The 121,896-nt window shown below is 39.8% G+C and overlaps 3 protein-coding genes across 6 annotated transcripts; 1 reads left to right on the top strand and 2 right to left on the bottom strand.

Annotated features, from left to right (window-relative positions):
• Positions 1 to 16,148: 16,148 nt before the first annotated feature.
• Positions 16,149 to 64,972, top strand: NLRP3 (NLR family pyrin domain containing 3). 4 transcript variants are annotated; one of them, XM_025292845.2, is made up of 11 exons: positions 16,157 to 16,264; positions 18,231 to 18,292; positions 18,473 to 18,775; positions 22,967 to 23,071; positions 23,579 to 25,334; positions 30,941 to 31,108; positions 38,550 to 38,720; positions 39,750 to 39,920; positions 60,677 to 60,847; positions 61,307 to 61,477; positions 64,369 to 64,972. In XM_025292845.2, the coding sequence occupies exons 3-11, from the start codon at positions 18,493 to 18,495 to the stop codon at positions 64,466 to 64,468; spliced, it is 3,096 nt and encodes a 1,031-aa protein (XP_025148630.2). In that variant the 5' UTR covers positions 16,157 to 16,264; positions 18,231 to 18,292; positions 18,473 to 18,492; the 3' UTR covers positions 64,469 to 64,972. The 4 variants fall into 4 exon arrangements, 3 of the variants coding, with proteins under 3 accessions (XP_025148632.2, XP_025148634.2, XP_025148630.2); XR_003111420.2 differs by lacking the exons at positions 61,307 to 61,477; positions 64,369 to 64,972 and adding an exon at positions 50,031 to 50,150 and having other exon boundaries at positions 16,149 to 16,264; positions 18,231 to 18,775; positions 60,677 to 60,797; XM_025292847.2 differs by lacking the exon at positions 39,750 to 39,920 and having other exon boundaries at positions 16,155 to 16,264; positions 18,231 to 18,775.
• A 5,016-nt stretch (positions 64,973 to 69,988) lies between these two features.
• On the bottom strand, positions 69,989 to 70,918 carry LOC102412034 (olfactory receptor 2H1-like). The gene has a single exon (XM_025294124.2). It carries the CDS (start codon positions 70,859 to 70,861, stop codon positions 69,989 to 69,991), a length of 873 nt encoding a protein of 290 aa, XP_025149909.2. The 5' UTR covers positions 70,862 to 70,918.
• Positions 70,919 to 104,969: 34,051 nt separating this feature from the next.
• On the bottom strand, positions 104,970 to 105,926 carry LOC102411707 (olfactory receptor 2B11). The gene has a single exon (XM_006054725.1). The coding sequence runs from the start codon at positions 105,924 to 105,926 to the stop codon at positions 104,970 to 104,972; it is 957 nt and encodes a 318-aa protein (XP_006054787.1).
• Positions 105,927 to 121,896: the final 15,970 nt, after the last annotated feature.

Below are 121,896 nucleotides of genomic sequence, written 5' to 3'. Positions count from 1 at the left end.
AATAATTGCCACACTAAGTCCAGTTACCATTTGTTACTATTGAAGTTATTATATTATCGACTGTACTTTCTATCCTGAATAATACACTGTTTGATTTATTTATTTTATAACTGAAAGCTTGTTCTTCCTAATCACCTGCACCTATTTCACTTTCCCCTGCAACTACCAGTTTTTTCTGTGTCTATGAATCTATTCTTGTTTTTAGATTCCACATGTAAGTGAAATATGGTGTTTATTTTTCTCTGTGTGACATTTCACCTCTTGGTGGGTCCATCCATATTGTCACAAATGGTAAGATTTTATTTTATTTTTTTATGACTGAGTAATATGTATATATACCATATCTTCTTTTTAAAAATTAATTTATTTTTAATTGGAGGATAATTGCTTTACAATGCTGTGGCTGTTTCTGCCATACATAAACATGAATCAGCCATAGATTTACATATGTTCCCACCCCCTTGAACCCCTCCCTCCCATCTCCACTCCATCCCACCCCTCAAGGTTGTCACAGAGCACCGGGTTGAGCTCCCTGTGTCATACAGCAAATTCCCACTGGTTCTTTATTACACATATGGTAATGCATTGTGTTTCAATGCTACTCTTTCAATCCATCGCACTCTGTCCTTCCCCGCTGTGTCCACAAGTCTGTTCTCTACATCTGCATCTTTATAGTTGCCCTGCATTAGGTTCATCTGTATCATTTTTCTAGATGCCATCTATGTGCATTAATGTATGAGAGGATCTATGTTAAGTTATCTCCCTGCTGTTGCTGCTGCTAAGTCACTTCAGTCGTGTCCGACTCTGTGCGACCCCATAGACGGCAGCCCACCAGGCTCCCCCGTCTCTGGGATTCTCCAGGCAAGAACACTGGAGTGGGTTGCCATTTCTTTCTCCAATGCATGAAAGGGAAAAGTGAAAGTGAAGTCGCTCAGTTGGGTCCGACTCTTAGCAACCCCATGGGCTGCAGCCCACCAGGCTCCTCCGTCCATGGGATTCTTCAGGCAAGAGTACTGGAGTGGGGTGCCATTGCCTTCTCTGAAGTTACCTCACTAGAAGTGACTAAAATTTGTTCCTTTTTGTTGGTGAATAATATTCCATTGTATATGTGAACCATGTCTTCTTTATCCATTCATCTGTTGATGGTTGCTTCCATATCTTGGAATTTACAATGAATATAAGGGTGCATATCTTTTTGGATCAGTGTCTTTGTTTTCTTTGAATAGGTACCCAGAAGTAGAATTGTTGGATTGTATGGTAATTCTATTTTTAATTTTTCTATACTATTTTCCACAGTGGTTGCATCAGTTTTCATTCCCACCAGTGCTGTGTGAGGGTTCCCTTTTCTCCACATCCTCACCAACAATTGTTATTTTTGTCTTTTTGATAGTAGTCAAGCATGAAGTGATAACTCATTGTAGCTAAATTTTTTAAAATTTATTTAATTTTTGGCCACACCATGTGACTGGTGGGATCTTAGTTCCCAGACCAAGGATCAAATCTGCACCCTTGGCAGTGAAATTTCATTGTGGTTTTGATTTGCATTTCCCTGACAATTGGTGATAGTGAGTATTTTTCATGTGCCTACTGGCCACCTGTATGTCTTTGGAAAAGCGTTCAGATCCTCTGCCTGTTTTTTAATGCTTTTAAAAAATTTGATATTGAGTTTTATATTAATAGTTTGTATATCAACCCCTTACTGGATATGTCATTTGCAAATGTCTTATGACAGGTTTATTTTGTGCACAAAAAGAATGAAGGAAATATTTGACCTGATGCAAAATTTTGAAATTTTTCTTTTTAGCACAAAGATCTCACTTTGGGACTCTAGGCAAAGTGGATTACATTATACTATTAGGAACGTGAGCAATAGCTGTTGTTAAATAGTTGTTCTGACATTTGTTAAAATGGTAAGGGAGACTTTATTTAGGACTATCATAATAGCCCTGCCAGGGAATTCCCTTGTTGAGTTCTTTGGAGAATGAGTGAGGTATATATACATAGGCATCTCTATGTATATCAAATATAGTTTAAATTATATATTTGAATGCTTTATTTTTTCTAGCTTTATTGAGATATAATTGACATATAACACTGTGAAAGTTTAAAATATACATGTTGCTTTGATACATTTATATATTGAAAAATGTAATAATTCTATGTATGTTCTTCTCCATCTCTGAGACTTGTCTCTGCCCCTCATCAAGGCTAATCGTGGGTGACATGATAATAGGGGCCAAGGAGGTGCTTTTAGTGTACACTTCTTTCTAACTCTCTCTATTCACCTTGATTCTTCTTCCAAACTCAAACCCTGCCCTCCTTTTTACCAACATCTGTCCTCAGAGGTGGTGCTGATGGCCACCTAAGTAAAGTAAATTTAAGCCTCTACATTTTTTCCAAGACGTAAAATGATTTGTTTTGTGAACAAATTCTGCATGTGAACTGAGAAGCTTGGGATTCTTCCCTAATGCCCCTGCTTTTGGAAGCAAATCAGTTGCCCCAAAGTCAGTTCATCTAACACTGGTTTGCCCAATGTTTAATTACATTTGCTCCAAAACTGTACAAGTGACATTTTCACATATTTTAGGAAGCTTCAGTCTCTTTTGCAATATTATGTATTAGATGGTATTTACTTGTCTACAATTTATTATTAATATTTTACAAAAATTTAAAGCATATATAGTATCTAACTGGCTTTATTCTCAGGTTACTAACAAGAAATGTACTTTCAGTTCTTAACATATGGTTTACTACATCCTGTTTGACTCTCTTCCTTGGGATTTTGCTCTTTTAAAATGGATATTTACCAATATTCCTGTTTCACCTACTTATATGGAGTGTGTGGGATGTGGGGCTGGCCTGCATGAGGCCCTGTTGTTTCCCATCTACTGGCATTTGTAGATGTCATTTGGGTTCATGCTAGTGAAAAGAGCATGGAGATTTTCCCATTGTCTTACAACTTTCCTGTTGTCTAGGTTTAATCCATTATTACAAGAGAACATGCTCTGTATGATTTAAATTCTTTGAATTGCATTGAGGGTTTTTTTTTTCCTCAGTGGTTCAGGGCATGGTGAAGTGAAGTGAGTCACTCACTTCACTTATGACAGTCACTCACTTCACTTCACCATGCCCTGAACCGCTGAGGAAAAAAAAAAATAACCCTCAATGTAATTCAAAGAATTTAAATCATACACTGAGGGTTTTTTTTTTCCCCCTCAGTGGTTCAGGGCATGGTATACTTTGATAAATGTTCCAGTGTTCCCCTGAAAAAAATATGTTTTCTACTGTTTTTAGGTAGAGTGGTCTATATATGTCAACTGAATCCAATTAGTTGATTTTGGTGTTCAGTCCTTTTATCACCTTGTGTGTGTTAGTTGCTCAGTCATATCTGACTCTTTGCGACCCCACTGTAGTCAGCCAGGCTCCTCTGTTCTTGGGATTTCCCAGGCAAGAATACTGAAGTAGTTTGCCATTCCCTTCTCCAGGGGATGTTAAAGCTATCGTTTTTCCAATAATCATGTATGGATGTGAGAGTTAGACTATAAAGAAAGCTGAGAGCTGAAGAATTGATGCTTTTGAACTGTGGTGTTGGAGAAGACTCTTGAGAGTCCTTTGGACTGCAAGGAGATCCAATCAGTCCATCCTAAAGGAAATCAGTCCTGAATATTTATTGGAGGACTGATGTTGAAGCTGAAACTCCAATACTTTGGCCACCTGATGTGAACAGCTGACTCACTTGAAAAGATCCTGATGCTGGGAAAGATTGAAGGCGGGAGGAGAAGGGGACAACAGAGGATAAGACGGTATCTTATGGATGGCATCACTGACTCAATGGACATGAGTTTGAGTAAATTCTGGGAGTTAGTGATGGACAGGGAGGCCTGGCGTGCTGCAGTCCATGGGGTCACAAAGAGTCAGACACGACTGATAGACTGAACTGAACTGAACATCCTTTTTTGCCTCTAGCAATTTTATTTTCTTGAAACATTTTTTATCTTTGCTCTTGGTGGTTCTGGGTTGGAGATGTTGGGGAGTAAAAACACTTTTTCCTTCAACTTTTTAAATACTTGACTGGGATCCCTGTAACTAAAGATAGGTTAACACAAGAAAAGTGTATGGATTTATTTAATGCAAATTTTACTTCTTTGGCACTCAGATGGTAGAGTCTGCCTGCAATGATCCTTGGGTTGGGAAGATCCACTGGAGAAGGGAATGGCTACCCACTCCAGTATTCCTGTCTGGAGAATTCCATGGACAGAGAAGCCTGCTGGGCTACAGTCCATGGGGCTACAAAGAGTTGGACATGACTGAATGACTAACATTTTACATGACATAAGAGCCTTCATAAGGAAATGAAGACCTGAAAAGGCAATTAAACATAAACATTATGATAGATTTATTGAAAAGTGGAAAGTCATGGAAAGATGTGATCAGACAGAAAAAGGGTATGAGCTGAGTGCAGTAAACTAGGGGGAACTTAGCAAGGCCTGTTCATTGATTCCTCTTTGTATCCCTTTAGGATGAGGATTTGCCTTTCTACCAAGTAGAGGGAAGGTCCTCTTACCTGAGGATTTCATGACGTGCTTTGAGGAAAGGTCAGAAAGTCCTTCCTGCATATCCTATTTCTAAATTCCTTCAGCTCAAAATATTCAATATACCAAGGTACTACATTTTGGGGAGGATGAACTGAGTTTCATCACAGGAGTCTTTAGTGCCCTTCCTGGATATGTAGGAGGTGATAAGGAAACCCAGGAGCCTTTCATGGCTCAATGAAACTCTGAGCCATGGCATATAGGGCCACCCAAGTCAGACAGGTTATGGTGGAGAGTTCGGACAAAACATAGTCCACTAGAGAAGGAATTGACAAACCACTTTAGCATTCTTGCCTTGAGAACCCCATGAACAGTATGAAAAGGCAAAGAGTTAGGACACTGAAAGATGAACCCCCCAGGTTGGTAGGTGTCCAATATGCTACTGGAGAAAAATAGAGAAATAGCTCCAGAAGGAATGAAGAGGCTGAACCAAAGCGGAAAGCTTATTGTGGTGGCTTTTCTTGTTGCAGAGTATAGTTCTAGGTGAGTGGGCTCAGCAGTTGCAGTTCCTAGGCTGTAGAGCACAGGCTCAATAGTTCTGGCACATGGGCTTAGTTGCTCTGTGACATGTGGGATCTGCTCAGACCAGGGATTGAACTTGTGTCTCGTGCATTGGCAGATGGATTCTTTACCACTGAGCCACCAGAGAAGCTCGAGATCATGTCTTATATTTAAGACTTTAGGCTGTTTTGAGTTTATTTTTTATATGATGTGACGAAGTGTTCTAACGTCATTGATTTACATGCAGTTGTCCATTTTTCCCACACTGCTTGCTGAAGTGACTCTTTTTCTCCACTGTATATTCTTACCTCCTTTGTTGAAGATTAATTTTTAAAATTAATTAGTTAATTAGTTTAAAAATTTTATTTATTTGACTGTACCGGGTCTTAGTTGCAGCATGTAGAATCTAGTTCCCTGGCCAGGGATCGAACCCAAGCCCCCTGCATTGAGAGCCTGGAGTCTTAGTCACTGAACCACCAGGGAAGCCCCCAAAGATTAATTGGTATGTGGGTTTATTTATATGTGATATGTGAGTAATTGGTATGTGGGTTTATTTATATGTGATATGTGAGTAATTGGTATGTGGGTTTATTTCTCTATTCTGGGAGAACTAGGGGTTATCTATTTCTTTATTTATTTTTGGCTGTGCTGGGTCTTCATTGCTGCACATGGGCTTTCTCTAGTTGCAGTGAGTGGGGATTACTCTTCATTGTGTTACACGGGCTTCTCATCATGGTGGCTTCTCTTGTTGGGGAGCACAGGCCCTAGAGCACACAGGCTTCAGCAGTTGTGTTATGTGGGCTCTAGATTGAGGGCTCAATAGTTGTGGTGCAGGGGCTTAATTGTTTCACATCATGTGGAAACTTCCCAAACCAGAGTTCAAACCTGTGTCCCCTGCGTTGGCAGGTGGAGTCTTATCCACTGTACCACCTGGGAAGTCCCAGAAGTAGGGGTTCTTAATTGTATTCGTTTTCTGTGGCTGCCATAAGAACTTGGCACAAACTTATTGGCTTGTAACAATAAAAAATGATTATCTTACAGTTCTGCAGGTCTGAATTCAGACTCGCACTGTTAAAATCATGGTATCAGCAAGGCTGCCTTCCTTTCTAGAGATTCTAGGGAAGAATCTGTTTCTTTGCCTTTTCCAGCTTCTAGATGTCTCTTTCGGAGAATGCAATGGCACCCCACTCCAGTACTCTTGCCTGGAAAATCCCATGGATGGAGGAGCCTGGTAGGCTACAGTCCATGGGGTCACGAAGAATCGGACACGACTGAGCAACTTCACTTTCACTTTTCACTTTTACGCCTTGGAGAAGGAAATGGCAACCCGCTCCAGTGTTCTTGCCTGGAGAATCCCAGGGATGGGGGAGCCTGGTGGGCTGCCGTCTATGGGGTCGCACAGAGTCGGACACGACTGAATCGACTTAGCAGCAGCAGTAGCAGCAGCAGCAGATGTTTCTTTTTCCCTGTGTCCTTGCATCAGATCACTTTGAATTTTTCTTCATTCCTCTTCTACTTATAAGGACCCTTGTGATGATATTAGTCCCACCTGGATGATCAAGGATACTCTCCTCAATTTTGTCACCTCATTAGCAAACTTGATTTATTTGCTGCCTTAATTCCCCTTTGTCATATAAGGTTATATACTCATGATTTATGGGGATTAGCATGTGGATATGCTGGGATGGAGTGCATTATTGTGCCTGCCCCACTAACTTCCCCTTGCTTTGGAATGCTACTAACTTCCACCATGGTACTATATTCAAGTGTTTGTAATTATCTTTTATTTGCCAGATGCCTTTACTTCTTTTGTTTTTCCCTCCTGCATTATCTTTATATAGTTTTAATGATCATTCTTTAAAAAAAAATTATCACTTTTCTTTAAAATAATGGAGTTTTTCCTGAACAGCTTTTTTGGAAAAACTGAATCTGCCTGCAATGCAGGAGACCTGAATTTGATCCCTGGGTTGGGAAGATCTCCTGGAGAAAGGAAAGACTACCCACTCCAGTATTCTGGCCTAGAGAATTACATGGACTACAGTCCATGGGGTCTCAAAGAGTTGGACATGACTGAGCGACTTGCACTTCACTTCACTTCAGTTGGAGGAAGAGGTAGCGTATATCCCCGAGGCTTCTGTGGATGTTGTCCGGTGGGGTCTGTTAACTTGGATGGGAAAAATTTTGATCTTGATTTTTCTCTAATGCAGGCAACACAGCCCCTGTATCCTACACATTTGTCACCAGTGGAAATTAGAGTTATTTTCATATCACTTTACAGAAAGGCCGACATATCAGTTACTCTCATCATTTCTTTCAAATTATGAATTATTGGGCATAAATACCACAAACTTAAAAAGTATTTTGGTACCTCTATTTCAACGTCTTCCTTTGTGATCTTATGTGCTTTATTTTATGCATTTGAATATATTCTTCTGAGAAGGGACCCATGCACATCAGCAGGCTTGCAGCATGAGTACAACCTTCCTGCCTTTTGTCCCATTCTCGCTGTTCCTCTCAGCTGGGTGTGGGCCCCTTCCAAAAAACAGGAAGTTCCTTGACATGTGTCAAAACTCTGCACATCACAGATTTTGGGTGATTTAGCTTGGATTTCTCCTTAGCTGACCAGTGTCAGCAAGAATCAGTCTTCTATTGGTTCACTCACAGTTTCTCCTCACACTAGTAGCAGATAACCACTCACTCTTGAAACTGTATGTCCCCATTATATCCCAACATCCTGCCACTACTGTGGTCCACAGAGTTCAAAGATGTTTGTTGATTTGCCCAAACACTCAGACCTTGAAATTGCAAGGAGGGTGGGACTGGGGTTGCTGTTTCCCACTAGTGTGTGTTCCCTACTCTAGAAAACTCTGGATTCTCTTTATTTTCCTGCAGATGGTCTCTCTCATTATGTCCCTTCTCACTCCAGTTCTAGGCTTCAAGAGCCCTGGGCCCTCTCGTGACTTCATAGAAGTCTATGAAATATGGTGACTTCATAGAAGTCTATGAAGTATGGTGACTTCATAGAAGTCTATGAAGTATGGTGACTTCATAGAAGTCTATGAAGTATGGTGACTTCATAGAAGTGGAAGTTCTTTTTTTGTTTCTCTGTTGTTCTGGATTAATTTCAGAGGAGACACAAGGGTTAGAGGTTTCTCTTCCTTCTCTCTTTAATAGGAAATCTTTTTAGCTTTTTCCCATAACTTTTAAAAGGTTTCTAAGGTTCATCATGTCCTTGCCTTCTAAGGACAACGTGCTCAGTTGCTCAGTCCTGTCCAAATCTGTGACCCCATGGGCTGTAGCCTGCCAGGCTCCTCGGTCCATGGGGGCTTCATTATGATAGAGACAATACAGAACTGCATGAAGCAGAAATGTCTTCTTCTTCCCACACAGTAACCTTTTGAGGGATGATCTCGGAAGCAAAAATGTGGTGTGTGTCTGTTTTCATCTTTTCTCTGTCTCTATATAAACATTTTAAGTATTGCAATTGATCCACAATTGCAATATACTAGCTATAGAGGTAGCTGGTATAGCGAAATATAATTGCTTATTTTTAACTGAGTCCTAGGAGTAGTGTTTATACTTCTTTATTCTTCTGGGTTAAACGAGAGAGAAAGAAAATGAGGAGTGGAAATGTATAACATAATTGATATTCTTTTTTATTGTAGAAAATATATATCACACACAATTTTCCATTTTAATGATTTTTAAGTGTGCAGTCCAGCAGTGTGATATACATTCACATCATCGTGCAGCCATTAACATCACCCATCTCCAGAACATTTCACCTTTTTTTTTTTTATGTGGCCTTATCATGCCGCTTGTGGGATCTCAGGTCCCCAACCAAGGACTGAACCCAGGCCCTTGGCAGTGAAAGCACAGAGTCCTAATCATTGGACCACCAGGGAATTCCAAGAATTCTTCATCTGCAAAACTGAAACTTTGTCACCATTAAATGCATCCCTATTTCCCCCTCCCCACCACCCACCCCCGGCCTTGGATCCCTTCCAGCCACCATTCTTTCTGTTTCTGTGAATGTGACTATTCTAAGAATCTTATATAAGTGGTGGGCTGCTGTCTATGGGGTCGCACAGAGTCGGACATGACTGAAGTGACTTAGCAGCAGCAGCAGCAGCAGCATGTGTTTTTACGTAACTGTCTTATTTCACTTAACATAATGTCAGCATGGTTCATGTTGTAATATATGTCAGAATTTCCTTTTTAAGGCTGTATAATATTCCATGGTATATATATAATATATTTTGTTAATGCATTCACTAGTTGATAACACTTGGGTTGCTTCCACCTTTGGCTATAAACACAGGTATATTAAAATGACTTTTAAAATACATATAACTGAACCTTACCAAATATCCCTTCTTTCTGATGAAAAAACTTGAAATGTTTATTTTCTTTGTTTAAAGATAAGACATTTAGTTATAAGATGAGTTAACTTATGGGGACCTCATATATAGTGTGATGACTGAGAGTTAATAATATGTATTTATACTTGATTGTTGAGAGTAATCTTAAATATTCTCAACACACACACAACACACACAATTCTCAACACAAACACACAAAGGTAACTAAGTGATGGATGTGTTAACTAATCTTATGTTAATCATTTCACAATATATAATGTGTACCAAATCATGTTGTACACTTTAAACGTGCACAGTGTTATTTGTCAATTATATCTCAATAAATCTGGGGGTGGGGGTGGGAAAGATATGACTGAGGAATTAGGAATTCAAATTCAAGTTCCAAGCAAGCAAATATAAATAGGAGGTATGGGCTGAATCTAAGAGGTTGGAGGGAGTGATGGAGACTACAGAAAACTGAAGTTAGCTCAGTGTGGCTTCCTTTTCTAGCTCCTGGTTCCATATTGAAGGAGTGCTGCTTGGATTGGTTCTAGAGTTCTAAGTTTTAGACACAAAGCTGACATCTGTTTTATGGAAAACCTCTGATTTTGTTTGTTGGTAACCAGTTTTAAAATGTAAATATACTGTGAGGCTAAAAGTTTTGCCTCTAACCCTCACAGCTAAGGATTTGCCTTCTTTTCCTAAGGAAGAATTAATTAAACATTCATTTTAGGGAATTTCCTGGTGGTTCAGTGATTAGGAATCCAGTGCTTCCACTGCAAGGGACATGGGTTTGATCCCTGGTTGAGGAACTAAGATTCTGCAGGCTGGATAGCATGGCCAAAAAATAAAAAATAAAAAACAAGCCTATTTTAAAGGAGATAAAATGGAAAAAGGCACCAAAATTATGCAAAAAGAAAAAAATTCTAGGAGAGATTGGATTTACCCTTTTATATGTAAAAGTGTTTGTATTTTATCAATATAATAAAATATAAATGACTTGGTTACTTTTTTTCAACTGAGTAGCAAACGGTGAGGAAACAGTAGTGGCTGGCAACTATGTTATTTTTAGAACAATTTAACAGTTCTTAGGGCACTGATGCCCACCTGTGAGCTCATGCACAGGTTTTCAGCCATGCTATGTCTATAAGTAGTGAGTATTAGTTCAGCGTTGACTTCAGGGAAATCAAAACTCACAGAGAACTCAATCATGCCTCAACAAAGGCATGTAAGTGTGAGTTGCCTTTGGATCTAAGGAACAGAAGACTCATATTAAACGGGCCTTTCACTGTTGGGCTGGTTGCTTCAGTGGACATGTTCCTTCCATCTCCAGCCGTGCCATCCTTAGTGTGTTTCGTGCTCCCTCATGTAGTTTGGAGCATCATATCCCAACGTGACCACATCTACTTGCAGCAAACGGCCAAATACGGAGATTCTTTAGAGCAGACTTTTTTTCTGTGGGGTCTGGGTCTTTTGATCAGAACTTACCAGCCCACTCCTTAAACAATAATTACTAGGAGAGCAGGATCTAGTGATTGAGTTATATAAACCAGAATACACCCCTTAAATTGGAGGAGAGTTAAATTTTCCCAAGTCCTGTGAGGAAGAGGTGAATTCTTGTGCAAAATTGAGTTCCTTTGAGCAAGAAAGGTGGACACTGGATGGTGGTCTGACCATCTCTAGCATCTGTTTCACTTCTGTGAAATTCTACACTCATCTCAGGGTGTTTAGCCTTTTGCAGTTCATGTCTTGACGTGGATTAGAAGGCATAGGAGAAAGAATCAGCACCTAATGGGGGAGAAGCAATGAAAGGAGTGTTATCAGTTAGAGGACTGGGGTACTGATGGAGGCTGGAAAAGCAGGGAAGCCCAACTGTCACTGTTATCCTATTTCAAGGCCATCAAAACCCACCAACTTGATAGCTGTGCTAGGTAGCATTCTTTTTCTTTTTTCCTATTTTAATTGCAAAGTTGCATATGCTTGTTGGGAAAAAGCCAGTCAATGAAGAAATGTATATTGTACAACATACTCAATGAAAGTCCTCTGTATTAAAGCAAAAAATAAAAATTCTTTCTGTGTTCTAACTTCATGTTTGTAGTTTCAGATACAAGTCTTCCAAATTTGTCTATACCATGTATTAATAAGTGCTAAGTGCATATATATATATTTAAAAAATAAGTAATCATATATATTTATATATATCTTCAACAATGTAATGTCCGATAGAATAATATTCGGCAGGAAATAATTTAAGATTTCCAAGCATGAGGAATTAAGCTCAAGGACGGCCTTCCAGCCTTCGAGTCAGACCAAGGCTGACCACTAAAACTCAGTTGTGATATACTTGTACTCTTTTGTACCATCCCCACATGTGGCTACTGAGCCCTTATTATGCCACCAGTGCAGCCAGAACTGAATTGATTTTTAAAAAATATTTATTTATGTATTTGTCTGTGCCAGGTCTTAATTGCAGCATGTTCAGTTTTTAGTTAGCCTCCCCGTTAGGACTCAAGCATTCAAACTCTTTTTTAAAAATGTTGATTTATTGATTGATTTTTGACGGTGCTGGGTGTTCATTAGTGAAGTCACTCCGGACTATAGCCTCTCAGGCTCCTCCGTCCATGGAATTTTCCAGGCAAGAGTACTGGAGTGGGTTGCCATTTCCTTCTCCAGGGGATCTTCCTGACCCAGGGATTGAACCTGGGTCTCCCTCATTGCAGGCAGACGCTTTGCCAGCTGGCATTGCTGCGTGTGTTTCTGTAGCTGCAAGACACCAGCTTCTCGTTGCGGTGGCTTCTCTTGTAGAGCACAGGCTTCAGTAGTTGCAGCGCGTGTGCTCAGTGGTTGTGCCTCCTGGTCTCTGGAGCACAGACTCAATAGTCGTGGAGTATGGGCTTTGTATTTCCACAGCTTGTGGGATTTTCCCTCATCAAGGATCAAACCCATGTCTCCTGTATCAGCAGGTGGATTCTTTGCCACTGAGTCACCAGGGAAGCCTCATGCAAACTCTTAGCTGTGGCATTTGGGATCTAGTTCCCAAATCAGTTCTCTCTGATCAGGGAGCAAACCCCCTGCTTTGGGGGTGTGGAGTCTTAGCCACTGGACCACCAAGGAAGCCCCCCTGAATCATTAATTTTAATTAATTTAAGTTTACATTTCAGTAGCCATGTGTGACTAGACTAGTAGCTACTCTATTGGTTAGTGCAGGGTTGACGATTGGAAAGTGACTGCAATGCCTGCAGCCTAAAAGAGTATCTTTGCCAGGAAAGCAACGTGCCTTCCGGCTTCTCCTGTAGAACTGAAACTACTTTCCCCACAGGCTCAGGAAGGGCGATTAGCATATCACGTTAACTGTGTGGAGGTCGAGGGAAGGGCAAGATGGGTGAGGATTTGGAGGCATTCAGGCCCAGAGATACATGCAGTATTTAGGGTAACTTGAAATGGCAACCCACTCCAGTACTCTTGCCTGGAAAATTCCATGGATGGAGGAGCATGGTAGGCTACAGTCCATGTGGTTGCAGACTCGGACACGACTGAACAACTTCGCTTTCGCTTTTCGCACTGTTATTGCTGTTTTGCTTCGGACTTTTCAATAGAATCTTGACTTTAAATGTTTTAGATCTTTGTCACCGTGCCTATGCTTTTATGTCTCATGTCTGGATTTTTTTTTATGGTTCAAAAAAACCCCTATCTCATTTCCTCATTTTGCTCCCACCTGTACAATCAGGGATGGCTCATATGTACTTGGAAGTGGGTTGGGGCAACATGTGGATTTACTTTCATTTTGGTTTGGTTTCCTGTAGATTATTCAATTAGAAAGAGTTTGTGGCAAATTTGCGTTTGGAACCCAATACCCAGAACTCCAATCAACTCTGCTTTACAGAAGTGAGTTGCAGGTGTTTCGTGGGTATAATTGTTTTTCTTTGGTTCACAGTATTTCATTGTTATTCGCCAAGGTTTTAGGAGGGAGTGATGAAGAGATAGGAAGAGAATTGTTGTATTCTATTTTTATGGCCTTCTTTGTTTATTATTTGTATTGATTTTGATAGTTCCATATTTGAAACAATGTTTTCAGAATGCAGAATAACAGGCAGGCAAAGCATGGTGTGTTTTTTTTTTTTTTTTTCTTTTTCTTGATTAGTTTTTATACATGATTAGAGTATCGTTTCAAAATTCTGGAATGACATTTGAACTCTGCTTCTACTTTGCATTTCCCTCTCAGTTATTGGTTGATTGATCTGCTATCTCTCTCTGTAGCCTCAGCATCTGGAGTTCTCACAGCTCCTGCATGCACCCTGGCCTTTAACAACGTGCAGAGCTTGAGACTCAGGTCTGCTATCCTACCCTTGCTTCAGTGGGAGTAGATGTCCCTCTTTCATCTCTCAGAGTGATAGCTTACTGTGAACGATGTCGGATTTGTGATCTCCAAAGAAAATTTAGCTTCAGGACCAGGGACCAGCCTTGATCACTCAAGAGCTTTTGTATAGCAGAGTTATATTAAAGTATAAAAAGGGTCAGAGAAAGCTTCTGACATAGATATCAGAAGAGGGATGGAGAGTGCCCCCTCCCTAGTCTTAGCAAGGGAGTTATATACTTTTTAAATTGATTATTACAGTAAATCAGAAGAACGTATCAAGCTTTTAAGAGTCTTACTAGACCCACTCTCACAATTTACATTTTAAGATGACAGAATTAGAACTAACAATAGAAAGATCTTACCAGACCCACTCCCATAATATACATTTTAGGATAACAGGATTAGTCAGAAGGTTTTCAAGAAGGAGAAACTGTCCTCAAGCTGGATATATTGTTGTTATATAATCCTTAGTACAGAGTTTAAGCTGAGCTGTTTTATTGTGTAATCATCAGCTCTGGGCGTAAAGAAAAAAACATTTTATGTGACTAAGGAATGTAGAAAAAATGTCCTTTTCTCCTCCCTGGGAACTCCAGATCCCTATCTACTCTTTGGGAGCCCCAGACCCCTCTCTCCTCCTAGGGGACCCCAGACTTCTTACCAACCTGCCTAGGAACTGACTCTCTCAAGAGCATTTTGTACACCATTCTGTAACAACAGGAGGAGGAGGAGCTAACCACTGATACCAGTTTTTGTGATTCAGGCTCTGTTCCAAAGGCCTCACATTTACCCATTTGCTCAATTTTTATGACAACCATCTCTGACTGGTGCTATTGTTATCCCCAGTTTACAGATGAGGAAACGGAGACACAGTGAGACAAAGTCAACCACCAATGCCTCTGTACCCTTAGGTTAGACTTGAATGCTTTTTCTTCTTGCTCCAAGTTTCCTGCACTCCCTGGGGTGCTGAGTGCCTCTCACCATGTTCCATGGAACTCATGCCATTATTGGACTGTGGTCCTGCAGACATGGTAACAATTAGAAAAGCAGGTCTGGGTGTATCTATCTTCTCTAGCTCTTCTTGGGTAAGGCAAGCTGCTATTCAGCTTTGTGTTCATGCTTGACACACACTAGGTACTCCATAAATTTTAGTTGAACAAATAAGTCAGTGACTCGGAGAGTAGAGTTTGTGCCTATCCAAAGGAATTGAAATCAGGATCTGATCTTGAAGAGATATGTGCTTCCATGTTCGCTGTGGCTTTATTCACAAGATCCAAGACACAGAAACAGCATAAGTGTTCATAATCAGAAGGATGAATAAAGACAACCAAAGCATCCATCAGTGGATGAATGAATAAAGAAGATGTGATATATATATACATACATACATATATATTTAGAATGTTGGAATATACATATATATATTGGAATATATTATTGGAATATGTGTTGGACTATATATATTCCATATATATGGAATATTTCATATGTATATTAGCATAAAAATATGTGAAAAATATCCCAATGGAATGTTATTCAGCCATGATAGATAAGGAAATCCTACCATTTGCAGCAACATGAGTGGATTTTGATGACAAAATGAAATAAATGAGAGGAAAGATGAATACCAAATGAATCACTCATGTAGGATCTAAAATAGTCAAACTCATTGAAACAGAGTAGAATGACAGTTTCCAGGGGCTGGGGAGAGACAGAAAGAGGGAAATGTTAGTCAGAAAGTGGGCAGTTTCTATTATGCAAGATGGATAAGTCCTGGAGATCTGCTCTATAGCATAGAGCCTGTAGCTAATAATACTAAATTGTGTACTTAATATTTGTTTATGGTAGATCTTATATTGTGTTCTCACCACACACACACAGTCAATTTTCCCCATATAATAGGGTGGGGAGAAACTTTGGGAGGTGATAAATATGCTTATAGCCTTGATGGTGGTGATGGTTTCACAGGTATATACTTACCTCAATTAAGTGGTGAAGAAAAATAATAGTCAGTGGTTACTGTATTGTCTACTGACCTCCTCCATGTGACAGCTTGGAAGTGAATGGGATCTGCAGTTTGATAGCCAGGTTATGCTTTCGATTGTCTGTTTATGCTGCTATGGTATTCTCCATCACAGCCCCCTCTGTGTCATCAAAACACTCACATGGCTGCTGTCAGAGTCAGAGGGAACATTCATTGAGCAGCAGTTGAATTTCCTCCCCTTTTCTACCCCAGTGGCCACTGAGGGGAGGCCAGGTATCTCTGGCTGCAAGCAGGCTCAGCTTTGAGAGCTTCGGTTTGGAAAATCCAGTGATGTGAGTAACCATTAGTCTCTGCTTTTGCCTATGATGCAAGCCTGTTTGCTCCAAACTGAGACCACATCCTTCCTGCTGGGTTGTGACTGCTATAAATTCGTCTAGTTTCTTCTCCGGCTGTTCCCGAGGCTGACGTCTGGGTGAGTCCAGCTCTGAGGAGCCGGGTGGCTGAAATAGCCTGGGGAAGAGTGGGGAGATTGTTTCAAGGGGCAGATTTTGACTAGAGGTTCCTTCTGCCAGCCTTCAAGTCTATCCTTTAACAATGTTTCTGGAATGTTTCTTTTATGTTTATCAATATTTGGTTGCCATGTGTGCCAGTGCATGTGTGTGGGGAGTGGGGGTCAGGAACAGTGACCATGGCTCACACTCACTCCCCTAGGAAGTGGATAGATGGGATGCATATAAGGAAATGAGCATATTTAGAAACCAAGGGACAGAGAAGGTAAAGGTCAGGGTGGGGGTGCACTAAGGTTAGGGATAGGGTAGCGCAGAGGAGAGGCAGAGTCCTGATGTGGATGGAAAGACTGATGCAATGGGACCTGAGAGGGTTGGCAGAGCTGGTGGATCTGTCTGGAGTACCCCCTCTCCTCCTGCCACCTGCCAAATGCATAGGGGATGGACTTGACAGGGGCGGTGGGCGGTGGACGATGCATGATGCGAGGAGTGAAGAGGCAGGAATGGAGACAGAAGGAGCGTTGAACATGTTTAAAATGTCTTGAACATTAAGCTGCGCTTTTACGAATTCCAGTTTGCAGAGTTTGAAAGCTTCATAAGCTTTCCCTGGTGGCTCAGATGGCAAAGAATCTTCCTGCAATGCAGGAGACCTGGGCTCATAGGGCTTCTCCCTTCCTATAATTCTTTTCTAAATTCAATAATATGAAGAGTTCAATTCCAAACAAAGCCAATGTGCTCATCCATCCAAAATCTAGAAATTGTGTATGATCAAGAGATATAGCAGCTGATTTCAAGTCTTTGTGGAACTTGAAGTCTAGTTAGGAAACCGAGACATTGAACATTACAATGAGATTGTGTGATAAAACCTGGGAAAGTGCTTTTGTTTTTTAACAATCTGATTTTTGGCTTTCCTTGGTGGCTCAGACGCTTAAGAATCTGCCTGCAATGCAGGATGGGTTCGATCTCTGGGTCAGGAAGATCCCCTGGAGAAGGAAATTGCAAACCACTCCAGTATTCTTACCTGGAGAATTTTAAAGGAGCCTGGTGGGCTACAGTCCATGGGGTTACAAAGAGTTGGACACAACTGAGCAACTAACACTTTCACTTTCATCTATATTTTGTTATCATCTTCAACCATTTTTTCCTCCTACGTGACTGAGATACCTACTTAAATGGTGGAAGAAATGTTCTCACACTTTTTATGCAGAGAAAAATGCAATGTTAGGGGCATGACTCAGAAATCAGTGACCCTAGTGTAAATCCTGGCTTTGTCTCTCCTGGCTGTGAAACTCTGGGCAAGTCAGTTAGCCTAAGACTCAGTTTCTACTTCCATACCATGGAACTAGGAATATAATTTTTCAGTTTTGTGCATCAGTATAGCACCTAACTCATGAGAAGCTCTCAATAAATGTGAGTTCTAATAATTATTATAATTGTGAATTTTGCAAGGAGACATTAAAGAAATGTATATATTTATCATTCTTTCTTATCACCCCAAGTTCCATCCCATTTCAGTTTTAATCAATCAATGTGTTGATAAAGGGTTTGTTACAGACTATGCCTTCCTCTGCATGCTTCTATGTTCTCTTTCCTTCTCTCTAGACATATGCTGTTCTGTTATCTCCATAATTACTCATTCATACTATCCTTTCTTTTCTTGTCCCTCATTCATCTTTCCTTGGTTCAAAACAGAAACAAGAAACCAGAATCTTTCAGTTGGAAGGAAGGTAAAAAAATCTCATCACTCTGCTATTTTATAGATGAGGAAACCGAAGTTGAAAAATAGTGGAGAGATTGCCCAGGGTCATACATAGCCAGTAATCAGTGGGATCAAAGTTCTCTTGGTGATACATCAAGATGGCATTAGGAAGCGGTTTAAGACTACATTGCACTGTTAATGTGTTGTGTTGGTGATTTTGTTTCTCTCCATAGGGGCACCTTTCTTCCATGGCTCAGGACACACACCTGGGTTGAGCCAATAGGAAAACTTTCTGGTAAGATTTGACTCACTTTTAAAAGCTAAAGATGGCAACTTGTTAGAATCCAGTGATATTTTTTCCTTTCAATTTTCTGGGTTTTTGATACTTTAATTCTCTCTGAGGGTAAATTTCTGAAAAGACTTAACCATATGCTGTTTGCACCACCTAACTTCCAAGTGTGGATTTATGCCCAAGGACTCTGACCGGGTGTGCAGATGAGAATGGTAAGTGTCCGCTGCAAGCTGGCTCGTTACCTGGAGGACCTGGAAGACATAGACTTTAAGAAATTCAAGATGCATTTAGAAGACTATCCCAGTCAGAAGGGCTGCACCTCAATTCCTCGGGGTCAGACAGAAAAAGCAGATCACGTGGATCTAGCTACCCTGATGATTGATTTCAACGGGGAAGAGAAGGCATGGGCCATGGCCAAGTGGATTTTTGCTGCAATCAACAGGAGAGACCTTTATGAGAAAGCTAAGAGGGAAGAGCCAGAATGGGGTGAGTGGAATCAAGACAGTACTTTTTTTAAATCATGATAAAATATACATAAGATAAAATTTACTATCAGCCATTTTTAGTGTATGATGCAGTGGTGGTTAAGCTCATTCACACAGTTGTTCAATCAATCTCCAGAACTCTTTTTCATCTTGCAAAACTCTGTACGCATGAAACAATTCTACCCTCCCCTCAGCGCCTGACAACCACTTTCTGTCTCTATGAATTTGACTATTCTAGTACCTTTTGTAGGTGAAATCATAGAATATTTGTCTTTTTGTGTAGCAGCATAAACTTCCTCAAGCTTCACGCACATTGTCTCATATGTCAGGATTTCATTCTTTTTTAAGGTGGAATAATATTTTGTGGTATGTGTATACCACAGTTTGTTCATTCATTCATCCATCAATGGACTTTCTAATTGCTTTTAGCTTTTGACTATTGTGAATAATGCTTCTATGAACATGGTTGTACAAATCTCTTTGAGATCTTGCTTTCAATTCTTTTGGGTTTATTTCCAGAAGTGGAATTACTGGCTTATATGGTAATTCTAGTTTAATTTTTTGAGGAATTGCCATAATGTTTTCCACAGTAGATGCACCATTTTACATTCCCACTAACAGTGCACAAGGGTTCTAATTTCTTCACATCCTTACTAACATTTATGTTTTCTTTTTTGATAGTAGCCGTCCTAATGGGCATGAGATGGTATCTCATTTGTATTTCCCTATTGACTAGTGATACTGAACCTCTTCTCATGTGCTTGTTAGTCATTTTCTTATCTTTGGAGAAATGTCTATTCAATTCCTTTCCCATGTTTTAAATGGGTTGTCTGTCTTTTGCTGTTGACCTTTAGGAGTCCTTTATATATATATATCCTGGATATTAACTTCTTATCAAATATATGATTCGCAAATATTTTCTCCCATTCTGAGGGTTGTCTTTTCACTCTGTTGATGGTATCCTTTGAGAAATCAAAGCTGATATGTTTGTTTTTTAATCACTTATTATCTTGACTTTATCATCTACTTTTTCTTCTCATGATAGTGCTATGAGAAGATGGAGGAAAGCAGTTTTCTTTTTTCTAACTCCTTTAAAAACCTGTCAGGGCTCACATACCCATAAGAACCTTCTTTAATTAGTTACACTTTATTCACATCTCTCCTGGGCCTAGACTTTCTCCAAGTCTTCATCTAGCATCTAAGTATCTACCTGCATGGTCAACAGACTTGGATCTCTGCTTCTCATGGCTTGGGGCAATCTCTCAGCTTATAGAAGTATGTAATTTCTGCAGAAAAGCTTTTCCTATGGCCATTAATTTGGGCATTGGAATTAGTGAAAGAAATCCTCTTCATCTCTGTGGACATATGGTGAGGTTCTTCCTTCTGGCTTGGTGTTCTGAGCAAGGGAAGGATACAAGAAAGGGCTCAGAGGAACCTAGAAAATCACAAGATGATGAGGTTGAGCTAGTAAAAAAGAGTAATAAAAATGAATCAGTGTTTCTGAAACAGACAAAAATGGTGGTGTATATGTAGTACATCTATGCCATTTGAAATCAGTTTTATAGACTTAAACTTCTGTTTTCTAATGAATTATTTTCTGATTACCCTGTTTTTTCTTCTAACCTTGTTTTGTCCATGTTGGCATATCTAAAGTTAATTAAAAAGTATTTATACTTGCAAATATAAAATAGATCAGCAGATCACAAGCAGAGTGAGGTGGGAAAGAAATAGGGATCTAATGAGGGAGATAAAAAATAGGGGCATGAGGCAGGTGTGTTTATGAGTGTGATGTTATAAACAAATTGTGTATAATAGCTTAATTATAATTGTGTCAGTACTGACATTCTTAATAACCATTTTAAAGTATAATAATCAAGGTTACTTCTCTGGTGGCTCAGATGGTAAAGAATCTTCTTGCAATGTGGGAGACCTGAGTTCGATCCCTGGGTTGGGGAGACCCCTTGGAGAAGGGAATGGCAATCGACTCCAGTATTCTTGCTTGGAGAATTCCATGGACAGAGGAGCATGGCAGGCTACAGTTCATGGGGTCACAAAGAGTCAGACAAGACTGAGGGACTGAGACTTTCACTTGCAATTGTGGTTGCAGAAGTAGTTCACTAAGCAGATTTTATGGATTTTATTTATTCCTCACAAGAAGCCCTGGAGGCCTGTGCTTTTTCAAATAAGTTTTCAATTTCATTATACTAAGTGAAATAAGCCAATCACAAAAAGACAAATATTCTGTGATTCCATTATAAGAGGTACCTAGAGTAGACAAATTCATAGAGACAAAGTGGTGGTTTCTAGGGGCTGCAAGGAATAGGGAATGAAGAACTGTTGTTTAATGGATATAAACAATTTCATTTTCACCAGGTGAAAAATAATTCTGGAGAATGGTTGCAAATGAGAAATGTGAAATGAGCCTGGAAAAAGTTATAGTTGTCCATAGCTCTGTTCTAACCAGAGCCAAGCCTGGATTCAATGCCAAGAGTCTCTTTGGTTGAATAACCATTATACCATTTGGCATAGGTTTTGGGGGTGGAAGAATTATACCTAGGGTTAGAAGTTTTTGTTTTTTGTTTCAGGGGGCTGGCTAGTGTTATATTTTAAGTAAAAATTAAGTTTTGCCCTTGGTTTGAGTTAATGTTTAGATTTTATTTTGTGGTTTTGTGTGTGTGGGGTTAAGAGCATTTGCATTCAGAATAAGTAGACACCTCAGGAATCTTTTATATAGCTCTGGAGTTCCTGCCCGCCTAAATTTATCTGTCCCATGTATTTGCCCTGGTACCTATCTCTTGTTCTGCTGTGTCTAATTTCTCCTATAAGATACTTCTTTTGGATGTGTAATTTATTGATTGTTTAGGTCTATAATTCTCAACTGTGGATGCATGTGGGGCTTTTAAAATAAAAAGGTGCCTTGTACTTGATAATCTGTAATGACCTATATGTGAGTAGAATCTAAAAACGAGTGTGTGTGTATATATATATATATATATGTGTGTGTGTGTGTGTGTGTGTGTGTGTATGTGTGATTCACTTTTCTGTACAGCAGAAAACTAACACAGCATTGTAAATCAACTGTACTCCAATAAAAATTATTTTTAAAATAGATAAATATAATAGTGCCTGGGCTCCACCTCAGAGAACTGAAAAAGGATCATTGGGAGTAGAGTCCTAGAATCAATACTTTTAAAACTTTCTAAGTGAATCTAAAGTTAGTCAGAATTCTGAATTAGATATAAGTCAGATGGGTTATTCTTGCTCTTGAAGATTCCAAATATGGGTCAGATGAATTCCAGGCATTTGGGCTCAAGGGTAGATGATACTGCTGGCCTTTGGCTATCCTGGGGATACCTGAGAGTGTGGGGATGGTCTCAAAATCAGAGCACAAGGGAGGGAGTCTGCCAAAGCTAAATGAGGATGAGAAACTTTGATGCCTCATATGTTTGCCTTCTGATTTCCAAGCTTGGGAGATAGATTCCAAGCCTGGATACAATGAAGACACAATATTAGTTGGTATCCATTGCTTTGAAATTAGGAGTACAGGAATGCCTCCAACTGGATATTCAACTGAGCTGTATTTTGGTTTGGGAGATGTTCAGGGCAGGTGGCTTTGACCTGTGCCAGGTGCTGGCTATTGGATTTCAATTGTTTTTGTTGTTCAGTCCCTCAGTTGTGTCTGACTCTGAGACCCCATGGACTGTAGCATGCCAGGCTTCCCTGTCCTTCACCATCTTCCGGAGCTTGCTCAATCTCATGTCCATTGAGTCCGTGATACCATCCAATCATCTTGTCCTCTGTCATCCCGTTCTCCTACTGCCTTCGATCTTTCCTAGCATCAGAGTCTTTTCTAATGAGTTGGCTCTTTGCATCAGGTGGCCAAAGTATTGGAGTTTCAGCTTCAGAATCAGTCCTTCCAATGAATATTCAGGGTTAATTTCCTTTAGGATTGACTGGTTTGAACTTCTTGCAGTCCACAAGACTCTCAAGGGTCTTCTCCAACACCACAGTTCGAGAGCATCAATTCTTTGGTGCTCAGCCTTCTTTATGGTCCAACTCTCACATCCATACATGACTACTGGAAAAACCATAGCTTTGACTAGATGGACCTTTGTCATTAGGTTTCAATGACATCACCTTAATCAGGAGTCCTCGTTTTTGACACTTTGTATTTTCTTCCTTTATTTCTCAGAGAATGCAAATGTTTCTGTGCTAAGTCAGGAGGAAAGCCTTGAAGAAGAATGGATGGGTTTACTGGGATACCTTTCCAGAATCTCTATTTGTAGAAAAAAAAAAGGTAAGCAATGTAGTTGGTATTTCTGATTGGGTTTAGAGACCTGGTTCTGTAGGTACTTGAAGCTCAGAAGGTGGATAACTTGGTGATCCTAACATGTTCCTTGGGGTGAAAAGGTCTGTCTTAGGAAATCCACTTTAGCTTAAGAAATAGATGCATGTTTCACTCCTTGCAGTCCCAGAACCATGGGTGGGCAACTGAATGTTTCAGGTTTTATAGGGCATGAGCTGCAGACTACGTAAAGGAGTAAGATTGAATGAAGAAAGACTTTCTGGCCAGGGCCAATGCATATGGCACTTTGCTGTTCTTCTGTTCAACCGTGTCTAGGAAGATTTTGACACCCTACATTTTCTGGGGCTATCCATACCCCAGGCAGTGACGAGAAATTGCAACTCCTATTCTTTAATATCAGTTTCCATTCCTTAGAGACCACCAGCCCCTGTTGATAGCTTGTCTCTGGTGGATGTGATCAAGCTTCTTCTGAAGTCTAACTTTCTGTCTCTGACACAGATTACTGTAAGAAGTACAGAAAATACGTGAGAAGCAAATTCCAGTGTATTGAAGACAGGAATGCCCGTCTGGGTGAGAGCGTGAACCTCAACAAACGCTTCACCAGGCTGCGTCTCATCAAGGAACACAGGAGCCAACAGGAGAGGGAGCATGAGCTCCTGGCCATTGGTAGGACCTGGGCCAAGATACAGGATAGCCCTGTGAGTTCTGTGAACTTGGAATTGCTGTTTGATCCTGAGGACCAGCACTCTGAGCCTGTGCACACAGTGGTATTCCAGGGAGCAGCGGGCATTGGGAAAACAATACTGGCCAGGAAGATCATGTTGGACTGGGCATCAGAGAAACTTTACCAGGATAGATTTGACTATTTGTTTTACATTCACTGCCGGGAGGTGAGCCTTGGGACGCAGAGGAGTCTGGGGGACCTGATCGCCAGCTGCTGCCCTGGCCCAAACCCACCCATAGGCAAGATTGTAAGCAAGCCTTCCAGGATCCTCTTCCTCATGGATGGCTTTGATGAGCTGCAAGGTGCCTTTGATGAGCACACAGAAGCACTCTGCACAAACTGGCGGAAGGTGGAGCGGGGAGACATTCTCCTGAGCAGCCTCATCAGAAAAAGACTGCTTCCTGAGGCCTCCCTCCTCATCACCACAAGACCCGTGGCCCTGGAGAAACTTAAGCACTTGCTGGGCCAGGCTCGTCATGTGGAGATCCTGGGTTTCTCAGAGGCCAAGAGGAAGGAATATTTCTTAAAGTATTTCTCAGATGAGCAGCAAGCAAGGGAAGCCTTCAGGCTGATTCAGGAGAATGAGATCCTCTTCACCATGTGCTTTATTCCTCTGGTCTGCTGGATTGTGTGCACTGGGCTGAAACAGCAGATGGATAGTGGCAAGAGTCTTGCTCGGACATCCAAGACCACCACTGCAGTGTATATCTTCTTCCTCTCCAGTTTGTTGCAATCTCAGGGAGGGAGCCAGGAGAACCACAACTCTGCTACCCTCTGGGGCCTCTGCTCACTGGCTGCAGATGGAATCTGGAACCAGAAAATCCTATTTGAGGAGTGCGATCTCAGAAATCATGGCCTGCAGAAGGCAGATGTGTCTGCTTTCTTGAGGATGAACCTGTTCCAAAAGGAAGTGGACTGCGAGAAATTCTACAGCTTCATCCACATGACTTTCCAGGAGTTCTTTGCTGCCATGTACTACCTGCTGGAAGAAGATAATCATGGGGAGATGAGGAACACACCTCAGGCTTGTTCAAAGCTTCCCAACCGAGATGTGAAGGTCCTTCTCGAAAACTACGGCAAATTCGAAAAGGGATATCTGATTTTTGTTGTCCGTTTCCTCTTTGGCCTTATAAACCAGGAGAGAACCTCCTACTTAGAGAAAAAACTGAGTTGTAAGATCTCTCAGAAAATCAGGCTGGAGCTGCTGAAATGGATTGAAGCAAAAGCCAAGGCCAAGACACTACAGATTGAGCCCAGCCAGCTGGAATTGTTCTATTGTTTGTATGAGATGCAGGAGGAGGACTTTGTGCAAAGGGCCATGAGCCATTTCCCCAAAATTGAGATCAAGCTGTCCACCAGAATGGACCATGTGGTTTCTTCTTTTTGTATTGAGAACTGTCGCCATGTGGAATCCCTTTCCTTGAGGTTGCTCCATAACTCACCCAAGGAGGAGGAAGAAGAGGAGGAAGTTAGACACTCTCATATGGACCGTTCTGTTCTCTCTGATTTTGAGGTGGCATATTCTCAGGGGTAAGGAGATCTTGCTTCAGGCAATTGGTACTGAACGTCTTCTACTTCCTAGTCATCTGATTCTTGGCACTTGCTTTCTCTCCTTTGTTTTCAACAGTCTTGCAAATGCAGTTTCCACAGTTACAAAACAATGCCAGCATTGCTCATTTCTACCAGACCCTTTCATAGGCAGATATTGACTACTAGAGGAAGAGTAGGTAGACAAATGACATGAGAAAAGAGCCAATGAAACAATAAGCAAATGTTTGGTGGATGCCAATTTAGCACAATGTGGTATGTGAAAAAAATAATGGAAGAAAATGTTCATAAACTCAAATTGCTTGTAATTTACTTGGGACTTTATTGCTTAATAGCCTGTCACCTAAGGGGCAGAACAACCAGTATGATTCTGCCCAGGAACACAGAGGACAGAGGACCTCAGTGTGGGATGCTTGGGGGAGATTTCTTGGAGGAGTGAAGTTTGAGTTTGCCTTGAAAGATTGAGAGAATGTAGGTGGGTGGCAGAGAAGGAAAAGGAAATTTTTATTACCTAGACAATCTCTTTAAAAAAAAAATTAATTTATTTTTGGCTACGCTAGGTCTTGCTGTGTGTAGGGTTTCTCTAGTTGCTGCAAGTAGAGGCCAGTCTCTAGCGGTGCTGCACCGGCTTCTCACTGGGGTGGCTTCTCTTGTTATAGAGCACAGGCTCTAGGCATGCAGGCTTCAGTAGTTGTGGCACGTGGGCTTAATTGGCCTGTACAGATGGAATCTTTCAGGAAGAGGGATGGAACTCATGTCACCTGCATTGGCAGGCAGATTCTTAACCACTGGATCACCAGAAAAGTCCTGGCAGTGGGGTCTTATATGAAGGAGACATGGATATGGTCTGAGGAAGAGCATTTATGTAGGAGAAAATGGGGAGGGGCAAGGCTTCACTGGAACAAGCAATGAAGGGAAATAGGGCTGGAAAGGAGAGAGTGCTCCAAGGCCCTCACTTTGTGCTTGCAGCCAGGCATTTGTCAACAGCTAGGGCTTCCCTGGTGGCTCAGATGGCAAAAAATCTGTCTGCAAAGCAGGAGACCCTGGTTTGTTCCCTGGGTCAGAAAGACCCCCGGAAGAAGGGTATGGCAACCCACTCCACTCTTCTTGCCAGGAGAGTGGTCAGAGGAGCCTGGTGACCTACAGTCCATGGGATCGCAAAGAGTTATACATGACTGAAGAACTAACACTGTCATTTGTCAACAGCACCCACTTCAAGGTCTGTTTACTCAGTTGCTAGAGGGTTGGAAGTCAGTTGTGTGTGTTCATTGAAAGGGCTGAGTTCCTTGATTTCTAAATCTTTGGGCAGAAGCTACCACAGCTTCAGTGGCTGTGGGGAGCTGTCTGCTCTGTGAATGCTTGGGTTTGACCTCTATAGAGGACACTTGACATGGGACAAAATTAAGGAGAAAAGAAGCTGGCCCTTTCACTGGCAGCAATAAGCTTTTAGCTCCCTATCTTTTCCTTGGCACCGCTACCAGGATGACTTTTCTATTTATTGTTGGGTCATCAAGGACTACCTGCTGAGGCTTCAGTAGTGGCTAAGACCCAGGTCTGGTTCACAACAACTTACAGTTGGGTTGTGGGGCCAGGAAGGAAACCAGGGCTGTTGGTAGAGGGGGCAGGCTTTGGTAAGAATATTGGTGGAGTGCATCTGAAGCACACAGCGGGAGCCCTTGACCAGCTGGATCCTGAAGCATGGAGTATGAAAGAGCCAAGGATGCACAAGGGGCAGCCTAGACCAAGGGGATGGTGGGTTCAAAGAGTGGGATGGGAAAGCAGGGTACATTTTAACAATGGCAAATAGTTCAGAATAGCTAGAAAGAAGAAAGAAGATGGAAGAGGGAGAGAGCGAGAACAGGGGGGACTATAGCACCTACAAAAGAGCCTAATATAGTTTGCAAATCCTGTGAACTTTCATTTTCAGTCTTTAGAAAGAAGCATGTATGTTATGACTGCAAGAAAGATTTTTACTTAGTTTGTTCAGTCTTATAAATAAAATCTCTGTAGATGTTCCACTTGTCACTTATTACAAGAGATGGCTTTTAAGTGCTTTCAGTTAATGCAACTGAATGTGAAGGCTCTCTGGCAGTATCTCATTCTTAGAAGCATACCAACTGATACCTGTCGAGAGAAAGAAGGCTTGGTAGATTTGGTACTCTGCCACCAGGGGCTCAGTTCTGAGGACAACCTGGACAAGAGCAGTCTGAATTCCTCAAGGTCCCAGACTTCTAGCTTTTTTACATATTGATTTTTTTTCAAACTATACAGCCCCATCTGCTACCATGTCTTGAGAGAAGATCTCACTAGGGCACTAAAAATGAGGCTCAGAAAACAAGACACCTAAGATCATAGGATTGTGAAGAAGGCTGGCAGAAACTCAGACTAAAACCTTGAAGAAAAGCCTGATGCCCATCATGGTAGATGACAGCTACCTTCTTCTGCAGACAGGAGCTTGCCTAGTGTGTTGTAGAGCCTTCGAAGGACTAGCAGCATGAGCACCCACCTGGTGCCTGTTAGAAGTGAAGGATCGCAGGCCTGATCCTAGACCCATGGAATCTTCATTTTAACAGGAGTAGCACTTTGGAATCACCTGGAAGTCTTAAAAATATCAATATGCTTGGTCCTACCTCAGAGATTCTGGCTTTATTCCTATGACGTGGCCTGGCATAGGGATTTTTGTGATCACTACTGACGCTATTATGCAGCTAATGTAAGAACCAGCCTCTGGGTCATTTAGCAGAGTATCCAGGGCCATGGGCAGGGTAGCCAATTGATGAAGGAGGAGAAGGATTCCTGAGGGAGGAACCAGAGGCTCTTCACAGTCAGCCAAAATCACAGGCTGTTTTGTAATTTAAAAAATATTATTATTATTTTTCATTGAGATATAGTTGATATACAATGTTTCCAGTGTATAACATAGTGATTCATAATTTTTAAAAAAATTGTTCTTTTTTAATTAAAAAAAATTTAAATTGAAGGATAATTGCTTTATAATATTGTGTTGGTTTCTGCCATACATCAACACGAATCAGCCATAGGTATACATGTGTCCTCTCCCTCTTGAACCTCCCTCCCACCTCCCTTCCCATCCCACCCCTCTAGGTTGTCACAGAGCCCCCAGTGGGAGTTCCCTGAGTAATATGGCAAATACCCATTGGCTACCTATTTTACATATGGTGATTCACAATTTTTAAAGGCTGCATTCCGTTTATAGCTATTGGCGATATTCCTTGTGTTGTACAACTTATTCTTGTATTTTATTTATTTTACACATAGTAATGTGTACTTTTTTTAACTTTTTGTTTTGTATTGAGATATAGCTAATTAACAAACAATGCTGTGATAGTTTCAGGTGAAAAGAGAAGGGACTCAGCCATATATATACATGTGTCCATTTTCTCCCAAACTCCCCTCCCATCCAGGCTTTCATACAGCATTGAGCAGAGTTTCATGTGCCACGCAAGTAGATCCTTCTTGGTTATCCATTTTAAATATAACAGTGTGTACATGTCCATTTCAAACTCCCAAATGATTCCCTCCCCTCATCCTTTTCCCATTTTAGTTTTTTAAATTGAAGTATAGTTGATTTGAAATGTCATATTTTTAAAACTATAGCACAGTGATTCAGTTATATATATATATGTGTGTGTTTTATATATATGTGTATATACATATACTTTTTCAGATTATTTTCCTAATAGGTTGTTACAAGTTAGTGTTGTAACAATACTGTATACCTGTGCTATACAGTAGATCCTTGTTGGTTATCTATTTTATATATAGTAGTGGTGGTGGTTTAGTTACTGTTGTGTCCGAATCTTTGTGACCCCGTGGACTGTAGCCCACCAGGCTCCTCTGTCCATGGGATTTTCCAGGCAAGAATACTGGAGTGAGTTGGCAGTTCCTTCTTCGGGAGATCTTCCCGACCCAAGGATTGAACGCACGTCTCCTGCTTGACAGGGGCCTTCTTTACTACTGAGCCACCTGGGAAGCTATATATAGTAGTATGTGTATGTTAATCCGAACCTCCTAATTTATCCCTCCTCCCCCTTCCCCTTTGATAACTGTAATTTTGTTTTCTATGTCTGTGAGTCTTTTTCTGTTCTGTAAATAAGTTTATTTGTATTGGTTTTTAGATTCCACATATAAGTGATATCATATACTATAATACCCTCTAAGTCCATCCAAGTTGTTGCAAATGACAAATTTTCATTATTTTTGTATTTTTCAATTGGAAAATAATTGCTTTACAATGTTGTGTTGGTTTCTGCCATACATCAACATGAATCAATCCTGCCTCTTTCTCTCTCTATATATCCCTTTTCTCTTGAGCCTCCTCACTCCCATCCTACCCTTTAGGTTGTCACAGAGTGCCAGGCTGGGCTCCCTGTGTTAGATAGCAATTTCCCACTGGTTATTTATTTGACACATGTTAGTGTATATATGTCAAAGCAAGCTCTGGGAGTTGGTGATGGACAGGAAAGCCTGGTGTGCTGCAGTCCATGGGGTCAGAAAGAGTCGGACATGACTGACTAAGCAACTGAACTGAACTGAACTGATATATCAATGCTACTTTCTCAATTTGTCCTACCCTCTCCTCCTGCTGTGTCCACAAGTCCATTCTCTATGTCTGAGTCTCCATGGCTGAGTAGTATTCTGTTGTGTGTTTGTGTTTGTGTATGTATATATCACACCTTTTTTATCTATTCATCACAGGCTCTTTTTCTTTTTAAAATTAATTTATTTATTTTAATTGGAGGCTAATTACTTTACAATATTGTAGTGGTTTTTGCCATACATCGACATGAATCAGCCATGGGTGCACATGTGTTCCCCATCCAGAACCCCCCTCCCACCTCCCTCCCTATCCCATCCCCCAGGGTTATCCCAGTGCACCAGCCCTGAACACCCTGTCTCATGTATTGAGCCTGAACCAGTGATCCGCTTCACATATGATAATATACATGTTTCAATGCTACCCTCTCAAATCATCCACCCTTGCCTTCTCCCACAGAGTCCAAAAGACTGTTCTTTACATCTGTGTCTCTTTTGCTGTCTCACATATAGGGTCATTGTTACCATTTTTCTAAATTCCATATACATGCATTAGTATACTGTATTGGTGTTTTTCTTTCGGACTTACTTCATTCTGTATAATAGGCTCCAGTTTCATCCACCTCGTTAGAAGGGATTCAAATGCATTATTTTTAATGGCTGAGTAATATTCCATTGTGTATATGTACCACAGCTTTCTTATGCATTGGTCTGCTGATGGGCAGCTAGGTTGCTTCCATATCCTGGCTTTTGTAAACAGTGCTGCTATGAACATTGGGTACATGTGTCTCTTTCAATTCTGGTTTCCTTGGTGCATCACAGGCTCTTTTAATCATAAAATGTGCAGAATAGCCTTACCAGGACTCCTCTGGCCTTTTGCATTCCTCAGAGCCCAGTCTTTGGTTCTGTGACACATTTCTTAATTCCTAGGATGCTTTTGCACTAGTGTCAGCCACTTCTGGCTCCAACTTCGGTTTGCTATTCTTAGAGATTCACTTTGTTTTCTCTTCTTCCTTCCTTTCAATTTCTAGATTGGTGAACTATCTGACCTCCAGCATTTGCAGGGGCATCTTCTCAGTCCTGAGCAATAACTGGAATCTCACTGAATTGAACCTCAGTGGCAATACCCTGGGAGACCCAGGCATGAACGTGTTATGTGAAACACTCCAACAACCTGGCTGTAACATTCGTAGATTGTGGTAAGAATCTGTGTGTGTATATGTGTGTATGTGTATGTGAGAAAGAGAGAAAGGGATAAGAAGGACCATTTTAGCAGTTTATTAAAATAGAAATTAACTTTCTCACAATACTGGGAGCTGGAAGTCCAAGATGAAGTTGTCAGAAGTGTTGGTTTCTTCTGCTGCTTCTCTCCTTGGCTGTAGATCACTGTCCTCTCCCTGTGTCTTCACATGGTCTCTGTGTGTGTCTGATCTCTTCTTCATACAAGGACACCAGTCATGTTGGGGTTAGGGCCTGCCCTAATGACCTCATTTTAACTTAATTACCTTTGAAAAATCCAATTTAGTTATATTCTAACGTGCTAAGGGTTGAGATTTCAACATGAACTTTTTTTGGGGGGACACAGCTCAGCCTATTACAAATGGGAAGGCCAAATGGTTTGGAGGACAGTTATTTGAGAAGTTTCAGATGGGGAAGAATAAAGGGGAACTGAAAATAAGTCATTTGTTGAAGGAAAGGGCATGACTTTTAGTGTCTTCCATTTCTTCATTAGTCATGCTTATAGATGAGAATAGAAGAGTTTCCTCAAATACAGAAATGGCTACCTGACCTGGAACCCATTAAAATATTTTGCGTGGATTAAATTGTCACAGGGTATATCTTGCGGGTCTATAATAAAGTGCTTGCTATGAGCCCACACTGTGACAAACACCCTCTTCTAACAACACAAGAAATGACTCTACATGTGGACATCACTAGATGGCCATACTGAAATCAGATTAATTATATCCTTTGTAGCCGCAGATGGAGAGACTCTATACAGTCAGCAAAAACAAGACCAGGAGCTGACTGTGGCTCAGATCATGAACTCCTTATTGCCAAATTCAATTAAATTGAAGAAAGTAGGGAAAACTACTAGACCATTCAGGTGTGACCTAAATCAAATCTGTTATGATTATACAGTGGAAGGGAGAAATAGATTCAAGGGATTAGGTCTGATAGACAGAGTGCCTGAAGAACTATGGACAGAGGTTTGTGACATTGTACAGGAGTCTGGGATCAAGACCATCCCCAAGAAAAAGAAACACAAAAAGGCAAAATGGTTGTCTGAGGAGGCCTTACAAATAGCTGAGAAAAGAAGAGAAACTAAAGGCAAAGGAGAAAAGGAAAGATATACCCATTTGAATACAGAGTTCCAAAGAATAACAAGGAGAGATAAGAAAGCCTTCTCCAGTGGTCAATGCAAAGAAGTAGAGGATTCAAATGTATTCTTTTTAATGGCTGAGTAATACTCCATTGTGTATATGTACCACAGCTTTCTTATCCATTCATCTGCTGATGGACATCTAGGTTGCTTCCATGTTGTGGCTATTATAAACAGGGCTGCGATGGAGTATTACTCAGCCATTAAAAAGAATACATTTGAATCAGTTCTAATGAGGTGGATGAAGCTGGAGCCTATTATACAGAGTGAAGTAAGCCAGAAAGAAAAACACCAATACAGTATACTAATGCATATATATGGAATTTAGAAAGATGGTAACAATAACCCTGTATATGAGACAGCAAAAGAGACACTGATGTACAGAACAGTCTTTTGGACTCTGTGGGAGAGGAAGAGGGTGGGATGATTTGGGAGAATGGCATTGAAACATGTATAATATCATATATGAAACGAGTCACCAGTCCAGGTTTGATGCAGGATACAGGATGCTTGGGGCTGGTGCACTGGGATGACCCAGAGGGATGGTATGGGGAGGGAGGAGGGAGGAGGGTTCAGGATGGGGAACACGTGTATACCTGTGGTGGATTCATGTTAATATATGGCAAAACCAATACAATATTGTAAAGTTAAAAAATAAAATAAAAAAAATCATAAAAAAAAGAAATAGAGGAAAACAGTAAAATGAGAAAGACTAGAGATCTCTTCAAGAAAATTAGAGATACCAAGGGAACATTTCATGGAAAATGGGCACAATAAAGGACAGAAATGGTATGGATCTAACAGAAGCAGAAGATATTAAGAGGAGGTGGCAAGAATACACAGAAAAACTATACAATAAAGATCTTAATAATCCAGATAGCCATGATGCTGTGATCACTCACCTAGAGCCAGACATCTTGGAATGCAAAGTCAAGTGGGCCTTAGGAAGCATCACTACAAACAAAGCTAGTGGAGGTGATGGAATTGCAATTGAGGTATTTCAAACCCTAAAAGATGATGCTGTTAAAGTGCTGTGCTCAGTACGCCAGGAAAACTCAGCAGTGGCCACAGGACTGGAAAAGGTCAATTTTCATTCCAATCCGAAAGAAAGGCAATGCCAATGAATGTTCAAATTACTGCACAACTGCACTCATCTCACATGCTAGCAAAATAATGCTCAAAATTCTCCAAGTCAGGCTTCAACAGGATGTAAACTGTGAACTTCCAGATGTTCAAGCTGGATCTAGAAAAGACAGAGGAACCAGAGATCAAATTGCCAACATCTGTTGGATCATAGAAAAAGCAAGAGAGTTCCAGAAAAACATCTGCTGTATTGACTATGCCAAAGTCTTTGACTGTGTGGATCACAACAAACTGTGGAAAATTCTTAAAGAGATGGGAATACCAGACCACCTTACCTACCTCCTGAGAGATCTGTATGTAAGTCAAGAAGCATTAGTTAGAACCAGACATGGAACAACAGACTGGTTCCAAATTGAGAAAGGAGTAAATCAAAGCTGTATATTGTCACCCTGCTTATTTAACTTCTATGCACAGTACATCATGTGAAATGCTGGGCTGGATGAAGCACAAGGTGGAATCAAGAGTGTTTGGAGAAATATCATAACCCCAGATATATAGATGACACCACCCTTATGGCAGAAAGCAAAGAAGAGCTAAAGAGTCTCTTGATGAAAGTGAAAGAGGACTGTGAAAAAGTTGGTTTAAAACTCAACATTCAAAAACTGAAGATCATGGCATCCGGTCCCATCACTTCATGGCAAATAGATGGGGAAACTTGAAATATGACAGACTTTATTTTCTTGGACTCCAAGATCAATGCAGATGGTACTGTAGCCATGAAATTAAAAGATGCTTGCTCCTTGGAAGAAAAGCTATGACCAACCGGTTCAGTTCAGTTCAGTTCAGTCGCTCAGTTGTGTCCGACTCTTTGCGACCCCATGAATCGCAGCATGCCAGGCTTTCCTGTCCATCACAAACTCCCGGAGTTCACTCAGACTCATGTCCATTGAGTCAGTGATGCCATCCAGCCATCTATCTCATCCTCTGTCGTCCCCTTCTCCTCCTGCCCCCAATCCCTCCCAGCATCAGAGTCTTTTCCAATGAGTCAACTCTTCGCATGAGGTGGCCAAAGTACTGGAGTTTCAGCTTCAGCATCATTCCCTCCAAAGAAATCCCAGGTACAGGGTATTAAAAAGCAGAGACATTACTTTGTGACATAGGTTTGTCTAGTCCAAGCTATGGTTTTTCCAGTAGTCATGTATGGATATGAGAGTTGGACTATAAAGAAAGCTGAGTGCCAAAGAATTAATGCTTTTGAACTGTGGTGTTGGAGGAGACTCTTTTTTTTTTTTTCAGTTGGATTACATTTATTATAACTCATTAGCTGATGAAATTATAATCAGTTTCAGTGTTCTTTTTAATTTAAATTTATTTATTTTAATTAGAGGCTAATTACTTTACAATATTGTATTGGTTTTGCCATACATCAACATGAATCCACCACGGGTGTACACGTGTTCCCAATCCTGAACCCCCCTCCCACCTCCCTCCCCGTACCATCCCTCTGGGTCATCCCAGTGCACCAGCCCCAAGCATCCTGTATCCTGCATCAAACCTTGACTGGTGATTTGTTTCTTATATGATATTATACATATTTCAATGCCATTCTCCCAAATCATCCCCCCCATCCCTCTCTCACAGAGTCCAAAAGACTGTTCTACACATCTGTATCTCTTTTGCTGTCTTGCATACAGGGGTATTGTTACCATCTTTCTAAATTCCATATATATGCATTAGTATACTGTATTGGTGTTTTTCTTTCTGGCTTACTTCACTCTGTATAATCAGCTCCAGTTTCATCCACCTCATTAGAACTGATTCAAATATATTCTTTTTAATGGCTCTTGAGTGTCCCTTGAACCTCAAGGAGATCCAACCAGTCCATCCTAAAGGAAATCAGTCCTGAATATTCATTGGAAGGACTGATGCTGAAGCTGAAACTTCAGTACTTTGTCCACCTGATGTGAAGAACTGACTCATTGGAAAAGACCCCTGATGCTGGGAAAGGTTGAAGGCGGGAGGAGAAGGGGACAACAGAGTATGAGATTGGTTACATGGCATCACCACTCAACGGACATGAGTTGGAATAAACTCCAGGAGTTGGTGATGGTCAGGGAGGCCTGGTGTGCTGCAGTCCATGGGGAAGCAAAGAGTTGGACACGACTGAGTGACTGAAGTGATGAGCCCACACTGTGAAGTAGACTCACATGCCCTGAATCAAGTACATAGTTGTAGGGGCCATCCCTGCAACCCTCCTGCATCACAAATCTGGACTTCACAGCCAGTTTTAAAGCCCACCACCTCAGGACATTTTCATACCTTTCTGTGTTACTATTAATAACCACCCTATCATCAGTCTTCTTAATTTCACCCTTGTACAAGCCATTTTCTACTTTTCCTCATTCTTATTTTGTTACCATCCATCCAGGGTCCTTAGACTTTTTTTTGACTGTGCCACACAGTATATGGGATCTTAGTTCCCTGGCCAGGGATTGAGCCCATGTCCTCTGTAGTAGAAGCGGAGTCTTAACCACTGAATCACCAGGCAAGTCCCTTAGACTCTTTTTGCCTTTTGTTTGGCTACACCACTGGGCATGTGGGATTTTAGTTCCCTGACCAGGAATTGAACCCATGTTCCCTGCATTAAAAGTGCAGAGTCTCAATCACTGGACTGCCAGGGAAATCCCCCCATAGACTCTTTAATCAACAAAAATCAGTAAAATGCCAGATAAGAAACTAAGTTTAAGTTAAGTAAATAAGGAAGTAAAGCCATGGCCTTACTGGGGGTAGTGTTGCAGCATGAGGGAGTGAAAACAAGTAAAGGCACCCTTGCTGGCTCTCTGAGGTGGGGTGAGTTGGTTTCTTAAATGCAGTGAGGGTAGGGGCAGATCAGTGGGTTGGACCAGAGGGATGGCTTAGGTGGTTTGCTCACCCTCTCAGTGGTACTGTGTGCAGGGATCATGTGCAGTTATCCTACTTTTGCTCCTGGTACTTCAGAAATGGCAGTCGGGATTTTGGCCTTTTTGTATCTTTTTAGTCATAATTTGCCTCAACTATGCATGCATGCAGTTATTTTTAGTCCCTTATAGTTTCTTTCTTTTTTTTTTTAACATCCCTTTTCTTGCACTAACTTGTGTGGCCAGGCCCCTTCCCCTACGTAAGAACTGTGGAGTCCTAAGTACTGGACCACCAGGGAATTCCTCCCTTACAGTTTCTTTTGTATTCTATTGCCCGAGGAGACTTTCATCCAGGTGCAAGCACTGCAGTAAAGGGTCCCAGGTCCCAGCCTGTCTCAACTGCAGCAGCCCAGATCCAACAACCACAATTATTTGCTTAGATATTGCAATGCCCTCCAAGACCATTAACTTCTCATGACAGGATTCATGTTTGTCCTGCAATTGTCTCTATAATGTCTGGACAAGCTCTTACCATTTGTTTGTGCTCAAAAATACGTATCAGATGAATGCTGTCTGTTTGGTGTCCCTGCATCTACTTTTGCCACCCACCATTCATTCTCTGTACAGAAGACAGAGGGTTACTTAATATTTAAAAGATTATGCTTTGATCATGGCATTTCCTTGCTTCAGAGCTTTTTCTTACCTGTTTTGATAAATTATAAAATGTTCTTTTTGCCTTCGAGGTTCTGGCTGATTTTAACATTTAACATTCCTCTCTACCTTTATACCATGCCACTCTCTCCATCACCCCTGTGGATGAGATGCCCCTCTGTGATTCTAGAAAGTGAGACACAAACAGGGAGACATGTGTGAGAATGAGATGTTCTGCAGATAAAGATTTAGTTATCTATTTGCTTCTAGTTGGTATGGAAATGGAGACAGAAAAGGTAGTCCAAGAAGCTCCTGAGACATTTGAAATGAGCTGGAATACTGTTCTCGCTTCTCGGAGAGCAATAATTGTTTTGGAGGTGGTGCTGATAGTGGTGATGATGGTGATGGTGTGTGTCTGTGGAAAGCAAATCAAGAATTAGAGATGCTCACTCCTTCAGTGTAGATGGAGGGCTGGGATTAAAACATCAAACAAAACAGCAGGGACAAGATTGTCCAACAGTAAAGGAAGATGCATACAGCCCTAGAGAGAGCAGTATCGATCTGAGGGAGTTTCAGCTGTTAGGAACATGTGGTAAAGAGGTGGAGCTCATCGGCTAACCATTGTTTTCATTTATGAAACAGAAACATGCCATTTAAATACTTGAGAATTGCCCATTATTTAGAGGGTGCTCCCTGGCAGCTGTGGTCACAGACTGTGAGCCACAGAGCCTGAGAACTATCTTCCCAATATGCCTTTTTTTTGTTTTTACTTATTTTTTTAATTGAAGGAAAATTGCTTTATAATGTATTGGTTTCTGCCATATTACAAAGCAAATCACTCATAATTATGCATATATCACTTCCGTCTTGAGCCTCCCTCTCCTCCCCTCAACCCACCCCTCTAGGTCATCACAGAGTACAAGGTTGGGCTCCTTGTGTTGCATAGCAAATTCCCACCAGCTATTTACTTTAACAGAGTGTGTATATGTCAATGCTACTTTCTCCATTCATCCCACCCTCTCTTTCCCCCACTGTGTTCACAAGTCCGCTGTCTATGTCTGTGTCTCCATTCCTTCCCTGCAAATAGGTTTAACAATACCATTTTTCTAGATTCCATATATATATGTGTTAATATATAATACTTGTTTTTCTGTTTCTGACTTACTTCACTCCGTATGACAATCTCTAGGTTCATCCACTGCACTAGAACTGAGTTGAATTTGTTTTCCCAATATGTCTTGAGCTGTAGTCAGGAGTTTCTGATGAAATGATACTTTCCTTTTTTAAAAAAAAATATTTATTTATATATTTGGCCTCGTTGGGTCTTAGTTACAGAACTCAGGATCTTTGATATTCAGAGTGGCGTGTGGGATCTAGTTCCTGACCAGTGATCAAACCCAGACCCCCAGCATTGGGAGCACAGACCCTTACCCACAGGACCACAAGGGAAGTCCCAAGATGATACTTTCCTTCATGAAAATTTAATTATAAATTGAGTTTAATTCTCTTTGTAACATGCGAACACAGTGCCCTTGCCTGGTGCTAAAACCCAGCAGAGGCCAGAAGGCAGTGACAGAAAAGCAGCCTATGCTCTGAGATTTTTCTGTTTCTGTGCTTGTAATGAAGGTTGGGACAGTGCTGCCTTTCCCATCAGTGCTGCTTCAACATCTCCTCAGTCTTGAGCAACAACCAGAAGCTGGTGGAATTGGACCTGAGCCACAATGCCCTGGGAGACTTCGGGATCAGACTTCTGTGTGTGGGACTGAGGCATCTATTCTGCAATCTGAAGAAGCTCTGGTGAGGCTGAACTAATTTCCCTCATGAAGTAATAGCTGTGGCTTTAATGAGCCATGATGTGTTAGAATTTTAATGTGAAAATGGCCTTGGGCTACTCAGAGGATTCCTTGTGTTTATCTCTGGATGTTTGTCCATAATTAATTTAGTTAGCATTTTTTTGTGGGAAAAGTCACATAGTCAGCCCTGGAGGGGAACTTAAACAAATCAGAAATATTATGCTTACCTTTAAGGTATTTACAACCTAGCTAAGAAAATAAAACCAATGTATTTTGCTTTAGAAGAGTTTTGGGACTTGATGATAAGGCCTTGGTTCACGTTAAATACGAAAAATGGGGCTAAAGCAGTGCAGTTGCTTGACAGTCTATGTAGCTCTTCTCTGAATGCTTGTGGGAGACTTGAATTTTGAAGAAGACAAAAAATCACTTGAAAATGGTAGGGCCAATTTATACTTGTTAGGGTGGCTATTATAAAAAAGCAAAACACAACAGGGCTATATATTCAGTAAAATAAGCCAGAAGCAAAAGGGAAAATATTGTATGATTCCATTTATATGTAATACCTAGAATAGTCAAGTTCATAGAGACAAAAGGTAGAATGGTGGTTTCCAGGGTTTTGGGGGAAGGGAATTTGGAGTTATTGTTTAATGAGTATAGAATTTCAGTCTGGGAATATGGAAAAGAGCTCTGGTGATAGTTGCACAGTTATGTGAATATACTTAAGTGCTACTAAATTGTAACACTTATAAATGAACACATGTTTACAATGGTACAGTTTATGCTATACATATTTTGCTTCAATAAAAATAAAGGTAGAGATCTAGGAAGATGTAACATTGCATGGGCTTTGATGGTGTTTTCTTGCTAATACACCAAATAGAAAAAGAAACACAAAGTTGGTAAAGAGCTTGGATATACTCTTCTCATGTGTGGAATGGACTATAGGCAAGGACAGGACAAGTGCTTTCTTGACTCATAACAGTGCGTGGACTGGGGTGAGAGGTGTTGTGACCATCTGCCGTCTCTCTGAAAGGTTGGTCAGTTGCTGTCTCACATCGGCAAGCTGTGAGGACCTTGCATCTGTCTTGAGCACCAACCATTCCCTGACCAGACTCTACTTGGGGGAAAATGCTCTGGGAGACTCAGGAGTTGGGATTTTGTGTGAAAAAGTAAAGAATCCACACTGTAACTTGCAGAAACTGGGGTAAGTCTTCATGAACGTCTCAGCAATAAAGCAACTTATTTTCAGTGATACATTATTTGGAAAATATGAATGGGGTTACTCTAAAAAGGATTAACCAGATGGAATTGAGGGTAGAGAATGGAAAAGACAATATCTGAAGTAGTTTGAAGTACTAGATACTACCTACTGCTAATAAGTTTGTTATGTTTCAGTTCAGTTCAGTCACTCAGTCATGTCTGACTCTTTGCAACCCCATGGACTGCAGCATGCCAGGCCTCCCTGTCCATCACCAACTCCTGGAGTATACTCAGACTCATGTCCGTTGAGTCAGTGATGCCATCCAACCATCTTATCCTCTGTTGTCCCTTTCTCCTCCTGCCTTCAATCTTTCCCAGAATCAGGATCTTTTCAAATGAGTCAGTTCTTCTCATAAGGTGGCCAAAGTTTTGGAGTTTCAGCTTCAGCATCAGTCCTTCCAATGAATATTCAGGACTAATTTCCTTTAGGATGGACTGGTTGGATCTCCTTGCAGTCCAATGTTCTCTCGAGAGTCTTCTCCAATACCACAGTTCAAAAGCATCAATTCTTTGGCTCTCAGCTTTCTTTATGGTCCAGCTCTCACATCCATGACAACTGGAAAAACCACAGCCTTGACTAGACAGACCTTTGTAATGTCTTTGTAATGTCAAAGACATTACAAAGTAATGTCTTTGCTTTTTAATATGCTCTCTAGGTTGGTCATAACTTTTCTTCCAAGGAGCAAGTGTCTTTTAATTTTATGGCTGCAGTCACCATCTGCAGTGATTTTGGATCCCCCCAAAATTGTTATGTCTACATGTTACTGAATGCAAGTTCCTATGCCCAAAGCACAGTGAGGCCAAACAAATCGAAATGTTGGAGTTTGGAACAGAGAAAGATTTATTGCAGGGCCATGAAGGAGATCGGTGCCTTTTGCACTTCAAAACCCTGCACTCCATTAAGGGTTTCAGCAAAGCACTTTTAAAGGCAAGTTGAGGGAGGGATGCAGTTGGTTGTTGCAAACTCTTTAGTGTCGGAATCCTTTGTTCTTGCAGTTGTCCATGTAGGGCAGGTAAAGCTGTTCTTGTAAACCTCCAAGATAAATGTTATTCTCTGTTCTGCAACTCTTTATCTCCAAATGACTCTTAAAGATCAGAGCCTTGAGAATAGGCTATTCTGTATATTTCAGGCAATAGGAACATTTTTTAACAATAATTTTTAAAAATTAATTTATTATTATTTTTTAAACTTTTTATTTTGTATTAAGGTATAATCGATTAACAATGTTGGGGTAGTTTTAGGTGAACAGTGAAGGGACTCAGCCATACAGATACATGTATCCATTCTCCCCCAAACCCCTCTTCCATTCATTCTGGCACATAACATTGAGCAGAGTTCTATGTGCTATACAATGGGTCCTTACTGGTTATCCATTTTAAATACAGTAGTGTGTACATGCAGAGAAGGCAATGGCACCCCACTCCAGTACTCTTGCCTGGAAAATTCCATGGATGGAGGAGCCTGGTGGGCTGTAGTCCATGGAGTCGCTAACAGTCGGACACGACTGAGTGATTTCACTTTCACTTTTTACTTTCCTGCATTGGAGAAGGAAATGGCAACCCACTCCAGTATTCTTGCCTGGAGAATCCCAGGGACAGGGGAGCCTGGTGGGCTGCCGTCTGTGGGGTTGCACAGAGCTGGACACGACTGAAGCGACTTAGCAGCAGCAGTGTGTACATGACTTTCCCAAAGTCCCTAACTTCTCCTTCCCCCGGCAGCCATAAGTTTGTTTTCTAAGTCTGTGGGTCTCTTTCTATTTTGTAAGTAAGTTCATTTGCATCATTTCTTTTTAGATTCCACATATGAGGGATATCATATGATATTTTCCTTCTCTATCTGACTTCAATCAATATGACACTCTCTAGGTCCATCCATGTTGCTGCAAATGGCTAAAATTAATTACTTTTTGTTTGTTTTGGTTGTGTTGGGTCTTCGTTGTTGTGAGCACTTCCTCTACTTTTGGTGAGCAGAAGCTACACTTCACTGTGGTAGCATAGACTTCTCACTGTGGTGGCTTCTCTTGTTGCAGAGCATGGGCTCTAGATCCTCAGGCTTCAGTAGTTGATCTGAGGCATGTGAGATCTTCCTGGCCCAGGGATCAAACCCCTGTCCCCTGCACTGCCAGGCAGATTCTTAACCACTAGGCCACCCAGGGAAACCCAGGAACATTCTTTTACAAGGGTGCAGAGCCAGCATGACTAAGCACAGTCAACAGGGCCCAAGGTTAAAATGAAAGAACTAGGTCTAATATGGAGTCAAATTTGTTCTTTCCTATTACATATAGAGTCTGGAGACTCTCAGAGTCGAAAGAAACCTTGGGAATCGTACAGTCCAGTTCATCATTGAATGAACACTTGCTTCTAAGACATTCACCCGTTTAATGTGTGAAAACTTCTAAGCATGCTCGTCATTGCTGCAATGCCTGCAGTTCTTATTTCCATACAGCCCCTTCTATTGTTTTGTGCATTGGCCCTTGTTCTGCTCCTCAGGGTCTGCTAAGAGATGCTGATCTTGATTCCTTAGAGGCAACACTCACACTCTAGTTCTTCTCATCTTTTACTTGGATGTGTCTAAATACTTAACTAGGACATGGCTTAGTACTTTCACCAATTTAGTTATGCTCTCCTAGGTAAGAGTTGGTCTTTTAATGTCCCTATTTGAAGTGCAGTACTCAGACCTGAACATGACACTCCTAATGATATGTGGTGGAACTTTCACCTCTTATGGTAGGGCACTATGTTGTCAGTGGTGAGGACTGAGGTTTCCTTATATTTTTGGCAGTCACATCAGATCATGAGTTCTATTGGAAATCTGTGGGAAATAGTAACACACAACTCTGGAGTGTTTTGTAATACCAATAACCAATTCTCCGCAGGCACCAATTGGGTGTCTTGCAAGTCAGTTAGATTTCGACACTAACCCCATAGCTAAGGGCTCAGTGCTACAAGATTGCCTCCCTAGCCCTGCCAATGCCAGACATCAATTTTTAGTAATGAGTCCCAAGATTACTCACACTTCTATCTGACTTGGTTACAAATGGGGGATTCCCACAACCCCCTATTCAGGTGTGAAACTTTGCTAGATTGACTCACAGAAATCAGGGAGATACTTATGTTTACAGTTTTAAATAAAAGATGTTATAAGGTATACAGACAGATGAAGAGACACATAGGATGAGGTAGAGAAAAGTCTGGAGCCCAGGGGCTTCTCTCTCCATGGAGTTGGGATGCTCCATCCTCCTGGTATGTAGATGCCAGGTTGGTTAGATTCACTGACCCAGAAGATCTCCAAAACTCATTGTTCAAGAGATTTTATAGAGCCTAATCTCCAGCCTTCCTTCCTTCTCCTTGCTGGAGGTTAGTGGGTGGGGCTGAAAGTTCCAACTTTCTAACCACTTGGCCTTTCTGATGATTAGCCCTATCCTGAGCCAATCTAAGGGCCCCACTTTAAGTCACCCCATTAACATAAACTCAAATGTGATCAAAAGAGCCTCCTTTGATTAGCAATAGACATTCTTGAAAGTGAAAGTTGCTCAGTTGTGTCTGACTCTTTGTGACCCCATGGACTATACAGTCCATGAAATTCTCCAGGCCAGAATACTGGAGTGGGTAGCCTTTCCCTTCTCCAGGAGCTCTTCCCAACCCAGGGATTGACCCAGGTCTTCTGCATTGCAGGCAGATTCTTCACCAGCTGAGCCACAAGGGAAGCCCAAGAATACTGGAGAGGGTAGCCTATCCCTTCTCCAGTGGATTTTCCTGACCCAGGAATTGAACCGTGGTCTCCCGCATTGCAGGCAGATCCTTTACCAACTGAGCTATCAGGGAAGCCCCTAGGAAATTCCAAGGTTTTTAGGGCCTCTGAGATAGGAATGAGGGACAAAGACCAAACATATTTCTTATTATACCACAGAAATACCCTCTGTTACATGCACTGTTGACCATGTAACACTGCCCTTCTGTGTTTTTTGCATGGTTTATTCTCCATTGACCTCATAAAAACTGATAAGTAGATATCGATATCTCTAATTTAAAGAGGATAAAATGAGGCTCAAAGAGTTTAAAACCTTTGTCCAAGGACACCCAGATAAAAGGCAGTGGAACCCAATGCAGACAGAGTCCAGTGTGACCCACCAAACCCTCCCTTAACTCCAGAAAAACCTCATAATGAGTTGGCTAATAGGCTCTCTGGAGAAGGCAATGGCACCCCACTCCAGTACTCTTGCCTGGAAAATCCCATGGACGGAGGAGCCTGGTATGCTGCAGTCCATGAGGTCGCTATGAGTCGGACATGACTGAGCGACTTCACTTTCACTTTCATGCATCAGAGAAAGAAATGGCAACCCACTCCAGTGTACTTGCCTGGAGAATCCCAGGGACGGGGGAGCCTGGTGGGCTGCTGTCTATGGGGTCGCACAGAGTCGGATACGACTGAAGCAACTTAGCAGCAGCAGCAGCAGCAGCAGCAATAGGCTGTCTAAAGGGCTTCTATATCCTGCTCTATCCAACTATATGGGTTCTCACATTTAGCTCTGTTAATTTTCATCTTATCTTTCTTTTGACTCATTGTCTAGACATTTTTGAATCATGATTCTGTCAATATTACCCAGACATATAACAAGCAAACTGTAAATGTCTTCATTCACATTACTGACATAAATACCAACTAGATCATTACTAAGTGGAGCAGAAAGGGTCTTTGCTGAGGAATAACCTGTTAGTCCATAATCAAAATCTATAAAAACAAAGCCCTGTTACCTCCCTGAGCCTCTCCCCATTGCCCTTCTTCAGATATTGCCACATCAATTTAGTAAAAAAGGCTATATTCAATGCCTTCATTTCCTTCCCTTATAAATTATTGCTCTGCCACAACAATTTGGCTTTCTCAACTCTTGGTTTGTCCAACAGGTATGATTTGATCACTTTATTTTCTAGGTACTCTGGGGGCTCAGTCATGGGTGCTGACATCAGCAGTGACTAAAACAAACCAAGACCTTGTTTTCACAAACATTCTCATATGGAATGATGATAGACGCTAGACAATAGACAAGTAAAATTATATATATATATATATATATATATATATATATATATAGTATAATAAAAACTGGAGTGGCTGAGAGAGCTACATCCTTGTCCAGGTGTTCAGTAAATGCCTCTCATGCAGGTGACATGGGATCTGTGAAGAAGCCAGGGGAAAACACTCCATACAAAGCAAAGAGGCTCAGAGCATAAACTCTCAGTTGACCTTCAATGATCCTATTTCTGACTCTTGTAGATCTTTCTCAATCCTAATCCTAGTTGAAACCTGCTGCCTTTAATTCTGTTTATCTCCTCCTTGAAATCCTTTTCTCTTATTTTTAGGAAGTTCCTAGAACTTCCCTTGTGGAGATGTGGGTTTGATCCCTGGGTCGGGAAGATCCCCTGGAGTGGGGGGCATGGCAACCCAGTCCAGTATTCTTTTTTTTTTTTTAATTAGTTAATTTATTTCAATTGGAAGCTAATTACTTTATAATATTGTGGTGATTTTTTTGCCATACATTGACATGAATCAGCCATGAGTGTACATGTGTCCCCCATCCTGAACCCCCCTGCCACCTTCCTCCCCATCCCATCCCTCGGGGTTGTCCCAGTGCATTGGCTTTGAGTGCCCCATTTCATGCATCAAACTTGCAGTCCAGTATTCTTGCTGGGAAAATCCCACGGACGGAGGAGTCTTGTGGGCTGTGGTCTATGGGGCCACAAAGAGTCAAACACAACTGAATTGACTGAGCAACAGCAGCAGTCTTTCCTGCTAATTTTATAGCTTCTGCTTCTCTGGGTTTGCGTTGACTTCTCTTCCTGTCGTCTGGGGATTTCACCGTTGGTTTTCTTTTTCACTAAATGTTTCCACACTCCTTGGGAATTCTCCTATGATCCTCAGCTTTGAAAACAACCTGTATACAGGTGGCTCGTCAAACTTAGATATTGCTCTTGTGCTTTTTTCTTTTTAAATAGGCATTCTGTTTTTTTAGAGTCAACTTAGATTCACAGCAAAATTTAGAGGAAGATGCAGAGATTTCCCATATGCCCCATACCACATGTGCTTAATTTCCCCCGTTATTGACATGTCCCACCAGAGTGGCTGTTTGATACAACTAATGAACCTACATTGACACATCATAATCACCCAAAGTTCATAGTTTACATTAAGGTTCACTCTTTGTTTTGTATGTTGTGTTGAATATTTAAAACATTATTTAAAAGTGTGTTGTTTAGTGTCCACATATTTTGGAATTTTCCAGCTATTTTTCTGTTATTTGTTTCTAGCTTCATTTGATTGCAGTGTGAGTTCTGTTTTTTAAGCTTGTTAAGATACATTTTATAACCCAGAATGTGGCCTGTCTTGGTAAATGTTATGTGTGAAACTGAAGAGAATGTGTATTCCTCTGTTGTTGGATGAAGAAGTCCATTGCTGTTGTTCAGTCACTCTGTCATGTCCAACTCTTTGTAACCTCAAAGACTGCAGCACACTAGGCTTTCCTGTCCTTCACTATCTCCCAGAGCTTGCTCAAAGTCACGTCCATTGAGTTGGTGATGCTATCTAACCATCTCATCCTCTGCTTCCTGCTTCTCCTCCTGCCCTCAATCTTTCCCAGGGTCTTTTCCAATGAGCTGGCTCTTTGCATCAGGTGGCTAAAGTATTGCAACTTCAGCTTCAGTCCCTCCAATGAGTATTCAGGATTGTTAAATTAGGGCTAGAAGGATGACCCTCCCCTTACCCTGGAATAAGAGTGGTTATGAGTGTGGGCTCTGAAGTTGGACAGCCTGGATCTGAAGCCCATTCTGAATCTATTCTTGGCAAATGTAAAACACACAACATATTAACTACAGTCACCATGCTGTACATTGTCTCCAGCACTCACTCATCTTAGGACTGAAAGTTTGTACCCTTTGATCAGTATCTTCCTTTTTCCCCTATCCCCCCATTTTCTATTCTACTCTGTTTACTGTGAGTCTGACTTTTTTTTTTTTAAGATCTTTGGCTTTTATCACTTAGCATAATGTCCTCTGGGTTCATTCATGTTGTCACAAATGGCAGGATTCTCTTCCTTTTTAAGACTGAATAATATTACATTGCATATATATGTGTATATACACCACATAGTTTCCGCTTCCTTTGTTCCCTCTGCTTTCTTTTGGTTAGTGTTGGCATGGTATATCCTTCTCTATCCTTTTACACTTATTTTATTTTTTATATTTTTTATTCCTATGCTTTTAAACTGTATGTGTTTATTTTTAAAGTAGATTTCTTATAGACAATATACAGTTGTGTCTTACTTTTTTGTTCGCTCTCCGATACATGCTTTTTAATTGATTCATTTAGATTATTGATAATCAAGTTAATTATCGACTTAATTGAACTAATATCTCATATTTGTTCCTGTTTTCCATTTGTTGCTCTTGTTCTTTGATCTTATTGTTGTTTTCATATCCTTTTCTGCCTTTTGTGACTTTAATTGAACCTTTACTATAATTCCATTTTGCCTCTTTTTTTTTTTTGGCCTTGCTGTCCAGCTTGTGGGATCTTAGTTTCCTAACTAGGGATTGAAGTTGGCCCATGGCAGTGAAAGCACCTTCCTAATCACTGGAAGACCAGGAAATTCCCTCCATCCTACTTTTAAAAAACTTTTCTTACTGGTTGCTCCAGAGTTTGCAGTACATATTTACAACTAATCTACTTTCAAATGACCCTAAATGACTATTTTATAATAACAAAGTAATTTTAATTCCTTCCTTCTATCCTTATATAATTACTGTCATTCAGTCAATTTATGAGTGTATATATACACATAAATATAAATAATTGAATACATTATTGCTATTATTTTGAACATGATGCTATCTGATCAATTAAAAATAAGAAAAGTAAATTTTTATTTCACTTTCACTTGTTTCTTCTTTGGTGCTCTTCTTTTTTTTTTGCACATCTTTTGTATATTGTTTTCTTCTCTCTAAAAACTTATGAAAATTTCATTTCTTGTGAGGTGTTCTGTTGGCAACAAATTCACTCAATTTTTGTTTGTCTGAGAAACTATTTCTCTTTTATTTTTGATGGCTAATTTCAAAAGATACAGAATTCTAGAATTTTTTATCCCTCAACACTAAATATTTCAGTCCACTCTTTTCTTGTTTACATAGTTTCTGATAATAAGTCAGTTGTAATTCTTTTCTTTGCTCCTAAACAGATAAAGTACTTCTCCCTACTCTGGCTTCTTTCTGGATTTTTCCTTTACCTTTGATCTTCTGTGTTCTGAAAATGATATGCCAATCTGTAGGATTCCCCCCCTCCCCATTTTTTGGTATTTATCTTACTTGGTGTCTCTGAATTTCCTGGATCTGTGATTTGGGGGAAATTCTCGGTCATACTCCTTTCCTGTAAGTCTTCTGTTCCTTTCTTGTCTTCTTCTAGTATTCCCATTATGTGTATCCTATACTCATATGACATCTTTTATAGTTATTCCACAGTTCTTGGATATTCTGTTTTTTTTTTTTTTCCCTGTTTACTTTTCAGTTTTGGAGGTGTTTATTGAGATATCTTCAAATTAACAAGGAAACACAAACTTTAAACGATACAATAGACCAGTTAGACCTAATTGATATCTATAGGACATTTCATCCCAAACTCAGAGATTTTTTTCTCAGCTATGTCCAGTCTACTACTACTAACAATCCCATTAAAGACATTCTTTTTTCTGTTGCAGTTTTTTTTTTTTAAATTTACTATTATTATAGTAAATAGTATTATTTATTGTTATTATAAAAAATAATTTACTATTTTATCACTAGTATTTCCTTTTGTTTCCTTCTTGGAATTTCCATCTTTCTTCTTACTTTGCCCATTTGTTCTTCCACACTGTCTACTTAATCCATTAAAGCTCTTAGGGTATTAATCGTAATGATTTTAAATACCTGGTCTGATAATTTCACATTCCTGCCATCTTAGACTCTGGTTCTGATGTTTTCTCTGTCTCTTCAAACTTTATTTTTTCGCCTTTTAAAATGTCCTGTAACTTATTCTTGAAGACTGAACATGTTGTACTGGTAAAGGGAACTACTGTAAATAGAACTTCAATAATGTGGTAATGCAGACTGAGGAGAGAGGAAGCAGTCCTGTGATTAGGTCTCAGTTTTAGTGAATTTATACCTCTGGACTGTGACTTTTCAGTGGTTTTCAGCTGCATCTCAGTTCTTTTCTCCCTTCTCAGCAGAACAAGATGGCCAGAAAGGGCCGAGGCTGAATATTTCTCTTCCTTAAGATCAATCAGACTAATACTATCCCAGCAGGTTAGGCTTTGGGTAACTAGTTTCTCCTGAGGACAAGTGTAGGTGAAAGGAACAGAGTACTCTGGTATATAGACATACCTCTATTTTTTTTATCTCTGCTTTATTATGCTTCACAGACGTTGCATTATTTACAGATTGAAGGTTTGTGGCAACCTTGTATTGAGTAAGTCTTATTCACACCATTTTTCAACAGCATTTCCTAACTTTGTGTCTCTGTGTCACATTTTGGAAATTCTCTCAGTATTTCAGACTTTTTGATTGTTATATTTGTTACAGTGATCTGTGATCAGCGATTTTTGATGTTTCTGTTAGAAATGTTTTTGGGGCACCACAGACTACATCTGTATAAGTCAGTGAACTTAATCAATAAATGTATGTGTTCTGACTGTTCTACTAACTGGTTGTTTCCATGTCTCTCCCTGTCGATGGGCCTGAGACACAATATTGAAATAGGTCAATTAATAACCATACAGTTCTTCTAAGTGTTCATGTGAGAGAAAGAATCAATTGATGTGGCAAACCTCATTGTTGTCTCTTTATAAAAATTTTATTGAAGTATAATTGATTTACAATGTTGTCTTAATTTCTGCCATACAGCTACGTGACTCAGTTATACATATATATGCATTGTGTTTCATATTCTTTACCATTATGGCTTATCACAGAATACTGAATATAGCTTCCTGTGCTATACAGTAGGACCTTGTTGTTCACTGTTGTCTTATTTCAGGAAATTGCCACAGCCACCCTAACCCTCAGCAACCACTACCCTGATCAGTCAGCAGCCATCAACACTAAGTCAAGGCCTCCTACCAACTAAGATTATGACTCACTGAAGGCTCAGATGATGGTTAGCATTTTTCAGTAATAAAGAATTTTTTAATTAAAGTATTTATGTTTTTTTAGACATAATGCTATTTCAGACTTAATTATAGAATAGTGTAAAAGTAACTTTTATATGCGCTTACTGTTGTGCTCAGTTGCTCAGTCATGTTCCACTCTTTGCGGCCCCATAGACTGTAGCCTGGCAGGTTCCTCTGCCTGTGGGATTTCCTAGGCAATAATACTGGAGCAGGTTGTCATTTCCTCCTCCAGGGGATCTTCCTGATTGGGAAACCAAAAAATTCATGTGACTCACTTTTTTGAGATATTTCCTTTATTATGGTAGTCTGGAACTGAACTCACAGTATCTCTGAAGTATTTTTGTATTTATAAATGGTTCCTGGGACTTCTTTGACTGTCTAGTGGTTAAGACACTGAGCTTCCACTGCATGGGGTGCAGGTGTGATCCCTGGTTGGGGAACTAATATCCTACATGCCACGTGGCATAGCCAAAAAGGAAAAATAAGTTCGAGGAATTTGTCTTAAGGGTATTGCTTCTAGTCCATCCCAAGCCCTTCAGTGCCTGTCACTCAGCTGTACGTATCGGTTAGGGCTGGGCACCTGGCTTCTCTCCTCCATTCTTTTTATTATTGGAACCATAGTGTCTTGCCTGCAAGACCAAACTCAGGAGGATACTCAGGACTAGAGACCCTTGAACAACTCTGTCCATCCTCAGAGTCCCAGGTCTGAGCCACAGATGGTTCTCATGTGCATGTCCTTCTCCCCTACTCCCTTCCAATAATAAACTGGGCATTTTCTAAAGAATAAAACAAAGTAGAACAAAGCAAGGCAAAATAAAATAAAGTAGTTCTTTACTCCTTCCCCAGCTGGAAGCACAGAGGGATTTTTCTCTTATATTTAGTGTGAGAACCTGGTTGAGCACCCCTGGAAGTAAAACTCACAGAAGTATGTAGATCCCTCTATGACTGAGTCCTCCTAATGTTTTTAATCTCTCAGACTTGTCCACAACTAGCCTTTGAAGTAAAGTGAAAGTGTTAGTTGCTCAGTTGTATCCGACTCTTGGTGAGTCCATGCGCACTAACCTGCCAGGCTCCTCTGTCCATGGAATTCTCTACGCACTAACCTGCCAGGCTCCTCTGTCCATGGAACTCTCTAGACAAGAACACTGGAGTGGGTAGCTATTCCCTTCTTCAGGAGATCTTCTTGAGCCAGGAATCAAACTCAGGTTTCCCACATTACAAGTGGATTCTTGACTGACTGAGCCACCAGGTTTTCCTACCTGGCCAGTGATTCCCATGGAGGTTTAAACTCATCGGTTTCTGATCCAGGAAGTTGTGATTCTTTGTATTTGCCTTTGTGTCATTTTAGGGTCAGTGGGTTGTGCTGTGACCACATTTCTCTTGTGGATTTAAGAAGAATTGATTTGTCAACTTATTCAGCTTTTAACTTATTGTTAGGATGGAACAGCAACTTCTAAGCTTTCTACATGCTAGTCTGGAAACTGGAAGTCCTGCTTGTGAAGTTTTTAATTACAAAAGTAATACATGCTTAGTGTAAAATATTAAATAATAAAGATGTGAAGTAAGAAGTGAAAGCTCCTTTTCAGCTCACTTCCTGAGAGAACCATTTGCAACAGGCTGATGAGCAAACTTCCAGACATTTTGTTATGAATGAGCAATTATCCATCCATTTATCTGTAAATAAAGATACATCTACCCACCTATTTTAATATATTGTGGGTGTTAGATTTCTAGGGCTACTGTAACAAAGTATGACAAAGGGAGTGACTTAAACAACAGACATCGTTTTTTAAATTCTCTTTTTTAAATTAACAAACTGTTTTTTTTTTTTTTGGCTGTGCTGCGTGGCATGTGGGATCTTAGTTCCCCAATCAGGGATCAAACCCAAGCCCCTGTAGGGGAAGTGTGGAGTTTTAACCACTGGACTGTCAGGGAAGTCTCTGTTTTCACTTTTTTTCTTTCAGTTTTTTTGATATATAGTTGATGCACAGCACTGGAAGTTTAAGGTGTGTAGCATAATGACTTGACATACATATACTACAAAATGATTACCATAGATAATATCTATCACCTCAGCTACAAAAATGTTTTAGAATCACTCTCTTAGCAACTTTCAAATGTACCATACAGATACGTTGGGTTTAGTCACCAGGGTGTACATTGTATCCCTAGTGCTTATTTATCTTATGCCTCCCCACCTCCTGCATTCCCCTGCCTCTGGTAGTCACAAATCTCATCTCTTTTTCTATGAATTTAGTTTGAGTTTTTTGTTTCAGTTTCTGTTTTAAATTCTAAAATATTCTGTTTTAAATGAGGTCATACAGTATTTGTCTTCCTCTGTCAAGATCCACCCACATTGCTGCAAATTGTGACCGTTTTTTCTTCTTTATGGCTGATGAGTATTCCATTGTAGATATCTATACTTTTACCATATCTCTTTGACATACTAATTTCAAGTCCTTAGAGATAGTGGTTTCATTTCCTTTGGATATATGCTCAGAAGTAAAATTGCTGGATCATATGGTAGTCCTATTTTTAAGTTTTTTAGGATCTTCCATACTGTTTTCTATAGTGGCTATACCAATTTACAATCCCATCAACAGTGTACAAGAGTTGCCTTTCTGCACATTCATCCTAGCATTTGTTATCACTCATCTTTGGTGATGGGCTTCCCAGGTGGCACTAGTGGTAAAGAACCTGCCTGCCAATGAAGGACACATAAGAGATGTGGAAGATCGCCTGGAGGAGGGCATGGAAATTCACTCCAGTATTCTTGCTTGGAGAATTCCATGGACAGAAGAGCCTGGCAGGCAACAGTCCATGGGGTCACAAAGAGTCATACATGACTGGAGTGGCTTAACACACACACACACACACACATTTGATGATGGTCATTTTGATAGGCATGAGGTAATATCTCATTGTGGGTTAATTTACATATCCCTGGTGAGTAGTCATATCTCAATATGACTTTGCATTGTGTGTGTGTGCTTAGTCGCTCAGTCATGTCTGACTCTTGTGACCCTGTAGACTGTAGCCTGCCAGGCTCCTCTGTCCATGGAATTTTCCAGGCAAGAATACTGGAGTGGGTTGCCATTTCCTCCTCCAGTCCAACTCTTTAGGACCCCATAGACTGTAGCCCTCCAGGCTGCTCTGTCCATGAAATTTTCTAGGCAAGAATACTGGAGTGGGTTGCCATTCCCTTCTCCAGATGACTTTGCATGTACCCGTTGGCTATATGAATATATTTGGGAAAATATCTATTCTGGTCCTTTGCCCATATTTAAATTGGATTGTTTTGTTTTTGTCTATTCAGTTGTATGAATTCTTTATACATTTTGGATATTAACTATTAAACTCTTATCAGATACATGATTTGCAAATATTTCCTCCCACTCTATAAGTTGTCTTTTCACTGTTAATTGTCTCTTTTGCTAAGTGAAAGCTTTTCGTTTTATGTGGTCCCATTTGTTTATTTTAAATTTTGTTGTTAATGCTTTACGTGTCATATTAAAGAAAAGGATCACTAATTCCACGTCAAGGAGTTTTGTTTCCTATATTTTCTTTCAGTAGTTCTATGCTTTCATACATTTAAGTCTTTTTTTTTAAAAAACTCCCTCCTGTGTCCCTTTCAATTTTTTTTTTTTTTTTTAAATTTTATTTATTTATGGCTGTGCTGGGTCTTTGTTGCTGAGTGCGGGCTGTCTCCAGTTGCTGTGAGGGGGGGCTACTCTCTAGTTCTGGTGTATGGGCCTCTCACTGTGGTAGTTTCTCCTGTGGTGGGGCTCGGGTTCTAGGGCATGTGGGCTTCCCTAGCTGTGGCTCCTGGGTTCTAGAGCACAAGCTCAATAGTTGTGACACACAGATTTAGTTGCTCCATGTTATGTGGGATCTTCCTAGGTCAGGGATCAAAACATTGTGTCCTTCATTGGCAGGTGGATTCTTTACCACTGAGTCCAGGGACACCCCTACATTTAAGTATTTAATCCATTTTGAGTTGATTTTGGGGAGTAGTGTGTGACAGGGATCTAGCTTCATTCCCTTTATTATGAATATCTTATTTCTCCAGCACCATTTATTGAAGAGATTGTCTTCACCATTGAATATTCTTGGCTCCTTTGTCAAATATCTGTTGACTGCATATTTATGGATTTATTTCTTGGATCTTGATCCTGTTACATTGACCTATTGTCTGTTTTTATGCCACTGCCATACTGTTTTGATTACTATGATTTTATAATATACTTTGAAATTAGGGGCTTCCCTTGTGGCCCAGCTGGTAAAGAATCCGCCTGCAATTCAGGAGACCTGGGTTTGATCCCTGGATTGGGAAGATCCCCTGGAGAAGGGAATGGCTACCCTCTCCAGTATTCTGGCCTGGAGAATTCCATAGACTGTATAGTCCCTGGAATCACAAGGAGTCAGACATGAGTGAGCAACTTTCACGTACACTTTCATTCTGAGAAAAAAGAACAAAGTGAGAGGTGTTACACTTCCATTTCAAACTATAGTATAAAATTAGGGAAATTCAACAGTATGATGCTGGCAAAAAAAAAACCCAGATAAATGAATAATTGGAACAGAATATAGAGCCCAGAAATAAGTTAGTATATTCTTTCAACTAACATTTGCCAAGAGAACCAATAATACTCAAGAAGAAGAGACAGTCTGTCAATAAATGGTGCTAGTAAAATTGAATATTCACATGTAAAAGAATGAAACTTTTTGAATCAGCATTAGGTATACCTATGACCCCTCCCTCTTGAACTTTTCTGCTACCTCCCTCCCCATCACACCCCTCTAGGTTGTTATAGAACCCCAGTTTGAGTTCCCTGAGTCACACGGCAAATTCCCATTGGTTAGCAAATTCCTGTTGGCTATCTATTTTACATTTGTATTGTATGTTTTCCATCTTACTCTCTCCGTACACTCCACCCCCTCCTTTCTCCCCTCTACCATGTCCATAAGTCTGTTTTAATTTTTAAATTTTATTTCATTAATGTGATACATCAGGCTTCCTAGGTGGTGCTAGTGGTAAAGACCTGCCTGCCAGTGCAGGGAAACCTAAGAGATGCAGGTTCAATCCCTGGGTGGGGAAGATGGGTTCAATCCCTGGATGGGGAAGATCCCCTGGAGGAGGGCAAGGCAATCCACTCCAGTATTCTTGCCTGAAGAATCCCACAGACAGAGGAACCTGGAGGGCTATGGTCCATAGGGTCGCAAAGAGTCACAGAGGACTGAAGTGGCTTAGCAGCAGAAGCAGCAATGTGATATACCACATTGATTGATTTGCATATGTTGAACAGTCCTTGCATCTGAAGATAAATTCCACTTGATTATGGTGCATGATCCTAATAATGTGTTGCTGAATTTAATTTACTAGTGTTTTGTTGAGAATTTATATTCATCAAAGAGATTGGCCTCTAGTTTTCTTTTCTTATAGTGTCCTTTTTGGTATCAAGGTAACTGGCCTCATAAAATGAGTTAGTGATTGTTCCTTTTTCTTTGATTTTTGGAAGAATTTGAGAAGAATTGGCATTAATTTTTCTTTAAATGTTTACTAAAACTCATCAGTGAAGTCATCTGGTCCTGGGCTTTTCTTTGTTGTGAGTTTTTTGAGTGCTACTTCATTCTCTTTATTAGTGATTAGTCTGTTTAGATTTTCTATTTCTGAGTCAACGGTATTTAGCATGTTTCTAAGAATTTTTCAGATTTTGTAGATTGTCCAGGTGGTTATAGTTGTTTATAGCAGTTCTTATGATCTTTTGTATTTCTGTGGTATCAGTTTTAATGTCTCACATTTTTAATAATTTTATTGATTTGGGTTCTCTCTCTCTTTATTATTATTTTTTTTTCCCTAGCTAAACGTTTGTAAATTGTCTAAGGGCCAGCTTAATTGGCTAATATTTTTCCTATTATTTCCCTGTTCTGTATTTTATTTATTTCTGCTATAATCTTTTTTATTTCCTTCCTTTTGTTAACTTTGGGGCTTACTTTATTTCCCTTCTTCTAGTTGCTTGAGGTGTAAAGTTAGTTGTTTAATTGTTGCTGTTGTTTAGTAGCCAAATTGTGTCTGACTCTTTTGGATCCCATGGACAATAGCCTGCCAAATTCCTCAGTCCATGGGATTTCCCAAGCAAGAATACTGGAGTGGGTTGGGATTTCCTTCTCCAAGGAGACCTTCCTGACCCAGGGATTGAACCTGTTTTTCCTGTATTGACAGGTAGATTTTTTACCTCTGAGCCATCAGGGTAGTCCAGCTGCTTAATTAAGATCTCTCAATTTTCTTGATGTGTGCATTTATACCTAGAAACTTCCCTATCAGAAATGATTTTGCTGCATCCTATAAGTTTTGGTATATTGTGTTTTAATTTTTGTCTAACTCAAGCTATTTTTTATTTCCTGTAACATATTTTCTTTGACCCATTGGTTGTTCAGAAGAGTGTTGTTTAAATTTTCATGTATTTGAGTTTCCTCAGTTACCCTCCTGTTATTGATTTCTAGTTTTGTACCACTGTGGTCAGAGAAGATACTTGGCATAATTTCAGTCTTATTAAATTTTTTAAGATTTGTTTTGTGGCCTAACATATGATCCATCCTAGAAAATATTTCAAGTGCTCTTGAGATGAATGTGTATTCTGCTGTTAAAATAGTTCCAACCAAAGTTTATTTTATTTCAATAGCAGAAGCTAAAAGGCCAAGATCAAGGTGTTGTCAGGGTTGGTTTCTTCTGATGGCTGTGAGGAAGAATCTGTTCCATACTTCTCTTCCAGTTTCTCATTGTTTACTGGCAATCTTTGACATTCCTTGTAGGTGCATCACTTCAATCTTAGTTTTTTCAGCACTTGGTATTCTAACTGTGCTGATGTGTGTCTGTCTCTGTGTTTGAATGTCCCCCTTTTATAATAATATCAGTCTTATTGGACTAGAGCTTACTTTAATTACCTCATCTTAACTAATTACATCTTCAATAACCATATTTTTAAATAAGGTCACATTCTGAAGTACTAGGGGATAAGACTTCAACATATGAAATTTTGTGGGACATGATTCAACCCATAACACTATGTCTGTCCAAACAGGAATCAGTATGTGGATACTTTTCCATGATTTGCTTTTTTCATTTATTGTGGACACATTGCCATGCTGCTATATACAAATCTACAGATTTTGGTAATGCTCTGTAATATTCATTACAGTAATGTAGTTTGCTGCTCATTGAATGATGTACTATTGGATGAGTTTCTTTTTTACTGTTACAAATAACTCTGAAAAAAGCATATTTGTATATACTTTATGTAAGCATATTTCTTTTGAGACAGAAACCTATAAGTAGAATTAATAAGGCAAAACTTAGGCATTTTATATTTTGTTAGATACAGTTGAATTTCCTTATTTTGAACTTTAGACCTTTCTTTCTGACCATATATTGCCCCTGCCCTCGCCACAGTGTTACACAAGCATCACATACTAAGCATTTGCATATCTTTATTTCTTGTAACTTATTTCTCATCCCTCTCCTTTGCTCTCTTCTTGCCCTGTCTATTCCATGTTGTTGAATAGTGGGACTTTCCAGGCCGCTGACAAGTAAACAGAGGATAATTTTTATTTTGTTTTTACTTTCAATCCCCTCTGCTTTTCATCTTTCTTTTACATAACACTGCAGGGAATTTTCTAAAGTGCAAATTGGTTAATATTGGACTTTTGCTGAAAAAACTTTCAGAAGTTCTTCTTTGAAGTCAGCCCTAGATCACTGCTCCTTCCCTCTTGCCTACCAGGCCCTTCACTCTGTTTTGAGTCATACTAAATTAATTTTTAATTCTAAGAATCTGGCTACTTTTTCACCTTTCCTCACCCTTGTGTAGCATTTTCCTTTTGCCTGAAGGGTTACCCTTACTCTCCCATTCCTACCATTCATCTAGAAAACGCCTTCTTATTCAATTAAGTTCTCTGATTCTCAGTTTTTCTATTTAAAAATAAAGCTAAAAATAACACCTGCATCTTGGTTTTGTAATACTTCAATGAAATAATCCTATTTAAATGTATCATCACACAGCCAGGCACTTAGTAGGTACTCAGTAGATGTTAGACCTTCTTCCTCAGTTTTCTTTGTGAGACATTTTTGTGACATAAATCACAAAATCATTAATAATTTAAAAAAAATCAATCACCATATAATACACGGTGAAATATCTATGTTCAGTAAGTGTAAATGTAGATCTGAGTTGAATGGATTGGGTGAAACCAAGATATATGATGTTGGTTACATTCCTCAAACCTAATAGATTGTTTGGTAGGGCTTGGTGGTTTGATTTTCTAAACATTTCACTATATGCTCTGTGTACCCTTCGGTCAATCTCAGTGGTTTTGATAAGCCTGATGTGACTTATTCTTAACAAAACCACCCTACCTGCTGGTAATTGCTGCCACTTCATTGTACTTCTCCTCAGACATTTGTTGTATAATACCTTCCAGCCCTTTTTTGGAAACAGTGGTAAAAATTACTATTCTGTAACTTTCAAAATATTCTTCCTTTCCTTTTTGATGACTGTCTCTAGACTTCTGGAGCGTTCTTCCTCTTTGCCAGTATCTTAGTCCATTTGGACTGCAATAACAAAAATACTACAGACTGGGTGGCTCAAACAACAAATATTTATTCCTCACTGTTCTGGTGGTTGGAAATCCAAGGTTAGGGTTAGGGTTAGGCCTGTAGATCACCTGGTTCCTGATAACTCTGTTCCTGCCTTGCATACAGCCACTCTTGTTTTTTCACATTGTAATAGGAGCAAAGCAAATCTCTGGGGTCTCTTTTATAAGGGTGCTAATCCCATGATGAGGACTCCACCCTCAAGACCTAATCACATCTCAAAGGCCCCACATTCTAATACCATCACATTGGGAGTTAAGATTTCAACGTATGAAATTTGGGGGTAAGGGACTACAAACATTTATTCTAACAGCCAGGAGTCCTGAAAAACCCTTCTGCATGTTCACTAAAGATCCTCTGATAAAATTCTTCTTAGCTGGAGATAAAACTTGCTATAAACCACTCAGTTTCTTTTGCTCACCCCTCTCGGGCTTCATTTCCCTCTTTGTCTTGCTTGCTCAGTCTTTTTGTTGTGATTCATCCTTAACTAGGAAGATGGAGACTAGTGGGTGGGTAAGTACTTCTGTTTCCTTTTGGTCATCTGTTCATGCTATACTATCTGAATGACTTCCTTCTATTTTTCCTGATTCCAAGACACCTTAGAATTTAAAAACATATCATGGTTAAGGGTTCTGGCAGAAAGGAATGTGCCTGCATGAGATACTCTTAAATAAAGGCTTTGTTCAAGGTCTCACATTGTGACTTTCTGTATACTATACCACCCTCTGAGCTTCTTTTCAGAAGTGACACAGCTCTCTATTTCTGAGTCCTCATGCTGTTGTTGGGTGATAATGCTATATTATAATATTATCTAGTTATAAAGTTGAGCAGCTTGTGAAATGCTTTTTCACAAACATATGGTATACATTTCACAAATATATGGTGTATGCTCAACTTGACCCAAGAGTAGTCGTACATCAACAGTCTTAATTTTACTGAGTATAATGCAAAACTAGGCTTTATGCTCTGAGAGGCCCTTTATAGTGCAGAACATAGTATGAGGTGGATAGAAGGGGCAACGGAGCAGGGGATGATTCTAGAAGGTGTTAGTATAGGTTCCTTCTCTTCCAAATACTTTCTCTTTGACCTTAAGGGGAACATGACTCGATGAGCTTCAGCTTTCTCATCTGTAAAAAAATATTCTATAGTTAGAGCTACACTGCCCCCTTGCCCAGTTGATAGAAAAATCAAATAAGGTAGTCTCTGCACTGTTAATATAAAAATAATGAGAATTAGTATTAATAGTAAGAGATAATCTGGGATGTCTTTCTTGAAGAAGTGGTTGTGAGGAACATGTATAGCCAGAGGGAATATACGTAGGACGAAGGAGAAATGTGGAGGTAATGTGAATCAGTTTGCTTTTGCTCTGTCTCTTCTATTGACCCCAGGAAAGCATCTGCTTAGACATCATCTGTATCTTTTATGAGGCCAGAGATAAGGAGTCATACTGTCTACAGATTATATTCAAGATGCTGGCTTCTGGCCTGTAAGTTGAGGGATGAAACTTTTCAGATAAGATGACATTCCTATGTTGAGACAGCTGTGTGATGTCCAAGAAAGGTTGGGCATTGAGGACTCTTTTTTTTTTTTTTAATTTATTTTACTCTTATTGGAGTACAGTTGATTTACAATGTGTTAGCTTCAGGTGTACAGTGAAGTGATTCAGTTATACATATACCTATATTCATTCTTTTTTAGATTATTTTCTTATATAGGTTGTCACAGAATATTGAGTAGAATTCCTTGTGTTATGTAGTCCTTGTTGGTTATCGTCTTATATATAGTAGTGTGTATATGTTCATCCTAAGCTCCTGATTTATCCTCCCCACCCCACATTGAATTTTCTTTTCCTTATTCCTTCCACAGGTTGGTGAATTCTGGCCTCACATCAGGTTGTTGTCCAGCTCTATCCTCAGTCCTCAGTACAAATCAGAATCTCACCCACCTTTACCTCCAGGGCAATGCTCTTGGAGACATGGGGGTCAAGCTACTCTGTGAGGGGCTCTTGCACCACAACTGCAAGCTTCAGGTGTTGGAGTAAGTCTCTTAGCTTATTACGGTGATGGGACTGCATAGTGGCCCCAGGGAATGGGGTAGTTTGGGAGAATGATGAGAAGTGATAATGTCTTCCTAGGGTTTGGATTAGTACAGGATTATGGTACTGGGAGGAGTTGTACTTTTAGATAGTGTAAAGGTGAATACTAGAGTTCCTTGGGGTTGGTATGCACTTTTGTTTTAGGAAAATTTGTGGGGAGACACAGAATTTGGGAAGAACTGTTTCACAAACTGCTCTTACTAATTTGATCTGCACAATCCAGTAGATTGGGAAAAATACTCTCATTTGAAGAAGAGAGAATGACTCTTGGCACATAAAGCAGTTCAAAGCTTGTTAATCCTGAGCTTTTCCTACATTTGAAACATTACAGGCTAAGATCTGGGAGACTTGTGTAGGATATTTAAGGGGACATTTTTAAAAAGTCACCTTCTTTCTTGCAGGTTAGACAACTGCAGCCTCACATCACATTGCTGCTGGGATCTTTCCACACTTCTAACTTCTAACCAGAGCCTGCGAAAGCTAAGCCTAGGCAACAACGACTTGGGTGATCTGGGGGTCATGCTTCTCTGTGAAGTGCTCAAACAGCAGGGCTGCCTCCTGAAAAGCCTGAGGTAAGTGTACCCTGCAGAGATTTGTATGGCAGGGCTCACAGTGCTAAAGAAAATTTTTGCAGTTTCCAAAATCCAGGATGGCTTCATTTGCACTCTGGGTAAGGTTATTCAGTTCAGTTCAGTTTAGTTGCTCAGTCTGAAGGTTGAGCCTTGTCCAACTGCAGATTTTTTTTTTTTAATATATACTGTATGTGAGTCATGAACTCCATATTCAACTTCGTCCGATGTTTGGAATAGCTAAATTTCAGTTGGGTGTGAAAAGACTTTCCATCCATATTCTTGAAAGAAACACAATTCCCAATGAAAGTAGCTAAATAGAATTACATTTCTATACAAGGTATTGTACTTTGTAAAATTAGACCCATATTGTAAAAGTCCTTGCATAGTAGGGTGTTGTGCATTTTGTTTCTGAGAATTTCTAATTGAAAAGTGCTCCAGAAACATCAAGATCATAAATTCATAAAATTTGGCCTATCTTCAGGGTGTTGGGACCATCCGCTCCCTTCCATCATCAATGATACCACTAAGCCACTCATTGATTACCTCTCTAGTAAGAGCTTCCTAATTAGTTTCGTAACTTCTGCTAGCATTGGTAATCACATCCTTCACTAAAGACATTTCCTTCACTTGGTTTTAGGGACAACATACTCTACTCTGAATTTTCTCCTATTACATTGGCTATTTCTGCTCAGTCTCCTCTGGTTTCCCTTCATCATCTTGACCTTTGCATGCTGAATACCCAGAACTCAATCTCTGAGTTAATTTTTCTTCTCTATACTTTCTGCTTTTTTTTTTTTTTAATATCATCTAGTCTTCTGGTTTTACCACATATGTGCTGTACCCCTCCCTCCAGTTCGTATCTCCCTGAATTCCATGTCTAAATGCTTGTCTCACCTTTCTGCTTGGATATCTAATAAGCCATCCAAACTTGACGTGTCCAAACCCAAACCTGTGCTGTTCCCCTCTGTGTAAAATCCGTTTCTCACCCATCTCAGTCAATGGTAACTCAGTCTGAACTGTTCAGGTGCAGAAAGCCTTGTGCTGTCTTTGACACTTTTCTTTATGTGAATATCCAGTCCATTGGCATGCCCTTTTAGCTCTGTTTTCACAGCATGCCCACTCATTGACCACTTTTTGCTAGCTTCACGGCTCCTTTCCTGGCTCAAGCCATTGTCACCTCTTGTCTGGACTGTCCTGATGGCATTCTACTAGCCTATTCTGCATCTACCACTGCAGATGGAGGTATTGCTAAAACGTGAGTCAGAGCATATCACTCCTACTAACATGCTTGTTTCACAAAGCAAGAGCCACAAACTCATGGCAATGTCTAAGGCCCCACATAATCCTGCTATTTCTGCAGTCATCTTCTAACCCTAGTTCCTTCTCCATTCACACTGTTCTCTTTGCTGTTTCAAAAAACAGTGTCACCTCCGACATTATACACTTGCTGTTCCCTCTGCCTGGGACTTCTTACACTTTGGTGTCCACATGTCTTATTCCTGTGACTCCTTAAATTCTTTCCTCAGAGGTCTTTTCTGTGAGTCTGACTATAACCATCCTACTGAAAATAGCAACCCAGCAATGCCTTTCCTCTTCTCTGCTTATTTTCCTCCACTGTGTTGAACACCATCATATAAGCTATATCATTTTCTTGTTTACTTATTATCTATATCTTTAGGACACTCTGGAGATGAGGGACAAGCTCAACACAGACTGGGGAATCCATGGATGCAGTCAACCTGCCTTGTGAACTCAGGCTGCCATAACAAAATAGAATAGTCTATATGCTTTAAACAAATCATAGTCATTCATTTCTCATAGCTCCGGAGGGTGGAACATCCAAGATCATGGTGCTGGCTGATTTGGTTTCTGGTGAGAGCTTTCCTCTGGGCTTGTGTCCTCATTTGGTACACAGAGAGAAAGACAGACAGACAGAGACAGAGATAGAGAGTACATGCTATGGTATCTTTTCTTATAAGGGCACTAATCCCATCCTGAGGACTCATCCCATGAACTCATGTAACCCTCATTACATCCTGAAGGCTCCATTTCCAAATACCATCACATTGAGGGTTAAGGCTTTAACATATGAATTTTGAAGGAACATCCATAACACACCCAAATCAAGATTACTAGAAATGATACAGGACAAATAGCATAATTTCTTACTTAAGTTGTAAGGAAGATTAAAAAAAAAAGAGAGGAGGAACTCATATCATTGATAGGTGTACCAAGCAATTACAATGTGTGGATTATTTTTGGCAGAGTGGAGGGGTGGGCTGTGGCTTGTGGGAATTTGTTTCCCTGACAAGGAATTGAACCTAAACCACAGGAGTGAAAGCACCAAATCTTAACCACTGGACCATCAGGGAATTCTCAATGTGTCGGCTTTATATGGCTCCTGATTAAATTAACATACTATAAAAATTTTATCGGACCATTGAGGAAATTGAAACACTGATTGGACATATATTGATACGTGAAAGTTATTGTTAACCTTTTTGGGTGTGATGATTGCATTGTAATTCTCTTTTAAAAGTTGTTTCATTTCACACATTGATATATTTATAGATGCTTGAACTGCTGTGCTTACAATAATCCACTGATGTGAGGAGTTGGCTGGGTAATAGATGAAACAAGACTGGCCATGAGTTGTTAACTGTCAAAGCTAGATGGCAGGATTAATTATACTATTCTCTTTATATTTGCACATTTTAACATTTCCAAACGTGAAGGTTAAAAATGTAACAGAAATCACATTAGGCATGATATGCAGCACTGGAAAGCTTAGAAGTATGAGATTAAGAGAGGAGACGAGATTTTTAAAGCCCAAAACTCTGAAAGTGTTCATCTGAAGAGTGTAATCCAAGGCTCTCTTTTTGCTTTTATAGGTTGTGTGAAATGTATTTCAACTATGATACAAAACGTGCCCTAGAAACACTTCAAGAAGAAAAGCCTGAATTAACCATTGTCTTTGAGCCTTCTCGGTAGTGGTGGAAGCATTCTTGCCATTCAGGTGTGGACAAGTGTTAGTGAGCATTCCTCCTTCAGCATTAAGATCACCTCTCTGCAATTCTTCTGGTCCAGTGAGGAAGAGTGAAAACTTGCTGATGGTCCTTCTGCCTGGTGAATGTGAGAATCTCCTTTACCCCTAGGTTGAAGACACAGTGCAGTAAAATCATCAAATGATACAGTTCTTACCGCAGTGGCTCAGTCAGAGGATGTGTTCCTCTTGGTGACCTCATGTATCTAACTCATTCAGGAAAACACTTTTTCTTTCTTTTTCTCTTTTTACTCTAACTCTCCTTTCCTTTGTACCTCTCCCCACTTTTTTTATTTGACTATATCATCTTTCCTGCCATCTTTCTCTTAACTGACCATAACAGAATGAGTTAACTATATATTATGCTGCAATTTTGTGGCAGCAACTTATTTATTTTTAATTTTTGAACTGTTATATATTCTAATAAAATAACTGATTTTTATTGTATTGTAGCTGGTTGGGAATTTTGAAAATAGAAAAAAACTTTATTGTATTTATTGAGTTAAATTGTTTCCTTTCCTTGGTTTTAAGAGAGGGTGCCTAGAAAGCCTTTTACTTATTTATCTAAACTACTAAAAATAAATTAAATTGCTTCATGTATTAAAAAAATCTCTTTGCCAAATGATTCAATTGTAATGAATGAGGAAAAAAATCCCTCTAACTCTGATGGTTGAAATTTCAGTTCTGGTAAGGCAGGAGGTTGAAAATCATGCAAAGGAAAATTTTAGAGTAGATGGAGCCTATATTCATAAATAGAAGTATTATGTAGAAAATGCATTTTGCCTTCAGTTTTAAGAATTTGTCTTGGATTTATCTCATCACAAGAGCATTCCATCTATCACACTTCACATAGCATTAACTCATTAATACGTATTGATTACTTACTTTTCCACACATGGAGAAACTCTCGAACCACATGGAATTGTTCAAGATAGAAATACTACTTCATTTCCTCTAAAGTCAGGAACAAGACAAGGGTGCCCACTTTCACCATTACTATTCAACATAGTTTTGGAAGTTTTGGCCACAGCAATCAGAGCAGAAAAAGAAATAAAAGGAATCCAAATTGGAAAAGAAGAAGTAAAGCTCTCACTGTTTGCAGATGACATGATCCTCTACATAGAAAACCCTAAAGACTCCACCAGAAAATTACTAGAACTAATCAATGACTATAGTAAAGTTGCAGGATATAAAATCAACACACAGGAATCACTTGCATTCCTATACACTAAAATGAGAAAACAGAAAGAGAAATTAAGGAAACAATTCCATTTACCATTGCAATGGAAAGAATAAAATACTTAGGAATATATCTACCTAAAGAAACTAAAGACCTATATATAGAAAACTATAAAACACTGGTGAAAGAAATCAAAGAGGACACTAACAGATGGAGAAATATACCATGTTCATGGATTGGAAGAATCAATATAGTGAAAATGAGCATACTACCCAAAGCAATCTATAGATTCAATGCAATCCCTATCAAGTTACCAACAGCATTCTTCACAGAGCTAGAACAAACAATTTCACAATTCGTATGGAAATACAAAAAACCTCAAATAGCCAAAGCGATCTTGAGAAAGAAGAATGGAACTGGAGGAATCAACCTACCTGACTTCAGGCTCTACTACAAAGCCACAGTTATCAAGACAGTATGGTACTGGCACAAAGACAGAAATATAGATCAATGGAACAAAATAGAAAGCCCAGAGCTAAACCCACACACATATGGACACCTTATCTTTGACAAAGGAGGCAAGAATATACAATGGATTGAAGACAATCTCTTTAACAAGTGGTGCTGGGAAATCTGGTCAACCACTTGTAGCAGAATGAAACTAGAACACTTTCTAACACCATACACAAAAATAAACTCAAAATGGATTAAAGATCTCAACGTAAGACCAGAAACTATAAAACTCCTAGAGGAGAACATAGGCAAAACACTCTCTGACATACATCACAGCAGGATCCTCTATGACCCACCTCCCAGAATATTGGAAATAAAAGCAAAAATAAACAAATGGGACCTAATTAACCTTAAAAGCTTCTGCACATCAAAGGAAACTATTAGCAAGGTGAAAAGACAGCCTTCAGAATGGGAGAAGATAATAGCAAATGAAGCAACTGACAAACAACTAATCTCAAGAATATACAAGCAACTCCTACAGCTCAACTCCAGAAAAATAAATGACCCAATCAAAAAATGGGCCAAAGAACTAAATAGACATTTCTCCAAAGAAGACATCCAGATGACTAACAAACACATAAAAAGATGCTCAACATCACTCATTATTAGAGAAATGCAAATCAAAACCACTATGAGGTACCATTTCACACCAGTCAGAATGGCTGCGATCCAAAAGTCTACAAGTAATAAATGCTGGAGAGGGTGTGGAGAAAAGGGAACCCTCTTACACTGTTGGTGGGAATGCAAACTAGTACAGCCACTATGGAGAACAGTGTGGAGATTCCTTAAAAAACTGAAAATAGAACTGCCTTATGATCCAGCAATCCCACTGCTGGGCATACACACTGAGGAAACCAGAAAGGAAAGAGACACGTGTACCCCAATGTTCATCGCAGCACTGTTTATAATAGCCAGGACATGGAAGCAACCTAGATGTCCATCAGCAGATGAATGGATAAGAAAGCAGTGGTACATATACACAATGGAGTATTACTCAGCCATTAAAAAGAATACATTTGAATCAGTTCTAATGAGGTGGATGAAACTGGAACCTATTATACAGAGTGAAGTAAGCCAGAAAGAAAAACACCAATACAGTATACTAACGCATATATATGGAATTTAGAAAGATGGTAACAATAACCCTGTATACGAGATAGCACAAGAGACACTGATGTATAGAACAGTCTTTTGGTCTCTGTGGGAGAGGGAGGGGGTGGGATGATTTGGGAGAATGGCACTGAAACATGTATAATATCATATATGAAACGAGTCACCAGTCCAGGTTTGATGCACGATACTGGATGCTTGGGGCTGGTGCACTGGGACGACCCAGAGGGATGGAATGGGGAGGGAGGAGGGAGGAGGGTTCAGGATGGGGAACACATGTATACCTGTGGCGGATTCATTTTGATATATGGCAAAACCAATACAATATTGTAAAGTTAAAAAAAAAAAAAGAATCTATAGGGAATTCTATCAAGCAGTCGATCACATCAAAGACCACCCAAATCTTTACATTACTTAGGTAGATGGTATCTTTAGTCAGAGCTTCATTTTGATTCCTTCAGTCTTCTGATTGCAAAACTATCGATGGCCCAGGGGCCACCCATCACTCCCTGGCATCTGGGGCATTCCTTCTTCCAATGTGCTGCTTGTTTGCCAGGGGCTCCTTGATCGCAATCCTCCTCCAGTGCCCCTTTTGTCTGCATGGAGTACACTAGTCCTGCCTGGGTACTTATAAGCCAACTGGTCTGCCAGGGCCAGATTGGATCAGAAAAACCAGCTTCCCCTTTGGGGCTCTCCAAGCAGAAAAAGCCACTTCCAACATTTGGGCCTTTAAAATATTTCTCTGGGTGCATTCAGCATTTAAGGCCATATGCTTATTATTGAAACTGAATAAGCTAATTGGAACAACTCACACTGAAGTGATTCAGAAATCACTTTCTGAATTTTGTGCCTGATGTCTGGGGAAAAGTGGCCTATGGAATCCAAAAGGGCTTGTCCTTCAGGGAGGAGGAATCTATGTTTGTATACTTTTAAAAAATCTCCACTTGTCTCCTTTGGAATACTACAGGATTTTCATCCTACCCCTATTGGACCTCTTTTGCCTTTTCATATTTAACAAGTTTTACTGTAAGTTTCTTTATACCTTCTATTAAACGGGTTATCATATGGTCCCATCTATTTCTATCAATTGAATTCACCAAGTAATTCCACTGTGGATTTCCCTCACGGGTGGCCTCATTTCCTACTAAGTATACTGACTGCATGGTCCCGTAGGGAGGGTCTATTAAAATGTCCTCTATATACTTCCTGGATTTATCCCTCCAAGTTACACATGCCTTAACTTCTTTTTGGGTTCTATTACCTAAATGCAAGGCCATGAAAATTTGAACACAGTGTACTTCACTCCATTTTCAATTTCCTAACTGGTATTGTGGCCAAACTGGGTGACATAACTTAATAAGTTTTTCCCTTCTTAATTCCTGTTGTTCAAATTGTTCCCAGTCCTGGAATATCTGGCCCAGAGACCTATCAGCCAGAATTGATGCAGCCTGCAATGGCACCCCACTCCAGTACTCTTGCCTGGAAAATCCCATGGACGGAGGAGCCTGGAAGGCTGCAGTCCCTGGGGTGGCAAAGAGTCGGACACGACTTCACTTTCACTTTCACTTTTTACTTTCATGCATTGGAGAAGGAAATGGCAACCCACTCCAGTGTTCTTGCCTGGAGAATCCCAGGGACAGGGGAGCCTGGTGGGCTGCCGTCTATGGGGTTGCACAGAGTCGGACATGACTGAAGCGACTTAGCAGCAGCAGCAGATCCATTTTTAGGGCCAAAACTGAGGTGATGTCATTAGCTGTGAAAATTGGTCAAGATTTCCACTTACTATTATAGATACTATCCCTTCGAAGGCAGTCTCCCAACCAGGTATTACTAAAAGAAACAGCACAGAAGGTAAACCCAACGGTGCTGACAATGAGCGGGAGTTGGTCTAACTGGTCTCCATTGAAAGAAAACCTTTGCAGATAGAAAAAGCCTGTCCAGGTGACCTTGCTTGTTGCTTGGCGGCATCTTGAGGTTGCTCTTTTCAATAGTCAGATTTAGCAATTTCAGTCATTTTCTTGTGCTTCCTTAGTGCTAGGGGTTGTAGCTACTTCCTTTTGCCTTTCCTTCCTTCAATAGCTAGCTAATAATTCCTTATAATAAGTTCTCTCTTTTAATAGAGACACAAACATAGAGAACAAACTTATGGATTCCAAGGAGGAAGGAAATGGGATTAATTGGAAGATCAGGATTGACATATATACACCACTATATATAAAACAGATAACTAATAAGAAGCTACTCTAGAACAGGGAACTCTACCCAGTGTTCTGTGGTGATCTAAATGGGAAGGAAAACTAAAAATGAGGGATATAGGTCTATGTATAACTGATTCACTTTGCTGTATAGCAGAAAATAACACAACATTGTAAAGCAACTATACTCCAATAAAAACTGAAAAAAATAAAATATATGGTGTCTATTATGTGCTGGTAACCTGATGGGAACAATGTTGCACTTCCATTTAAATTTAAGAACAACATTGCAGGATGCATCAGATTTTAGTATTGACGGACCTTCTGTCTGGACAAATAAGGCTTTTGACCTTTCATATTCTTGTTGATAATTGAGAGTTCCCACAAAACAAATACCACATATTTAATGCTGTGAGCAACTGAACCGGGCAAAGGCTGACAAATTAGCTCATGAATCTGAGCTGATTTGCTTACTGCACATTGGATGTTCTGTCTTTCCCAAATAACCTCTTGAGAGCCCCCTTCATGTCCTTGTTCCTCAAGGTATAGATGAGAGGGTTGAGAGTGGGGGTCACCACAGTGTAGAAAAGAGTTAGAAACTTTCCTCCCTTCTGGGAAAAATGGCTTCGGGGCTGGATGTAGACAGCAGTGACTGTGCAGTAGAAGAGGAAAACAACCACCAGGTGAGAGGAACAGGTTTGGAAGGCCTTCCTCCTCCCTTCATGGGACTGGATGGCCAGCACTGTCCGGGCAATGTGACCATAGGAGATAAGGATGAGCAGGAGTGGCACCATCAGGAAAACAGAGCCAATAACAGAAATCTGGAGCTCATTGGAATGTGTGTCCCCACAGGCCAGACGGATCAGTGCAGGGACTTCACAGACAAAGTCATCCACCTGGTGATGATGGCAAAAGGGGAGCTTCATGGTGGTGGGTGACTGCACCAAGGTGCCAAATATCCCACTTGTCCAGACCAAAAATGCTAGCTTGTGACACACGTGAGGCTGCATGATGACTGTATAGTGTAGGGGTTGGCATACTGCCACATATCTGTCGAAGGCCATGACCAGCAGCAGCACACACTCAGCAGCTCCCAGTCCCAAGAAGATATAGAGCTGGACTGCACATCCCAGGTAGCTGATGGTCTTGTCTGGGCCCCTGAGATGGACTAGCATCTGGGGAATGCAGCTGGTGGTGAAACAGAGGTCCAGGAGGGAGAGGTTGGTGAGGAAGAAGTACATGGGGGTGTGGAGGTGGGGGTCTAGGTGGAACAGAAGTATGATTGTGGTGTTGCCCATTAGGGTGACCATGTAAGAGATAGACACAGTCACAAAAAGGGTCATTTCAAGGCTGGGGTTATCTGAAAAACCCAAAAGGATGAAGTCATCTGGGATGGTGCCATTGACATGTCCATCTGGTACCCATCTGGGACTGTAAGAAGCAAGACATCAATTAGAATATCACCTAGAGGTAGCAGATAAAAGTGATTTGTGATTTTAGAAAACTGTCTCTATTATCCTATATTAATATTTTTTCTGATGTTTTGCTGACCTTTTATTCATCCTGTTAATTTTTGGATATTTTCATCTGTTCATTTCTTCAAACTTGGATAATTCTAGCATTTTCCTAGAAGCCAAGAATATGGTAAGTGAATGTTCAGAATTAACCCTTGCCACTATGATCAACTACATGCTAAAAACTGGACAACCTACAAGAAATGGAAAAATTCTTAGAAATATACAAACAACCAAGACTGAATCAGGAAGGAATGGAAAATAAAAATAGACCAATTACTAGTCAGGAAATTGAATGAATAATCAAAAATCTCCCAACTAAGAAACACCCAAGATCAGATGGCTTTACTGGTGAATCTTATCAAATACCCAAAGAACAAATAATGCCAAACCTTCTCAAACTCTTCCAAAAAATCAAAGATGAAGAAAAACTCCCATACTCATTTTATGAGTCCAGCATTACCCTGATACCAAAGTCAGATTCTAGATATGCTACTGGAAGAGAAAACTAAAACCAATATCCCTGATACCTATGGGTGAAAAAATTCTCAAAAAAATGCTGGAAAATCAAATTCAGCAGCACATTAAAAAATCATGCACCATGACGAAATGGAATTTGGCTTTGGGATGCAAGGATAATTCAACATAGGTACATCAATCAGTGTGATACACCACATTAATAAAATGAAATGATAAATCATATGACAATCTCAATAGATACAGAAAATCATTTGATAGAATTCAACATCTGTTCATGATAAAACTTTTTAACAAATTAGATATAGAAGGAAAGTATCTCAGTATGCTGTGCTGTCTTTAGTCACTCAGTCATTTCTGACTCCTTGAAACCCTATGGACTGTAGCCTTCCAGGCCTCTCTGTCCATGGGAATTCTCCAGGCAAGAATACTGGAGTAGGTTGCCAGGTCCTCCTCCAGGGGGTCTTCCCAACCCAGGGATCGAACCCAGGTCTCCCACACTGCAGGCAGAGTCTTTACCATCTGAGCTACCAGAGAAGCCCATGAATACTGGAGTGGGTAGCCTATCCCTTTTCCAGGGGATCTTCCTGACCCAGGGATTGAACCAGGGTCTTTTCCTGTATTGCAGGTGGATGGTTACCAGCAAGCTACCAGGGAAGCCTATTTCAGCATAATAAAGGCCATATATGGCAAGTCCACAGCTAACATCATACTCAATGGTGAAAGTTTGAAAGCTTTTTAAGATTAGGAATAATACAGGGGTTCACTCACTTACCACTCATAGTTCTACAAGTCCTAGCCAGAGGAATCAGGCATGAAAGACATAGAAAAGGCAATAGAATTGGAAAGGATTCCAATTTGCAGATGATTTAATTTGAAGATGATTTAATTCTGTGTTGCTGTTCATTTGCCAAGTCATGTCTGACTCGTCACAACCCCATGGACTGCAGCATGCCAAGCTTCCCTGTCCCTCACCATCTCTTGGAGGCTGCTCAAATTCATGTCCATTGAATTGGTGATGCCATCCAACCATCTCATCCTCTGTTGTCCTCTTCTCCTGTCTTCAATCTTTCCCAGCATCAGAGTCTTTTCCAAAGAGTTGGCTTTTCACATCACATGGCCAAAGTACTGGAGTTTCAGCTTCAGCATCAGTCTTTCTGATGAATATTCAGGGTTGATTTTCTTTAGGATTGACTCGTTTATTCTCCTTTCTGTCCAAGGGACTCTCAAGAGTCTTGTCCAACACACAATTCAAAACCATCAATTCTTTGGTGCTCTGCTTTCTTTATGGTCCAGCTGTCACATCCATACATGACTACTAGAAAGACTATTGCCTGGATTATATGGACCTTTGTTGACAAAGTGATGTCTTTGCTTTTAACATACTGTCTAGTTTTGTCATAGCTTTTTTTCCCAAGAATCAATTATCTTTTAATTTCATGGCTACACTCACCATCCACAGGGATTTTAGAGCCCAGGAAGAGGAAATCTGGCACTGCTTCTACTCTTTCTCCTTCTATTTGCCATGAAGTGATGGGACCGGATGCCATGATCTTCAATGTTAGTTGCTCAGTTGTGTCCAACTCTTTGTGACCCCATGGACTGTATCCCACCAGGCTCTTTTGTCCATGGAGTTCTCTAGGCAAGAATACTGGAGTGGGTTGCCATTTCCTTCTCTAGTCATGATCTTGGTTTTTTTAATGAGTTTTAAGCTGGCTTTTTCACTCTCTTCCTTCATCCTCATCAAGAGGTTCTTTAGTTCCTTTTCAATTTCTGACATTAAAGTGGTATAATCTGCATATCTGAGGTTGTTGATATTTCTCTGAGCAATCTTGATTCCATCTTGTGTTTCATTCATCCTGGCATTTTGCACGATGTGCTCTGCGTATAAGTTAAATAAACAGGGTGACAATAAACAGCATTGTCGTACTACTTTCTTAATTCTGAACCAGTCAGTTGCTCCATACAAGGTTCTAACTGTTGCTTCTTGACCCATATATAGGTTTCTCAGGAGACAGGTAAGATCTTCTGGTATTCCTCTTTGTTTCTCACAGTTTATTATGATCCACACAGACAAAGGCTTTAGTGTAGTCAATGAAAGAGAGGCAAATGTCTTTCTGGAATTCCCTTGCTTTCTCTATGTTCCAACAAATGTTGGCAATTTGATCTCTGGTTCCTTTGCTTTTTCTAAATCCAGCTTGATTAACAGCCTAGACCAAGTGGCATGCAAAATTCATAGACGCTAATACCTGTTTGCAGGGCACTTAGTATTTACAAATCATTTTGCCTCCATTTAATGAGCAAAACACTGGTGTTCTAAATAAAACATATACAATGTGGCAGCTATTTACTTGCCAGTGAATGATTGTTGATTTCTGGTTTTATTGATATGTATTTTCAAGAGAGGAGTAAAAAAAAAAATCCACAGTTACAGCAATTGAGAGCTAACTAAAGTTCTGAACATCCAGAGTCAGATTATTTTAAAATTGTTGACTAGAAGTTGACTTTCTGTGCAATGATATCATAGTAGATCTTAAGAACTAATAAAGATGCTAAATCTTTGGAAATCTCCATGTAAGTATCAGACATTTTACTCTATAAGAAATGACCTTCTAAGTTCTAATAACAGAAGGGTCTGTGGCAATAACATAGCCTTCTTTGGAAAAATCTAGATGAGAAATGAATTGTGTGAGGGAAGAAAAATAATTATTACTTAACAAGAAAGTTGTTTTAATGAATCTAAGCTATTGTTATTTTGATCAATTGCTATTTTAATAAATATATATATATATCTGAATCAAATGTTATTTTAATATATGTATGTATGAATCTGATGAGTCTGAATCAATTATTTTAATATCATATATGTATGTATGTATATGTGGTGTTAATATCTGTCTTAGAATTTAACACTCAGTGAAAAAGTAAAAGTGTTGGTTGCTCAGTCATGTCCAACTCCATGCGACTCCGTGGACTGCAGCCCACCAGGCTCCTCTGTCCATAGAATTCTCCAGACAAAAAATACTGGAGTGAATAGCCATTTCCTTTTCCATGGAATCTTTCCCCACCCAGGGATAAAACCTGGGTCTTCTGAATTGCAGGGATATTATTTACCATCACCAAGGAAACCTTAAAACTCAGTAACTACTGAAAAAACAGCCTTCATTTTCAACAATTTATCATATACTTTTTCAGCAAATCAGGCTATTAAAGAAAAGGTGTAATCTGCAAGCTTAGATTCAAAGTATATCTTCTTATTTGCATCCCCTATGTGTTTTTTTATTTTTTATTTTTTTTTAATTTTTAATTTTTTTATTTTTTAAATTTTATTTTATTTTTAAACTTTACATAACTGTATTAGTTTTGCCAAATATCAAAATGAATCCGCCACAGGTATACATGTGTTCCCCATCCTGAACCCTCCTCCCTCCTCCCTCCCCATTCCATCCCTCTGGGTCGTCCCAGTGCACCAGCCCCAAGCATCCAGTTTCGTGCATCGAACCTGGACTGGCAACTCATTTCATACATGATATTTTACATGTTTCAATGCCATTCTCCCAAATCTTCCCACCCTCTCCCTCTCCCACAGAGTCCATAAGACTGTTCTATACATCAGTGTCTCTTTTGCTGTCTCGTACACAGGGTTATTGTTACCATCTTTCTAAAGTCCATATATATGCGTTAGTATACTGTATTGGTGTTTTTCTTTCTGGCTTACTTCACTCTGTATAATAGGCCCCAGTTTCATCCATCTCATTAGAACTGATTCAAATGTATTCTTTTTAATGGCTGAATAATACTCCATTGTGTATATGTACCACAGCTTTCTTATCCATTCATCTGCTGATGGACATCTAGGTTGCTTCCATGTCCTGGCTATTATAAACAGTGCTGCGATGAACATTGGGGTACTCGTGTCTCTTTCCCTTCTGGTTTCGTCAGTGTGTATGCCCAGCAGTGGGATTGCTGGATCATAAGGCAGTTCTATTTCCAGTTTTTTAAGGAATCTCCACACTGTTGGTGAAAGAAATCAAAGAGGACACTAACAGATGGAGAAATATACCATGTTCATGGATTGGAAGAATCAATATAGTGAAAATGAGTATACTACCCAAAGCAATCTATAGATTCAATGCAATCCCTATCAAGCTACCAACAGCATTCTTCACAGAGCTAGAACAAATAATTTCACAATTTGTATGGAAAAACAAAAAACCTCGAATAGCCAAAGCGATCTTGAGAAAGAAGAATGGAACTGGAGGAATCAACCTACCTGACTTCAGGCTCTACTACAAAGCCACAGTTATCAAGACAGTATGGTACTGGCACAAAGACAGAAATATAGATCAATGGAACAAAATAGAAAGCCCAGAGATAAATCCATGCACATATGGACACCTTATCTTTGACAAAGGAGGCAAGAATATACAATGGATTAAAGACAATCTCTTTAACAAGTGGTGCTGGGAACTCCGGTCAACCACTTGTAAAAGAATGAAACTAGAACACTTTCTAACACCATACACAAAAATAAACTCAAAATGGATTAAAGATCTAAACGTTAAGACCAGAAACTATAAAACTCCTAGAGGAGAACATAGGCAAAACACTCTCTGACATACATCACAGCAGGATCCTCTATGACCCACCTCCCAGAATATTGGAAATAAAAGCAAAAATAAACAAATGGGGCCTAATTAACCTTAAAAGCTTCTGCACATCAAAGGAAACTATTAGCAAGGTGAAAAGACAGCCTTCAGAATGGGAGAAGATAATAGCAAATGAAGCAACTGACAAACAACTAATCTCGAGAATATACAAGCAACTCCTACAGCTCAACTCCAGAAAAATAAATGACCCAATCAAAAAATGGGCCAAAGAACTAAATAGACATTTCTCCAAAGAAGACATACAGATGACTAACAAACACATGAAAAGATGCTCAACATCACTCATTATCAGAGAAATGCAAATCAAAACCACTATGAGGTACCATTTCACACCAGTCAGAATGGCTGCGATCCAAAAGTCTACAAGTAATAAATGCTGGAGAGGGTGTGGAGAAAAGGGAACCCTCTTACACTGTTGGTGGGAATGCAAACTAGTACAGCCACTATGGAGAACAGTGTGGAGATTCCCTATGTGTTTTTAAATAAAGAAATCTTAAATATATGGCAAAAAAAACCCCAAAACAAAACAAAACAAAACAAAAAAAAAAAAAAACCCAGCTTGAATATCTGGTTTTCTCAGTTCATGCAATGCTGAAGCTTAGCATGCAGGATTTTGAGTATAACCTTACTAGCATGGAAGATGAGTGCAATTGTCCGGTGGTTTGAATATTCTTTAATACTGCTCTTCTTGAGAATTGGGATGAGAATTTATCTTTTCCAGTTCCGTGGCTACTGCTGGGGTTTCCAAATTTGTTGACATATTGAGTGCAGCACTTTGATAGCACCATCTTTTAGGATTTTAAATAGCTCTGCTGGAATTCCATCACCTCCACTCACTTTCTTGACAGCAGTGCATCCTAAGGCTCACTTGACTTCACACTCCAGAAAGGCTGGTTCTGGGTGAGTGACCAGACCATCGTGGTTATCCAGGTCATTAAGATTTTTTTTGGTACAGTTTTTCCGTGTATTCTTTTCATCTTTTCTTTATCTCTTCTTCTATTAGGACTTGACCTTTTCTGTCCTTTATTGTGCCCATAATTGGATGAAATATTCCTTCGATATTTCCAGTTTTCTTAAAAAGATCTCTGGTCTTTCCCCTTCTGCTGTTTTCCTCTATTTCTTTGCATTATTCATTGAGGAAGGCCTTCTTGTCTCTCCTTGCTATTCTCTGAAACTCTGCATTTAGTTGGGTGTATTTTCCCCTTTCCCCTTGCTTTTCATTTCTCTTCTTTCTTCAGCTATTTGTAAAGACTCCTCAGACAACCACTTTGCCTTTTTACTTTTCTTTTTCTTTGGGGTGGCTTTGTTCACTGCTTCCTGTACGATATTATGAACCTCTGCCTATAGTTCTTCAGGCACTCTGTTTATCAGATCTAATACCTTGAATCTATTTGTCACTTCCACTGTATAATTGTAAGGGATTTGATTTAGGTCATACCTGAATAGTCTAGTGGTTTTCCCTACTTTCTTCAATTTAAGTCTTAATTTGTCAATAAGGAGTTCATGATCTGAGCCATAGTCAGCTCCCGGTCTTGTTTTTGCTGACTGTATAGAGAGCTTCTCCATCTTCCGCTACAAAGAATTTAATTGATCTGATTTTGGTATTGACCATTTGGTGATGTCCATGTGTAAAGTCATCTCTTTTCAAAAAATGGTGTTTACTATGACCAGTGAATTCTCTTGGCAGAATTCTGTTAGCCTTTGCCCTGCTTAATTTTGTACTCTAAGGCCACACTTACCTGTTACTCCAGGTATCTCTTGATTTCTTATTTTTCATTCCAATCCTCTATGATGAATAAGAAATCTTTTTTTGTTGTTAATTCTAGGAGGTCTTCATGAAGTGAAATGAAAGTCACTCAGTCGTGTCTGACTCTTTGCAACCCCATGGACTATACAGTCCGTGGAATTCTCTAGGCCAGAATACTGGGGTGGGTAAGCCTTTCCCTTCTCCAGGGGATCTTCCCAACCCAGGGATAGAACCCAGGTCTCCCACATTGCAGGCAGATTCTTTACCAGCTTAGCCCCTATCCCCTATCCAGTGTATCTTCCCTATCCAGGTATCAAACCAGGGTCTCCTGTGTTGCAGGTGGATTCTTTACCAACTGAGCTATCAGGGAAGCCCAAGGTCTTCATAGAACTGATCAACTTCAGCTTCTTCAGCATCAGTGGTTTGGGCATAGACTTTAATTACTGTGATGTGGAATGGTTTGCCTTGGGGAAAAAACCAAGATCATTCTGAGGTTGCACCCAAGCACTTCATTTCAGACTCTTGCTACTCCATTTCTTCTACGGGATTCGTGCCTACAGTAGTAGATATAATGGTCATCTGAAGTAAATTCACCCATTTCCATCCATTTTAGTTCACTAATTTCTAAGATGTCATTTTACTCTTGCCATCTCCTGCTGGACCAGGTCCAGTTTACCTTGATTCATGGACCTAACATTCCAAGTTCCTTTGCAGTGCTGTTCTTTACAGCATCAGATTTTACTTTCATCACCAGACACATCCACAACTGAGTGTCCTTTCCAGTTTGGCCCAGGCACTTCTTTCCGGAGCTATCAGTATTTGTCCTCCATTCTTCCCCAGTAGCATATTGGACATCTTCTGACCTGGATGGCTCATCTTTCAGTATCATATTGAAGAAGGGAAGAAACAGATCGCCCAGACTGAACTAACTCCACCTTATGCTGCTGCTAAGTTGCTTCAGTCATGTCTGACTCTGTGCGACCCCATAGATGGCAGCCCACGAGGCTCCCCCGTCCCTGGGATTCTCCAGGCAAAAACACTGGAGTGGGTTGCCATTTCTTTCTCCAATGCATGAAAGTGAAAAGTGAAAGTGAAGTCACTCAACCATGTCCGACTTTTAGCCACCCCATGGACTACAGCCCACCAGGCCCTCCGTCCATGGGATTTTTCCAGGCAAGAGTACTGGAGTGGGATGCCATTGCTTTCTCCAACTCCACCTTATACTTTTAATGAACTCTGGACTACACATCTGGTAACCATGGAGATAATATACCAATGGGTGAGCAGGCCTCCTGGATGGATGAACACTAGACCAGGCTGACCTCATACCTAGACTCCTTCAGAGAAGAAGAATACAATAACTTACTATGTTATTGAATACCTTCTGTAATCTTAATGGTACTTATTGATGTGGGCTACACTGCATAGCTAGTTGGCTTTCAGAATGTGAAACATGACTGTAACTTAATTATATCTCCTTCTAACATTTTCCAGAGCAGACTTGAGAAAATTGGGAATGTGGACTTGGGTACATACACACTAGGTATAAAAGGTAGACACAAAAAATGGTCAGGGTCCCTGGCTAAAGAGGAAACTCTGCCTTGGACCTGCTGGTGTAATAAACTGCACTCCACTATACGCACTGTCCTTCTGAGTGAGTTTGTTTCCCGGGGTGTTTGGCTACAACAATATCTTTTTGCCTTTTTATACAGTTCATGGAGTTCTCACGGCATGTATACTGGAGTGGTTTACCATTCCCTTCTTCAGTGAATCATATTTTGTCAGAACTCTCCACTATGACCCATCGTCTTGGATGGCCCTGCATGACGGCATGGTTCATAGCTTCATTGAGTTATGCAAGCCCCTTTGCTACAACAAGGCAGTGATCCATGAAGGGGAATTTTATGTATAGGAAATCCTAAAAGCGCCATCTAAAAACTATTCAATCAAATTAACAAAGTCATTGAAGTTTCAGGATACAAAGTTAATGTACGGAGACAACTGAGCAACTATCACTTTCACTTTCAGTTTGAGGAAAAAGAACAAAGTGAGAAGTATCACACTTCCATTTCAAGCTATAGAATAAAATTAGGAAATTAAACAGTATGAGACTGGCAAAAAAACAGACTAATGAATAATTGGAACAGAACGCAGAGCCCAGAAACAAACTTAGTATATACTTTTAACTAACATTTGCCAAGAGAGCCAACAATAAGAGACTCAATAAATGGTGCTAGGAAAATTGAATATTTATATGTAAAAAGAACGAAACTTTTTTATACAGCTCACAAAGCTTAATCCAAAATAGATTAAAGATTTAAGTGTAAGACTTGAAACATAAAACTCCTGGAGGAAAACATAGGGAAGAAAACCCCTTGGCATAGGTCTTTGTAATATTAAAAATGTGACACCTAAAGCATAAATAGCAAAATAAAAAATAAACGTGACTACATAAAACTAAAATACTTCAGCACAGCAAAAAGAAATGTTCAACAAAATAAAAAGATAACCAACAAAATGGGAGAAAAAATACTTGCAAATCCTTTATCTGATAAGAGGTTAATATCTAAAATATATAAAAAACTCATAATACTCAATAGCAAAAAAAAAAAAAAAAAAAAAAACAAAACACCCCCCGAAATCCCAACAAAGCAATCAAACAACAAAAAAAAAAGACACCAAATAATCCAAAAATAAAAGCAAAAATAAACAAATGGGACCTAATTAACCTTAAAAGCTTCTGCACATCAAAGGAAACTATTAGCAAGGTGAAAAGACAGCCTTCAGAATGGGAGAAGATAATAGCAAATGAAGCAACTGACAAACAACTAATCTCAAAAATATACAAGCAACTCCTACAGCTCAACCCCAGAAAAATAAATGACCCAATCAAAAAATGGGCCAAAGAACTAAATAGACATTTCTCCAAAGAAGACATACAGATGGCTAACAAACACATGAAAAGATGCTCAACATCACTCATTATCAGAGAAATGCAAATCAAAACCACTATGAGGTGCCATTTCACACCAGTCAGAATGGCTGCGATCCAAAAGTCTACAAGTAATAAATGCTGGAGAGGGTGTGGAGAAAAGGGAACCCTCTTACACTGTTGGTGGGAATGCAAACTAGTACAGCCACTATGGAGAACAGTGTGGAGATTCCTTAAAAAACTGGAAATAGAACTGCCTTATGATCCAGCAATCCCACTGCTGGGCATACACACTGAGGAAACCAGAAGGGAAAGAGACACGTGTACCCCAATGTTCATCGCAGCACTGTTTATAATAGCCAGGACATGGAAGCAACCTAGATGTCCATCAGCAGATGAATGGATAAGAAAGCAGTGGTACATATACACAATGGAGTATTACTCAGCCATTAAAAAGAATACATTTGAATCAGTTCTAATGAGGTGAATGAAACTGGAGCCTATTATACAGAGTGAAGTAAGCCAGAAAGAAAAACACCAATACAGTATACTAACGCATATATATGGAATTTAGAAAGAGGGTAACAATAACCCTGTGTACGAGACAGCAAAAGAGACACTGATGTATAGAACAGTCTTATGGACTCTGTGGGAGAGGGAGAGGGTGGGAAGATTTGGGAGAATGGCATTGAAACATGTAAAATATCATGTATGAAATGAGTTGCCAGTCCAGGTTCGATGCACGATACTGGATGCTTGGGGCTGGTGCACTGGGATGACCCAGAGGGATGGTAAAGGGAGGGAGGAGGAAGGAGGGTTTAGGATGGGGAACACATGTATACCTGTGGCGGATTCATTTTGATATTTGGCAAAACTAATACAATTATGTAAAGTTTAAGAATAAAATAAAATTTGAAAAAAAAATAGGTAATGAACCTGAAATAGATTTAAGGGCCTAGATCTGATAGGTAGAGTGCCTGATGAACTATGGATGGATGTTCGTGACATTGTACAGGAGGCAGGGATCAAAACATCCCCATGGAAAAGAAATGCAAAAAAGCAATATGGCTGTCTGGGGAGGCCTTACAAATAGCTGTGAAAAGAAGAGAAGAGAAAAGCAAAGGAGAAAAGGAAAGATATAAGCATCTGAATGCAGAGTTCCAAAGAATAGCAAGAAGAGATAAGAAAGCCTTCTACAGTGATCAATGCAAAGAAATAGAGGAAAACAACAGAATGGGAAAGACTAGAGATCTCTTCAAGAAAATTAGAGATACCAAGGGAACATTTCATGCAAAGATGGGCTCGATAAAGGACAGAAATGGTATGGACCTAACAGAAGCAGAAGATATTAAGAAGAGATGGCAAGAATACATAGAAGATCTTCACAATCCAGATAATCACGATGGTGTGATCACTCATCTAGAGCCAGACATCCTGGAATGTGAAGTCAAGTGGGCCTTAGAAAGCATCACTATGAACAAAGCTAGTGGAGGTGATGGAATTCCAGTTGAGCTATTCCAAATCCTGAAAGATGATGCTGTGAAAGTGCTGCACTCAATATGCCAGCAAATTTGGAAAACTCAGCAGTGGCCACAGGACTGGAAAAGGTCAGTTTTCATTCCAATCCCAAAGAAAGGCAATGCCAAAGAATGCTCAAACTACCGCACAATTGCACTCATCTCACACGCTAGTAAAGTAATGCTCAAAATTCTCCAAGCCAGGCTTCAGCAATATGTGAACCGTGAACTTCCTGGTGTTCAAGCTGGTTTTAGAAAAGGCAGAGGAACCAGAGATCAAATCGCCAACATCCTCTGGATCATGGAAAAAGCAAGAGAGTTCCAGAAAAACATCTATTTCTGCTTTCTTGACTATGTCAAAGCCTTTGACTATGTGGATCACAATAAACTGTGGAAAATTCTGAAAGAGATGGGAATACCAGACCACCTGACCTGCCTTTTGAGAAATTTGTATGCAGGTCAGGAAGCAACAGTTAGAACTGGACATGGAACAATAGACTGGTTCCACATAGGAAAAGGAGTATGTCAAGGCTGTATATTGTCACCCTGCTTATTTGGCCACCTCATGCGAAGAGTTGACTCATTGGAAAAGACTCTGATACTGGGAGGGATTGGGGACAGGAGGAGAAGGGGATGACAGAAGATGAGATGGCTGGATGGCATCACTGACTCAATGGACGTGAGCCTGAGTGAACTCCGGTGATGGACAGGGAGGCCTGGCGTGCTGCGATTCATGGGGTCGCAAAGAGTCGGACACGACTGAGCGACTGAACTGAACTGAACTGAACTGAATGAACCTGAATAGATATTTTCAAAGAAGATATACAAAAAGCCAATAGGAACACAAGAAAATGCTAAACATCACAAGCTATTAGGGAAATGTAAATCAAAATTACTATGATATATCCCCTTACATCAGTTAGAGTGACCATCACAAAAAGACAAGTGATAACAAATGCTGACAAGGATATAGAGAAAAGGGAACATTTGTGCACTGTTGGTGTGATTGTAAACTGGTGCAGACATAATGTAAAACGTATATAAGATCCTCAAAAAATTAAGATTAGAACTACCGTATGATCCAGCAAATCCACTTCTGGCAATAGAGCCAAAGGAAATGAAAGCAATAACTCAAAAAGATATCTACACTCCTATGCTAATAGTAGCAGAGTTTACAATAGCCAAGACCTGGAAACAACCTGTCTGTTGAATGAATGGATAAAGTAGCTGTGATATATATATATAGTAACATTATTCAGCAAAAAAAATAAAATAAAAAATGTGAGGAAGTCCTACCATTTGCAGCAATGTCATTGTATCTTGAGGACATTATGCTAAGTGAAATAAGTCAGACAGATCAGATCAGATCAGATCAGTCGCTCAGTTGTGTCCGACTCTTTGTGACCCCATGAATCGCAGCACGCCAGGCCTCCCTGTCCATCACCAATTCCCAGAGTTCACTGAGACCCACATCCATCGAGTCAGTGATGCCATCCAGCCATCTCATCCTCTGTCGTCCCCTTCTCCTCTTTCCCCCAATCCCTCCCAGCATCAGAGTCTTTTCCAATGAGTCAACTCTTCGCATGAGGTGGCCAAAGTACTGGAGTTTCAGCTTTAGCATCATTCCTTCCAAAGAAATCCCAGGGCTGATCTCCTTCAGAATGGACTGGTTGGATCTCCTTGCAGTCCAAACATCATACATGACCACAGGAAACACCATAGCCTTGACTAGACGGACCTTTGTTGGCAAAGTAATGTCTCTGCTTTTGAATATGCTATCTAGGTGGGTCATAACTTTCCTTCCAAGGAGTAAGCGTCTTTTAATTTCATGGCTGCAGTCACCATCTGCAGTGATTTTGGAGCCCAGAAAAATAAAGTCTGACACTGTTTCCCCATCTATTTCCCATGAAGTGGTGGGACCGAATGCCATGATCTTCGTTTTCTGAATGTAAGTCAGACAGAGAAAGACAAATACAGTATGATATCATTTAAATGTGTAATGCAAAAAGAACAAAACACAACTCCTATAAAAAGAATTCAGATTTGTTGTTACCAGAGGCAGAGGTTGGGGGAATAAGAATTGGAAGAAGGTTGTCAAAATGTACCAACTTCCAGTATAAGATAAATGAATAGTAAGGGATATAATACAACATGATAAGTATAGTTAACATTGTTTTATGATGGGCTTCCTTGGTGGCTCAGATGGTAAAGAATCTGCCTGTAATGCAAAAGACCTGGGTTCAGTCCGTGGGTCTGGAAGATCCCCTGGAGAAGGGAATGGCTATCCACTCCCTGGAGAATTCCGTGGACAGAGGAGCCTGGTGGGCTATAGTCGATAGGGTTGCAAACAGTAGGACATGACTGAGCAATTAGACTTTCACTTTATGATGTACATGAAAGTTACTAAGAACAGATCCTAAGAGTTCTTATTACAAGGATAGGATTTTTTTCTCCCCTTTTCTTTTTATACTATCTACACGAGATGAAACATGTAATCATTTTATAATGTATGTCTGTCAAACCATTATGCTGTACACTTTAAACTTACGCAGTGATGTATGTTAACTATAACTCAGTAAAACTGCAATAAAGCCTCCACAAAACACCTCAACCCTTGCCATCCTTCAGTAGTAGCATTAAATGATTCTTCTAATCTCTTCTTTGGAATCAAGGCTGCCCTTTAGCTTCTATGTAAGTGATTTTGGTTAAAATTTGCTTACTCTAACTGGAACTCTGCACCCATTCCACTCCCTGTACCACCCCCCTCCCCCAAAAGCAATCCATTTCTGTACTCATCCTGAGACATATCTACCTCTTTGCTAGTGAGCAGAATTCGACATCTAATGTTGTGTCACTGAATGGCATTTCCATCAAGCAGTAATGAAGCCACCAAGATTTTGTGAGCTGATACGTACTTTTTGTCAGTGTGTGTGCAGGTGCTCAGAGGTTGGCAACAAGCAGCCTCTTAGATACTCTCTTTCCACATCTGGAAAAGCCTTGGCTAATTGATCTTCCTTCCAAAACATTTTAGCTTATAAGATATGCTTGTACCATTTTACCCCCAACTCCATGCAGCTGCCTGTGATTTTTTTCCTAATAATACATGTCTATGTGCAGCCATGAAATTAAAAGACACTTACTCCTTGGAAGGAAAGTTATGACCCACCTAGATAGCATATTCAAAAGCAGAGACATTACTTTGCCAACAAAGGTCCGTCTAGTCAAGGCTATGGTGTTTTCTGTGGTCATGTATGGATGTGAGAGTTGGACTGTGAAGAAAGCTGAGCACTGAAGAATTGATGCTTTTGAACTGTAGTGTTGGAGAAGACTCTTGAGAGTCCCTTGGACTGCAAGGAGATCCAACCAGTCCATTCTGAAGGAGATCAGCCCTGGGATTTCTTTGGAAGGAATGATGCTAAAGCTGAAACTCCAGTACTTTGGCCACCTCATGCAAAGAGTTGACTCTTTGGAAAAGACTCTGATGCTGGGAGGGATTGATTTTACTGATGGCGTTGCTTGTGGGAGGTGGGTCAGAAAAAGGGTAAGGACATCCTACCCTTCACTGCAGGTCTTTCCTCTCTAACCAGCACTGGGTGGTCTAATGGGCTGCACTTAGGATGTAACCTCCGCCAAAACCCTGAGGTGCCGGCTTAGTGGTTCCTCATCAGGATGCTGGTCCCTAACTTGCCTTTCCTCTCCTGTCTTTCTACTTGTCTAGTCTTGATAATTCATGAAAACCCCATTCAGGGCCTAAACTAAAGGAAGTCATAGTTACAGGTGGTGGAGAAAAATAGAGAATCCATGTATATGATTCTATACTCCAGGAAAACTTAAAAGAGAAAACTAACAACAAAAGAGGTGGTCATTGACAGAAGGGCAATGTCTCACCTGGACTTTGTGCATATTTTGGGGAATCATGAAGTGTTTCTGAGTCGGATATAATATAATGATATGAAGCATGGCATAGGAGAAATAATGAAGCAGAGAACACCCTCTTTTCCATTCCCTGCTATACACATAAGCTAAGTGCATGCCCAAACTTTCCCTTGCGTTACTGGCAGTGCTCCCTGGCATTTTCCTCTTCATTACTCACTACTAGCAGTGCAGGTCCAGGTCCCTCATGCTAGGATGCTGCAGCAAGTCCTGAACTTCACACACAGTCCTCTGGGAAATAGCTGTTCTATCCATCCTCCTTCTCCTCCATCTGCTTAGGACCTTCACTTTCCCATAGCATAAATTTAATTAATTAGATGAACAGTCATAACTAGGTCCCCTCCTCACCCTGCTAGGGATCTCTGATTATTTCCCATCTTCTGATACCTCCCCACAGCCCTGTCATTAGGTGACATCATGCTGAACTTGTCCTTGTACAAGTGCAGAGAGCTTCCTTCTGATGCCCTCTGGCTACTCTGATAATCATATCATCATGGTGCCTGCCACCTCTGAGGCCAAATGGAGATTAATTTTATTTCAGCTACTTGGAATCTCGGAAAATGTTACCTTGGTTGCTAACGAAGACTTTAATATATTCATATTTCTATCCTGGTCTAAATCTTAAATACTTGGATTGCTGACAATTTCAGTTTGTATCACCCAAGCACTCTTACTGTAGTTCTGTTACATTAATAGTTGATAATTTTAAAAAATGCATTTTTTGAAATTAGTATGAAATTAAATGAATAAAAGTCAGACACAACTGAGTGACTGAACTGAACTGAGACAAGAACTTTACTTAATTCATTTCAGCATCCCTCTAAGGGACTTTCAAAGTGAAGCACTCAACTAAATATTTATCACTTTGCAACTTCAATTAGAACAGTGCCATTTCTTTTCTTTTTGCCCATTTTTTAACACTTAGGAGAACAGTGCCATTTGTGACTATTGGTTTTCAAAGCAGACATCATAATAGTATCTGTTTCTTGTTAATACTTTTCAGTAATAATGCTAATATTAATTATTGCTCAATATTTGTGATTACATTTATTTACTTTCTAACTGATATCATTTACCCCAAAACAATCCTTATGATGCATTTCTGTATCAATATCATTATCTTCAAGGAGGAATTTATTTTTCATTCATTTTCTCATCACCTTCCAGCCTGTGATCAATTCAGGTAGGAAATACCTACTGGAGCTGGAAGCTGAATCTGGAATGTGCTAGCTTAACATGGCACTATGGAAATGTATGAAGGGAAGAGGTAGTTTCTGGGCCATGCTATAGTAGGGATGTGGCAAAGGTAGATTAAGTTTCCTTCTGGTGAATTCCGCCTTCCGTTTTCCATATTCCTCGACTCCTTAGCTATATATGTGTGTGTATCTAGATGATCTCTGTTCCCTTGTAGCTCCAAGTTTCTCTTTTCCAACATAAAATGCTATTGATAAATGCTCTGCACTTCTGATAGGGGAAGCCTCTAATGTTAGGTGTCATGAGATTTGTGTGGTAATCCTACTTTATCTTCTAGGGGAGTACTCAGCTATCACTGAATGGCTCCATGAAGAGTTTATTTTGTTCGCCCCTATGTGATTATTTATTCTGGGGCTTCCCTAGCTGCTCAGACAGTAAATAATCTGCCTGTAATTCAGGAGATCTAGTTCAATCCCTGGGTTGGGAAGATCCCCTGGAGAAAGGAATGACTATCTACTCCAGTCTTCTGGCCTGGGACATCCCATGGACAGAGGAGCCTGGTGGGTGACAGTCCCTGGGATCTCAAAGAGTTGGACATGTCTGAGGGACTAACACTTACTTACTATGTGTTTATTTGAAATATATTCACTTTATCTGTAGCCTCTAATTTAATAATTTATAAAAACTGAAATATAATATTTCCAGGTCTAGGATTATATTGTTATAGAAACCCCGGTCCTTGTACCTGAAGCTCAGAAACCATCATCCATTATCTGTGTTGCAGCATCCTATTCTATAATGGCAAATCTTCAGTCATACAATGTTTAGTCTATCAGTGATAAACTTCTGAAACTCTTTTTTTTCACATCTGTTGTGACTCTTCTAAGCAAAGCTCCAGCTATTCACGTCAATCTTCCCAACACGGGTTAGTACAAATCCTTGAGGACCCAAGAATTGGTGGAAACTTCTTTTACTTGTTTTGTTCTTACCAGCACCTATGTTTTTTCCAGAGCACTCTTGAGTGAACAAATGTAGATCCACTTGCCATAAAATATTCCCATTATGTAATGACATCATTGATGCTGAAAGCTGGCATGTACTGGGACAGAGATTATAGAGAGTGAGGGGCAATAACAGATCCTAGGAGGTAGAAAATGTCGATTGACTTTATCACCTTTCTGGTTCTCAGTTGCCATGTCCTAGCAGTCTGGAGCCCCCCTTTCTGCCATTCTCCATGAACTCTCTTTAGTCCTTCTTGGTTTTGAGAAATTCACCTATCCTGGACCACATACTCTGCATGACCAGTAGAGCTGATCATCTGGGGAGAATTGTCAGAATACTGCAAAGCAAAAACATCTATCTTAAAACCTACTGGTTTGAGTGGAACTGGGCTCATACTTGGTGAATCCACATTCATCTCTACTATTTATTTGGAAAATAATTTAATGTAAAATGAATACAAAACATTACACAAAAATCATAATGCTGTGAAGCACAGATATACTGTATCTATTGTGATAAACTTCTGGTTATAACACAAGCTAATTGGTATTAAAAATGTCCAAAATGACTATAGAAAGTGTTGGTTTGTATGTTTTCCTCACTTTATAAATCCAGGCAAAGATAGACAAATCACTGACAGAATTTTCAAACAAAGACCATTGTTCTCAGGCAGAGCATATTGGATATTTAGGATAGTGAAATTATAGTACAATACTATAATGGTGGATATGTGTAATTATACATTTATCAAAATCTATAGAATGTACAACACCAAGAGTGAATCTCAAGGTAAACTCTGGGTTTAGATGATAATGACTTATCAATGTAGTTTCAACAATGTAGATTTTCCAGGCAAGAGTACTGGAGTGGGGTGCCATTGCCTTCTCCTCATTCAGCTGACCACTGTTAAATCCAGGTTAATTAGTCTTTTAGAAAGAGAAATCTTGCTTTTATCCTTTGACTAACTGTTCCACCTTCAAGTACTCTGGGCATCATTTTTTTTTTCAGATGAAGTTGCTTCTTTTCCCTGCCCCTCCAGCTTTATTGAGATTTAATAAACGTACCACTGTCATGTGGGATGTTGATAGTGGGGAGATTATTCATGTATGGGGGAGTGAATATATGGGAATTTTTTACCTTCAATTTTGCTGTGAACCTAAAATTTCTCTGAAAATGAATTTTATTAATTAAAAAATAGCATTCCCCCAAATATTTGTATGCTGATATCTTCCACACACAAAAAATGGTAATCATTCTCATTGGGTTTCATTCAGCTGCTGCTGCTGCTAAGTTGCTTCAGTCGTGTCCGACTTTGTGCGACCCCATAGACGGCAGCCCAACAGACTCTGCTGTCCCTGGGATTCTTCAGGCAAGAACACCGGAGTGGGTTGCCATTTCCTTGTCCAATGCATGAAAGTGAAAAGTGAAAGGAAGTCGCTCAGTCGTGTCCGACTCTTCGCGATCCCATGGACTGCAGCCTACCAGGCTCCTCTGTCCATGGGATTTTCCAGGCAAGAGTACTGGAGTGGGGTGCCATTGCCTTCTCCTCATTCAGCTGACCACTGTTAAATCCAGGTTAATTAGTCTTTTAGAAAGAGAAATCTTGCTTTTATCCTTTGACTAACTGTTCCGCCTTCAAGTACTCTGGGCATCATTTTTTTTCAGATGAAGTTGCTTCTTTTCCCTGCCCCTCCAGCTTTATTGAGATTTAATTGACATATAACACTGTATAAGTTTAAAGTGTACAATGTGTTGATTTGATATGCTTATATATTGCAAATGGTTACCACCAAAGCATCAATAATAGGTCCATTATGTCACATAATTACTTTTTGTTTTAGTGAGAACATTTAAGATCTACAGACTTAGTAACTTACAAGTACATAATATGATACTTTTAACTATAATTGTGCTATAAATTAGATTCCAAGATGTCATTTACCTTCTGACTGTTAGTTTGTACCTTTTGATCATCATCTCCCTGATTTCTGCACCCATCAGCCCATGGCAACCACCACTCTACTCTGTTTCTGTGAGTTCAGTTTTTCATATAATATTTATCTATTTTTGTCTTGACATTTCATTTAACATAATGCCCTCATATTCTATCTATATTGTTGCAAATGGTAGGACTTCCTTCTTTCTCATAGCTCAATAACATCCTATCATGTTTGAACTTCACATCCTCAAACTTCATAAGACAGTTCTGGTTTTCTTATTTTTATTTTTACCAGTGTGATTTGCTCATATTGTTCTTTGTGCATGGAGTAGGTTTACTTTCCCCCTCTATGTACCTAATCATAGCCATTCCCAAAGGCATCACATATGTTCCTTTTCCCTTCTCATGTGCATTTTATAGTATTTCAGCCCAAATTTGATCATAGCCTGAGCAAGAGTATAAATGACTTACCTCCAGGACACCATGGTCATTGAAGAAGGGTTGAAATTAGAGACCTGTCTTTATTAGCATCCTGGGCACAGAATCATGAAGAGATGACAGTACTAGTGCTGTGGAAATTTCCTGCCTATTTCAAGAAGCCTTAGCTTGCTGAGACTGATGAGGCAACTGGGACTCCCTTCCCAGAAGAAAATCAGCTTTGTGTCTGAATGTCCCCTATGGTGAGTTCTCCATCACCTTGGGACCTAACCATATCTGCTCCTAGTTATTAGAGATGGAAAATTTATAGGTATCTACCTTAAGGGACTTTCCCCCTGTCTTTCTGTTCATCTAAGTTAGATTTTACTGTTTTTAAACCTTTCAGTTAAGCAGAAAACTCAGTAAATCCTATTTACCTTGGAGCCTTCTCAGTTTGGGTCCCATTCTCATGCTTTGCCTAGTCTGGTGTTTGGATTCAGAATCTAGTGATTTCTTCCTCATGGACAAAAATGTAAAGAGACTCAGAAAAGACTTTGGGATTCAGGAGAAAGTATTATATATATATATATATATAAATGTAATACTTTATGTATTATATATGTAATATATATATATATAATTTAGAATATGTATATATATTCTAAATTATATGTATCCTTCAACTGGTGGGTCATTTTTGTGTTTATAATACTGACCCAAATATTTTTAAAAAATCTGTCAGCTGAAAAGTGCTACTGTGGCAAAAAAAGTTTGTTTAGGTTTTCTGTAAGATGTTAAGGAAAAACTCAAATGACTTTTTGGCCAACCAAGTATTTTTTTTTTTTTAAACCAAAAATTGTTTAAAACTGTAAATTAAAATGTTTGATATGGAAACTGAAAAATGTGAAAAGCAGTTGAACACATGCACAAAATAAATTATATATGCCCTTATAGAAGAAAATTCACATATTGCGTGCATGCGTGCTAAGTTGCTTCAGCTGTGTCCTACTCTTGGGACCCTATGGACCGGAGCCTGCCAGGCTCCCCTGTTCGTGGGATTCTCCAGGCAAGAATACTGGAGTGGGTTACCATGTTCTTCTCCCAGGGGGAGAAGAGGATCTTCCCGACCCAAGGACTGAACCCACATCGTTTGCATTAGCAGGAGGGTTCTTTACCGATAGTCCACCTGGGAAGCCCCCTCATGTGTACTGAGTTTATGTAAAAAGAAGCATTAAACTTTCTCGTTCTAACTCCATTCTGTTTTCCTGCAGTAGTCACCATCATAGTTTTATGTATGGACATAAGGACAAATGAAAGCCAACTATATACATATTTTTTTCCTAAGAAAGATAGCACTAAGTTGTGTCCAACTCTTGTGATCCCATTGACTGTAACCTGCCAGGCTCCTCTGTCCATGGGATTATCCAGGCAAGAATACTGGAGTGGGTTGCCATTTCCTTCTCCAGGGGATCTTCCCAACCCAGGAACTGAACCCAGGTTTCCTGCATTGCAGGTAGATGCTTTACCGACTGAGCTACACAGAAGAGAAGCTTCTTTTTTTCCTATGGTAGAGACAAAATGATAGGCTGAAAAACATCAAGGGGGAAAGATCTATCTGTAGGTTTTCTCTTTCTCTTACTTTATGGCACAAAGTACAAAAAATTTTACAAAAGCCAAAATCCACAAAATGCTAGAGGGGAAGTGCCGTGTTTCTAAAAAGCACAAACATATTTCCTAAGTTTCCATCTCAGATCAGTTATCACTTAGTTATCATTTAGAAGCCTGTGAATATTACCTTATTTTTGGGCACTCCATTTCCTCTTCCTTTATACCGTGGCCTTGGACTAGAGGATGCCTGCACCTTCCCTTTGCCACCTAGATTTTATTATGGCTACACTATCAAGTAACTACTAATAACAATGACTTACATAATGCAAATGCCAATGCCTGAAATAAAAACATCTCTGAATAGTGAATGCATATTTTGGTACCATTGTGAAGCCAGGGTTTATATATCTATTGGAAGAACTGAGAAGTTATCAACATAGCTGTTTCTGGTTGCTGCCTACCCATTTTCATCTCCTTCATTTGGTTCTGTAAAAATATGTAGGTCTGGAGTACTAGGGAAAACTCTTCTCATGCACCAAATTGTCAGGCCACCTGCCACAGGGTGGGTTAGGAGGTAGATTAGAGAGGAAGGCTGGGGGTGAGCTTTACCTTGACCAGAAGAGAGACCAATATCCTAGAACACAACCACCATAGTGCTTGGTTATGTTGCATTCTCTTCTCAGGTTGAAGTTGTTTAGTTGGGAAACTACACGGAGAGACTGAGAAGAAAGTAAGAAGGACAAAGACAAATACCTTGCAGGTAATGAAGAGAATGAGGGAGTGCATGACTATATGTGGGGGGAAAAGGTGGAAAATGGTCATTTCTTGTTGAGTTTTGACTTCTGCTTCTGTAGTCCTTTTTAAAAAAAGTATATATTACTTTAATTAATTAATTTATTTGACTGCATGGGGATCTTTAATCTTCACTGTGGTGTGCAGAATCTTTAGTTGCAGCATGTGGTATCTAATTCCTTGACCAGGGATCAAACCCAGGTTTGATCTTAAATAACTTAGTAATTCCCCTGCATTGGGAGCATGGAGTCTTAGCCACTGGATAATCAGGAAGTCCTTGCTTCTGTAGTCTTAAGTTTGAAAAGTTTGAATGTGTATCCTTTTCCTACTAGCTCTCATGGAACACCACACTAAGCCAGAGCTCCTGACTCTGATTCTTTGGGACCATGCAGATGTCAGTGAAGAACCATTCAGTAGAGTCCTGCCTAAATTCCTGACCCTCAAATAATCATGGCCACATTTTCCATTTAGTTTTTTTTTCTTTTACATAGACTCTATGGTTCTTAAAGTTTTAATCATAATTATCAAGTAATTATTCCATATATATAGAAATTATGTTATATAAAACAATGAAATAAAATATTGAATGTAGAAATAAAACCACACATATAGGGTCAAGTTATTTTTGACAAGAGTACCAAAACTATTCCATATGGAAAGGCTAGAACAATTTCCAGGAAATTTTGTTCAGAAACTGAATTTTGCTGTTCAGTCACTAAGTTGTGTCTGACTTTTTGCGACCCCATGGCCTGCAGCATTCCAAGCTTCCCTGTCCTTCACTATCTCCCGCGGTTGTTCAAATTCATGTCCATTGAGTCGGTGATGCTACCTAACTATCTCATCCTCTGCCACCCTCTTCTCATTTTGCTTTCTATCTTGGCCAGCATCAGGGTCTTTTCCAGTGAGTCAGCTCTTTGCATCAGGTGGCCAAAGTATTGGAGCTTCAGCTTCATCATCAGTCCTTCCAATGAATTTTCAGGGTTGTTTTCCTTTAGGTTTTTAAAGATAAATGTCAAGGTTAAGAATGGTTTCTTTACACCACTGAAACAGCAGATGCTTCAGCCTCAGTGGGGAAACTCTAGGGTACCAGTAATCACTGGGAAGAAAAAATGCACCTCAAATATTTCAGAGGAATGTCTTAAATAGGCAAATCTATAGAGACAGAAAGTAGATGGTTGCCTAGGACTAGGGGTGTGGTGGAATGAACTTTTAGCGGTGTGATGACTAAGGAGAGTGAGCATTCTCTGAAGAAAAGAAATCTAAAATTGTGATGAGTTTACAAATCTGTAGATATACTAAAAGCCATTGAATTTTCCATTTTTCCAGTTTTATTGAAAATAGTTGACATACTTCACTATACAAGTTCAAGGTGTACAGCTTTATAGTTTGATTTATATATGTATGAAATGATTACCCAATAGATTCAATAATATCCATCTTCTCATATAGAAACAATAAAAAAGAAGGAATAAGAAGGAAAAAAATCATTGTGTTGAAAACTCTAAGGTCTACTTTATTAGAAACTTTCCTATATAGCATACAGCCATGTTAGCTATAGTCATCATGTTATACATTGCATTCTTTTTTAAAAAAATTTATTTAAATTGGAGGCTAATTATAATATTGTAGTGTTTTTTTGCTATACATTGACATGAATCAGCCATGGGTGTACATGTGTTCCCCATCCTGAAACCCCTCCTACTTTCCTCCCCATCCTATCCCTCAGAGTCTTCCCAATGCACCAGCCTGAAGCTCCCTGTCCCATGCATTGAACCTGGACTGCCGATCTACTTCACATATGGTAATATACATGTTTCAATGCTATTCTCTCAAATCATCCCACTGTACATTGCATTCTTATTGCTTATTTATCTTATAACTGGAGCTTTGTTGGCCTCCTTTTGGCCTCTTTTGGCCTCCTTTCTCCAGTTCCCTCTCTCACCTCCTTCTTCCTCACCAGACACAAGTCTTACCTCTTTTTTCTATGAGGTTTTATTTTTATTTAGATTCTACACATAAACTAAGATTATATAATGTTTGTCTTTTTTGGTCTGATTTATTTCACTTAGCATAATGCCTTCAAGGTCCATTCAGATCACAATTGGCAGGACTTTTTCATTATTTATGGCTGAATAATATTTTGCTATCTCTATCTATACTTATATCTATGTCACAACTTCTTTATCCATTCTTCCATTGATAGACCCTTAGACTGTTTCGAAGTCATAGCTATTGTAACTAATGCTGCTATAAACATAACTGCAAATGTTTTTGAGTTAGTGTTTTCATTTCTTGGATGTATTCCTATCCCTGAAGTGGAGTTTCTGGATCATATGGTAGTTTTATTTTTATGTTTTTGAAGAACCTCAGTAGGGGCTGAAAAAATGTACTATCCCACCAATAGTTCACAAATCTTCCCTTTTCTCCACATTCAAGCCAGCATTTAGCCCTTGGCTTTTTGATGATGGCTATTGTAACAGGTGTGAAATGATAGCTTCCTGTGACTTTGATTTGAATTTCCCTAATGACTAGTGATGTCGAGTATCTTTCCATGTACATTTTGGCCTTTCATATACTCTACTCAAGTTCTTGCCAATTTTTAATTGTTTTTTTTTTTTTATTAAGTTGTACAAGTTCTCTATATGTTTTGAATATCAACCCTGTATTAGATATATTGTTTACAAATATTTTTTCCTATTCCTTAGGTTGTCTTTTCATTTCACGGGTGGTTTCTTTTGCTGTGCAGAACATTTTCAGTTTCACTTGTTTATTTTTAAAATTTTGTAGCTTGTGCTTTAGGTGTCATATTGAATTGTACATTATAAATGAATGAATTGTGTGATATGAAGTAACACCTCAATAAAACCGCTGGCTTTAAACATAAAAGAAGTATATCTCAGAGGGTTATTTTGGTACATGTTTTTCCTGAAGATTTAGCCCTTTGACATTTTCTCTCACTATAGAGGATTTTTTAAAGCTTAGATTTTTATCCTTAAAAAAATGGATGTTATGTAGTAAACTATTGACTGCAATATTTTTCCAGGTGGAGAGACTGCTTCAAACTACTGCCTTTCCTGGTGGACACAGTGGGGGGATGACATTCCCCCGTGGCATGGCTGACACTGAGTATGGACGAGGATGCCAATGAATTATGTTCATGGACATTCGGGCAATGATCTGAAATGCATTAACAAGGATGCATTTTTACTCCACTGACTTGCTTCTATGTCCAACCTTGACATATTATGAAGTCCACACTCCACTAACATTGGTTTCACTTTTTTCTACGCTGACCCTATGCACTCTCTGTATTGTCTTTGTCCTCTTTGAGTACAGTCATGATAGAAACCAGACCAGTTGTTTTAACAGAGAAAATTGAACATGAGGAATGGTTAGATTAGTGATTGCCCATTTGACAAGAGAGAGAAAAACAAACGTTTCATGGCGGAAGCAACTTCAGTCAGCAGGTAAGTTGGGTTTATTGGATCTTTGGAAGAGGGTCCCATGGGGTTGAATCTCAGCCTCTGAGAAAGGAGAGCTGCTGGGTTGATGTTGGTGTTCTGGAGGGATATGAAGGTCTGGTTCTTCAAGTGTTGCATACTGGAGCAGCTGCTGCCTCTGGAATAAGCTGCTGCAGCTGAGGCAAAGCAGTGTTGCTGAGATGAATTTGAGACATATAAGAAAGCAGGATGAAATAGTAATTCTGTCTCCTTTAGCCTGACTACCATGCTTCTAACTGGAAGAATTTATAGGAAGCAGCCAACCAGTAAGAAGCCTTTTACTCAGAGTCCCAGTTCTGCAAAGAGGAATGCAAAGGAGTCAACTTGACATTGAGAGGCAATAGCTTTAGAGCCAGCACAGTACTATGTAGTATGGAGTGTGAATGAAAATAAGTGAACATGAGAAGTGAGTATGTGTGCCAAGAGATGACCGGGGGAGGTTTCAGGAGCTGGGGGTGAGGAAATGGGACTAGGGGGATTTTTGGTGTGTCTCTTCTAGTTCAGCAAGGAAGATTTCCTAAAATAGATGATATTGAGGTTCAAAGGAAGAAAATGATAAATCTCAATATACTTGGGGTAAGATCATGATTCTAATTTTCATGGTGTGTGTTTCCACACATTATATAGTTGAAACAGCAAGACCCTAGGGTCCTTGCCCCCACCTACACCATGTTCTCAGCTTGCCTTTCTCTGTGGAAAAACATTAGGCAAATAATAAGTTTAATCAGAGAAATGAGAACATACAGAAACAAAGGAAAGCAGACAAAGGAGACTAAATAATAATAGTTTAGTCATTAAGCATAGTCAAGGACCTTTGCTTCCTTTTCAGAGGCTATAGATAATATTCTGAGTCATGTCCTGTGAGCTGTCTTATAGATACTGAAACATCTACCCTGTGGACAAGTTAATTACATGATGCCCAGACTGTAGTGGTGACATAACCTGCCAGAATTCTGATGACTGGCCTCAAGGAAATGGGAACAAACTGACCCTGGAACCGAAGATCAACTGTACTTAAAATAATCAAGGTAAGGGGGGAAGGGACAGTTAGGGAGTTTGAGATAGACATGTACACACTTCTATATTTAAAATGGATAACCAACAAGGACCTACTGTATAGTACATGGAACTCTGCTCAATGTTATGTGACAGCTTGGAAGGGAGGGGAGTTTGTGGAAGAATGGATACATGCATATGTATGGCTGAGTCCTTCACTGTTCACCTGAAACTGTCACAGCATTGTTTGTTAATCAGCTATATCCCAATATAAAATAAAAAGCTAAAGCAAACAAACAAAAACAATTAAGATGATGCTTGTTGGACTACCAATGACCAATTTCAAGATGACTGCCAGAGCTGACTGTGCTGTTTCTGCCAAGGGGAGTTGGCCTTTGGACAGGCATCCACTCTCTCCACCTCCAACCGGTTGCCAGTCTCTGAAACAAAGCAAGTTTTCATTTCCACCAACCTGGCCTCTTTCATGACTTTTGGGCAGCGAGCAGCCAAACCTGAGTTCAGCAACATAGTGAACAGATATCCTTGGGGTTAAAGGGAATGAAAAAAGAAATTGTCAGGATGTGCCAGCAGTAATATCTATCCTCAACATCTCTCAAGGTGTTACTATGTTCTCGAGATGGCCAAATGTGATGAATTTGAAAATATTAATATAAACCATGCACCATAATTGTATTATAAAATGCCAGGCCTGTCATTTTCAGTAAAATAAGCACTTAGAGATACACTTTGATGACTTAACTGCACCTCCACCCCCAGAATAAAATGAGAGTAACAAGTTATGACCAACCTAGACAGCATATTAAAAAGCAGAGACATTACTTTGCCAACAAAGGTCCATCTCGTCAAGGCTATGGTTTTTCCAGTAGTCATGTAGGGATGTGAGAGTTGGACTGTGAAGAAAGCTGAGCGCTGAAGAATTGATGCTTTTGAACTGTGGTCTTGGAGAAGACTCCTGAGAGTCCCTTGGACCAGGGAGATCCAACCAGTCCATTCTAAAGGAGATCAGCCCTGGGTGTTCATTGGAAGGACTGATGTTGAAGCTGAAACTCCAATACTTTGGCCACCTTATGTGAAGAGCTGACTCATTTGAAAAGACCCTGATGCTGGGAAAGATTGAAGGCAGGAGGATAAGGGGACGACAGAGGTTGAGATGGTTGCATGGCATCACCGACTCAATGGAGATGAGTTTGAGTAAACTCTGGGAGCTGGTGATGGACACGGAGGCCTGGCATGCTGTGGTCCATGGGGTTGTGAAGAGTCAGACACGAGTGAATGACTGAATTGAACTGAACAAGACTTACATGTTTATGTGATATAACATAAAATGGTTATCCTTATGCTGGAGAATTTGGCTGGAATTTATGTAGAATGAAAATGTAGCTTTCAAAATCAACTGAAAAAAGGATGCTGCATTAGAACCTTATGCCTTGAATCAATCTTTACAACTGCAATATGGGTATAGGAGACAAGGATGAGCAGAGGAAGAACTAATGCCTGGTGGATGGACAGCCATCAGAGGAGATGAAACCAAGAGAAAGGACAAGGATAAGCATGTGTTTTATTTAGAAATTTGGTTTTTTCTTGGAATATAATGAATTCCAAAGGCATTAAAAAAGTGAAAGCACTTGAAAAAGGTCAAATTTGTGTGCTTAGCTTACGTGATTTTTAAAACATCTGATAATTGCTAATGAGGGAAACATGGAAGATTGTAGTAATTCTTTAGAGAAATAAAGAATTAAAACATTTATTTTATTTATTTTATCTTCAAGGACTAAGAGTGACCTGATTAGACTTTGGGTCTGCTAAATGATTAATGTCAGAAATAAGTGACATGCATAAGCTGGTTTAAAATTCAACATTCAAAAAACTAAGATCAAGGCATCTGGTCCCATCACTTCATGGCAAATAGAAGGGGAAACAATGGAAACAGTGGCAGATTTTGTTTTCTTGGGCCCCCAAATCACTACAGAAAGCAACTGCAGCAATGAAATTAAATGATGCTTGCTCCTTGGAAGAAAAGCTATGACAAACCTAGATAGCATATTAAAAAGTAGAGACATCACTTTGCCAACAAAGATTCATATAGTCAAAGCTATGGTTTTTACAGTAGTCCAGTAGGATGTGAAAGCTCGACCATAAAGAAGGCTGAGTACCAAATAATTGATGCCTTCTAATTGTGGTGCAGGAGAAGACTCTTGAGAGCCTCTTTCACTGCAAGGAGATAAAACTAATCAATCCTAAGGGTGATCAACCCTGAATATCCGATTGGAAGAACTGATGCTGAAGCTGAAGCTCCAATACTTTGGCCAACTAATGTGAAGAACCAACTCATTGGAAAAGACTCTACTGCTGGGAAAGATTGAGGGCAGGAGGAGAAGAGGGTGACAGAGGATGAGATGATTGGATGGCATCACAGACTGAATGGATATGAGTTTGAACAAACTCCAGGAGACCATGAAGGACAGTGAAGCCTGGCATGCTGCAGTTTATGGGGTCACAGAGTCAGACACAACTTAGCAACTGAACAACAACAACAACAAAACCATAATTCAAAAAGATAAATGTACTCAAATCTTCACCGGAGCACTATTTACAATAGCCAGGACATGGAAGTAACCTAAAGGTTCATTGACCAAGGGATGGATAAACTGAAGTGTGGTACATATATATAATACAATGGAATATCACTCAGCCATAAGAAAATATGAAGTAATGCTGTTTGTAGCAATGGATGGACCTAGAGGTTATCATAGTGAGTGAAGTAAATCAGAGAGAAGGAGAAATAGCATATGATATCACTTATATCTGGAATCTAAAAAATGATACAAATGAACTTATTTACAAAACAGAGAGTTACAGATGTAGAAAATAATTTTATGGTTACCAGAGGGTAAGGGAGGAAGGAATAAATGGGCAGATCGGGATTGACATATACAGACCACTACATATAAAATAGATATACCTACTGGATAGTGCAGGAAACTACTCGAAACTATGTAATGGCCTATATGGGAAAACAGTCTAAAAATGATTCACTGAGCAGTGCAGCAGAAACTAACACGATATTGTAAATCAACTATAATCCAATAAAAATAAACAAAAATGAAAAAGAAATAAGTGCCATGGAAACCCTAGAGTTAATATTCTTTTTTCTATACAAATCTCAATAATTAATGATTCTGCCACAAGATAATATGGCTAACAACTACCTGAATATTTTGCAAACCCCTTATTGTGTGTGAAAAACCTTTATCGATCAAAGGCCTACTCTCTATAGGTGGCAGTGAAATTTTAGAATATATATTGCCAAGCTTTCTTGAAGAAGATTTGATATTCTGCTGACTTTCACTTGAAGAGGGTGTCTACGCAGGATAGACACCTTGAGACACCAGGTTAGACATTGAGTCATTTTGACTAAAGTATCCAAGATGTGACAATTGAAGACCATGGCTTTGCTCTTAATTGGCAACATATAACTACATCCAAGAACCTCTTAACGAGTCTCTCTATATTCACAGTACAAACCAATATATTTCCAAATCTTTCTTGGGAAAATGATATTTTTGAAAGAGTACATGAAAAACACACACATTCTATTATTTCCTTTTCATGAATTTTTCTCATTTTTCTACAAAGTAGTTACAAAGGCAGAGGAAAGTGAATTTCAAGAAGTTTACTGTAAAACAAAGCAGAGCACCAAGAGCATATAAAATATTTAGAGTCTTGTGTTTTATTATAAAAATTTACCTATATTTTTATATCATGTCAGTTGATTGTAATATAAACACGTTATATTTATAATATAAATATTATAAAATAATATAAATATTATAAAATAATAATTTACTTATTAGTTGACTTATTTAAATATTTTCCCCTAAAATGTTGCATAACATTGATGCTTCTGGAAAATTCACCATGTTTACCTGTGGCTTTATATAACTAATATTGAATAGTCTAGGGGTTCCTGGTATTCTAGTTATCTATGGCTGCCTGCCACTGCCCTCTGCTGTCCCACCCAGAGTGAAATTTAGTGGCTTAGAGTAACAACTGCTGCTGCTGCTAAGTTGCTTCAGTCGTGTCCGACTCTGTGCGACCCCAGAGATGGCAGCCCACCAGGCTTCGCCATCCCTGGGATTCTCCAGGCAAGAACACTGGAGTGGGTTGCCATTTCCTAATCCAATGCATGAAAGTGAAAAGTGAAAGTGAAGTCGCTCAGTCATGTCCAACTCTTAGCGACCCCATGGACTGCAGCCCACCAGGCTCCTGAGTCCATGGGATTCTCCAGGCAAGAGTACTGGAATGGGTTGCCATTGCCTTCTCCAACTATTATTACTAGAGTAACAACTATTTTATTGCTAAGTCACTTCTGTTGTGTCCAATTCTTTGCAATCCTATGGACTGTAGCCCCCCAGGCTTCTCTGTCTCACCATTTTGTGGGTTAGGAATTTGAGCAGAGCTCAGCTGGGAGGGAGACTCATCTGATCCATGTTATGTCTACCAAGGTCACTGGAAGGTCTTCAACTAGTGGGCAGGTCTAGGATGGTTCAACTCAGGTGTGGCACAGCTGGCTGGAAGCCTCGTTCATTTTGTATAGTAGAATTTACCTGCAGTTTCCCTAGCAAGGATGTCTTAGGATAGGTGGACTTCTTACCTAGGGATTTCAGGGACCCAGAAGGAATATTATTATCTGGAAGCTGCCAGGTTTTTCTTACAACCCTATCTATATTTATTTATTTTAAAAAAATCTTTATTTTGTATTGTGTATAGTCAGTTAACAATGTTGTCATAGTTCCAGGCCTGAACAAGAAAGGGACTCAGCCAAACATATACATGTATCCATTCTGCCCCAAACTCGCCTCCCATCCAGGCTGCCACATAACATTGAGCACAGTTCCCTGTGCTATACATTATGTCTTTGTTGGTTATCCATTTTGAATATAGCAGTGTGTACGTGTCCATCCCAAATTCCCTAATTAGCCTGCCTCCCCTACCTTTCCCCCAGCAACCATAAGTTCATTCAAATGGTCAATCAAGTCACTAAGGTCAGTCCTCATTTAAAAAGAAAATTAGTCTCCACTTCTCATTGCAAGATAGAAAAGACCTTGAGATCATCTTTAATCTAGCATCTCTTTTGAGAAACTTAATACTCTCCATGTGTTCTAGAATTAGGTCAGTTCATTTCATAGCTATAGGTGTGGATTGACTTTCTTCCAGGTCACACTGCTTTGTTGAATTGGATCTGTGTCATCAGGAAAAACAAGAAGAGTAAGCTCTCATGCAACATTATGTATGTTCACTACTACCCAGTGGCCGCTATATTGTCGCCCAGGGGGGAAAAGTCCTTCGTCGTCTTGGTACCAGGAATAGTCATGATTTTTTCACTTTTTCACTTCTCTTAAATGCTTTAGCTTTGTGATTCATATTCCTTTTTTTGTCCTTACTGTAAAAGGACTTCTTTAATTTTGCTTTTTCCTAATTTTTATACATTATTTATATTACTATTATTATACATTATTTCTTATGCTTGCATATTTGGCATATGCATGGCAGGGGGATAAAAATGAATGAATTAAATTTAAATAAATCTAGAATAGGAAAAAACAAAATACAAATATAAAGTTCTAACATTATCATCTGTTTTACTACTAAGAGAAGTGGCCCACATGGTTTCTGGTTTAGTTCTGGTCTCAGTTCTTTCATTTACGGGAAGGACCTTGGCCAAGCTATTGCAACCTCTCTAATAATCAATTTATTTTATGACAATGAAAAATCATAACAGTGATTATACTATAAAGTTATTTGCGGATTAAACAATATGGTCTGTGTAAATGCACTTAATCTAGTACTTACATTTTGGAAGTCTGCTACAAATACTAGCTATTGCAATAAACTTGAACTTGTTATTTAAAGTTTTTATTGTCATTAATTATGATTGTATTTATATCCTGTGTTCTCAATTAGAGTGCATTCCCTTTTTTGGAAAAGAGATTATGCCATTTTTTTTTTTGTTTTTGTACTCGTAGAACCAATATAGAGTTTTATATACTCACAATACATATGCTTGTACTAGTTCTCAGTAAATAGTGGAAAAAACTTTCTATAGAAAAAAACTTTAACTCAAAAAAAGCACCACCTAAGACAGGAATAAGAAAGTAATCTGCTTCAGTTTTGGAATTTTTTCAAAAGCACATATAATTTATGAAGATTTAAATATATGAAGAAGAGCATAAATTTCTTATAAGTAGTGTAAGATTGCTTAGTTTCACCTTATTTATGCTTAGAAGTAATGCGAAAAGGAAGAAAGTTTAGAAAGAGACAAACGGGAGAAGCAGAAGAAAAACAGGAACATGAAAAGGGGAAAAGATCAGGAAATTAGAAGCTAAATAATTTGACACTTACTGGACATCAATTCAGTTCAGTTCAGTTTAGTCACTCAGTTGTGTCCGACTCTTTGTGACACCATGGACGCATGCCAGGCCTCCCTGTCCATCACCAACTCCTGGAGTTTACTCAAATTCATGTCCACTGAGTCAGTGATGCCATCCAACCATCTCATCATCCATTGCCCCCTTCTCCTCCTACTTTCAATCTTTTCCAGCATCAGGGTCTTTTCAAATGAGTCAGTTCTTTGCATCAGATGGCCAAAATATAGGAATTTCAGATTCAACATCAGCCCTTCCAGTGAATATTCAGGACTGATTTCCTTTAGGATGGACTGGTTGGATCTCCTTGCAGACCCTGGGACTCTCAAGTCTTCTCCAACACCACAGTTCAAAAGCATCAATTCTTCAGCACTCAGCTTTCTTTATAGTCCAACTCTCATGTCCATACATGACTACTGGAAAAACGATAGCCTTGACTAGATGGACCTTGGCAAAGTAATGTCTCTGCTTTTTAATATGCTGCCTCGGTTGGTCATAGCTTTTATTCCAAGGAGCAAGCATCTTTTCATCAATTCTGTTTAAACGGTTCCTAATTATGGCCTCTTAGAATTAAAGATCCTTGGGAAAGGTGGGACTTTAGATACTGTGAGAACACAGGAAGTGAGATACTTTGGGTAGGGAATTTTGGGCTCTCTCAAAAACAAGTACACTGCTTCATTACTGACTCCTTAATGAAAAGTGCTCTAAGCACACAATACACCTGCCTAGTTTTCTCTAACTAATGGAAACTACCACATCTCAGGTCTTTACCTTATGCAGAACCTCCAGATCCTTGCCAGAAGTCCTCTCAGAGCACCCTTCACATCCTTGTTCCTCAGGGTATAGATGAAGGGATTGAGGGTGGGGGTGATAATGGAATAGAAGAGGGAGATAAATTTGCCCTGCTCTTGGGAGTAGCTGGAAGGAGGTTGCAGGTACATGTAGATGGCAGGTAGGTAGAAGAGGGAGACCACCACCAGGTGGGAAGAACAGGTCCCAAAGGCTTTGTGCCGACCCTTGGAGGACTGAATTCTGAACACTGCACGGGCAATGAAGCCATAGGAGAGAAGGATGAGAGCCAGGGGGACCAGCACAAAGAAGGCCACCAGCACCGCCAGTGTGGTGTCATTCACAGCTGTATCAGTACATGATAGCTTGATCATGGCTGGCACTTCACAGAAGAAGTTATTTAGCACCTGTCGCCCGCAGAAAGGCAACTGCACTGTCAGGACCACTTGAACAAGGGAGTTGCCAAAGCCACTGAGCCAGGCCACAGCCACTAGCTGCTGGCAGAGAGGGCGGTGCATGATAATGGTATATCGGAGGGGCTCGCAAATTGCCACGTAGCGGTCCAGGGCCATGGCTGCCAAAATGATGCACTCAGTGCATCCCAACCAGTGGAAAATTGCATACTGTACTGTGCATCCACTGTAGCTGATGGTCTTGCTGGAGCTGCCCATGTTGACCAGCATCTGAGGAACAGTGGTGGTGGTATAGCAGAGGTCCAGGAAGGAGAGGTGGCTAAGGAAGATGTACATGGGGCTGTGGAGCTGGGGATCCAGGTGGGACACCAAGATGATGGAAATGTTCCCCAACATGGCCAGCACATAGGACACTAGGAGGACCACAAAGAGAGGGAGTTCCAGCCATGGCCTGTCAGAAACACCCAGAAGGATGAAGTCCTTAGGGGGATCCCCCCAAATGCTTTGGTTGTCACTTCTCATGCTGAGGCATTTTCCAGCACCTGGGATGAATTGAGAAAGTTGGCATAAAATAAATAAATAAATAAATAAATAAATAAATGAAAAATTGTCTTTCTCATTCCTGTGCTTGCTCTTGCTTTCACAGGTTCCACCTATCTGATTTTCCTTACCTCTTTGAAAGTGAAAATGAAAGTCACTCAGTCGTATCCAACTCTTCGACACGCATGGAGTGTAGTCCATGAAAATTTCAAGGCAAGAATATTTGAGTGGGTAGTCATTCCCTTCTCCAGGGGATCTTCTCAACCCAGGGATCAAACCCAGGTCTCCCACATTGCAGGCAGAATCTTTACCAGCTGAGCTATCAGGGAAACCCAAGAACACTGGAATAAGTAGTCTATTCCTTCTCCAGCAGATCTTCTTGACCCAGGAATCAAACTGGGGTCACCTGCATTACAGGAGGATTCTTTACAAGCTGAGCAACCAGGGAAGCCTTATCTCTGTAGGGACACTGAAATATTGGGGCAATCAGAACCATGAATTAGAAGAGTTACATATATGTCTTGCTCTCCTTCCTAGTCTTTGACCTTGACTATGCCATTTAATTTTTCTGAAACTTAATTTCTGCATCTGTAATGTGTGGAGAAAGTACCTGCTTCAACTACAGAGTCTTGAGGATGATAAAGGGACATTAGGTTTGTGAAAGCAATTTTCTTCCAGTATGGTCGAAGTCTGCCATAGCTCCCATCACTATCAGAAGGTTTGAATTCTCTCTACATAGTCATTAACAAGGCATTGATCATTTTCTCAGGCATTCTTGCTTTGCCTTTTAGAGGTGGTAGTGGGAGGGAGCTTAAAGGTGGTATAAAATAAGAATAAGGGCTTTGTAAACAGATAAGGGGTTTCTTGATAAGAACACATCCTACTCACCTCCTAAGGCTTATATTGCCTCCCTGACCTTCTGTACCATGCTGGTCTCTCCCTCCATGACAGTTCATACGTGTGCAGCACTATTATTCACTTCGTCAGTAAATAAAAAGCACAGTCCAACATCTTCTGAGTGGAGGAGTTAAGTCGTGCTCACCTTTGACTCAGTCATGTCAACAAATGAGACCCCAGAACGTAGAATTCTGAGCAAAAGGAGAAAAGTGTTGGTCAGTGGAAGAAACATAGCACCTCAAGTTTTCTACTGAAAGATCCAATTGCCTCTAGAGAAAACAGACAGTTTGAATGACATTTGAATTCCCTCTACAACTTCTTTGCCAAGTAGCTGTTTCCTCTCAGAGTTGAAAGACACAACTGATTTGATTTCCAGATTCCACTGCTGTCAGAAAGCAACTGGGTTGCTATTTGCTGATTCAAGGGGTCTTACTACTGAGCTGTGTCAATTTCCAAACTCCTGCACTCCCCATAGGACTGTACACCCTCAAGTTCTTGGTGGAGATGATATAATCCATGAAACTATTGAAAGGGAATTGAGTCCTGTGTGCAGGTAACCTATGAAGTATTCATTTTAAAATTATTTATACCAAATTCAGTTCGGTTGCTCAGTCATGTCCGACTCTTTGCGATCCCATGAACCGCAGCATGCCAGGCCTCCCTGTCCATCACCAACTCCCGGAATCCACCCAAACCCATGTCCACTGAGTCGGCGATGCCATCCAACCATCTCATCCTCTGTTGCCCCTTCTCCAATTTTATTAAAAATTGGTATTTTTAATGCCAATTATACAAATGGCATTAAAATACAATTATATTGTATTTTTAATTGGAGTATAATTGCTTTACGATGTTGTTTTAATTTCTGTTGTACTACAAAGTGGATAAACTATATGTATACATATATCCTCTCCCTCTTGAGCTTCCCTCCCCACTCCCCACCATCCCTCTAGGTCATTACAGAACACCAAGTTGAGCTCCCTGTGTATACAGCAGCTTCTCTTTAGCTATTTATTTTACACACGGTACTGTTATATATATATATATGTGTGTGTGTGTGTGTGTGTCAATCTTATTCTTCCAATTTATCCCACCCTCCCTTCCCCCAGACCCCATGTTCATTCTCTACATCTGCATGTTTGGTGCTTCATACATAAAATCTAAAATTCATAGAGATCTCTTCAGTCTGCGGCTGCTGCTAAGTCACTTCAGTCGTGTCCAACTCTGTGCGACCCATAGACGGCAGCCCACCAGGCTCCCTCCCTGGGATTCTCCAGGAAAGAACACTGGAGTGGGTTGCCATTTCCTTCTCCAATGCATGAAAGTGAAAAGTGAAAGTGAAGTTGCTCAGTCGTGTTTGACTCTCAGCGACCCCATGAACTGCAGCCCACCAGGCTCCTCTGTCCATGGGATTTTCCAGGCAAGAGTACTGGAGTGGGGTGCCATTGCTCTTCAGTCTAGATGAGGTAATAAGCATATTTCCTCCCACCCCCACAGTCTTACATTCTAAAGAACTCTAATACATTTGAAAAGAATTTAAACTCTGGGATTGAAATGGATAAATAAATGCAAATTACCTTTCTTCCTCTGCTTTTTCAAAGCTATATTATAATATTTCCTATATTCTTGTGGAACATCCAGTTGTTGCACTTCTCCCCCCCCCCCCATTCTATCAAAAGTACTTCTAGGATAGTTCTTACTGAATTTCATTATTTTATCTCTAATGGGAAATCAGCACTCAGATTTTGATACATGAGTTGCAGCAGGGCAAAGTAGGGTTTGCTCCCTTTTTAAAATGAAAAGTGATCATGTCGCTTTCCTTTCCTAATTTCTGATTCTAAGGTTTCCTCTCAGAACCTAAACTATACAAGAAAGGGAAACGTTGCGGGGATATTGAAAAAAGATTAAAGTATGGGGGTAGGGAAGTCACTCAGTCGTGTCTGACTCTTTGTGACCCTATAGACTGTAACCCACCAGGCTCCTCCATCCATGTGATTTTTCAGGCAAGATTACTGGGTGGGTTGCCATTTCCTTCTCCATGGGAACTTTCTGACCCAGGGATCAAACCTGGGTCTCCCACATTGCAGGCAGACTCTTTACTGTCTGAGCCACCAAGGAATCCTAAAAATATGGAGGAAGAAAGAAAAATAGATACAGGCTATTGTGATAATAAATACAAATTATTCTTTTTTTTTTTTTTTCAGATTTGTCTTGGCTTTATTTTTTATCTTATTTGATTAAGCACTCAGTGTGAGTGAGATTCTTTAATAAAAGCTTTACATGATTGACTTCCCTGGTGGCTCAGATGGTAAAGCGTCTGCCTACAATGCGGGAGACCCAGGTCTGATCCCTGGGCTGGGAAGATACCCTGGAGAAGGAAATGGCAACCCACTCCAGTACTCTTGCCTGGAAAAATCCCATGGACGCAGAAGCGTGGTAGGCTACAACCCATGGGGTTGCAAAGAGTCGGACACGACTGAGCAACTTCACTTTCCTTTCACTTTTACATGATTATCTTCAGTTCAGTTCAGTTCAGTCGCTCAGTCATGTCCGATTCTTTGCGACCTCCATGAATTGCAGCATGCCAGGCCTCCCTGTCCACCACCAACTCCCAGAGTTCACTCAAACTCATGTCCATCGAGTCGGTGATGCCATCCAGCCGTCTCATCCTCTGTTGTCCCCTTTTCCTCCTACCCCCAATCCCTCCCAGCATCAGAGTCTTTTCCAATGAGTCAACTCTTCGCATGAGGTGGCTTTAGGGCTTTAACAATCCAGTAAGGCAGATTTTTCACTCCTGTTTTACTGCTAAGCAGACTGACTTGGGGAAGATAACTCGTTTACCTTAGATTATTTATGTAGCAGCAAGAGATAATCAATACTGAAAGCTGTGATCTTAATCATTATTCTCTCTACCACTTTGCTTTTTAATTTTTTAAATTAAGGTCTAATCGACATATAACACTATATTAGTTTCAGGTGTAAAATATAATGATTCTCTATTCATATATATTGGAAAATTATTACCATAGTAATTCTATTTGACATTGTTTCCATATAGTTACAATTTTTTCTTGTTATGAGAACATTTACAATTCACTCCCTTAGCAACTTTCAAATATACAATACACTATTATTAAGGCATTAATAGAAGGCAATACTAGAAGGCAATGGCACCCCACTCCAGTACTCTTGCCTGGAAAATCCCATGGACAGAGGAGCCTGGTGGGCTGTAGTCCATGGGGTCGCTAAGAGTCGGACACAACTGAGCGACTTCACTTTCACTTTTCACTTTCATGCATTGGAGAAGGAAATGGCAACCCACTCCATTGTTCTTTCCTGGAGAATCCCAGGGATGGGGGAGTCTTGTGGGCTGCCGTCTATGGGGTCGCACAGAGTCAGACATGACTGAAGTGACTTAGCAGCAGCATTATTAATTATAGTTACCATGATGTATATTACATCTCCATTATTTATTTAATATTTAAGCGAAAGTTCATACTTTTTGACCCTGTTAGTCCATTTTGTTCATTTTCCCACCTCTGCCAATTGCCAGTCTGTTTTCTGTGTCTATGAGCTTTTTTTTCCCCTAGTAGTTCACATATAAGTACAATCAATCATAGGGTAATTTTGTTTCTCTAACTTAGTTCACTTAGCATAATGCCCTCAAGGCCCATCAATGTTGTCACAAATAGCAAGATTTTATTTTTTTTATGGTCCTGTAGTATTTCATGTGTATATATACCACATTTTCTTTATCCACTCATTCATTGATGGGTGATGGGTCATTTAGCTTCGTTCCATATCTTGACTATTGCAAATAATGCTTCAGTGGGTGTGTATATATATCTTTTTGAATTATGCGTATAGCTTGTTTTATTGAGATTCACTTTATTGGCCTTTTCATTTATTATATTTTTTACAAGTTGAAAGTTTGTGGCAACCCTGCACTGAAAAGTCTATTGGCATTATTTTTTCAATAGCATCTGCTCACTTCACATCTCAGTGTCACATTTTAGTACTTTTCACAATATTGCAAACTTTTTAATGATTATTTTATTTATTATGGTGATTCGTGATCAGTGATCCTGTCCTCTTTTTGTTTTTGGCAGCACCACATGGCTTGTGGGATCTTCGTTCCCTGACCAGGGACTGAACTCAGGGCCTCAGCAGTGCATGAGCAGAGTCCTAACCACTGGACCTCCAGGGAATTCCCTATGATCAGTGGTCTTTGATATTACTGTTGCAAAACAATTATAACTCCTTGAAGGTTCAGATAATGGTTAGCCTTTTTTTTCTTCAGCAATAGAGCATTTTAAAATTAAGGTATGTACATTTTTAAAAACATACTTCTCTTACACTTTTAATAGACTACAATATAGTAACTTTTATATGCACTGGGAAACCAAAAAAAAAAAGTGTCATTTGTTTTATCGATATTTGCTTTATTGTTGTGGTCTGAAATAGAACCCACAATATCTCTGAGGTATGCCAGGATTGTTTTTGGTTTCTTCAGATGAACACCCAAAAGTGGAATTTCTGAATTATATTTAATTGTTCCACTTTTATTTTTTTCCATACCACTTACCATAGTGGCTGCACCAATTTACATTCCCACCAACAGTGAATGAAGGTGGCTTTTTCCCCATATCCTCACTAACAATTGCTGAGTTTTTGGTGACAGCCATTCTGACAGATGTGAGGTGATACTTCATTGTGGTTTGGACTGCATTTCTCTGATGATTAGTGATGTTGAACACCTTTTCTTGCTGGCTGCTTATGTTTCCTTTGGATAAAATGTCTACTCAGGCCCTCTGCACATTGGAATTGAATCGATTATTTTTTATTATTAAGTTGTATGAATTTATATACATATTTTGGATATTAACCCCTTATCAGTTATTATAATTTACAAATATTTTCTCTTATTCAGTAAGTTGCCTTTTCATTTTGCTGGTAATTTCCTTTGCCATGCAGAAATTTAGTTTGATGTAATCCCTCTTGTTTAGTTTTGCTTTTGCTGTTTTTTCTTCTAGAACTTTGCTTTTGTAAAAGCAGTTAGTGACTGGGAGAGCTGCAGCATTTGTGCAAATGACTAAGACAGAAAAGAATGCCAGAAAGAGAAAAGTAATGTCACAGGAGGGAGAGTGGTAAGGGAATTGAGAAGAGATTTTTTGTAATTTCCAGTTCAGTGTATCAGGCATTTCTGGATGACCATGCGTGCACGTGAGCATACACACACACCCCCCCACAAACCTCAACTGCAAATCTGGGCTGTTTTACTTTACATCATATGCTTGATTTCATTATAGCTCAACCTCTACTTCTTTCATCAAGCATCCTCACTGATCCTCACTGTGGATCGGGATCATCCCCAATAAAATCCTGTAGACAGAGAGGTTTGAGGAGCATAGGTAACTATATCCTTGCAAGAAGCCTGAGGTATGATTTTTCAAGGTGTTTTACTTATAGAGATTATAAAACAAACAAACAAACATTTTCTAGCAAACCATGAGAAAGGATAGGAAGTAAATCAGCACTGAATGAGTGTCACTACTTAGTCTGTGTACCAGACACTATATATGGACTGTTTCAGGTCCTACTTCAATAACTCTGGGAAAACAGAAGTTCACAAAGCTTAAGAACATCTTCCTCATTCAGGTTGAAGCTGCAGTATGACTCCATGGGGTAAGATATTTAAGTCCATTGATATTGGTTCATCCATAGGGTAAGTTAACTCCTCATAAGCACCCAGATGTCATAACTGCTGAGCCAGGACATCATTGCCTCCAGAGTATGAACAATCTCCTTTTATATTCACAAATCTTTGTTAAATATTCTGAAAAATATTTAAGACCTTGTGTAAAGGAAAATGTTATACGTGTTATGTTTTTTGTTAATACTTTCCAATATGCTAATTTTTAATTTTAGAAGATTGTAATTTCTCTAAAAATGAGAATCTTACACATTGTGCCATTCAAAGCACTTAGCATGAGTAATGCAATTAATTTATGAAGTGATTACTGATTATGTTCACAAATATAAAGGTCTCATTCTTCAAATAACTCCTTATTCCAGGTGGTATGTAGAGTGCTGAGCTGCATAGGTTATTCTTTCTTGTGGTGGTGGGGTTGGGGTGGGGAGGAAGGAAGAAGAAGCAGCTGGAACTCAGTAGTGATGGGTCTCTGGGACTAGAAAGAAGGAACACAAACCCTCACACCGGGGGCACCAGCTTCTGCAATAAGACACATGTCAATGAGACAGGATGGCCTCTCCTGCATAAAGCTGGTCCCCCACCCATTTCCATTGCCTTTTGATGTTGTCTTTATATTTCATTTCCCTGCTAAAATGCATCTGGAAAGTTGCTGTCTCTGGGACTGTTTGGCTTTACTTGCTCTGTTTATCTTTTTTCATGGCCATGCAGGGTTTAATATTGTTTTTGTGACTATGACTCAACATTGTCAAAAATATTCAGAGGCAGCATAAATGAGATTGGAGTCTCATTTACTCTGAGCAACATCCACTCTTCCAGTGAATATTGAATAGCTCATCTACCTAGAGGCAGGGGCAGCCTGTTCTGTTCCTGGATGTCTTTTCTAGCTTCTATGGTGCACAGTATTATATAAGCTGCTTAATGCTTGGCCACTCTTCATTGATCTGCCTGTCCTCTGTCCCATATCATCTTGGTCTCCATTGCAGACCAGTGTTCCTGATGCCACAGACTGACCACCTCTACTGCATGGTGCAGGCTTTAGTTTGTCTAGAGTTAAGGGCTAACTTCTTACCCCCATGTTTCTCTGGCTTATACAGAGAGCTTGGTTAAGGAATGGAGGCTTTATTAGCAGCATGTGGTGCTTTTTGTTGGGGAGAGACATTTAGGGATGAAGTCACTGGAAACATATTCTAGAAAGATATAACATGCTTTCTTTCATGAAGTTGCTAGGACTTCACTCTTACCTGAAGCTTGTCCTCTGAGTACATGTGGAGAGGTTATTCTTAGTCTAGAAGAAAAGACTGCCTTTCGTCACAACACAATTGGTGCGGAGACTAAGTGCTTTCTGGGTGAGCTCCATGGATCTGCTATAGTCTTGGTCTCCAGAGTCCCTGCAGACATTTTGATTTGGTGGAGCAAGCTTATGTGCTTATGTAGTGGAGGTTACCTCTGAGGATAAGACTCTAAGATGACAAACCTTCCTATGTCATGCTCCGTGCTCACTTAAAAATTATCCCTCAGATGAAATTTGACCTCATTGTCTACATTTATTTCTAAAAGGGCTCTGTTCTTTCTCCCCAGACATAGAGAAAAACCTTGTTCTCCTCTGGCTTGTAAGTTATCCCTGATGTTTTGTTTAATTAGTATCTGAGGGGTTATCTGATAATTGATGTAGTGTGAGAGTTTGGAGTACTTGCAATTAATGGTAAATCCTAGAAGACCAGAAGACCAGAGGAAATGGACCAATAATGAGGAATGAGAACTCTGTATTTTAAACTTTTTTGGGTAGCTCAAGACTGCTTTAAAACCAGAGTGAAAAATTAATCTGTCTAGCACATAATTCAATCCGAAAGTGGACATTGAACAGCCTTCAGCACCAAACTCAGCTAGTCACCGTCTGTGCGTTTTTGAGCAAGTTACCTAATTTCTGTGTGCTTCACTCATGATCAGAAAACTACAGGAAACCCTCATGTCATCATTCAGTCTATTATAAGTGCAAAACGAGTTGATTTTTATAAAGCATAAAGCACTCAGAACAGTGACTGGCACAGAGTAATAGCTTTGGACTTTTTTTTTTTTCCTGACTACTACACATGGTTTCAACTGCCTGTTCTATTTGTCACATGGAAAAGATGGATAAAAACATCTTTTGGTAGGCAGCCAGTGTGAAGTGGTACAGGTTTTAATTCATGTAAATAAAAGCTGCTGCTGCTACTGCTGCTAAGTCGCTTCAGTTGTGTCCGACTCTGTGCGACAAGACGGCAACCCACCAGGCTACCCTATCCCTGGGATTCTCTGGGCAAGAGCACTGGAGTGGGTTGCCATTTCCTTCTCCAATGCAAGAAAGTGAAAAGTGAAAGTGAAGTTGCTCGGTTGTGCCTGACTTTTAGTGACCCCATGAACTGAAGCCTACCAGGCTCCTCCATCCATGGGATTTTCTAGGCAAGAGTACTGGAGTGGCTTGCCATTGCCTTCTCTGAAATAAAAGTTAGTGTGTACCATAAAACACGATGGATAGTGACATTTGGGGAGAGTTATTTTTACTCTGTATGTTTCAACTTAATTATTTTTGCCTATAGTTCTAGATGTCTTGATTTGGCATGATATCAGTTTATGGCAGTGGTTTCCTTTTATCCTCTGGGGTTTTAGAAAGCATTTTGTCTAGGATTAGAATGAGGATAGAAAGCTTGCCTGAAAAAAAGATGGTGAATTGTGCCTGGGTGATGAGGTGGGTTTTTGTTGTTCAGCCACTAAGTCATGTTCAACTCTTCGATCTCATTGACTGCAGCATGCCTGGCTCCTCTATCCTCCGCTATCTCCCAGAGTTAGCTCAACTTCCTGTTCATTGTGTCAGTGATGTCATCTGACCATCTCATCCTCTGTTTCCCTCCTGACCATCTGACCTCAATCTTTCCCAGCATCAGGGTCTTTTCCAGTGAATCGGCTCTTTGCATCCAGTGGTCAAAGTATTGGAGCTTCAGCTTCAGCATCAGTCCTGCTGATGAATATTCAGACTGACTTCCCTTACAATTGATTGGTTTGATCTCCTTGCAATCCAAGGCACTCTCAAGAGTCCTCTCCCACACCACAATTCGAAAGCATCAATTCTTTGGCGTTCAGCCTATTTTATGGTTGAACTCTCACATCTGTACATGACTACTGGAAAAACTATAATTTTGACTATGTGGACCTTTGTTGGCAAAGTGATGTCTCTGCATTTTTAATTCACTGTCTAGTTTTGTCATAGCTTTTCTTCTGAGAAGCAAGTGTCTTTTAATTTCATGGCTGCAGTCACAGTCTGCATTGATTTTGGAGTCCAAGAAAAGTAAATCTGTCACTGTTTTTACTTTTTCCCCATCTAGTCCATTCTGAAGGAGATCAGCCCTGGGATTTCTTTGGAAGGAATGATGCTAAAGCTGAAACTCCAGTACTTTGGCCACCTCATGCGAAGAGTTGACTCATTGGAAAAGACTCTGATGCTGGGAGGGATTGGGGGCAGGAGGAGAAGGGGGCGACAGAGGATGAGATGGCTGGATGGCATCACTGAGTCGATGGACGTGAGTCTGAGTGAACTCCGGGAGCTGGTGAGGGACAGGGAGGCCTGGCGTGCTGCAGTTAATGGGGTCACAAAGAGTAGGACACGACTGAGTGACTAATCTGATCTGATCTGATTTGCTATGAAGTTATGAGAGTGGATAACATGATCTTAGTTTTTGGAATGTTGAGTTTCAAGCCAGCTTTTTCACTTTCCTCTTTCATAGTCATCAAGAGGCTCTTTAGTTCCTCTTCACTTTCTGCCATTAGAGAGATATCATTTGCATATCTGGGGTTGTTGACATTTCCCCCGGCAAAGGAAATCATCCCATCTGAACAACAAGACAGTTCCCAAGAGTTCCTACATTCCCAATTTCCCACAATTTGCTGTGATTCACACAGTCAAAGGCTTCAGTGTAGTTAATGAAGCCAAAGTAGATATTTTTCTGGAACTTCCTTGCTTTTCTCCATGATCCAGTGAATGTTGGCTATATGATCTGCCTCTTCAAAACCCAGATTTTAGATCTGGAAGTTCTTGGTTCAAGTACTGTGGAAGCCTAGCTTGAGGGATTTTGAGTATAACCTTGTTAGCATGTGAAATGAGCATGACTATACAGTGAGAAGGAAATGGCAACCCACTCCAGTGTTCTTGCCTGGAGAATCCCAGGGACGGGGGAGCCTCATTGGCTTCCTGTCTATGGGGTCGCACAGCATTGGACACGACTGAAGCGCCTTAGCAGCAGCATACAGTAGATTGAACGTTCTTTGACACTGATAAGGAGGGGCAATTCCCTGATTCCAATTTATTTCACATGTGCTGTCTTTCATGGTGAGCCAGATGTGGGATGTAGGAATTCTTGGGAACCCTCTTCATGTTCAGATGGGATGATTTCCAAAGATATAGAGGCTTAAATATATGTGAAGGTGGAAAAAAGAGATGAAATTTAGAGTTTTGTGATAAGGAAATGCTGGTATAAATAGAAACTGTCAGGACTCAGACAGAGTCTCTTTATACTAATGATCAACTTCCACACTTCAAATATCTGTTGTGCCACTCTTATTTTTGGCAGTCCTTTTTACTCCAGATTATAAGGAACCTTGTGAAGGAGTTATATTTTTCACTTTCTTTGATAGAAGACTGTAATGAGATGAATGAGATGCTGGGAAATCTCATAGAAATATTTGTCAGTCCTCTTTTCTCCGTTTTTTTGGTGTCCAGTTTAGACTTGATGGCTGGAATTCTAGAAGCCATATTTCTTCTTGAGGAGAACTTGAAGATGAAAGCTGCACACTATGAATTACAGAGCATTCACATAAGCCAGGGTCCCTGATGATCATGGAAGTGCCATGAGCTGTTGACCTCTAGCATCTGTGATATGAGAGAGAGTCTTCCACTTTGTTTTTAGCACCAATTTGGTTTTATGCTTTAGAAAGCTGAACCTAATTATAACAGATGTTTCAAGATTTTCTGAAATTTCTTTCTTAAAATTATTATATTATAGGCTATAAAAAAAGGTATTGATATCAGTATTTCCAACAATCTCCCAAACTTTGGGAGAATATAACCTGAAGTAGTCTTTCTTGATATGGATTAAATAGATTAATAATTGAATTAATAGTGAACAAATGAATGTTCAGTTTAATGATCAAATGTGATAAAAATACTTAATATGGCTATAGTTAGTGGAGAAGAGAGATGCCTCTTTTCCTTGGAATGAACTGGAAGATTCTCTTGTGGAGGGGGAGGGTATAATACAGATTGCCTATATTTCTGGAATTTCATGTTATTTCAGGTATGGTTAAAATTAAAGGAGAAAAATATTTGTAACTGATAACCCCAAGAAACATCTCCAGACCAATATTTATTGAACATGAAATCAGTAAAAATTGGTGGTGAAAAATAGACTTTTGTAATCAAATGAACTGAATTCTCATCCCAGCACCCATTTATTCACTATTGGACCTTGAATGAGTTGCAAAAGTTTTCTGAGGCCCAGTCTATTTATCTGTAAAATAGAAATAGTAATATCTGAGCCCTGGGTTGTTATGAGGAAAACTGAAATAACAGATGCAAATTTCTTAGTATTCATGGTATATAATTTAATAAATAGTAGTTTACACTTGGGCTTCCCCAGTAGCTCAGCTGGTAAAGAATCTGCCTGCCATTCAGGCGACCCCAGTTCAATTCCTGGGTCAGGAAGATCCCCTGGAGAAGGGATAGGCTACCCATTCCAGTATTCTTGGGTTTCCCTGGTGGCTTAGCCTGTAAAGAATCTGCCTGCACTTCAGGAGACCTGGGTTTTCGACCTTCAGGGATGTTCATTGCCAAGCACTAACTGAGATGACACATAATCACACTTCTGAGTTATATCTGTCTTAAACCCATAAAGATGTTGGAATTGACCTGTCTCTGAGCAGAACATGCAATCTATGTGATGCAGTCATGGATAATTATTGTACTTCAGTACCTTTGACCTACCCTATTGAATGGCAACTGCCAGAAGCCAGCATGAGGAACTCCGCACATGGCAAAAGTCATGAGGAAGGAGGCTCGGCATACACAAAGGCGGGATCGAGCCTCAGGAGTCCCCCTGGAAATTCTCGAGCATCTACCCCCAAAACCAGAGTCTGCCTACTTTAGTGCTTTGTGCTGTCACCTACACCTCTGACTTTACAGGGGGCTGTCCCTCACTACCTCTCTCTGAAAAAAGAGTTAACTTACAGCTCCAGTTAATAAAGTTCCTGGGTGTGATAGTGTTTCAACCTACAAACTCCTTTGGAAGTCCTCTAGCCTGCCTGAATAGGTTTTTCTGGCCACATGTGATTGTTCAGAGCCTCCCAACTGTGAGAGGCATGAGCTGTTCTAAACTGTCTAAATACAGATTCCCAAAGCTTGGTCTCCCCATGTCGTTCTTTCTCTCACCTTCTGGCTGAATTATTCAGCCTCTTTTCTCCACTAAATTTTCTCACTGAGCTATCCTTATTTAATCACTCTTTATATCTTTAATCCGGAGAAGGCAATGGCACCCCACTCCAGTACTCTTGCCTGGAAAATCCCATGGATGGAGGAGTCTGGTAGGCTGCAGTCCATGGGGTCGCTAAGAGTCGGACACGACTGAGCGACTTCACTTTCACTTTTTACTTTCATGCATTGGAGAAGGAAATGGCAACCCACTCCAGTGTTCTTGCCTGGAGAATCCCAGGGACGGGGGAGCCTGGTGGGCTACAGTCCGTGGGGTCGCAAGAGTCAGACACGACTTAGCGACTAAACCACCACCACCACCATTAATGAAAGAAAAATGAAGGACTGCTTCTGTGGGAAAAATGTTTCAAAATTAAATTTGGTTTATAAGGACTGTATTTTCAGATTAACCAAATAGGAAAAACCAAATGGGAAAAAATAAAGACTTATAATATTTGGGAAAAATAAACAAATAAAATTAAGAAAATTAAAAAAAACCAAGATTTGTTTTAAGAGGAAAAAGAGAATAGAAAGACTGATAAAGAAGGAACAACAATGATTAAATAGCACCGTTTATGAGAGCCAGTGTTACAGACAACATGACAGGTTTTAATTTGTATTTTTGAAACACTATACTATTAAAATTATTTCCAGGTCATTTGAGAGTATGACCCTGAATTAAAACTTTATGTTTGCTAATGCCTTATGACTACTAGAGGTTTTTCTGGAATAATTAATTTATAAGTGCTTCCAGATAGTTGCTGTAATTATTCAACTGATACATCAGAGTCCAGAGCTAACAGGCTATGCAGAGATAGTTACATGCTTCATGGGAGACCAGGAGAAGAAAAATACAGGTAATTATTTTCAGACCAGCTTTAGGATGCATTACCACTGGACCATACCATCTGCCATGTTTCTTGCTTAGACTCAAATTAAATAGGATAATTAAATTAAAATAAGGAAAATTGTCCAGATGGGTGAGAAAAATAAGAAACCTTATTTTTATGATGTGCTTGCTGTGGCTTTGACAAGATATGAGAGGCAGGAAATGAATGAGAGATGCTGTCAGTGGCAAAAATAGGAGCAGGAAGAGCTCTGAGCAAAATCAGGGGCTATCCAGATTTCCAGACTTATCTTCCATTCTCTCTGCTCATCACTCTTTTTCTTTCCAGAACATTTTGTCTTTCATTGCCCTGACAACCTGAATGTGCTGATGTGTTCTTCAATATAGGTCTCTGCATCCAAAGAATTCTCAGCATATACATATTAAAATACATGCTCATTTATATTTATATTGATACTATATAATATAAATCACATAATTATGTACACTGTATAAAACATACCTATATAATTGTCTACCTTTCTATTTTTTAACTTTTTATTTTATATTGGAGTAGAGTTGATTAACAATGTTGTGTTGGTTTCAGGTGTACGACAAAGTGTACACACTTCTATATTTAAAATAGATAACCAACAAGGACCCGCTGTATAGCACAGAAATGAGCTACCAGCAAATCCTTATGATGTTACTTCTTGTAATCTGGTTTTAGTTAAGGCTTTGTTTAGACTGCCAATCCAGTTCTGAGTCTGAATGTTGAGGTCCCCGTGTGATGCCACACCTCTGTGGCTTCTTGTTCTTCCTTGTTCTGCTTTGGGGAATATTTCAGATATTCAGGACACAGCACCGGGAAGATTTTCTCAGTACAGATTCATGTTCCAGATAACATTATTTTCACAATTTCTAGGATCAGGAGCCAAACAGCTTCTGACCTGTACAATCTTTCATTATAAAATTAAATAATTTCTGAAATTTGCAAAGGCTTCATGAGAGGTACTACAAAGAAACTGAAAGACGATGTTTTATAGACACTATGGGAGGTATGCTTCAACTTTCACATGTTCTTTCTCCCAAAATGCTTTTCTGAGAATCCAGAAGCTGACTGCTAGTTTTTCTTCCCCATCTTCCTTTACACAGTTAATCTCCTCCCACATATAGCCCACATATGGCCTTCCCAGATGGCACTAGTGATAAAGAGCCTACCTACCAATGCAGGAGATGTAAAGAGACGTGGGTTTGATCCCTGAGTCAGGAAGACCCTCTGGAGGAGGGTTTGGCAACCCACTGCAGTATTCTTGCCTAGAGAATCCCTTGGACAGAGGGGCCTAGTGGGCTACAGTCCATAGGGTTGCAAAGAGTCAGACACTTTGTGACTGCAGTGACTTGGCATGCATGCACACACACATAGCAGAACAGGTATTTCTTTCACTCATCCTGAATATTTCTGAGTAGATGACTCTATATTGCAAACAAGGGGCTAATTAAAACAAAGGGATGATTTTTTTTAAAAGTATCACTTTTAAAGGAGTATCACTTATAGCAGAGAGCCCAAGAGAGCTTAGGTAGGAAATGTTGAAGGCAGGATTGCCCCATTTCCCACGATGATGAATATGACGAGCCCCATGCCTTCTCCCTCTCATCTAACTAAATTGATCTATCTCTGCCAATTTACTTTTTCTCTGTTTCTCATCTCTATGTTAATGTCTATTTCTAGGTTAAAATGCAGACTTGACAACAATGTCACAGGGATGTATTTTTAAAGACACATTTAATAAAAATAATTTTATTATTTTCAGATTTTTCAGATGAATAATAAATCTAATAGACTGGTTCATTAGAAATTGAGAACTGGGTCATGGAGGTACATGGGAGACATTTTCAAAGAAGTGAATAAACTAAACCTACAAATCCAAAGTGTGATTAACATGTTTAAGTCAAGCAGGTGGTAAATAATGCACCATAGCATACTCCCTTGCAACTGTTTAATGAAAAATAGTTGGCTGAA

Source organism: Bubalus bubalis, chromosome 9 (genome assembly GCF_019923935.1).
Source record: "Bubalus bubalis isolate 160015118507 breed Murrah chromosome 9, NDDB_SH_1, whole genome shotgun sequence".
Classification (NCBI taxonomy): Eukaryota; Metazoa; Chordata; class Mammalia; order Artiodactyla; family Bovidae; genus Bubalus; species Bubalus bubalis.
The sequence above is the reverse complement of the archived record's forward strand: the minus strand, read 5'-3'. Positions and strand labels throughout refer to the sequence as shown.

Excerpts from the sequence above, each read along its gene's own strand:
- NLRP3 (XM_025292845.2), top strand. The coding sequence starts at position 18,493 with ATGAGAATGGTAAGTGTCCGCTGCAAGCTGGCTCGTTACCTGGAGGAC. Across the intron at positions 60,848-61,306 it reads TGCAAGCTTCAGGTGTTGGA|GTTAGACAACTGCAGCCTCA; the intron begins GTAAGTCTCTTA and ends TCTTTCTTGCAG. Across the intron at positions 61,478-64,368 it reads TGCCTCCTGAAAAGCCTGAG|GTTGTGTGAAATGTATTTCA; the intron begins GTAAGTGTACCC and ends TTGCTTTTATAG.
- LOC102412034 (XM_025294124.2), bottom strand. The coding sequence starts at position 70,861 with ATGACCCTTTTTGTGACTGTGTCTATCTCTTACATGGTCACCCTAATG.
- LOC102411707 (XM_006054725.1), bottom strand. The coding sequence starts at position 105,926 with ATGAGAAGTGACAACCAAAGCATTTGGGGGGATCCCCCTAAGGACTTC.